Source organism: Eubalaena glacialis, chromosome 17 (genome assembly GCF_028564815.1).
Source record: "Eubalaena glacialis isolate mEubGla1 chromosome 17, mEubGla1.1.hap2.+ XY, whole genome shotgun sequence".
NCBI classification, from domain to species: domain Eukaryota; kingdom Metazoa; phylum Chordata; class Mammalia; order Artiodactyla; family Balaenidae; genus Eubalaena; species Eubalaena glacialis.
Window position 1 is genome coordinate 29,130,280 of NC_083732.1, and position 128,264 is coordinate 29,258,543.

At 37.0% G+C, this 128,264-nt stretch overlaps 4 protein-coding genes across 11 annotated transcripts in view; 3 read left to right on the plus strand and 1 right to left on the minus strand.

Annotated features, from left to right (window-relative positions):
• Nucleotides 1-620, plus strand: part of LOC133076969 (solute carrier family 7 member 13-like) — a 14,908-nt gene extending 14,288 nt beyond the window's left edge. For both annotated transcript variants that reach the window (XM_061171682.1, XM_061171683.1), the window contains one exon: nt 1-620. This exon is cut by the window's left edge and continues 626 nt beyond it. The gene's annotated coding sequence lies outside the window, so the exon portion shown is untranslated.
• Nucleotides 621-15,196: 14,576 nt separating this feature from the next.
• LRRCC1 (leucine rich repeat and coiled-coil centrosomal protein 1) lies at nt 15,197-50,393 on the plus strand. Of its 4 annotated transcripts, none has more exons than XM_061171321.1 (19): nt 15,197-15,420; nt 17,748-17,953; nt 18,267-18,332; nt 22,691-22,858; nt 24,849-25,024; nt 25,125-25,334; nt 29,522-29,718; nt 29,997-30,144; nt 31,095-31,243; nt 36,948-37,152; nt 37,672-37,811; nt 39,202-39,403; nt 39,948-40,133; nt 40,882-41,056; nt 41,958-42,121; nt 44,768-44,976; nt 45,069-45,206; nt 47,721-47,856; nt 49,720-50,393. In XM_061171321.1, exons 1-19 carry the CDS (start codon nt 15,332-15,334, stop codon nt 49,840-49,842), a joined length of 3,087 nt encoding a protein of 1,028 aa, XP_061027304.1. In that variant the 5' UTR covers nt 15,197-15,331; the 3' UTR covers nt 49,843-50,393. The 4 variants fall into 4 exon arrangements, with proteins under 4 accessions (XP_061027304.1, XP_061027305.1, XP_061027306.1 ...); XM_061171322.1 differs by having other exon boundaries at nt 25,125-25,209; nt 29,541-29,718; XM_061171323.1 differs by lacking the exon at nt 17,748-17,953.
• A 20,749-nt stretch (nt 50,394-71,142) lies between these two features.
• E2F5 (E2F transcription factor 5) lies at nt 71,143-99,599 on the plus strand. Its single transcript, XM_061171946.1, has 8 exons — nt 71,143-71,641; nt 90,738-90,847; nt 91,740-91,901; nt 93,209-93,252; nt 94,508-94,572; nt 95,665-95,932; nt 97,798-97,845; nt 98,863-99,599. The coding sequence occupies exons 1-8, from the start codon at nt 71,411-71,413 to the stop codon at nt 98,970-98,972; spliced, it is 1,038 nt and encodes a 345-aa protein (XP_061027929.1). The 5' UTR covers nt 71,143-71,410; the 3' UTR covers nt 98,973-99,599.
• On the minus strand, nt 98,597-104,776 carry RBIS (ribosomal biogenesis factor). Of its 4 annotated transcripts, none has more exons than XM_061171947.1 (5): nt 104,644-104,776; nt 103,916-104,027; nt 102,345-102,461; nt 100,038-100,154; nt 98,597-99,749 (listed from the first exon to the last, which is right to left on the minus strand). In XM_061171947.1, the coding sequence occupies exons 2-5, from the start codon at nt 103,922-103,924 to the stop codon at nt 99,678-99,680; spliced, it is 315 nt and encodes a 104-aa protein (XP_061027930.1). In that variant the 5' UTR covers nt 103,925-104,027; nt 104,644-104,776; the 3' UTR covers nt 98,597-99,677. The 4 variants fall into 4 exon arrangements, with proteins under 4 accessions (XP_061027930.1, XP_061027931.1, XP_061027932.1 ...); XM_061171948.1 differs by having other exon boundaries at nt 104,637-104,776; XM_061171949.1 differs by having other exon boundaries at nt 98,722-99,749; nt 103,949-104,027.
• Nucleotides 104,777-128,264: the final 23,488 nt, after the last annotated feature.

Consider the following 128,264-nt stretch of genomic DNA (forward strand, 5'->3'; position numbering starts at 1 on the left):
CATGTGTAAAAAATATTATAATGTTGTAAACCAGAAACGAATATAATGTATGTCAATTATATATCAATAAAATAAATAAACAAGTAAACAAAAAAACAAAAAGTCATTGCCAGGGGGCTTCCCTGGTGGCGCAGTGGTTGAGAATCAGCCTGCTAATGCAGGGGACACGGGTTCGAGCCCTGGTCTGGGAAGATCCCACATGCCGTGGAGCAACTAGGCCCGTGAGCCACAACTACTGAGCCTGCGCGTCTGGAGCCTGTGCTCCGCAACAAGAGAGGCCACGATAGTGAAAGGCCCATGCACTGCGATGAAGAGTGGCCCCCGTTTGCCGCAACTAGAGAAAGCCCTCGCACAGAAACGAAGACCCAACACAGCCAAAAATAAATAAATTAATTAATTAAAAAAAAAAAAAGTCATTGCCAGGAAGATAAATTCATAGATGCCTAGTGTATAGCAGATACTTAATATTTGTTGAATGAATGAATACAGATGCATCAGCAAAAATAAAGAAAATATTGTAAATCTGAAATTGATATTAATAAATACTATGCATTACTTTCTACTTACTGGTCTAAACTCTTCACAGTGATACCAATTAAAAGAACATATTTTACTTTCAAGTTTCTGTGTTTAGCCTTTATAAAGTGTGATACACTAAATCATGGCCCTCAAAAATACGTCCAGGTCAATTAAGTTCATATCTAGTAAGAGAAGTTTATCAAAATGTTTCCCAAATTTTGTGGAACCCTAAAATCAATACATTAACTGGCATTAAAAAGGGAATAAAAGAACATAAAGACACTAAAGTTTCTAAAATCCAGTAGTAATAATAATAATGACTTATTTTGTTCCTGTAAAAATAAAAATAAACAAGGCATTATTTTTAAAAAAAAAAAGGGAGAGAATGTCATGAAAACTTGTTTAAAGACTTTGAAATCGGGGTGGGGAACTTATTGGATGTCATGTCTAGTATACCTTTCTTAGTTACTTGTGCTTTTTAATGTCTTTAAGCTATGTTACAACTCTAAGTTGTAGAATACTCATAATAATGCAAATGAGTTTTGATAATAGAAATATAAGTGAATTTTGTCTAGTGGATGCAGTGATTACCGTGGATACTGACCACTTTTACTTCTACTTGTAAATTTATTTCAACATTCTTGACTGCCTATGTGTGCACATTGTTTGAATTCTCTTTTAAACTGGTTATAACATCTCACTGGTTCCCTCATTAAATAGTGAGTTAAATATTTTTTAAAATATATATATATATAAGGTTATATATTTTTTTAAATACTTAACTCATTTTATAGATATAGATGATAGATATAGATATAGATATTGATATTGATATTGATATAGATAGATATAGACATAGATCTCCAGGTCCTAATCCCTGGAACCTCTGAATCTTACTTTATATGGAAAAAGAGTTTTTACAGATGTGATTAAGGATCTTTGAGATGAGGAGCATTTTACTGGATTATCTATGTAGGCCCTAAATGTAATCACAGATGTATTTATAAAAGAGAGATAGAGGGAGATTAGATACAGACAAAAGAGAAGGCAGGGGGAGACCTTCAAGATGGTGGGGGAGTAAGATGTGGAGAGCACCTTCCTCCCCACAAATACATCAAAAATACATCTACGTGTGGAAAAACTCCTACAGAACACCTACTGAACGCTGGCAGAATGCCTCAGACTTCCCAAAAGGCAAGAAACTCCCCACTTACCTGGGTACGGCAAAAGAAAAAAAGAAAAAACAGAGACAAAAGAATAGGGACAGGACCTGCACCTCTGGTAGGGAGCTGTGAAGGAGGAAACGTTTCCACACACTAAGAAGTCCCTTCACTGGCGTAGACGGGGGTGGGAGTGGGTGGGCGGGGGAGGGAAGCTTCAGAGCCACGGAGGAGAGCATAGCAACAGGGATGCAGAGGGCAAAGCGGAGAGATTCCCGCACAGAGGATCGGTGCCGACCAGCACTCACCAGCCCGAGAGGCTTGTCTGCTCACCCGCCAGGGCGGGCGGGGGCTGGGAGCCGAGGCTCGGCTTCAGAGGTCAGATCCCAGGGAGAGGACTGGGGTTGGCGGTGTGAACACAGCCTGAAGAGGGCTAGTGTGCCCCAGATAGCCAGGAGGTAGTCCGGGAAAACATCTGGAGCTGCTGAAGAGGCAAGAGACCATTGTTTCGGGGGTCTGAGGAGAGGGGATTCCTTCCCCATGTGCCCACAGAAGGCAGAGCGCCACCTAAACGAGCTCTAGAGATGGGCGTGAGCTGCGGCTATCAGCTTGGAACCAGAGACAGGCGTGAAACGTTAATGATGCTACTGTAGCTACCAAGAATCCTGTGTTCAAGCACAGGTCACTGTCTACACCCCCCCCCCCACCCACCCGGAGCCTGTGCAGCCCGCCACTGCCAGGGTCATGTGATCCAGGGACAACTTCCCTGGGAGAATGCACTGCTCCCTGCAGGCCATTGCAACGTCATGTCGGCCTCTGCCACCGCAGGGTCTCCCCGCATTCCAATTTTAACTATGTACCCCTCCCTCCCCCCAAGCCTGAGTTAGCCAGAGCCCCTAATCAGCCGCTGCTTTAACCCCATCCTGTCTGGGCAGGGAACAGATGTCTGAGGGCGACCTACAGGCAGAGGCAGGGCCAAAACCAAAGCTGAACCCCAAGAGCTGTGTGAACAAAGAAGAGAAAGGGAAATCTCTCCCAGCAGCCTCAGGAGCAGCAGATTAAATCCCCACAATCAACTTGATGTACCCTGCATCTGTGGAATACCTAAATAAACAATGAATCATCCCAAAATTGAGGCAGTAGACTTTGGGAGCAACTGTAGACTTGGGGTTTGCTGTCTGCCAATGACTTGTTTCTGATTTTTATGTTTATCTTAGTATAGTTTTTAGCACTTATTATCATTGGTGGATTTGTTTACTGGTTTTGTTTCTCTCTTCTTTTTTTAATTATTATTACTTTTTTATTTTTTATTTTAATAAATTATTTTTTATTTTAATAATTTTTTAAAATTTCTTTTTCCTTCTTTTTTTCTCTGTTTTCTTCTGAGCCGTGTGGCTGACAGGGTCTTGGTGCTCCAGCTGGGTGTCAGGCCTGAGTCTCTGAGGTGGGAGAGCCAAGATCAGGACATTGGACCACCAGGGACCTCCCAGCCCCATGTAATATCAATTGGCGAGAGCTCTCCCAGAGATCTCTATCTCAACGCTAAGACCCAGCTCCACCCAACCACCAGCAAGCTCCAGTGTGGGATGCCCCATGACAAACAACTAGCAAGATAGGAACATAACACCACCCATTAGCAGAGAGGCTTCCTAAAATCATACTAAGTTCACAGACACCCCAAAACAGACCACCAGACGTGGTCCTGCCCACCAAAAAGACAAGGTCCAGACCCACCCACCAGAACACAGGCACCAGTCTTGTGTTCCAACAGCCACTGAACAAACCTTACCCACGGGGGGCAGACACACAAAAAATAAGAACTACAAATCTGCAGCAAACACAGTAGGTTAAACAAAATGAGAAGACAGAGAAATATGCAGCAGATGAAGGAGCAAGGTAAAAACCCACCAGACCAAACAAATGAAGAGGAAATAGGAAGTCTACCTGCAAAAAAATTCAGAGTAATGAGAGTACAGATGATCCAAAATCTTGGAAATAGAATGGAGAAAATACAAGAAATATTTAACAAGGACCTAGAAGAACTAAAGAGCAAACAATGATGAACAACACAATAAATGAAATTAAGAGTTCTCTAGATAGAATCAATAGCAGAATAACTGAGGCAGAAGAGTGCATAAGTGACCTGGAAGATAAAATAGTGGAAATAACTACCACAGAGCAGAATAAAGAAAAAAGAATGAAAAGAATTGAGGACATTCTCAGAGACCTCTGGGACAACATTAAATGCACCAACATTCAAATTATAGGGGTCCCAGAAGAAGAAGAGAAAAAGAAAGGGACTGAGAAAATATTTGAAGAGATTATAGTTGAAAACTTCCCTAATATGGGAAAGGAAATAGTTAATCAAGTCTAGGAAGCACAGAGAGTCCCACAGAGGATAAATCCAAGGAGAAACAGGCCAAGACACATATTAATCAAACTATCAAAAATTAAATACAAAGAAAAAATGTTAAAGCAACAAGGGAAAAACAACAAATAACACACAAGGGAATCCCCATAAGGTAAACAGCTGATTTTTCAGCAGAAACACTGCAAGATGGAATGTTCTATATATGTCTAGATATGTTAGGTCCATTTGGTCAAAAGTGTAGTTCAAGTCCAACATTTCCCTATTGATTTTCTGCCTGGATGATCTATCCGTTGTTGAAAGTGGGATATTGAAGTGCCCCACTATTATTATCTTGTTACCTATTTCTCCCTTCAAATCTGTTAGTATTTGCTTAATACAGTCAGATGCTCTGATGTTGAGTGCACATATTTATAATTGTTATAACCTCTTGATAAACTGACACCTTCACCGTTATATACTGACCTTCTTTGTCTCTTGTTACAGTTTTAAGTTAAAGTCTATTTTGTATGATATAAGTATAGCTACTCCTACTTTCTTTCGGTTTCCATTTGCATGGAATATCTTATTCTATCTCTTTACTTTCAGTCTATGTGTGTTCTTAAAGCCATGGTGAGTCTCTTTTAGGCAGAAAACAGTTGGGTCTTGATTTTTTTTATCCATTCAGCCCCTCTATGCCTTTTGATCAGAGGATTTAATCCATCTACATGTAAAGTAATTATGACAGGTAAGGATTATCTGGCTGTTTTGTAGTTCCCTTGCTCCTTTCTTTCTCTTATGCCGTCTTTGTTATGATTTTCCATAATGGTATACTTTGATTCCCTTCTCTTTATCTTTTGTGTATCAACTGTAGGTTTTTGCTTTGTGGCTAGCATGCAGCTTACATAAAACATATTATAGATATAAAAATCTAATTTAATCTGATAACTTTTTTTCTGAGTAATAATATTATGCCTTAACTTTGTTTTCTGTTATCTACATTTACACACACACAAAGTACTTTCTTTTTCCCTTTTTTTTTTATTGAGATATAGTTGACTTACAATATATATGTCACAGGTGTACAACATAGTGATTCACAATTTTTAAAGGTTATACTCCATTTGTAGTCATTATAATATATTGGCTATATCCCTGTGCTGTACAATATATCCTTGTAGCTTATTTATTTTGTAGATAGTAGTTTGTGTCTCTTAATCCCCTACCCCATCTTGTCCCTTCCACTTTCCCTGTCCCCACTGGTGACCACTAGTTTGTTTTCTATAATTTTGAGTCATTTCTATTATATTTTATTCACTTTTATTTTTTAGATTCCACATGTAAGCAATATCATACAGTATTTGTCTTTGTCTGACTTACTTCCCTAAGCATAATACCCTCCAAGTCCATCCATGTTGTTGCAAATGGCAAATTTTCATTCTTTTCTATGGCTGAGTAGTATTCCATTGTATATGTATACCACTTGTTCTTTATCCATTCATCTGGTGATGGATACATAAGTTGCTTCCATATCTTGGCTATTGTAAATAATGTTGCTATGGACACTGGGATACATGTATCTTTGTTAATTAGTGTTTTCATTTTCTTCAGATATATACCCAAGAGTGGAATAGCTGTATCATATAGTAGTTCTAGTTTTAGTTTTTTGAGGAGCCTCCATACTGTTTTCCATAGTAGCTGCATAAATTTACATTCCCACCAAGAGTGTACTAGGGTTCCCTTTTCTCTACATCCTCTCCAACATTTGTTATTTGTGCTCTTTTTTGATGATAGCCAGTCTGGCAGGTGAAATGTGACATGTATTTTGGTTTTGATTTGCATTTCTCTGATGATTAGTGATGTTGATCATCTTTTCAGGTGCCTGTTGGCCCTCTATGTGTCTTCTTTAGAGAAATGTCTATACAAGTTTTCTTCACACTTTCTAATGTTGTACCAGATGTCTCTTAAACTGTCCTCATTTCTTTTTTCTTTTTTCTGTTCATCTTCAGTGATTTCCACTATCCTGTCTTCCAGCTCACTGATCCATTCCTCTGTATCATTTAGTCTATGGTTGATTCCTTCTAGTGTATCTTTCATTTCAGTTATTGTATTATTAATCTCTGTTTGGTTGTTCTTTATATTTTCCAACTCTTTGTTAAAAACTTCTAACTTCACACTCTGTGCATTAATTTTTCTCCCAAGTTCTTTGATCCTCTTTACAATCATTTCCCCAAACTGTTTCTCAGATAGGTTGCCTATCTCTACTTCACTTAGTTCTTCTTCTGGGATTTTATCTTGTTCCTTCATTTGGGACATGTTCCTCTGTTGCCTCATTTTGCCTAACTTGCTGTCTTTATTACTGTGTACCTGGTAGGTTGTTTACATTTCATGACATTTGCCAGCACCAGTGTCCATGTGGTAGAATGAACTTCCAAAAATGGCTGCCACTTTTGGGTGAGCTGCCATTGCCTACTGCTTCTCCAGTAGATTCCCCCAGTAGGTCTGACCCAGATGCCATTCAAATTACTGCTTCTGCCCTGGGTCCCTGGGCATGTGCAATTTTGTGTGCACCCTTTAAGACTGGAGTCTCTCCCCCAGCCCCCTGGAACTCTGGGACTCCCCCAAAGTAAGCCCACTGGTCTTTAAAGCCAAACGTTTTTGGGGCTTGTCTTCCCAGGTCAGGACCCCTGGGCTGAGAAGCCCAATGTGGGGCTCAGACCCTCACTCTTTTAGGAGAACCTCTGCAATTATAATTATTCTCCTGTGTATGGGTCGCCCAGCTGGGGGTATGGGTCTTCACCATACCATGACTCCATCCTTCTTACCTGTCTCATTGTGGTTCTTTATATCTTTAGTTGCAGAACATCTTTTCTGGTAGATTCTGGTCCTTTTCATCAATAGTTGTCCTGTAATAGTTGTAATTTTGGTGTGCCCTAGAGAGGATGTAAGCTCAGGCTCTTTCTACTCTACCATCTTGGCTGATATCTCAATAACAACTTAACTTTGATTGCATATAAAAACCCTAACCTTTTACTCCCCCCCCAACCTTTCGTTTTGATGTCACAATTTACTTCTTTTTATATTGTGTAGCCATTAACAAATTATTGTAGCTATAGAAATTTTTAATATTTTTGTCCTTTAACCTTTACACTAGAGTTAAGTAGTTAGCACGCCACATTAAAGTATCAGACTATTCTGAATTTGACTATATACTTACCTTTACCAGGGTGTTGTATGTTTTCATATTACTAATTAGTGTCCTTTCTTTTCAGCTTGAAGAATTCCTTTCAGCATTTCTTGTAAGGCAGTTCTAGTGGTGATAAACTCCCTCAGCTTTTGTTTGGGAAAGTCTTTATCTCGCCTTCATTTCTGAAAGACAACTTTGCCAGGTAAAGTATTTTTGGTTTGCACTTTTTTACTTTCAACACTTTCAATATGTTATCCCATTCTTTCCTGGCCCAGAAGGTTTCTGCTGAGAAATCTACTGATAGATTGATGGGAGTTTCCTTGTATGAGAGATTTTTCTTTTCTCTTGTTGCTTTTAAAATTCTCTCTTTGTCTTTAATTTTAGACAGTTTTATTATAGTGTGTCTTGGAGAAGATTATTTTGCATTGAAATGTTCGAGTACCTATTAGCATTGTGAACTTGGATGTTTAAATATCTCTCCAGATTTAAGAAGTTCTTAGCCATTATTTCTATAAATAAGATTTCTCTTCCCCTTCTCCATCGCTTGTCCTTCTTGGACTCTAATAAATCATAGATTATTTCTCTAATGGTATCCTATAGTTCACATAGGTTTTCTTCACTCTTTTGCATCCTCCCTTCTATGTTCTCCTCTAAGTGGATAATTTCAAAGGACCTGCCTTCTACTTCACAGATTCTTTCTTCTGATTGATTGTTTTTGTTGTTGATATTCTCTACTCCATGTTTCTATTCGTTCACTGTATTCTTCAGCTCCAGAATTCTGTTTGGTTCTTATTATTATTTCTATCACCGTGTTAAACTTTTTATTTTATTCATTTATTATTTTACTGTTTTATTGCTTTCCTGATTTCACTGACTTGTCTTTCTGTGTTTTCTTGTAGCTCACTGAGCTTCCTTAGAACAGCTATTTTGAATTCTATATCTGGTAAGTCACAGATCTCCATATCTTTGGGTTACTGGGAGAGTATTGTATTCCTTTGGTGCTGTCATGTTTCCTTGATTTTTGATGTTCCCTTAAGTCTTGTATTGCTATCTTTGCAGTTGAAGAAGCAGTCACTGTCTCCAGTCTTTAATGACTTGCTTTGAGATAAAAATCCCTTCTGTCAGACCTTGTAGAGATTCTGAATGCACGGTAAGCATTCAACAAAAATGATCAAGTAAGCTCATACTCTTTGCAAAGTCACTTTCTTTTATGCTATATATTACAATGAAACCACTTTCAAAGATTATATAAGCAGTTATTTTTTATAAGTGGCCTCATTTTTTTTTACAGAAGAGCTGAAATACCTGGTAAAAATATCTTGTAGTTGAGGAAATATTTATCTGCCAACTATTAACCCTTTCCTTCCACACAGACACCAACACCACTACCTCTTCTGCCTCCACACAGTCACCATCCATCACTCATCACCACCTGACATATTACACATGTGTGTTTATTTGTTTGCTTACCTCTCCTCTGACTAGAATAAGAAAGTACTTTGTCCTGACTAGCATATAGAAGGTTTGACTGTTTTGATCCTTCATATAGTGGGTACTAGATAAATATTTGTTGCATTTTAGGGGGTCTAGAGATTTTGAGGCTGATAAAGGGAAAAGATAAGATCAGCTTGTGATAGCACATACAAGACTTACTTGGGCAGCACTCTTACTGGTTTGCAAGTGAGAGAAGTCACTCACAGCATGAGACTTCCCAGAGGCCATGGCAGGCCACTGGAGGGGAGGAAGGCAAGAAAATTCCTGGGGAAAGGAGAATCAGACAGAGGCTTGTGCGTCTAGAAGATGTCACTCAGCAGCACAGCATGCAGTCTCTGGATCAGAGAGTTCCCAAGGGCAGCAGTGATGTAGAGTCTTTATTGCCCTGAGCTTACCTTACTCGTGCTAACAGATGTTGTGTGCAGTTTCGCAGGGCATGCAAAGCAGGCAAGTTCTAAATGGCTAAAATATGATTATTTGGACTATATTTAAAACAATGGAATGTTTAAAAACTTGCTTGCTGGCTTTAGAGCTAATGGGTTTCAGCCTGCTCTGAGGAAGCAGACAACCTGGAGTCCAGTATGCAGAGGTCATCTTTGGCTCCTTCACATACCATTTGTGAAATGAACAAAACATCATCACAAGTTAATTTCTCTATAGCTGATCCTGCTACCAAATTAGTGGAGGAATAAATGTTTGAATTAATGAATAAATATACATTGGGTAAATTAATACCTATAAACTGGAAGAAGAGCAGTAGCCTTACATAAATTTAATACTAGACTGGTTTGCATATATACTCAGGCCCAATATAGATATACTAGTTAATCCTAATTGTGGTGTAATTAATCCTAATATGTGAGGTGATCCAACAGGTGTTTCACATATATTATCTCATTCAATACTATGGAGCTTATACTACAATATTAAATTGTTATCCTCATTTCATAGATAAGGAAATGTGGATTCTAAAAAAATAACACAACTTGCTAAAAACCATGCTGCAAGTAAGTGGCAGAGTGGGATCCAAACCTTTGCTCACTTGAATGCAAAGTTTACATTCTTTCCATTAAACTACAACTTCTTCCCTAGATACTCATCTACAAAGTATTATTTGAGTTAAATAATATCATTGTTATACCTCCAGTGGAGACTTCTCCACCCAGAACCTTTGAAATCATCCTTTCTTAATTAGCTGTGACTAACTTGTTCAGTGGCATAGACAATTTTTTAAAAATAATTAACGTGTGAAACATTTTAACTCTGGCCTTCAAAGAGGTCACAACATTGCATAACAATTCACAAGTAAATCATTTTTAAAACCAAATTAGGTTTAATAATAAAACGCTTGTGGAAAGATGAGATGGCTAAATTAAGGCCATGTCACTGTTTGGGGAGCCTTTCAGGAATATGGAAGGAAAGTATAAAGACACAGCAATCCACATGAAATTTTAAAATTATTTTTCAGGATTAAAAAAAAAAAAAAAAAAAAGGCGAAAGCATGCAACTCCTGAGGGCAATAGGATTCTTCTGTGGAAACATTTTAATGTTTAGTGCCACAATAGGGGCAGGAATCTTTGTCTCCTAAAGGGGTATTGAAATATTCCTCACTGAATGTAGCTGTCTCCCTGAGAATTTGGGCTGCTTGTGCTGACTTTGATCTCCACTCTCAGTCACACGGAGCTGGGGATGACCTTCCCTAGAAGTGGAGCACAGTTTTATTTCCTCAAAAGATCTCTTGGATCCTCTGTTACTTTCCTCAGTCCTTGGATCAAACTTCTTGTTAATCCCTTAAGAATGGATGCTCAAATCTTATTACTATCTGGCTATATGTTTCAGCCTTCCTATGCCAGGTTCTAGGTGTCCATGGAGTACAGGTGGGGAAGCAGTGAGGTTAGACAGTAAAAGACTGTGAAAAAATAATTTTGTAAATTTGTTTTATTTTTTACTTGAGTGAGCAAAATTTCTCATCGATGGTGACCATCAAGAACTTGAAGAGATCATCATTAAAACTTTTTGAATTAAAATTTTATAGTCATTTCAAATATAAAATCTCTTTTTCATCTTCAAAATTAATTTTTGAAACCATATACATTTTAGAATAATTTTGTCAAGTTCTATAAAAGATTCAGTGGGGATTCTCATGATGGAATTTTATTTGAAGTGTATTGGGGGAAAATTGACATCTTTATAATAATGATTAAAGGTTTCTCTTGATTAAACTTTTTGATAAACTTCAGTTTCTTACACAAAATTTTGCATACTTCCTGCTAGGCTTATTCCACAGCTTACAATTTTTGTTGCTATGTTGATTTAGAAAATCCAAGAGAATCTATGAAGAAAATTATATCTTATGCAAATAAAAGCAGTTTAATCTCTTCTTTTTAAATTCTTAAAACATATTTTTCTTTCTTACAGCATTGGTTCTAGTTCATTTTTAAAATAGAGCAGGAATCCTTGATTTGCTCATGACTTTAACGAGAATACTTCTAATGTTTCATATTAAGTATGATGTTTGCTGTAGGTGTTTAGAAAATGCTGTTTAGTTACAGCACCATCGTCTACCCTTCACTTGCTAAGATTTAAATTATGAAAGAATATTGAATCTACTAAATGACCCTTGCTTCATTAAGATAATTATGCTTTCTTAATCAACTAATGTAGGGCATCTTTTTTAGCTTAATGAGTCTTCCCTCTTTTTTTCTGTTAGTCTAACAGTTTCTTCATTTTATCTTTTTGAAAAACCAACTCTGTTTTGTAGATTTTTCCTAGTGTTTTTCTAGTCTCTAGTTCTCTTTCTGCAGGAGCCCATAGTCTTTTACTCCCTCTGGTGTCCGACTGATGTACTAACTAGGGGCCAGGATGGAAGGCAGTTCCACTGCTCTCCCTGCTTTCCTGTGGAGAAGCCTCAAGCCCTGGCCTTCTCCCAACCTAGCAGAGCTGTGCCTGGGTGCACAGCAAGGCTCTCATCCCTTTTCCTTTGTTCTTAGCTGCCCCAGCAAACTATGCCAAAACCAGCCCCACTGGCAGTGCCATGAAAGGCCAGGACGTTCTGGCATGCTCTACCCAGTGTTTGGAGGGGGTGGTGCATACAACTAAGTAACTAGAATTCATGAGTGATGCAAGTTTTTTCAAGGCCACAAATCACAAAGGGGACTGATCTTATGCTCCCATGCCATTGACCTGATGTTCTGCACTGGGATCTGAATGTATAAAGTCATCATAAAATTTTTAAAGCTTTGGGTTTTATTTTGAAAAAAGCTTATATATTTTTTAGATGGTTAAAAAGCCAAATGATGCCTTTGTGTATCTTGTCTGAGAAATTAGCATAAAAGTGCTAGTTGATTCTAACAGAAAAAGACAAACGTAAATAACAGGATGTAATATCACCATTACATTTTGGTCTCACAGGAATGCGGTAAAACACAAAAGGATATTCAAAAAGTATCAATGAAGAAAAAGTTAACAACTATAGTTGCCTTCTACCCTGCATCCAAATCAGTCAACAAAGTTTATAAAATCTATGTTATTAACTTCTCCTCAGGTATTTTTCTCTCCCATCAGTCCTACCCCTAGGGCCTTTGTCCAGGCCTTCATTTTTCTCAGCTGGTTTACTGCAACTGTCTCTTAACGCCTGCTGCAAATCTTTTCCCTCCAATCCAGCCTCCACTCAGTTTCTAGACATGTTATAAAACACAAATCTAATCCTGTCATTTTCCTGCCTAAATACTCATCTTGTTTTCTTGCATCTCCTCTCAATCTCACTCTCACAGCTGCTGCAACCACCACACCATCACTCCATCATCACCTTCCTTCAGACCAACTATCAACTCCTAACCTGACCATGGCAGGTTCTCCAAGATCTGACTCAAGCCTAACTTTCTATCCTCATCTCCTGCCTTCTCTTGCACACATACACCCTCACCACACGTCAGCCTTTCTAAACAACTTATCATTTACAGAATAGATACTATTCTCTCTACCTCCCCAGCAATGCCATCTCACCAGCCCCAGCCTGACTGCCTATCTCATACATGATGTCACACTGGTAAGATTGATTCCAGATATATTGCCCATTTTGCACCCATGAATACGTCATAGATATCATGTAAAGCAAGTCCAAGGCAGATTGAAGTACAATTTAAAAATATAAAATAAAACTGCAGAATGTAGTTATTGAAAAGAGTTGATTACAGATTATTTACAATTACAATTATTTACAATTACAACCTAATAATGATAGGTTTTTTTTAATTTTAGAACTGAGATCTCCTATAGAAACTACTTTAATAATTTTTGTTTTGCAGATAAAGAATTAGAAGCAAAACTGCAGGTTTCTAAGCACTTGTGATTCTAACAGGCAAATAACAGAAATACAAATTCATTAAATTATCATTCTGAAAAAACAATCAACCTTTAAGTGCTGAGGTAACCCAGATACAATCTACAATTTTTAAACTCTACTATAATAAATATCTTGATTAATTAATTTAATTAATTATAATTAATTACATAATTTTGGAGGAAATATCCAGTACATTTAATATCACTGCAGAATGACTTATTTCTTATATCAGTTGTTTGTTTTAGGTTAGACTATAATACTTAACCTCATTGAAAAAAATCTCTATTTTAATTGATATTCAGTTATCGTATTAGTGAATTATCTGTCATCTAATCCTATCTCTTCCAGAACAAAACAAAACCCTTTATTTAGCTCCTATTTCTGTTATTTGGCAATTTGCACTGGTTCAGCTAGCTGCTTCCGGGCTCATGCATGCATCTGTGTGTCCTTAGCTGGGGTGACCTGTTTCTGCTACCTGTAACTTGCTCAAATGGCAGCTCAGGCAGTCTTCCAAGAAAGGGAGCCAAAGCGGGCAAGACGTCCTGAGGCCTAGCACTAGATGTCTTGGGACTAGCACTAGAATTCCAATGAATTCTATTGACCAAAACAAAAAGTAACATGTAAGCCCAGAATCAAGGATCCAGTAAAGAGTTTATACCTCCACCTCTTGTTAAAAGGAGCTGCAGACACATGGTAAAGCATGTAGCTATAGGAAATAGTGAATTGTGGCTACAAGTTTTAGAATATATTAGGTACAGCTAAACAATAGGAGACTAATGACAGTTAAGTCTGGATATATCTTCAAAATTAGAAAGTTAGGCCTTTATTTGATGGCCAATGTTGACACAAATAATCAATAAATGATCTATAATAAAAATAGGAAAGAGTTTTATTCTAGCCAAACTAAGAACTATAGCCCAGGGGACACAGATTCAAGAAGTACTTGAATTATGTTCTGCTGGGCAACAAAATGGGGAAAGCAAAAAACAGCAAAATTATATAAATTGTCAATAATTGGGCTTGGAGCTGGTAAGAAGTTAGGGTGTTTGTTAAGCAAGGTTAGGTTGGGGTCTGAAACGGTTGCATAGTTACAAGGGGAGACTTTGAGACCATAATGTGGCAGCTGGCAGCTGCTAGCAGATATTGTTTTGAAAACAGCTGGTGGTGTCCTTGAGTTTGATACAGTTCAGAAAATTCAAGTTCTGGAAGATGCAGGAATGTGTTTGAAACCACATCTACAACTGCTGCTCAGCTCCATTTTGAATGCCTGAATCAGTTAATCCATTTTGATTTTTAAATGCATTCTTTCCTTTAATGGTTAAAGCAGATGTACAATGCATGTTTGATGTAAGGTAGGCTGTTCCAGTTAGCATAAAGCCAAATCATCTATAAGCCAGAATGACTTCCCCATGCCTCAGTATGTGAAAATTTCTTCCGTCACCAAGGAGGAACCACGGAAGATTTTAGTTTAGGATAGTGACTGGTCCAGGGTTGAGATAAACATTTTGTCTCCGTTTAAAAATATTCCCTTGACTCAGAAAGCAATGTAACCAGGAGGGTTCTTGGACCTTATTTGGGTATTGTTTTCCTACCTGGAATGCCATTCTGTCCAGAACACACTGTGAGCTCTCAAGACTCTGATCAGTCATCTACTAATGACTTCCTTTTATAAAACATTCCCACTACCCACAGGAATATACAGTTGGCTTAAATGCTTCTGTGCTATTCCTAGCACTAGCCCTGCTGCACAGCAAGTCTCTTTCCTCCACTGAACTATGAATGCTTCCAGGAACGAGAATGAGCTTCATCTTATTCCTCACAGCATAGGGAGGTGCCTGGCACAAGTAAGGCATCCAGTAGACGCCATAACCTGGGGGAACAACTTATAGGTGTGTAAGACTATAGGTCTGTAAAAACAAACTGCTGTGAAATCGCCTTCAGAAGTCAGTCGCTTACAATGCAAAAATCATACAGAAGAGCCACAAAGGGAAGACCCATTCCTTCCCCAACCACCAAAGGCCAGGCAAAATGTTTCGCTTTACGGCAAGTCTCGGGAGTCGCGCCGTAGATACCGTAAAAGGGAGGGAAGCCCTCGTTGGGGAAGCTCAGGCTTCTGGCTTTGCGACACCGTCGGGGCGGGAAAGTGCCGGCTGTCGGTTGGAGGGAGGGTCCTTGGCTACCCCCTAGGGCCGGACTTCCGCGCACCCGGGAGGCGTATTCCGGCCTTTCCGACCCAGCGCTGGGAGCGGGTTAAGACCCAGCTCCGCGTCGCCGGTGCCATGGAGGCGCCGGTGGAGGCGGAAGTCGAGAATGAAGACGGCGAGGGCAGCTGCGGGGATCTGTGCTTCATGGACAAAGGCCTGCGGAGGTAAAGAGCGGCTTTACCGGAGACCGCACGGCAGGGGCCGTGGGCAGGGGCCGTGGGCAGCGGGCGGTGTCGGTGGAACGGAGGCGCGGGTCAGCTTTACCGAGACCGCACACAAAGGCGTCTGGCTGTCGCCCGCCGTTCTCCGCCACAACTGCGCTGCTGAAGTGCCAGATCCAAATCCAGCGAGCCCCCTTTCCTTTCCTCCAGGGACTAATGAGCACCCTGGAAACTGCCCCAAGTCCTGGTTCCCTGCCGGCGTTTGACCATCCTCCCTTCTTCGCTGGTTCTCCTTTCTTTACTGGCAATTATTTCTTTGCTTGCCCTGTAATTGTTGGTCTTCGCGGGTTCTGTCCTCTCTCCTTTGCTCTTTCTGTATGACAGAAAGTGGCAAAGTAGTATCTCTGGCAACCGTAAAGCAAGAGTTTGGTGCTCTTCATTGGTTTTGCCTTGATTCTCTTAGCTCCTGGTCTAATTTCTACTTTGCAGAGCCCCGTGATACATATACGGTTATACTTCTTGAAAATACTAAACATAACATATTTAGTTCACCGCTTTCCTCTTTCATGCAGTCCAAATTTGTTCACGATACTAGGCTCTTGGTTCTGCGTTGCTGATTGGTCCCTCTCTGCCTTTTCAGTCTTACCTCTTAACCTTTCTCCGGTTACACCCTGTGATTAGCTACACTAAGCTACATGCGGGCAGTTCCATAGTAGGCTTCTCTGTGCCTTTCCACATGCTGTTCCTTTGTTGCCTGCCCTCTCTGTGCACCTTGCTGATAATTAAAGCAACTTGTTCTGGATCCTGATCTAAAATTTGCCAGAAAGCCCCAGGAAGGTGTTTTTCAAAAGAATATTTATATTTATATTTAATAATAGCTGCCATTTACTGAATGCCATTTGTGTATGTGTGTTACATATATTATCACAAATCCTCACAACAATTCTGCAAGGTAGTAATTTTACGAGGGACAGATCTGAGATTCAGAGGATCTTTATAATTTTCCCAACATCATGCAGCTGGATTACGTTTGAATTCAAAACCATTTCTATCTAATTTCACTGTCTGCTTTTTCGACTATACTGTATTATATGCACAATACTAATTTCCAGAAACCGAAATGCTTCAGAAAATAGATGGCTGTCATTAAGAGCATGTGTTAATAGCATAAGGTCTGGCACTAAATAATAGCTCAGTAAATGACAGAAACAAGATAATTGGAAAATATTTGAAACAGTCACATTTAGAGATTGCTAGTTTGAAATTTAGAAATGCTTTATCATTTTCTGCCAGGGGTTCTTATGTGCTTCAGTCTGAAGACTAAAGGATAAGTTGAATGACCTTATGACATATTCATACTTTTCGTGTTTTAATTTTAAATTTGAGATTCTTAATGCAAATTTGGAAGCAAACTTGAATTCCTTGTTTTCCCTTTACTCCCTGACTGCTAAACTTCTCATTTTCCTGCTACTAGATTTCCTACAGCTTTACTATAGCTGCTATAGAACATAGAACAGATGCCAATGACATTGTGTGTCCCAGTTCAAGCATCTCTGAATTATGTGCACTGTAGTTTATATCTCTGGAACTCCTATCTTCAGAAGAGGTTCCAGTTAAAAATAGCAGTAATTGACAGCATGAAGAGATGAGTTCCATTTAGAGGAGATGCTTTCCAAATTTCAGCAAGGGAGGACAGGGACTGTTTCACTACGAATAGCAATAACTAGTGGTTTATTTTGAAATCAACTACATTCTGGGTTAAACAGACATAGCAGACAGTGAAGAGAATAAGATTGTAAACTCTAGTGCCAGATCTGTATTTATACTGGCTCAATTTGGTAATAGCTACAAGAATTTGGACAAGTTATTTAATTTCTGTAAACCGTGGCATCCTTTGATACCTACTGCTTGGAGATGTTCTGAGGATTAAATGGGCAGAGGAAACAGGTTTAGAGAGGTAATTCATTTACTCAAGTAACACAGCAAAAGTGGTAGAGTGCAGATTTGATCTTGGGGTGTTATGATTCCAGGAACTGACTTTACAAATAACTGCTTTCACTCAGTGCTGATGACTTTGTTTGCATATAAAAGCTAGAAATGCCCGGTATCCCTTGCCTCTCTTGATAATGGTCCAAAATACTGGTTAGTTGTAAGAAGCACTGTACCTTATGAGACATTTCAGGGCTACCACAAGTAGGAAGGATTTTATTATAGAATTAATAGAGCACATACTTACTATCTACATGCTGTTTGGTTAATTTTAGTTATTTGGTCATGATTTTTCAATCCATTTTTTACTTGGTTTTGATAATATATATTTTCCTTTGTAGCATATCAGAGTTATCCTTAGATTCAGCCCTTCATGCCATCAATCTTCATTGCAATAACATCATGAAGATCAAAGCCATTGATCACATTTGGAATTTACAACATTTAGATCTGTCATCTAATCAAATAAGTCAAATTGAAGGGCTAAACACACTGACAAAACTACGTACTTTAAACTTGTCCTGCAATTTGATCACAAGAATAGAAGGTTTGTAAGTGATTTTCATCTAATACTTTGCATAGGGGAGCTGATTTAAGTCCATTTTTCATCTTCTTCCCAAAAGAATGGGATAAGTATTATCATAAACTTTTCAAAACTGACCCTGAAACTCTATATAAAAAGTTTTTTTCTGGAAAAGTTATCAATTTTTAAAAAATTATTTTGTAAAATACCAACAGAATTGATTTCACTGTTATCAGACTGTAGATTTGCTTCAGAGCAGTCTGAAATAGTATTGTAATACTATATAACTCTAATTAATTGATTATTTGAATCTTATAATGGCTTTATTTTATTTTAGGACTTGAAGCACTAACTAATCTGACTAGACTGAATTTATCTTATAACCACATAAATGATCTTGGTGGTAAGTAGATATGCTTATGTTTTCTATAATGCTGAGTATTTGCCACGTATAATGAGTTAGACTGAGCTATGCATGTTGAAGAACTGAATAATCCAATTTTTGACCAAAAATCTTATCTAGAAGGTGTTTCTCAGTCATATTTGTTTTTTGTTGGTGCTAAAGCTACAGCTGAATAAAAGACTAGGAATAAAAAACAGAGTAATCAGTAACAGAAAAAACTTGGTTAGGAAGAACCTACTTTGGGAGAATAATGTTTTAATCTTAGATAATTAATATACTATTATGTAGAGAGGAATAGTTCCAGCAGAACTTTTTACAATGATGAAAATATTCTGTATCTGTGCTATCTGGTATGGCAGTCAGTAGACAGATATGGCCTTTGAGCACTTGAAATGTGGCTAGTACACTGAGGAACTGAATTTGTAATTTTATTTTATTTTAATTAAATTTTTATTTAAATTTAAAAAGCCACATGTGGCTAGTGCTACCATATTGGACAGTGTAGGTGTATCGGACAGTGTAGGTATATAGCATTCCAAAGACTATAGCAAATTAACAATCAAGGTTTTTTTTCTTTTAAAGATTTATTATTATTTATTTATTTAATTTATTTTTTTGGCTGTGTCAGGTCTCAGTTGAGGCATGGGGGATCTTTTGTTGTGGTGTGTGGGCTTCTCTCTAGCTGTGGCGTGCAGGTTTTTCTTCTCTAGCTGTGGCACGTGGGCTCCATAGTTGTGGCACGCAGGTTCCAGAGCGCATGGGCTTTGCAGTTTGTGACATGCGGGCTCTAGTTGAGGCGCGCGAGCTCAGTAGTTGTGGCACACGAGCTTAGTTGCCCCGCAGCATGTGAGATCTTAGTTCCCTGACCAGGGATCGAACCCGCATCCCCTGCATTGGAAGGTGGACTCTTTACCACTGGACCACCAGGGAAGTCCCAGGATTTTTTTTTAATTTTCTTTTTGACTTTACCATATGTAAGAAGGTTAAAAATTGTTAATCTTTTAATTGATTAAAGTGGTACACTGATAAAATGAATGGAGTTTTATGATAATTTTTAAAATTATCTGTCAGAACTAGCAGAATTTCTCTAATTATCTTCATAATCCTTATCAATATTTGAAACAGTCTTATTCATGTGTTTGTTTTTCTCCCCTGCTAGAAAAATATGACCCTATACCAGGTATTTAGTACACAAAAAAATAAAATACAATGACCTAGTCCCTACCCTTAACCAAAGTAGCAACAGTATTTTAATTTTCAAAAACCTTTTTCCCCCAAAATGTGAAAGTATTAGAATTGAGTATTAACTGTAGCTCTGTCTCTGCTGTGTGATGCTGAGCAAAGTATATTGTTCTTTGGATGCAATTTCCTTAACTGAAAGATGTGAATTTTGGATAATATAGTTCATTCATTTACTTCTTTAGTGATGAAAAAATAACAACAACAAATAGATAAAGTTCTTATCAGAGGGCTTACATTGTAGTGGGGAAGTAAAACAAATAAATGAGATCATGTCAAACCCCCCCCAAAAAATAAGCAAAAGATTTGAGCAGACCCTTCCCCAAGAGGATATCCAAGTTGCAAACAAGCCCATGATAAAAAAAATGTTTAGCATCCTTAGTAATTAAGGAAATGCAAATTAAAATCATAATGAGATCCACTTCATACCTGCTAGAATAGATATACTTTTAAAAACTTAAAATACAAACCGCTGGTGAGATTGTGGAGCAACTAGAACTTGCATACATCGCTGGTAGAATTCAAAATGGTAAAGCTACTTTGGAAAACAGTTTGAAGGTTTCTTATAATGTTAAACAAAGACTTAGCATATAATCATGCATTTCTACTTCTAGTTGTTTACCTAAGAAAAATGAAAACATGTCTAATCAAAGACCTGTACATGAATATTAATATGATTATATCACTTTTTAATATAATAATGTTTATATGATTATTCATAATCTCCAAAAACTAGAAACCACCCATTTTCTATTACCTGGTAAATGGATAAACAAATTGTGATACATCCACAGGATGGAATACTACTTGGCAATAAAAAGGAATGAACTATTGATATATGCAGCAACATAGATAAATCTGAAAAGAATTATGCTAAGTGAAAGGAGCCAGACACAAAAGATTACACTGTATGATTCCATGTATATGATATTCTGACAAAGCCAAAGATACAGGGGCAGAAATGACATCATTAGTTACCAGGGGTTGAAGATGAGGAGAGAAGATTGATTTACATAGGGACACAGTGATTTGGGTGATGAAAATGTTCTGTATCTCCATTGATCTCCATTGTAGGGGTTACGTAACCGTATATGTTTGTTAAAGCACATCAAACTCTACTGTATATATTTTCTGCAAACCTATAAGTTCTAATAGATAATTCTTAGAATGATAATATTTTATATGTTCAGAAACACTTCAGTAAGTAAATAATGACAGTTCATACGATTAAGAACATGCAAAAACACTAGGGCGTGATCAAGCTTGCCATGATAAAGGCAGAAAGAAGGCTGCTGTGGCTAGAGCATAGCAAGTGAGGGATTAATGTGCTAAGAAAAGAGATAACAAAACAGGCAAAAGTCAGATCACGTACAGCTTCATAAGCAGGGTAAAAAGTTTGCATATTATTCTAAGTACAATAGGAAACCATTGGAAGGCTTTAAACAAGTAAGTGACTCAATACATCTGTTTAAAGGATCACTTTGGCTGCTGAGTAGGTGAAGAATGGACTTCAGTAGGACAAGGGTGAAAGTCAGGTGACAAGAAGCTATTCCAGTGGTCTGGATGAGAGATGATGGAGACTTGGACTAGGATGGAAACAATGTAGAGGAGTAAATACATTATGTTTTGCATGTGGAGTTCATAGAACTTGCTGATGGATTGAGATGAGGAGATGAAGGGAAAAGGAATCAAAGATAATTAAGAGTTTTCTTTGTAGTAACGGGTGGATGATGGTACTATTTCCTGACATGGGGAAGACTGGAGGAGGAACAGGTTTAGAGATGAAGGGGTAAGAATGAAGGATCCTATCTTAAATTCGAGAGCCCTATTAGATATATGTGTGTGTATGTGTGTGACCTGCGGGTTTGGGGTAGGGCATCAGGGGTGGTGTTGTAGGTTTGGCACATCAGTGCTGTTTGTTGCTGTGACACTATAGGAGATTCTGGAGAGTGTATGAATAGAGAAGGGGACGACCAGGAATGCGCCCTGGGGCACTTTAAAATCAAAACATAAAAGAGACATGAAGTTGCAACATAAGAGAAAGAAGCAGTAACATGGAACAGGAACTTAGAAATGTGATGGTAAATTAAGAAGAAATGCTGAGTACTCATAAGAATGCTTGACAGGAAATCTGATCCTGTAGTGAGTGGTCAAAGACTTTTCTGAGGGTGTGACAGATGAACAGAAGTTAGTGATGAGGACTATGAAGAAAATAAAAGAGGCAACCCTGTAAAAAAGATGAGTAGAAGTTAGCCAGATATGATAAAGATCATTGAGGAGAGAAGAGTATTCCAGTCAGGTTGAAGAAATTGAAGGGGGGAAAAAAAAAAAAGGTGAGTAAAGTTGAAATTATACATGGAGAGTACTAAACTAGGCAAAATTGAAAAATAATACCTTCATCGGAACAGTGTAGAGCGTATCTCAGAATGGTCCTTCCAAAAGAAGGAAGGCTAGGGCATTCAGCCATGGATGATTCTCCTTTTGTTGAGGGGTTCCTGGAGGTGTTAACTCCTTCACACTTCTGAGCTAATCTCTTGCTCAACAAGCTCCATTTTGAAGAAAATTCTGAGGCATGGCCCCTGTCTACCACAGCTGCAGCTGAAGTCAGGCTGGCCAGGGGGATGCGCCAGGAACCAGTAGCCTATGCTACAAACCTAGTTTCTAACATTACCATGCTCTAGATAATCTCATGCAAGAAATGTTACCAGGGAGCTAAATCAAATGGATGCTGTTTATATTTATTTTATGCTCAAACCAATGAAATTGGAGTGGTAGCTTATGTCTCCTAATTTAAAATAATGTGTTGATTGAGAGCCTGAAGCCATTGCTTTATTCTTATTCTCATAAAAGTACATGGGCCTGGGGAGGCCCATTTGTTTTGTTTAAACAGAGCGCAGGCACCCCTGGGCTAAGGCCTCAAAGAGATGCCAAACCTTTGTTTCTTCAAAACAACAGTTGACTTTGCTGATATCCTGTTCGTTAGATATAGCTGTTTACAGAAGGGTCTTATTAATGCTACTCCTTTGCCTCTTGAAATACAACCTATATAAAAATTATTTTTACTTAGCTGTTAGAAAAATTACTGTTGTGACATCAAAAAAATTTTTTTCCTGTTGCAGGTTTGATGCCCCTTCATGGAATTAAACATAAACTTAGATATATTGACCTACATAGTAATTGTATAGATAGTATCCATCACCTACTTCAGTGTACGGTAGGATTGCACTTCCTGACTAATCTTATTTTGGAGAAAAATGGAGAAGATAATCCTGTCTGTCATTTACCAGGTATGATCGATTAATTTAATACTTTTTGTAACAGTTGATTTTCAGAGCTCTTTTATTTCCTGCAACTTGTATTTATGACCTCCTTGAATTTGTCTTAAGCTTTGCAACTTTTTATTATGTATTTGGAAAAGTATAATTGCAAATAAATTATTTTATTAAGACAAACTAAATTGCTGTTAAAAGAGGAATACAAGCTGAAGAGATAAGTAATTCTCTTTAGACAGTTTTATATTTGATAAGTGAATGCCTCAAAATTAAATTGTGCTTATGATATATTCTTATAGTATAATACTAAGCAGCCATAAAAAAGAATATAGAATCTCTTTAGCTACTGATAAGCAGTTTTCTCCAAGATATACTACTGTTAAGAGAAAGAAAAGCAAGTTGCGAAACATTGTGTATAATACGCTCCCATTTGTGTGCAAAGGATAACACGTGTGTGTGTGTGTGTGTGTTTGCTGAGTATATATATATAAAATATCTAGAAGGATACACAAAAAACTGATAATAGTGGCTAACTTCAGTATTAGGTAGGTAGGGATCAGGAAATGAGAAAAGGGCATCTGGGAATCAGGAAATGTTAGGAAAACTTTTTACTTAGTACCTTTTGAATTTTACACCATGTGAATGTGTTAAATTATTAACAAGTAAATGACTTTTTTAAGAAGAAAGCTTAAACTTAATATGAGCTTAAACTTATTAAGATAAAAGATATATAGAAGATGCTGCTGAAATGCCGTTTGATCTAATTCAAAATCACTGAGGTTGGCAAAGATAAAGCAGACCAGACTGCCATTTCTAGAACTCACTTATCTCAAATTGCTTAACCCAACAATAAGATACAAACGTAGAATATGAATATACATTCTAAAGATGTGTTTGGGTAGAAGTTGGCTACAGAGGCTGTGTTCTCATTAATATGCAGCTATGAGAAGGCTTTTCCCAGAATGGAAACCTATTTTGATAATTTTACTTTGCAGAAGAGTATATTAGATTTGAGATCAACTATTTTCCTAAGCCCATATAATGATAGAGTCTCCCTAAAAATCAGAGCAGATTTCCATTTTGGGGGGAAAACCCTTTTCTTGGGAAAAAAACCTTATTCCTAAGACAACTTTAATTTACTGACCCACAAGTTGGATTTTTTTTCCTAATAATCTCGTCTCAAGAACCTCTAGTTCCTATAGTCTGAACCTTTGTTTTTCATTTTCTTTCCTAGATGAGGTATTTCTCTGAACACAGTTGCCCTCCCCCCAGAATTATTACTGAAATTACTTTTCTTTCCTCAAAATTTCTAACATGAATTTGCCAGACTTCTTTCTTTTGTAGTTCTTTCAACCACTTTATTTTACTTGGTTTTAAAATTTATCAAAATTGAAGTGTTTCTATTAGCCTAAACACCAAATTAATGTTAATTTGCCAGACTTCTCATATGTAACTAGGGAAAATAAACATATTCTTAAATACTTGATAGATTGTCTGTTTTAATCCTAGTTATATAGAATTTAAGAGGAGAAAGCAGGAATGTTTAAGTTTGTTAATGCTTATGGCCTCACTAGCAAAATTCTTGCTTCTCTGATTGTTATTCTCATCATCCTGATTTACATCTATACTAATCATATTACAAATAAACAAGAGATATGTTTGGCTTTCTGTCTGGAATAAATTGCTACTGGTTTCATGCATTTATAGCTTTACAGCAATTTTATGAAAGATAGATCCAGAAATGATGATTTTTTAACTTTCTGACTTTCATCAGGAGGGTTGTTTGGGAGGGATTGGGGGGTAGTGTTTTGTTTGTTTTGTATTTAATGATTATGTACTGGAGAAGAACTAAGTAGTTTTTTATTACACGTTTATTAGTTGCATTCCAGGACTAATTTTATCATTCAGGTGATATATCTGGTAGCTGATAAATTTACTTCGTTCTAGAAATAATTAACCTTTCTTTTTATGCTTGAGTTTTCATTTTGAATGATTTGTTTCCAAGGGTACAGAGCAGTTATGCTCCAGACTTTACCACAGCTTAGAATCCTAGATTGTAAGAACATATTTGGTGAACCAGTAAATATGGCAGAAATAAACTCATCACGCCTACAGTGCTTTGAAGGTCTTTTGGATAATTTAGTTTCTTCTGACTCTCCCCTAAATATAAGTGAAGATGAGGTATAGTACGTTTTTTTTTTCTAATATAAAAGATATCTTCAAATTTTAATTAATAAATAAATGTAAATTTAAAGGATTTTGGTTTGTTTCTGTGTCATAGATCATTGACGGCATGCCAGTGGTAACACCACCTATCGATGAGGTAGCTCCCTTGGATCACTTTGCAAGTACACCAGCAGATACTGGTTTGACATCCTTTATATCTGTGTGTCCTTCTTCTGAGCCAGAGAAAGTTAAGAATGAAAGTGATTTTCAGAATGAGATGAAACTTCAGAAATTAGATGACCAAATTTTACAGCTTCTTAATGAAGTAAATATTTTTCCTACTTTTCTAAGCAATGTGTTTGTTGAAGAAAAAAATAGTAAGAAAATGTGCAGTAAAATTGCATACAAGCTGACCCACCAGAAACAATCTATATTTATTGCATTGGTGTGTATGTTTATTTTTTTTTCTTTAAAATAGGATTCTATTGTAGTAGTAGTGGTAGAAAAAACATACTTTTTTCACTCATTTTCCTTAATGTCCTCCTTCAAATCTTCATTATGTAATTCCTTTGTTGTTCTGCTGTACTTCACATTATTTCCACCCACCCACCTTTTATTTCAAGTAAATAGAACTCTTTGGATTCAGTGCTTATTAACATAGAGGATATGTGAGCTACTTTTGGCCTCTACTTTCTCTTCAGTTGTTTCATGATCAAAACCACTTTTATAACCTATAGCTAAATGGCAAGTTATTTTATATAATTCCTGCTTCAATTCCTGTTTACAGCAGACCCTTACCAAATAACCTCTGCTTTCTTGAAATACTAATCCTTCTTTACGCCTGCTACTGGTTCTCTGGTTTTTAGAAATCTTTGAACTATGTGGATGATCCGTAATTCCTAGAATTTACTACTATTTGAGTCTCCAACCTTCTCTCTAGCATTCTTGCTCTGATCTATACTGACAGTTGTTTCCTTGAACACTACACCTCCCAGAATGCAATGGATTTTTCCTTTATCCCCTACCTGGACATGGGGGAGAAAGACTGTGGGATAGGCCAGAAAGGCTATTAGTCAAAAGTCAGTTTGACCTAGAAATTTGTAGTTGAATTTTAATATTTAAATATTTTCTCAAAATGGGGGTGGGTAGTGGAAAATGCTTATGGAATGATTATGGTTCAGTGGGTTTTTAATAATCCTGAACTATTGTCTTAGCTATAACATTAGCAATGCTTGATAAACATGAGGTCTACCTTAGGTGGGTACGTGAATAAGACTATAAGGATTCTGTGTGCCAAAAATCCCTAGAGATTTCAATTTGGGCCACAGAGGTAGATTGTAGTAGAACTGGGACAAGAATGCTGGCAGATGCATTCTTTGACATCATTGATAACATGTTACTGAGATACTAGGCTCTTCATCTCTTCAGGTTTCATCTTCCATCTTAGAATGGCTGACTCTTCTTTCTCAATGTCAGAACTTAGATTTAAGCTTAATAACCTAAATTTGAAGTGAACTTTTCAGCTTCTCTTATGCCATCCTCATTTCATTCTCACAATAACTCAATCAAGTAGATAGGGATTAATATATCGTTGTTCTTGTTATATAGAAAAGAAACTCAGTTTATTTAAGAGTCCTTTATTTTAGTGAGGCAGAGTTGAACTTCAAACCCAAATGTCCTGATATCCAATCTGGTATTCTTTCCACTGTCATGCTTCTTATTCAGTTAGTGATAATTCTTCCTACTTTATAAATAAGAATAGGAGTCTAGCTCTCTGGGGGAAAAAGGATGATTTGTTGCTATGCATACAAAAAATGTTTAGGAGAAGGACTTCTTGTTTGCTAACTTCCTTGGTATAAAGGGTAAACATACAATTTGAATTTCAGTTGATATATACACTTAAATTATAAGTGAAGTCATAAAGCTACTGAAAATGTGCTATAATATAATGATGGTTATTCTTCTTAATTACTGGACTTATAATGTTACACTGATTTTGAGAATTCTCTCTGTGAAAGGCTGTTTTGTCTTTAAGTGTTCATTTTTCCCCCACCATTTTATTATGAACATTTTAAAACTTTGAGCAAATTTAAGAGAATTTCTAAGTGAATTAGCAGTATACCCACCAACTAGATTCCACCGTCAACATTTTACTATACTTATTTCATCACATGTCTATCCATCTACACATTTATCAAACTGTCTTATTTTATGACACATTTTAAAGTGAATCGCACGTATCAGTATACTTCCCCCTAAATACTTAAGCCTGCGTATCATATCATTATAGTTCAGTATTTTTTTACAGTTTTTTTACTTTTACTTTTTCTTTTTTTTTTTTTTTACTTTTGATGTAAAATAGAGATGTGTGTATTCCCTGAATTGACAGTACATAGGCCTGTTACCCAAACTTTTATGAAGGTAAGCATCACTGTCCTAAAATGTTCCCTCATGCTGCTGCTAACAGGCATTCCTCTCCTGCACTCCCCACCCTCACCATCACTTTTCTCATTTTTTTTGACCATAGATTATTTAATACTCCTTCCAGAACCTAATATAAGTGGAATCATACAGTATATATACTCTTTTGTGTAAGGCCTCTTTCACTCAGAATAACCTTGAAATCAGTCCATTATTATGTGTATCAGTAGTTTGTTTCTATTGCTGTGTGGTACTCCGTTGTATGAGTATACCACAGTTTATTTTTCCATTATCCCTCTTGATATACCACTGGGTTCTTTCCAGGTTTGTGGATAAAACTGCTATGAACATTACAGTACAGTCTTTTTGTGAACTTAGGTCTTCATTTCTCTTCAGTAAATAACTAGAACTAGAATTTCTAGATTATAGGGTAGGTGTTTGTTTAGTTATATAAGAAACTGCCAGAGCTTTCCCAAGGTGATTGTTCCATTTTATTCCCACCAACAATGTATAACTGACTGTTCCAGTCGTTCCATATCCTCACCAGTGTTTGGTGTTAGCATTGATTTTATTTTAGTCATTCTAGTGGGTGTATACTGGTATTCATTGTGACTTTAATTTGCATTTCACTAATGATCAGTGATGTTAAGCACTTTTTCATGTACTTATTGAATCTTTTGTGCAGTGTTCAAAAATTTTGCCCATATTTTTATTGAGTGATTAGTCTATTACTGGGTTATAGGAATTCATTTTATATCTTGAATACTAATGTTTTGTCAAATATATTTTCTCCCAATCTGTGGGTTGCATATTCATTTCCTTAAGGGTCTTTTGATAAGCAACAGTTTTAATTTTACTGATTTTTATTGTCTAGTTCTATCAGTTGCATGTGAGATGTTAGATTCTTCAACTATGATTGTGGATTTGTCTACTTCTTCCTTTAATTCTCTCAACATATGCTTGTCATATTTTAAAGCTCTCTTACTAAGCACATACACATTTATGACTACTTTTTCTTCCTATTAAAGTGACTCTTTTATCATTATGCAATGTAAATTTATGTTTTTATTCAATTTTGGAATTTTTGGACATCATTGCTTCAAATATTTCTCTGTCCCATTCTCTCTTTTCTCTTTTTTGAAATTCCATTTAGACCTTTTGATGTGTCCCACAATCCCCTGATGCTCTGTCCATTTTATCAACTTTTTTTCTCTGTATTCTTCATATTGAATAAGTCCACTGAACTATCTTCAAGTTTACATATTCTTTCTTTTATCACCTCATTCTGTATTAGTCCAGCCAGTCAATTTTTACTTTAGACATTGTATTTTTCAGTTGTAAAATTTCCATTTTTTTAAATAATTTTTACTTCTCTGCTGAATTTCCTTTTCATTCATGATAAGCATTTTTTATATCATTGAGCATACTTATGATCACTGTTGTAAAGTTCTTCTCTGCTTATTTGAACATTTAGGTCCTCTCAGGTCTCCATTGATTGTCATTTCTCTTGAGAATAGGTCATATTTTCCTGGTTCTCCCTTTTGTGAGTAGTTTTGGATTTTGTCCTGGACAATGTGAATGTTACTTTGTGGAGAATCTAGATGCTGCTATAGGCCTCCAAATCCTTTGCTGGGCTTCTTGCAGTCTATTCCATACTATCCTCAGATTCTTCAGACCCAAAAGTTTGTGGGTTTCCCACCTGAGTTTTAAGACTCCCTACGTAGTGCCGATTGTGCTGTTTTCTTAGGATAAAAGCCATAAAGCAGAAACAATCCATTCTGGTCATATTTCCAGGTGTCAGCGCTCCTCTAGAATAAGACTACTTTTGTTCACTTTCCAGGATTCCAAGTAGTGTTTGTTTGTTGTTGTTTTGTTTGTATTTTTCCCCGGTTTGTAATTGTTATCTTGAGAGCGTCAACCTCATAGGAGCTTACTTGTCCATACCAGAAGTTGAATCTTGTCTTTAATTCCAAACATACCTAGTTTATAAATCTTTAATCTTGTAAAAAGTTATAACATTTTAGAAAATGTCAAATTATGTTCTTTTATACCGAATTGAACTTTTAAAAAACTTTGGTTTTTTTATTCTAGACTTCTAATTCTTTAATAGATAATGTTCCTGAGAAAGATCTCAGACCAAAAAGAGACACAGATGTGACTTCTGAAAGTGACTGTGGAAACAGAAAAGAATGCAATAGAAAAATTCCTCGAAGATCAAAAATCCCATATTATTCCAAAACTATTCAAACTATTAAGCACCACAGTAAAAACAACAATGCTTTTATAAGGTACTTCTTTTAGTTCTATAAATTCAGATAAGGCACACAGAAGTTAATATTGCTGGCTTCTTTCTTAAAGCTATCTCATGGTCATATTTTTTTACTATTCTAATGTCAAAAGATTTGACTTTTCAGCCTTGCAGCCTCAGATTTAGTCAGCACTTTCATATAAATTTATATAAAAGGCTCTCTTTCCTTATGCTGGATTGTCATTACCTAAGTTGTGAAAAATAGTTATAAGTATTATACATTTCTTTGAGTTATTTTTTGTGATTTTTTCTTTGCAGTTGTAATCGTAAAATGAAACAACCTTTCTTTAAAGAATTACACGTAAGATCATCTTTAGTGAACAATAATGTATTAGAAGAATCAGAAAAGCAGAAGACTGAAATAATTAAAGTAAACAGCGGTAGCTCAGAAAATGCCACTTACCGGGTATGATTTAAGAGATTAAGAAAAATTGGATATGAATAATCTTAGTTTTAAATTCAAAGTTAGTCCCAGAAAAATTATGCATGTTTTTATGAGCAAAAAAATATTTTGTGTAATTTTATTGGGGTTTGCGGTTGGGTTATTTTCCCCTTCCTGATTTCCAGATTTTGTGTAATGTTACTATTTTTGTAATTTTTAAAGGAATGGAAATTACACATTTATTTAAGATCAGATTTCAGTGAAATCATTTTGTTGTATGCTTTGGAGGAGAAAACATGTCTGAATTTTTGAATTCTTCCTAAAGCAATGGTTCCTAACTTATGAGTCTCAGACTCCTTTAAATATCTAAGGAAATCTATGGGTTTTTGCAGAGAAACTTCCTTAGAGAAACTCATAAAACATTGTATATAATTTCAGGGTATTCATGGGCTCTCCTGAAACCCAGTTTTGGACCCATGGATTCCAGATTAAGAGACATTCAAGAATTTTTAAATTCTTCAATATTTTCGTTAATCATTCACATGTTGTTAAGAATCTTTAGCACACATTGATTTATTTTATATTTTTTATTAACTTGCCCTTATTTTACTGTGAACAACTGGTTATACTTATGATTGTAATGTGCACTATTCTTCCAATAGTATGATTACTTTTTGAAACATTTCACACCTTTCATGCTATTGGTTTTGTCCCCTTATTCTCAGGTATAAAGGCCTTAATATTTAGAAAATAATAAAAATCATTATGACAATAAGAATAGCAGCTAACATTTATTGAGTGGCTATTTTGTGCCAGACACTGTTCTGCATGCTTTACTTCCATTCTTTTGGTTAATTCTCACCACAGCCCTTTGAATTAGATGCTCTTATTCCCACATTATAAATGAGAAAATTGAGGCAGTGAGAGGTTAGGTAACTTTTCCAAGTTCGCATAACAATATTGTTTTCTTTCAGGCACTTGTTGAGGAACTAGACCAAGAGAGAGAGAAGAGATGGAAAGCTGAACAAACTGAAAAGAAACTTATGGATTATATTGATGAACTGCATAAACATGCAAATGAAAAAAAAGGTATTCATAGCCTGGCTCTTCTTACTACAGATAGGTAAGGGGAAAGTCTGTAAACCTTAAGTTATCTCATAGCACAAAGAATGCTGAACTTGGAACTGGAATGCCTTAGTTTAAACTAGCTGTAGTATGATAAAAAAACTATGTATGTGGTTTTAGTTTGAACTAATTTTATTTAAAGATTTACGGCTTTGTCAGTTTTTTACATTAACAAAGGATTCAGGATATTAATTTGAGCCCTCAAGCTGGGAGATGTCAGATCAATAAAAAAAGTATTATAAGTAAAAAACAGGAAGAGTGTAGAGCTGGGATTGGCAGACTTTTTCTGTAAAGGACGGGGCTTGGCACACTTTTTCTTTAGGCTTTCTGGGTCATAATCAGTCTCTGTGTTGCATATTCTTCTCAACAATGGGCTTCAGTACCAGATAACCCAAGTTTCTTAATTCTAATGTTTTTATTCCATCTTATTCCATTTCCCGTTTTATCTCTTTTTTTCTGTAGTAAATTATGTAATACAGGATTGTCTTATTCCAATATGTGAGAATACCAAATGGTTTTCTGAAATAACAATAACTTTTTTCTTCTGTTTCCTATAGGCAATTACTTCGAAAGTTATGCTTTTCCTTAAAAGGTTATAAGATTTTTTCCATGGGGTTCCTTTCAATTTTTATCTCTTCTTCTCCTTGAATGAGCACCGGGTTTCTAGACTTGGTATTTGCCAACAAATAGGGCTTAGGAAGTTGCTCTTGGTTCCATTTCTTAGCTGCTTATACAGTAGATAATTCCCTTTCTACAATCTTCATTCACTAGTAAGTTGACGTACACGGCTCCCAGCCCAATTCCCAGGTTCTTTTAAGCATTTAACTAGTAAAGTTGTGTGGTACTGATGTGGTATTTTCTACCCCTCACTACCTGATTCTCTGATTCTTTGTACTTATGGAATATAAGGAAAATTACGATACCGAACGTGTTCCATGAAAACCTCTGTAATTATGCAAGCTATGATGCTTTGTGCTATTACTAGCCAAACCACCACTACCCACCAATTTCTTGCCTTATACAAGACAGTGCTGGACAGGGGTAAAGGAACAGAATGGATAAAATAACTGTCCTCTGACCACCTCAGAAGAAACAGCACTTTTGTTTGCAGTAGGTGCTTAGGTAGCCAACATAGTTTAATGATAGATTTATAGAGACTGTGTGACTCAATGAATCACAGTCAGACAATGAAAGAGAGGATATATCTTCCCTTTTTTTTTTTTTTTATCCAGAAAGATACAAGGCAAAGCCTGAGTGTTCTAAGAGCTATTATTATTTTAATTTAGTTCCATTTGCCTTATGGTTGAAATTCCTCCCTGATTTTGGCACTATGTTTTCTCTTGTTTAGCGTCATATGTGTATGAATTTTTGTTTTATTCTGTTTTGTAGGTATTATCTAGTGGAATATTAGAGGAAGTTATGTCTGGGGTTGCTAGCCAAATTCTATTTTAATTGGAAAGCTTTGGACACACCTCATCTTTATACTTCTTTAACCTCTCTGCTGTTGTGTCATGTTTCCCGTGTTACATATTTGTTGTTCTCTTGAAAATTCATCTTCAATCTTTTCTGATTCTTTTTTCGTCTATACCCCAAATGTTTTTTGGGGATTAGATCCTCACCAATCTTCATATTCCCTTATGTGACTTGGTAGGGACTCCGTTTTCCTCATACCTAAGACAGGGTCTAGCATCTAGGTTCCATGCTGTGAGTATATATTATCTCAAAAAGTGAATCTTCTCTACTATGCTTTCAATACCTAACCAGTAAGCTCCCAAATCTTTATCTGTTTTATAGGCCTCCTTGATTAACAAATTGTTCATCTAATCATCTACTAAAAGTTTCTTGTCTACATTGCTTATAAGTGTCTTAAGATCAACATGTCCTTAGGTTGACTTTTTCCTGCTCCCTTATTCTGTATTCTTTGTTCTAATAAATGGTGTTCCATACAGTCAGCCACCAAAGCTAGAAATTTCAGAATGATTTTTTTTGCTTCCTTTCTCTTTCTCAAACTTCATAACAAGTTGGTATTGATACCGTCTTCATTCTGCTTAAAAGGTGTTGAACTATCTCCTCTCTATCCCCAAACGGTTGCATCAGTTTAGGCCCTTATCTCTTGCTTTAGAGGATTTCTCTAATTTTACTGATCAGTAGCTTCTCTGCCCCTTCCACCATATGGTCCACAGAATAAAGTCCAATATTCTTTCATATAACATACCAAACTAGAGTTGAGAGAGTGAACAAAGGAAGACCAGTTTGGAGACGACTCTCAAAGGCAAGAGGACAAGAATTGGAGAAATGACTATAGTATAGAAGCTGATGAGTATAGGGATTTTTCTCAATTATGGCTTGGCAGTTATAGTAGGTACACATTGGAGTGGCTGCCTAGCTCAGAAATTCCTTCATGAGGCTATGCCTTTGCTATTCGTTGTCCCCTTTTCAAACACTCGACTTCTGTTCTGTCATGAACTGCCTCTCTACCTATAATATTGGTTAAGAGGTGAGCCCCTGACCCAAGCTGGGTAAATATATGCCTTAGCCCACATGGCCATAGTGACCGCTGCATGGAGTGGGCATATGAACCAAATTGGACTAACCAGAGCCTTTCCCAGAGCTCAGTTCTAAGTTGAGCTAGAGAAAGGTAACCTTTTCTGTTTGGTTCTCACTGCTGTCAGAGATGTTTATAGCCTTCCCCATCTCCCTGGCATATGTTACAAAGAAGCCTGCCATAGGAAAAACTGAAACCAGCCTGTAGGGAATCAGAGAGAGAGACCTGATGGTATTCATATCCTTGGTTTCAGCTGTCCCTCGGAATAGTGCCACCCCAGCCTCTGAATTGGTTATGTGGGTCAATAAATTCTCCTTTCTTACTGAAACTAGTTAAGAGTTTTTAGTCAAAAGGCTGTAAGTAACACAGAGGTAGTATAGTACTAGGATATAGTACTTAGTGTCTGGGGAAGATACAGGGAAGTCAGAGTTGACTTCCAGGTATCTGTTCAGATATTGCTTCTCTCCTGTAGCTTTATAAATGCATCTGTGTCCCCTCTGCTAGATATTAAGCTCCTTGAAGACCAGGCTGTATCTTATTCATCTTGCTTGCTTTTAAGCCTACATCTAGCACAATGCCTGAAAAAATAAGGTGTTTTGTAGTTTTGCTGTTGAATAGTAAAGTTCACATAAGATAAAGTTTCATTAATTTATATTTTTTCTCAATCTCAATATTTTATTTTTCAGCTTTGTTGAGGTATAATTGACAAATAGAAATTGTATATATTTAAGATGTACAATGTGATGTTTTGTTATACATTGTGAAATCATTACCACAGTCAAGCCAATTAATATATCCTTCACCTCATATAGTTGTTTTTTTGTGTGTTGAGAATACTTAATATCTACTTGCTTAGAAAACTTCAAGTATACAATGCATTACTTTTAACTTTAGTCACCATGTTGTACATTAGGTCTCTGGAACTTACTCATCTTATAACTGAAAGCTTGTACCCTTTGGCCAACATTCCCCCCACTCCTGACCCTTGGTAGCCACCATTCTACTCTCTGTTTCTATGAGTTCAACTTTTTTTTTTTAATATTTATTTATTTATTTTGGCTGCGCCAGGTCTTAGTTGCAGCACGCAGGATCTTTAGTTGCGGCATGCGGACTCTTAGTTGCGGCATGCATGCAGGATCTAGTTCCCCAACCAGGGATCGAACCTGGGCCCTCTGCGTTGGGAGTATGGAGTTTTACCCACTAGATCACCAGGCAAGTCCCATGAGTTCAACTTTTTTTAGATTCCACATATAAGTTATATCACCATTTATTTCACTTAGCATAATCTCCTCCACGTTCATCCATTTTGTCACAAATGGCCAGATTTCATTCTTTATTAGGCTGACTAATATGGCATTTATTTATTTATTTATTTATTTATTTATTTATTTATTTATTTATTTATAAACTTTTAATCCATTCATCCATTAATAGACATTTAGGTTGATTCCATATCTCGATACTGCAAATAATGCTGCAATGTAGATGGGAATGCAGGTATCTCTTTGAGATACTGGTTTCATTTCCTTTGGATATATACCCAGAATTGGGATTGCTGGATCCCACTTTTATGGTAGTTCTATTTTTAATTTTTTGAAGAACCTCCGTGCTATTTTCCATAATGGCTGCACCAGTTTAAATTCTCACCAACAGTGTATAAGACCTCCCTTTTCTCCATATCCTCACTAAGACTTGTTATCTTCTGACTTTTGGATAATAGCCATCCTAACAGGTGTGAGGTGATACCTCACTGTGGTTTTGATTTGCATTTTCTTGATGAATAGTGGCATTGAACATGTTTTTATATACTTTTTGGCCATTTGCGTATTTTTGGAGAAATGTCTATTTGGGGGTTTTGCCCATTTTAAAATTGGTTTATTTGTGGTTTCTCTGCTTTTGAGTTGTATGAATTCTTTACATATTTTGGATATTATCCCATTATCATATATATGGTTTGCAAATATTTTTTCCCATTTGTCAGGTTGCCTTTTTAGTTTCTTGATTGTTTCCTTTGCTGTGCAGAAACTTTTTATTTTGATGTAGTCCTACTTGTTTATTTTTGCTTTTCTTGTTCATGCTTTTGGTGTCCCCATGGAAAAATCATTGCCAAGATCAATATCATGGAGTTTCCTTCTATGTTTTCTTCCAGGAGTTTTATGGTTTCAGGTCTTAATGTCTATCTTCTTAACCCAGTTTGTGTTGATTTTTGTGTGTGGTGTAAGATAAGACCCAATTTCATTTTTTTTCATGTAGATATCCAGTTTTCCCTATACCATTTTTTGAAGAGACTGTCCTTTCTCCACTATGTATTCTTAGGGACTTTGTTGAAAAATAGTTGACCATATATGTGTGGGTTTATTTCTAGGTTTTCTATTCTGTTCCATTGGTCAATGTGTCTGTTTTTGTGCCAGTGCCATACTGTTTTAGTTACTACAGCTTTGTATTTTTTTTAAATTTTTATTGGAGTATAGTTGCTTTACAATGTTGTGTTAGTTTCTGCTGTGCAGCAAAGTCAATCAGTTATACATATACATATATCCACTCTTTTTTAGGTTTCCTTCCCATTTAAGTCACCACAGATCATTGAGTAGAGTTCCCTGTGCTAAACAGTAGGTTCTCATTAGTTATCTATTTTATACATAGTAGTATATATATGTAAATCCAAGTCTCCCAATTTGTCCCACCCCACCCCCCTTGGTAACCGTAAGTTTGTTCTCTACATCTGTGACTATTTCTGCTTTGCCAGTAAGTTCATCTGTACCATTTTTCTAGATTCCACATATAAGCGATAATATACAATATTTGTTTTTCTCTTTCTGACTTAAGTTCACTCTGTATGACAATCTCTGGATCTGTCCATGTTTCTGTAAATGGCACTATTTCATTCCTTTTTATGGCTGAGTAATATTCCACTGTATATATGTACCACAACTTCTTAGATAAAGTTTCATTAATTTATGTAAAATGTTTTCCCTCTTGGCCCAATGCTAGTTTCAGGGATGGGTGAAAGGCATACTGTTTTTCAACGATTTTTTATCTAAGGAGAATTTGGAACATACTTCATATCTCCTCTCTACTGTAACTTTTAATGTTTAGTACAGTTTTTATCCTTCTATATGTATAATATACTTAAAGCAACATTTGATTTATGCTTTAGGCTAAAGGAAATTATTTTTAAAGAGAGAAATTCCAAACTACAACTCGAAATTATGGTTCACAGACTTCAAAATGAAATTAAAAAACTAACTATTGAATTAATTAAAGCAAGAGATCAACAAGAGGATCACATTAGACACTTAAGAACCCTGGAAAAAGCATTAGAAAAAAAGGAGAGGCAAAAAGGGCAACAGCAAGCAGCACAGGTATTTCTCTATTTTACTCTATCAGTCCCATGAATTAACACATTCATAGCTTCTGTCCTGAAACAAATTATGTCGTTATATAGTAAACATAAAAGATGTTAGGCTGAATGCAAAAATTAGTTTAAATGTACCAGTAATTTAACCTATGGAATCATTTCTTCAATTAGGGCTGCCAGCATTCACAAAGCAGAGTTGGTGGAAATGCTGCAGGTTGTTAGGCTTGTGTTTAAGAGCCAGTTTTTAAATGTCTCCTTGGGGTGCTTGGAGGCTTTTAATTTTCATGCCTTCTGAATGGAAATGTTCAATAAAGTCTGTGGTGAAATAAGAGTTAATGCTAATGTGTTTGATGCTTCTAAGACTACACTTCACTTGACCATAGCATTATTTAATAAATTTTGAAAATCAACTTAGTCACTAGGTCCTATTATTTAGAAGGCACTTGTCTTTGGGGAACTGACATTAAAATAGAAGCAGAGGAGATTATTATCTAAATACGGTAATGGTGTGTATTTTACTCAGATGCAACTTATCCAAGAGGTGGAACTCAAAGCCGCAGCTGCTGATAGAGAAATAAACTTACTTAAAACTTCTCTTCATCAAGAAAAGGAACAGGTGCAACAACTTCATGAACTTCTTGCATTGAAAGAACAAGAACACAGGTAAATAAAATATGTATATTTTAGGAAAATATGGACATTTAAAAATAGGAAAAAGTTATTTGGTTTTCCCGCCTGCCCCTGCCAAGACTAGACAGTGATTGAGCAGTGGTGAAGTCTGGCACAGTTAGCTCATGGAGAATGACATGTTTATGTATGCTTTAGAATCAGTCTTAGAGTTAGAACTAGTAGCTTAAAAACAAATCAGTAACTTTATTGAGGTTGAGGTATGGCCTTATAGCAATGAAGCTCATTTTCCATTTCTCTAAGCCCAACTAAAAGTTGATCATTTTAATACAGAGAAAGCTGTTTTAATTGACTTCCAAGTAACTACTTGTTAAATTATCAGTATTCTTTATCCCTTTGAAGCAGGGTTCAACAAACTTTCTCTGTGAAGGTCCAGATAGAAAATATCAATATTTTAGGCTTTTCAGGTCATGCCTAGCTCTCTCTTTGTACCACAAAAGTAACCATAGACAGCACATAAATGAATGGGCGTGGCTGTGTTTCAGTAAAAGTTTACTTCCCCACAAGAAGGGCAGCAGGCCAGATTTGGTCCATGGGCTGTAGTTTGCCAACACCTGCTTTTTAGAGTCCACAGTAATTTAAGCACATTCAGCTAGTTATCTGCTTACTACCAGCTGAATGATTGCCATGAGTTAATTGTGTTTGTTCTCAGGCCTGTTTTGGTTTTGTCCTTGTGTAAATTAAATTTTAATATATAAATTAAATTTTGATGCTCTGGGGAAAATTGTCATCATATGTGTGGTCAAGACAACTATAAAAGATTGGGGGGCAAATAATCACAAAAATCTAAAAATTGGCACTTAATTTTCTTTTCAGATATCTTTTAACTTGTTTTAGTTTAAAGAAACCAAAACCAGAAATAATGGGTTTTGTTTTATGAGTTTGATTTATTCAAGAAAAATAATGGAGAACTCTGAAGAATGAGTTCACATTTAAATTAAAAAACTGGCCCTATATTAAAAGATTGGTGAAGTTTCACACATAACTTGTTTTCAATTAACCAACCACCAGGACCAGTCAGACTGTATTTATTGTATGTCAAAGACTCAACCAAAGTAGAAGATGCAGTGAGACAGAACCTGACTTCTGTGAATGCACCCAAAGAATTTTAGAAACCATAAAATGATTCTGAACTATCTCAGTGAAGTTAAGATTTGGCATACTCCTCTTATCCCTGTCACCACTGAATGCGCAATCAAAACTCATATTCTTTCTGTATCTACCATCCAGTTTTCTGTGTTTGAAAGTGAGGAGCTGATCTTTAATAATAGGGAATATAGAACATTTAATAACTATTTAAAGACCTTTAAAGTTTTTCTTTCCAGATAAACAGCATCCTGTGATTTTCATTTGTTTTTCATTCCAGGAAAGACCTTGAAACAAGGGAGTTTTTTAGTGAAGCTGAGTTCCAGGAAGCCTTAGCTAAAGAAATTGCTAAAGAAGAGAGAAAACATGAACAAGTTATAAAAGAATACCAAGACAAAATTGATGCATTAAACCAACAGTATATGGATTTAGAAAATGAATTCCGTATTGCTTTAACTGTTGAAGCCAGAAGATTTAAAGATGTAAGAATTGGCGTCTAGCTTTTTATTGAAAACAGAATCAACAAGATATGGTTTGATAAGAGGACTACGTTTTAGAATTCTAGCTCTATTTGCATGTTGGCTATATGATCTTAACCAAATTACTTAAATTCTTAGAGCCTTATTTCTTCACATAAATAATAGCTAATCTTCAGTGCTGTTGCCAAAGCTAAGTGAGGTTATAAATGGTCAAGTAAAGAGAGCACGAATAGGAATTAGGAAACCTGAATCCTCTATTACTGTAGAGCAGGGATTGGCAAACTAAAGTCTCCGGGCTCGATAAATGAAGTTTTATTAGAACAGAGTCATGCTCACGTGTTTACATAGTATCTGTGGCTGCTTTTATGTTATAATAGCAGGGTTGAGGACTTAAAACACAAACACATACGGCCTGGCTAGCCTGCAAAGCCAATTATCTGTGAATTTTATTCTGATTCTAAAAATGAAAGAAGTAAGCTGTTTCCAGAAACAGATATTTTCTAAATATTTGCAGAACTGCTATTTATAATGCAATTTTGAAATATAGGTTAAAGATGGTTTTGAAAATGTTGCAACTGAATTAGCAAAGAGCAAGCATGCTCTTGTTTGGGCTCAACGAAAAGAAAATGAATCTTCCTCTTTAATTAAAGATCTAACCAGTATGGTGAAGGAACAAAAAACAAAACTTGCAGAAGTTTCTAAATTGAAACAGGAAACAGCGACAAATTTACAGGTAAGACGTAACATTATATTTCCTTTTTAATTTTTTGTGTAATTTTCTCAAGAATATTGTGATGATTTTAGGAAGTACACAATTATGAACTAGATAACACTACTTATATATTCTTACGTGTGTGAAAAGTAATATAATTAGGAGATAAACCATGATTGCACAGATTGTATTGCTTATACTAAAATAGTATTTAAGTAAAATAAGTGAATTAATTTTAAGAAGCATACTAAGTTAATGTACCAGTTTTACAGTGATACAGGTTGTTGAAGTTTGGGAAATACATGAATTGTTGATATATTAATTTTGTGGTAGTGGTTGTTTTTACATATACCTAACTATAATAATTTTTTAATTACTTTATTTCTGTTGTCTCAATTTTAAATATTAGTGGTATTTTGCCCAAAAGGATTCACTTTCTATAAGTAACCTTTAGACTATTGATATAAATATTCAATATTTGGTGAGAAATTTTGAGTATTACATGTGTAGTTGCTCTTTTAAGATATTAAATAAAATTCAGAGCGTTTAAAGGAGTAGGCTCTTAAAATTTGACTTTTTATTTCATGACCTACATTTATCTTTAGTTAATAAAATTTAAACATTTTCTGATGTAAAATTTAGGAACATTTACTTTGTATTTGCTTAAATAACATTTTTTCTCATTATAAAATGCAAAAAGAAAATAAAGAAGCACTTAAATATAATAATTACTTTGCATTTTTTTTCAATGTGTTTTGGTGGTATACAGAATCAAATCAACACACTTGAAATTTTAATTGAAGATGACAAGCAGAAGAGTATTCAAATAGAACTTCTCAAGCATGAAAAAATGCAGCTTATTTCCGAACTAGCAGCCAAGGAATCGCTAATTTATGGTTTAAGGACAGAAAGAAAAGTATGGGGACATGAGTTGGCACAACAGGGTAAAATTCTCTATTTTCAAAGGGAAAAAATAGCCCATTCTGCTAATCCAACAAATCTGGGTATTAGGAAAGGAAGGGCTTAACTCTGCCTAGACATACCAAGAAAGAAGGTGACACTGTATATGAAAAGAGAAGTAGTCATTTGCCAGTCAAACAGGAATGAAATTATACCTAGGAATTGGGAAGTAGTTTATTACACCTGTTATGAAGTTATAGCTCTGATTTTTTTGCTGTTGGTTTTCTTCCCCACTATAATTTGGTTACGTTTCTGAACAGGTATACGTTTACAATGCTACAACTGAATAAGTCATTGAAAACAATTCTTTCTTATCTAGTGATTTTAAATTATTTGTACATATGCAGCATTCATTTTTTTTTAGCTAAAAATGTTGGTAACATTTATGTTGTTATATGTGGAGAAATGTGAAATCGTTTATGAATGAAAACCACTTTAGGTTCAGGTAAACTTACCCTCAGTCTGATTCCCTTTCCAGTCACCATAAGGCAAGAGATATATACCATTTTAAGGCATTCTTAGAGACTTTACAAATTATGAATAGTAGGTGTTGGCCTAAATGGAACATTGTTCATTTGTCCATTCCATATAGAAATCTGTAATATGATTTTGTTGGGACAGCATAACATGACCCATTAAATATTTCATGTCTGAGTTAGTTGTTCATGATTTGTGGTTTTAGGTTCTCAAATAGCCACTGTTGTTTAGAAGGCCTTTTTGTTCTTTTCCCCTTTCCTCTTCATATTGTGTGCTATTATATATTTTGTTTCTTTATTCAGCTTTTCTTTTTATTTGCTATATTATACATTGTAAAATTAGATGTTCATAAAATATAAATTCTCCAAGGTCTTTTTAAGTTTTTTACTGATGATGTTTGTTTCTTAGGATCTTCTCTAGCCCAAAATCATGGGAGACTAGAGGCTCAAATTGAAAGTTTGTGTAGGGAGAATGAATCTCTGCGAAAGGCAAGTGAACGTGATAATGACACATTAAGAATTAAGTGCAAAATCGTAGAAGACCAAACTGAAACCATTGGAAAATTAAAAGAAGTAAGTTTGACATTTTATTATAGGAAAAGAGCATGTGGAAAGTTTGAAAAATCTGTGGATCAAAGTATAATAATAAATATTTGTCTCAATGCATCCCAACTGTTATGGAATTTAAGACATATTATCATGTTTTTTCTTTTATGTTTGCCTCTTTGCTTTTAAAAGTTATATATGACATTTATTTATTAACTTATTAACTTGAAATTACTTTTACCTCAAAATTTTATGGAAAATGTTATTATGGCCCTTTGAAATAATTGGAAGTAGTGTCCATAAAGGGTTAGGAACCACAAAAACAAATATTTTATTTAAACTTTTCATTGTTTAGTATCTTCCAGTATTGCTAATTCACGTCTCGAAATTATGACAGAACCTACTATCCTATATTTTAAAGTATTTGAATAGAAAGAACGTAAAAGATTCATGCTTGTTCCCAAGGGAAACCATTTTTACCCTCTTCTTCAATATGGCCTATCTTAAGAGAGAATACTAACAGGATCACTTGTTTCAAAGTATCTTACATGAAAATTTCCAGAGAAATATTCTGAAAGTTAGCTTGAACAGTGAACCAAATTTGAACTCCAAAATTTTCTTCTAGAGATTATCTTTAAGGTATAAAAATAGCTGAGAAAAGGGTTTTTAAGAAACTTGTAAGTGAGATTATCACCCATAAAGTTAGGAACTCATTCTTTAGAGTAATTATAACTACCTAAGATTTGATTTTTTTTTCCCCTTAGTCATTTTTAAGAAACTCCTTGAGAACTTAACTTCGTCAAGTACAGAAAATAAAGAAACATATTTATCACCATGTTGCTATATCCATAGCTAGATTTAGGCTGTGAATGCTAGAACTGTATTACCCTAAACAATTATATTGGTTTTTTGGTTTTGCATGAAACCAGAATTTCAATTATATCTGTCATACATGCCAAGCTACACTGAAAATTATTTAAAATTTTTAGCAGTGAGCATCTTTTCTTGTTTAAAAATCTATACCTGGTATAATACTTGTGGTTGACATAACTACTTCCACAGTAAGACTACTGCTTATTAATCTCTGAGCAGAGTTTTGGGAGGAAATGACTAGTAATGAATAACATAGCGGAGCCAAAAAACAGATGACTTTTAGTTTTAGATTTTTGGTTAAAAAAAAAAGTTTTCAAATTTTCAACTCATCATTTTTCTTTTCACAACTTAGTACACTTACTTTAAAGAACACTGTATCAGCCTCAAAGATATGAGCATTAATGGTGCATTCCATCTAATCACAGAACATACAGAGATAGCTAGGCATAATTTCTTTTAGCAGTAAATTCATCATAGCTAATAACTTAAAGGGATAGTGACCTAATCTGCAAAATTTGGAGTTCGATGTTTTCAATTAAGTAGATCCTGTAGTTAGCTTCTGACTATGGAAATCAGAAACAAATCTTTTGAGATTTGGTTTCCTCCTATGTCTTATTTTGGTACTTTTAAGTATGGATCACAAAATTCTCTGATGCTACAATGTTATTCTTTTTATTAATGGAGTTTTTCATAAGAATCTTCTATAGCTTTTGTGGATTCCTAATATAATATGTGTCAAGACTGCTCTCCTCTAAGTACTTACTTAAGTATTACTCTTAAGTACGAGAGTTGTGTGGAGAAAATAAACAATTCGTGCCTTTTATGCAAATGTTGGTCAAGACTAGAAGACTACCTGATACCTTTGCTTAGAATTTTTAGATATATAGCACACTGAGGAATTGAACCACATTTTTTAAAATACTGATGAATTCATGCCTAAATTAGCCTTGTTCAGTATTTGTTTGTTTGCCTGCATCTTCTTCCCAAAAGGGAAAAAAAGGCAAGGTGGGGCAGGGGAAACAGGGTAAAAACAAAAACTACCAATTTCATCTTTTCACACGTTTGGAGACTGATATCAGTAGTTGGTGTTATAGCAGGGCTGTTCCAGCCATTCAGGCATACCCCCTTAAAGCAAACATGTTCACTGAAGTAAGTAACCCATATAAGGCCTAATACCTGCAAACACTTAACAGTGCCTAAGGTCGTCTTGAGCTTTCATTATCCTCTGATTTGTAATATGCAAATAGAGGATAAAGTATGACTCACAGTATAGAAGATATAATAAAAGGAAGTTTTGGAGGATGTAGAGCCTATTTTCATGTGACATTGTAATAGTGATGAAATCATACTTTATTTTAAAGTATTTGCTCACCCTAATGCAAAAGACGCTTGTTAGCATAGTAGAAATAGCATTTTAATTTGTGTCATACATGTACAGTGAACATGTCTCTGCTGTATTCCATGTTAATTGAAATTTTCATTGCACAGTTTTCTTTTCCTTCTCTTCTGCTCCCTGTGTGTGGTTGGTAGTTACTAACTTAATGAAATAAAAAGTGTAAATAGTTCATCTTTCTTAGTGGCAGTTAAAACAAAGTAGTAGTGCTATTCCTTACTGATTGTGATTTTTAAAATGTTCTGTAAATCTTTTCTAAAACATTCTTTGAATGTTCAATTTATTTTTTAGTCTGTAGTTTTTATAATAATTTTAAACCATATTGAATTAATTAGGAAATGAGATATTCAAGATTAATAAAAATAATTATTTTTTAAAATAATGATTTTTTTTCTGTAAAAATGAAGTGTTTACAGGAAAGAGAGGAACAAATCAAAATATTGCACGAAAAGATCACTGAAATACAAAAATGTACCCAAGAACAACTTGATGAAAAATCTTCACAACTGGATGAAATAATTGAGAAATTAGAAAGACACAATGAAAGAAAAGAAAAACTAAAACAGCAGTTGAAAGTAAAGGAATTAGAACTCGAAGAAATTAGAAAAGCTTACAGGTATTATACGAATTTCCTGTTGAGAAATAACATGTGGCTTAATAATTTCATATAACCAATTTTATTTTTTTAATTATTTCTTCTCATATTAGTACACTTAATCAGAAGTGGCATGATAAAGGAGAGCTTCTGTGTCATCTTGAAATGCAAGTAAAAGAAGTGAAAGAAAACTTTGAAAACAAAGAAAGGAAACTTAAAGCAGAAAGAGACAAAAGTATTGAACTGCAAAAGTAAGGATTAAGTCCTAAAGTATGTGGGATATCTTTAAACATAAAACTGAATTGGGATGGGTGGGTTGTGTAGAACGGCGGGGGGATGGGGGTGAGGAGGGTAAAAACATGTTGGACATAGGTATTTGCCAAGTACTTTATTTCCATTCCATCTATAAAATGAAGATTATAATAGTTCCTACCTTAATGTTTGATGTGAGGTTTAAACTTTATGTATATGTGTATTTATATCTATATGGTTTGTATGGATTATTTAGCATTTAAATAGTACCTGACACATAGTAATTGCTGTATAAATATTTCATTTTTATTACTGTGATTATTGTTTTCAAACTCTGTTTGAATGAAAGCAGCAAGTGATATTTTTGGCTGTTGTATGTGGAGTTTAGAGGAGGAAATCACTGACTACCAGGGACAGTGAGCTCCTGAAGAAGCTAAAACAGATTTAGGTAGCAGTTGGCCTGCACCAGCTGAGGATAAAAGTTGATTTTAAAGAAGGGGAAGAAAATGTATACATATATGCCATTGTTTTATGGATTTTATAAAATACTCTAGAGGAAATGAGGGTTTTACCTTGTAAGCTGTATAACTAGACTTGTTAAAATAATTTACAAAGTTGACTGCCTTAAAAATTAGGTAGCATGGTTTAGTGACCAGTGCTCATGTCAAGATACAGAATGGCATAGATAACATGGCATATAGGTAGCCCAAAAATCTCATATAGAGGTAGGTTCCCATTATATCAAGTCTAATAGAACCTGGAAATTTGATTTCTCATACTTTAATTCTTTATAAATGAAAAGGTGTTATTATACTCCCCAGAAAGTTTTGATTGATAATACAGTCATTTGTTTATTTGCTAATGGACCCTGTTCCACTTCGCTTTACAACCAAGCACTAATACAGAGACCTTGACTTGGAACCCATTACAGTTTTCTCTCCTGCTGGTCACAGCTTTGCAATTTGGAGTCCTTTTGATCCTAAAAGAAACAATCATTTCATATAACTAGCAGTTCCTAAACTTAATAAAAATCATAAATAAAGCCTGACAATTTTTAGAATCTCTTATATTGCATTGTTTATCATGTCTTTAAGAGCAAAACAATAAAGGCCTGATTTTATACATTAATGCTTTTACGACTAAGATTGATATATGATTTTTAATTTAATGGAATTTTAATAAAATAAGTAAATTATTATTCATAAGAATAGATTTTATTTGCATAGTTTCTTATAATGTATAAATTGATTTTTTTCTTATATCTTATTTTGAACCCAGCAATAATTCTGTGAGGTTGGCTGAACAGGCAGGATTATTGTGTTTTATAGTTGACAAACTTTAAACACAGAGTTTGTGACTCACCCTTAGTCTCATAGCTACCAACTGTTGCAACTGGGAATAAAAAAAAATGCTTTTGATTCATGGTCCTGATGCTGTAAACTCAGCCTCTGTACACTGGTGGAGAATCAAGTCTCAGAGACAGAGTTTCAGGTGAAATAGAGAAGAATAGCTTTATTGCTTTGCTGGGCAAAGGGGGACACAACAGGCTCGTGCCTCAAAAAACTGTGTCCCAACCTGGGAAGTGAGGAGTTTTATAGCAATGGTTCAAGGGCAGAGTGACTAATAAGGATCCGGGTGTGTGCAGTGCCTGCACTCCTTTAATCTGGCCTCAGGTGGTCTCCTGATGAGCTTCTCTGGTTCCTTTAATCTGGCATCAGGTGGTCTTCTCCCTAGTCTCTGTGTCCCCTCCCTTCCCTCATTAGCAGCTGTTTGAATCTGCCCTTTGGAACTCAGGGAAGGTCATGGATGCTGGAGTCTATTCCCTACAAACAAGAAATGGGGACACAGAAAGGCTTCCATGCCCAGGAGCCCCACAGGGTCCTGCTCGGTTTCAGTCCCAATGTTCAATCCGGTATTACAATGGGCTATGCCAAAATCAGGAAGTTTGTTCATTATGGACTTAACATTTTTAACAAAATTATTCATACTTAATACAAAGGAATGGGTATTTGGCCTATAAGAAACTTTTAGGACTAAAATTTTGTGAATACTGTTTATAATTTGTTTATTAACATAGGGTTTTATCCATTAAGCATTAACATAGGGAAGTCAGACATATATGCTTACAAACTTGAACCTTCCTATAGTATATATACCTCAAATTATTATCACACTGCTAATACGTGGAGGAAAAAAAGATTGATAGTAGCATCTATGAAGGTGCTTATAAACCATGTTCTTAGACTCAAAATAAATGAGAACCAATGTACTCTAACTTTCAGAGGGTAATAGTGTAACAAACTTCCATTGATATTACCCTACTCTATTCTGTTACTAAGATTCTGTTGGATGGTGAACTACTTATATCTTTAGTTACTGAAGATAGCCCTTTGCTATTTAATGGAGTTATGCTTCCATTAAAATATGAATGTAAGAGCTTCCATCTAAAAAGACAAAAAACAGCCTAATTTTTATATGTACAGGTAGATATGTGGGTTTGTTTTGTTTTTAAGGGATGCAATAGAAAAGCTTCATAGTATGGATGATGCCTTTAAAAAACAAGTTGATGCAATTGTTGAAGCTCATCAAGCTGAAATAATACAGCTGGCAAGTGAAAAGCAGAAATGTATTGATTCTGCAAATTTAAAGGTACTGTAAGTAAAATTCACTTTGATAATCAGTATTAAATTGTTATAGCTAAGTAAATTGGATCTTTGACAATGATAAAAGAGAAAAGGAAGCATGATTTAATAACCAAATAGATATGAAGAAAATTGCCAGTACAATCATGAAGCCATACCAAAATGTCAGTAATACTTAGATTAGTTGTAGAATATAATTTTAATGAAACCAAGATTATAAGTTTGATTCTGATGTGCACCTGCTCCATGAACTCTGGATAAAAATTTCCGTATCCCTAGCCAATTTCAGCTGGAAGCCCCTTTGGTTACACATAGGCAAGATGAGAATGTGAATGTATTAAATACAGTCCATCACTACCTAGGACAAGTTCTCAAGGAGTGTTTTATTATCAATTAGGGTTCAAAATTATCAAGTTTCTCATTTTAATACCATTGACAAAGGAATGGGTTAGGATGATAATAAATCAGAGGCAAACATCAGAATTACCTGCAGAGCTTTTTAATAATACATATGCATGTGCTTCCCCCTCAGACTTTCATTCACTAAGACTGGGATCAGACCCAGGTATTTTCCTCAACAGGTGATTCCGATATGACCCCTCTGTTAAGATCCACTAGATGAGCAGACAGTTATGAATTTCCATTTTTCCCTGATTTTGAAGTAATAATAAGAAACAGATATCTTTAAGACTGGAGATTTAGAAATCAGCAACTGGAAAAGGAAAAGAGTTAATAGAAAAGGAAAGTAATACTTCATATATTATAATCAAGGTTGTATAATTAAATGACATTACCATCATGAGTCTATGTAACCAGAAAGAGGGATTTAGGTCTTTGGAAATAATCACAATGAATAAGGAAATATAACTTGTTCAAAATTTAGTTCTTTATTTCATTTCAAGCCAACAGATGTTTCAGATATCTTATTTAAAATCTACTGATTGTTGAACAAGAGTACATTAGGTATTACTAAATAAAGTATAAAAGTAGGCCTTTAGCTAAAAGGAAAATACTGTGTTTGATTATGGACATCTTGCCAATATGATGTAATATCAAAGGGAGGTGTTTGTTACAGAATAGAAAAATTTCACCAAAGCTTAAATGTGGTAATCATGAAAAAAAATTTTAAGGCATCACATAGAGCTCATCATTTAAATCAGGAAAAATGTTAGTTTTCAAAGGGAAAAAAATTAGGAAGTCTGTATTAGAGATTAGGAAGAGGGAAGTAAACAGAAAGCGATGGTTATATTGGTAGTACTCTCAGGAATGTTGTATGTTAGGAGAGAGAGTTTCAAGCAGAAATTAATAGTATCAAATACATTGAATCCTAGGAGAATGTAGGTGAACAATAAATCATAAGATGATCTCTCAAAAAGATGGTAATTTATAACCACCACCAGCAATTTTAGAAATGCAGTGTTTAAATTAAAGAGTTTCTTTGGGAACGGAGGTTGTTTCAGTTTTTAAAGTCTGTAAGGGTAAGTCAAATTCATGATTCGGCATTCATAATCAGCACAGGACAGTGGAAAGATTAAGTCAGAAGACTGGGTATCATCCAAATATGCTACTGAGAAGCTACACGACTTGAACAAGTTTTCTAAATTATAAAATAGAGTTAAAATAAATTACCATGTGTTCATCACAAGAACCTATGAGAAATAAATGGATAATACACATGTAAGTACTTTGTATACAGTATAACATTTTCCCTATTAGTATTTGAACAAGTTAACATTTTATTAACCTCTGTGCTTTAAATGAACATCACAAAATACAAAATGTATAAGAATAAATTTTTTACTTTTTGCATTTTTTAAAATACATTTTCATTAAGAAATGTAAATGTTATAAAATTTATATGTTGATTTAGGTTCATCGAGTTGAAGAAGAAATGCGTGGACTTCTGGAAGAAACATGCAAGAACAAAAAAGCAATGGAAATAAAAATTAAGCAACTTGCTTTTGCTCTAAATCAAATTCAGCAAGAAATGTGATGGTTCTGAGAATGGATTGAATTGAAATGAACCAGCAGACCTATTGTAAAAATGATTAAATATTGTGATAGTAGTAACTGCTATGACTTTGAAATGTCTCTTTCTACACATTTCATTCTGATTATATTTTAAAAGGCTTGATCAAGTATTTATTAATTGTATATGTAGGTTTTTTATAATAAATTGTTGACAATTATGTGTATTAGAAAGACCTATCAAAATAACTAGACTTAAAACACTTTTTCTTGTTTCTGTGCTATACATTGTTTGGTAATTACACATTTGCCTACAAATATGTTAATGAAAATTAAGATTATTATTTTGACTATATGAGGGAAAGTATTTTAATATTGTTGTTAACCTTACTGTATTGATGAAGAACTAATTATATTTATTGGTTGTCCTTTAGTTGACATAGTGCCATTCTTTTAAAATGCTCATAAATGTAGCTAAAAAATATTTTAAATCTGTGTAAGGGATGTGGTATATTTAAGAATGCATATGTATGCATCTCCACATCACTCATAATGATCCCTTTTTATATAATGCACATGACTTTTTCATTAAAGATTACATTTAAGGTTTTATAAACATTGTCTCAAGAGGAACACTACTGTTCCACTGTCATTCTTTCATTTTCCCTTTTTAGTTACTATTTATGAAGAGAATTCTTATTTTGTAACTGGAAACAGTTTTCTTCCATTTCATATCAGTTCACTTATTACTATTTCACTTTTGTCATCTCTTATGTTCCTCTGTATGCAGAACAAAGATCTAAATACTATTCTCCTTACTATTTCTGAAAGAATATAATACCAAATTCTTAACTAATAGCCAGTGAACTAAGTTTTTAAAATTAAATGGAATCAGAAAAAATGTAAATGTAAAGAGAGGGCCCCATTTTGTTATAGGCAAGATTTATACTGAAATCCGTGGGACATCAAGCATGTCAGTATATGTAATGGGAGTCTGTGGGGGAGGGGAGGACATAAGACATATTGGGGAAAATAATGGCTGAAAACTTCCTAAATTTGATGAAAAAGATTAACCTACAGATTCAAGAACTTCAGTAAAACCCAGGATAAGCACAAAGAGAACCACACCTAGACACTTTACAGTCAAACTGTTGGGAAAATCTTGAAAGCAGTAAGAAAATATGATTTATTTCATATAAAGGAACAATATAACTAACAGTTGACTCCTCATCAGAAATAATGGAGACCAGAAGGCAGTGAAAGACATATTTTAGGTACAGGAAGAAAAGGAACAGTAAATCAAGAATTCTACATCCAACAAAACTATCCCTCAGAATAAATGCAAAACAAAGGAGACTAGAAGCAGTGGGCTGACAGAGTACTCAAAGAAAAAAAAAATTAGCTGAGAATCTTATATCCTGCAAAACTATCTTTTAAACATGAAACCAAAATCAAGTCATTCCCAGGTAACTGAGAAAATGTGTTCCTACCAGACCCACCTTACAACAAAGGCTGAAGGAACTTCTTAAGGCTTCAGATCCTTTCAGAAGGTGACCCTAGAGAGTAATTTGAATACACATGAGAAGAAAAACAAAAACACTGGTAAAGGTAATTATGTAATTATAAAAGAATATAAATACATATTTCTTTTCCTTCCATCCCTTAGCTGATTAAAAAAGCAAATATATAAAACAATGTGTATAATTGTATTATTGGGAGTAAAACATAAAATGTAATATTTCTCAATATCAGCACAAAGGTGGGTGAAAGCAAAGCTGTACGGAAGCAAGGAAGTAACAGACAGTAACTTGAAATCACAGGAACAAGTGACAATAATAAATGAAAATAAATATGAAAATTTATAAATATATAAACTATAAATATATATTTGCTCTCCTTAGACTTTAAGTTATATAAAACAACTATAAAAACATAGTTGTAATTATAAAATAGATGTAACATATATAACAAAAAGCACAAAAAGAGGAAGAGAACAGAGCTATATAGGAGAAAGATTCTATATTTCACTGAAACTGGGTTAGTATAAATCTGTTTTATATTCTGATAAGGTATATATAAGCCCTTGTGAAGCCATTAAGGAAGTAACTCAAAATAGGTAACTAAAAAATAGTTAAAGGGAATTAAAATGTTATACTAGAAAATATTTGTGTAATACAAAAGAAGCAGTAGAGCAATAAAAAAGTATAAAGCAATTATTAAATGCAATAAAAAAGACAAGATATTTAGAAAACAAAAAGTAAAATGGCAGAAATAAGTTCAACTCATGTATAATTCAACTACATCAATAATTATGTTAAGTGTGACTGGATTAAATAATCCAATCAAAAGACAAAAATAGACAAGAAAACAAGATCCAACTATATGTTGCCTACAAGACACTTTCAATTCAAATATGCAAATAGGTTGAAAGTAAAAGGACAGAAAAAGATATGTAAATAGCAACCATAAGAAAGGTGGAGTGGCTATACTAATATCAGACAAAATAGACTTTAAAACAAAAAATGTACTAGTAGGAAAGATGATAAAATGTCAATTTATCAGGAATATATAATAATTATTAACATGGATGTACCTACCGACATATTCCCAAAATTCATGAAGCAAAATTGACAGGCTTGAAGGGAAAAAAAGGTAATTCAACAGTAACAGAAAATTCATTACTTCACTTTCAATAATGGATAGAACAATGAGGCATAAGATCAACAAGAGAACAGAAGACTTCAACAACACTAAACCAACTAGGCCTAACAGACATCTGCAGGACACTTTCAACAACAGCAGAATCTTTACATTCTTCTGAAGTGCACATGGAACATTCTGCAGTATAGATTAGATGGAAGGTCAAAAAGCAAGCCTCAATGGGTTTAGAAGTATTGAAATCACACAAAGTATGCTCTGTGACCACAGTGAACTGAAATTAGGAAGGAATAACAAATTTTGGTAATTTACAATTATGTGGAATTAAACAACACACTCCTAAATAAGTACTGGATCGAAGAATAAATCACAAGGGAAATTAGAAAAATTCTTTGAGGTGAATGGAAATGAAAAGAATGTAACAAAATTTATGAGATGTAACTAAAGTAGTTGTCAGAAGGAAATTTTTATCTGCAAGCAACTACATTAAAAAAGAAGAAAAACCTGAAATTAATATTCTAACCTTCCACCTATAAATACTGGGAAAAGTGGAGCAAACTAAAGCCAAAGCAGACAGATTGAAGGAAATAAAAATTAGAGCAGAAATTAATGAAAATAGAAAAACAATACAATCAATGCACCTAAAATTTTGACTTTGAAAAATCAACAAAATTGACAAACCTTGAGCTAAATTAATTAAGGAAAAAAGGGCTCAAATTACTAAAATCAGGAATGAGCACAAGAAAATAATAATAATAAGGGTGGGAGGAAACTTTGGAAGTTGTTGAATATGTTTATGGCCTTAATGATGGTGATAGTTTCATGAGTTTATACTTATCCCCACTCATCAAATTGTACAGATTATGTACAGCTTTTACATGTCAATCATACCTTAATACAGTGGTTTAAAATAAAAAGAACAACTCCACAGGCAATAGAATCAAAAAGAATAAAATTCTTAGGTATAAATTTAACAAAAGTGCAAATCTCGTACGCTGAAAACTACAAAACATGGTTGAAAGGAAACAAAGAAGACAATATTCATGGATTGGAAGACTTAAGGTGGTAATTCTCCCCAAATTCATCTACAGATTAAATGCAATCCCTACCAAAATCTCAGCTAGCTTATTTGCATAAATTGACAACATGGTCTCTAAAATCCATACAGAAATTCAAGGGACCTAGACTATCAAAACAATCTTGAAAAAGTTGGAAAACTCACACTTCCTCATTTAAAAGCTTACTAGAAAGGTACAGAGGGACAGCAGCCAAGGTAGCAGAGTAAAAGGACCCTAAGCTCACCTCCTCTCAGGAGCACACAAAAATAACAAAAATCTGCAGAATAACCATCATTTAAAAAGACTGAAACCTACCAGAAAATATCCTCTACAGCTAAAGACATAAAGAAGGAACCACAATGAGATTGGTAGGAGGGGCAGACTCATGATATAATCAAATCTCATCCCCCCAGGGTGGGTGATCCACAAACTGGAGAATAATTATATTACAGAGGTTCTCCCACAGGAGTGAGAGTTCTGAGCCCCAGCCTGGGGTTCCAACATTGTGAAGAGGAGTTCCCAGAGCATTCAGTTTTGAAGGCCAGTGGGGCTTAATTGCAGGAGCTCCACTGGATTGGGGGAAATAGAAACCTCACTCCTAAAGGGCACACACAAAATCTCATGCATACCAGGACCAAGGGCAAAAGGAGTAATTTGATAGGTGCTTGGGCCAGACCTACCTGCTGGTCTTGAAGCATCTCCTGGAAAGGTGGGTGGCAGCTGTGGCCCACCATGGGGACATAGACACTGATGGCAGAGATATGGGGGTGTGTTCATCTATATGAACTCTCACTGGAGGGAGACATCTTGCTTGGGTCCTTAGCACCAAGACCTGGCCCCACCCAACAACCTGTAGGCTCTAGTGCTGGAATGCCTCAGGCCAAACAACAAACTGAGTGGGGACACAGCCCCACCCATCAGCAGACAGGCTCCTAAAGACTTCCTGAGCCCACAGACACCTCTAGACACGCCCCTAGACATGGCGCTGCCCACCAGAGGACCAAGACCAATTCCAGCACAAGTCTCTAGACCAGCCTCAACCACCAGGGGGCAGGCACCAGAAGCAAGAAAACTAAAGTCCTGCAGGCTGCAGACAGAGTCCACAAATGCAGGCCAGACATTATCCTGGGACCAGCTGGTCCCTAGCCATTGGGTGACGAGAGGGGAGTACACTGCTGGGATGCATAGGACATCTCCTACAGAGGGCCACTTCTCCAAGGTTGAGAAACATAAAAAGACTGCACTCTTAAAGGGCATGCACAAAATCTCACACACTCTGGGACCCAGTGCAGAAGCAGTGGTTTGAAAGGAGCCTGGGTGAGACCTAACCTGCTGATCTTGGAGAGTTTACTGGAAAGGCAGGAGGCAACTGAGCTCACCCTAGAGACATAGACACTGGGACAGCCATTTGAGGGAGCTCATTCTACCATGTGGACACTGGTGCTGGCAAGCGCCAACTTAGAATCTTCCCTCTAGCTCATAAGCCTCAGGACCCAGGCCTGCCCCCACGCACCAGCCTATAGTCACCAACACTGGGACAACACAGTAGGCAGGGACAAAGCCCCCTGCACACACACACACCAGCATAGAAGCTGCCTTAAGACTCAATGAGCCCACAGCCTCCCCTGGACATGACCCTGCCACCAGAGGGCCGAGGAACTTGTCCCCACACACCAGTGTGCAGGCCTAGACCTGGGACCCCAGGGCCCTGCAACCAGAGACTCTAGTACCCAGATCCATGTACCAGTGGGCAGGCAACAACCTCAGAATCCCTGGCCTCGCTCACCAATGAGCCTGCTCTAGCCTTGGGATCAGTCTCACAGACCAGAGGGCAGACACCAGCCCCAGGACAACTGCAGCCCCACAGCCTGTGGACCCAGCCCACCCACCAACAGTCCAGCCCCAGCCCTGGGACTGGCTGGGCCCTGGCCCTGTCCACCAGCAGGCCAACACAAGCTTCAGAACATCCCAGACCCCGCAGCCAGGGGTGTCAGGAACCAGTCCCATCCAATAACAGCTCTGGGACACCCTGGGCCCTGAAGGCAGAACTCAGGACATCGCTCTGCCTATGGGTAGGTCATCACTAGCTCCAGGACATGGCTTCACCCACCATTGGGCAGGAACCAACCCTGGGATCTCCTGGAACCTGACAGCCCACCAGTGAGTGAGTACTAACTGTCTGGGGTTCCACCACCAGCTACCTCATGACATAGCCTCAACAACGAATGGTCAGCAGCCTCCAAACAAGGCAGAGCCTGGCAACCAACTGGACCAGGGACCAACCAAGCCTACCAGACTTCCCACAGTAGTCAGCGCACCACAACAGAAGGACCCAAGCAGCCCCCATAGGGGGAACCCCTAGAGCATATAGCTCTTGTGACAAGAGGGGAGTGCACTGCTGGGACGCATAGCTACATCTCCTACAAAAGGCTACTGCTGCAAGGCTGGAAAATGTAACCAACCTACCAAATACATAGAAATGAAAATAGCAAGTTAGGCAAAATAAAGTGACAGAGGAACATGTTCCAAAAGAAGGAACAAGATAAAACCCCAGAAAAAGAAATAAGTGAAATAAAGATAGGCAATCTACTTGGGAAAGAGTTCAGGGTAACAATTGTAAAGATGATCAAAGAACTCAGTAGAAGAGTGGATGCACAGATTGAGAAGTTAGAAGTATTTAACAACAAAGTGTTAGAAAATACAAATAACAACCAAACAAAGACGAAGACTACAATAACTGAAATGAAAAATACACTAGAAGAAATCAACAGTAGACTAAATTATACAGAGGAAAGGATCAGCAAGCTGGAAGACAAGGTAATGGAAATCACTGACACCAAACAGAGAAAATGAGAAGAAATGAAGACAGTTCAAGAGACATTTGGGACAACATCAAGTCTACTAACATTTGCATTATTGGGGTCCCAGAAGGAGAAGAGAGAGAGAAAGGGACTGAGAACATATTGAAGACATAATAGCTAAAAAATGTCCTAACCTAGGAAAGGAAATAGACATCAAAGTCCAGGAAGCATGGAGAGTACCAAACAATATTAACCCAAAGAGGAAAAACACCACAACACATTGTAATTAAAATGGAAAAATTAAAGATAAAGAGAGAATATTAAAAGCAGCAAGGGAAAAGCAGCAAGTTACATACAAGGGAACTCCCATAAGGCAATCAGCTGACTTTTCAGCAGAAACTCTGCAGGCCACATAGGAGTAGCACGATATATTTAAAGTAATGAAAGGGAAAAATCAACAACCAAGAATACCCTGCTTAGCAAGGCTCTGGTACAGATTTGATGGAGAGATCAAATGTTTTAAAGACAAGCAAAAACTCAAAGAGTTCAGCACCACAAAACCAGCTTTACAAGAAATGATAAAGGACGTCTCTAAGTGAAAAAGAAAAGGCCACAACTAGAAACATAAAAATTATACAAGGAAAAAGCTCATCAGAAGACAAATATACAGTAAAGGTAGGAAATCATCCACATACAAAGCTAGTAGGAAGGTTGAAAGACATAACTAGTAAAATCATCCATATTCACAATAAGCAGTTAAGGGATACACAAAACAGTTAGATGCAATATATGATATCAAAAATAGTAATCATGAGGGGAGGAACGTACAATTGCAGGGTTGTCAAAATACATTTGAAATTAAGAGATCAGCAACTTAAATTAATCATGTATATATAGATTGCTATATGTAAACCTCATGGTAACCACAAACAAAAAAATCTATAATAGATACACAGACACACAAAAAAGAAAGAAATCCAAGTATAACACTCAAGATAGACACCAAATCACAAGAGAATAGAACAAAAGAAGACGAAAGGAACAACAACAAAAACCCCACAAAAATAATCCCACAACAATTCACAAAATGGCAATAAGAACATACACATCAATAATTACTTTAAAAGTAAATGGACTAAATGCTCCAATCAAAAGACATAGAGTGGTTGAATGAATACAAAAACGAGACCCATATATATGTTGCTTACCAGAGACTCACTTCAGATCTAAAGACACACAGACTGAAAGTGAGGGCATGGAAGAAATTATTCCATGCAAATGGGAATCAAAAGAAAGCTGGAGTAGCAATACAAATATCAGAGAAAATGGACTTTAAAACAGACTGTTATAAGAAACAAAGAAGAACATTACTTAATGATGAAGGGATCAATCCAAGAAGAAGATATAACAACTGTAAATACATATGCACCCAACATAGGAGAACCTAAATACATAAGGCAAATATTAACTAACATAAAGGGAGAAATTGACAGTAACACAATAATAGTAGGGGACTTAAAACTCTGCTTACATCAATGGACAGATCACCCAGAGAGAAAATCAATAAGGAAACACTGGGATAGAGGACACATTAGATCAGATGAACTTAATAGATATACATGGAACATTCCATCTAAAAGCAGCAGAATACACATTCTTTTCAAAGGCACATAGAACATTCTCTAGGATGGACCACGTGCTAGACCACAAAACAAGCCTTGGTAAATTTAAGAAAATTGAAACCATATCAAGCACATTTTCCAACCAAAATGCTATGAGACTAGGAATTAACTACAAGAAAAAAAAAACTGCAAAAAACACAAACATGTGGAGGCTAAACAATATGCTATCAAACAACCAATAGATCACTGAAGGCATCAAAGAGGAAATCAAAAAAATGTCTGAAGACAGATGAAAATGAAAACACAATGATCCAAAATCTATGGGTTGCTGTAAGAGGAGATCTAAGAGAGAAGTTTATAGTTATACAAGCTTACCCAAGGAAACAAGAAAAATCTCAAATAAACAACCTAAACTTACACTTAAAGGATCTAGAAATAGAAGAACAAACAAAATCCAAAGTTAGTAGAAGGAAAGAATGCATAAAGATTAGAACAGAACTAAATGAAACAGAGACTAAAAAAAAAAATAGAGAAGATTAATGAAACTAAAAGCTGGTTCTTTGAAAAGATAAACAAAATTGATAAACTTTTAGCCATCAAGAAAAAAAGAGAGAGGGCCCAAATCAATAAAATCAGAAATGAAAAAAGAGAAGTTATAACCAACACCACAGAAATACAAAGGATCATAAGAGACTATTATTAACAACAATATGCCAACAAAATGGACAACTAGAGGAAATGGACAAATTCTTAGAAGTGTACAATCTCCCAAGACTGAACCAAGAAGAATTAGAAAATAGGAACAGACCAATTACCAATAATGAAATTGAATCAGGAATTTTAAAACTCCCAACAAACAGAAGTCCAAGACCAGATGGCTTCACAGGTGACTTCTACCAAACATTTAGAGAAGAGCTAACACCTATCCTTCTCAAACTATTCAAAAAAATTACAGAGGGACAAATGCTTCCAAACTCATTCTATGAGACCAGTGCCACCCTGATACCAAAACCAGACAAAGATATCACAAAGAAGAAAATTACAGCCCGATATCCCTGATGAACATAGATGCAAAAATACTCAAGGAAATATTAGCAAAGTAAATCCAACAATATTTTGAAAGGATCATACACCATGATCAAGTGGGATTTATCCCAGGGACGCAAGGATGATCAATATCCACAAATCAATCAATGGGATAAACCACAATAACAAACTGCAGAATAAAAACCATATGATGATTTAAAAGATGCAGAAAAAGCTTTTGATAAAATTCAACATTGTTTATAATAAAAACTCTCCAGAAATTGGGCATAGAAGGAACATAATATAATTAATCAAGGCTATATATGATAAGCTCACAGCTAACATCATACTCAACAGTGAAAAACTGAAAGCATTTCCTCTAAGGTCAGGAACAAGACAAGGATGCCCACTTTCACCACTTTTATTCAACATAGTTTTGAAGTCCAAGCCACAGAAGTCAGACAAGAAAAAGAAATAAAGGGAATCCAAATTGGAAAGGAAGAAATAAAACTGTCACTTTTTGCAGACATGATGCTATAGAATTCCTTAAGATGCCTCCAAAAAACTACTAGAGCTCAGCAATGAATTTGTTAAAGTTGCAGGACACAAAATTAATACACAGAAATTGGTTCCATTTCTCTTTTTTTAACTATATTTTTCTTCCCTCTCTTTGTTTACCAAGTGCTATTTAAATTTATTTATTTATTTTTATTTATGGCTGTGTTGGGTCTTCGCCTCTGTGCGAGGGCTTTCTCTAGTTGTGGCAAGCGGGGGCCACTCTTCATTGCGGTGTGCGGGCTTCTCACTATCATGGCCTCTCTTGTTGTGGAGCACAGGCTCCAGACGTGCAGGCTCAGTAATTGTGGCTCATGGGCCCAGTTGCTCCGCGGCATGTGGGATCCTCCCAGACCAGGGCTTGAACCTGTGTCCCCTGCATTGGCAGGCAGACTCCCAACCACTGTGCTACCAGGGAAGCCCCTGGTTCCATTTCTATACACTAACCGCAAGCTATCAGTAAGATAAATTAAGGAAGCAATATTTACCATTGCTTCAAAAAGAATAAAATACCTACAAATAAACTTACCTAAAAAGGTAAAAAGAACTGTACTCAGAAAATTATAAGGCACTAATGAAAGAAACTGAAAACAACAAAAACAGATGGAAAGATAAACCATGTTCAAGGATTGGAAGAATTAATATTGTTAAAATGACCATACTTCCCAAGGCAATCTACAGATTCAATGCAATGCCTATCAAAACACCAAGGGCATTTTTCACCGAACTAGAACAAATAATCTAAAATTTTGTATGAAAACACGAAAGACCCTGAATAGACAAAACAATCTTAAGAAATAAGAACAGAGCTGGAGGAATCACGCTCCCTGACTTCAGACTATACTACAAAGCTACAATAATCAAAACAGTATAGTACTGGCCCAAAAAATAGACACATAGATCAATGGAACAGATTAGAGAACCCAGAAATAAACTCACACGCTTATGGTCGATTAATCTACAACAAAGGAGTCAAGAACATACAATGGAGAAAAGACAATATCTTCAGTCAGTGGTGCTGGGAAAAGTTGACAGCTACATGTAAAAGAATGAAATTAGAACATTTTCTCATAAAAAAATGAACTCAAAATGGATTAAAGACCTAAATGTAAGACCAGATACCATAAAACTCCTAGAGGAAAACATAGGCAGAACACTCTTTGACATATATCATAGCAATATTTTTGTTTTGATCTGTTTCCTAAGGTAAAGTAAACAAAAGCAAAATTTAATGAATAGAGCCTAGCTAAATGTAAAAGGTTTTGCACAGCAAAGGAAACCATCGACAAAATGAAAAGACAACCTACTGAATGGGAGAAAATATTTGTAGGTGATATGACCAATAAGGGGTTAATATCCAAAATATATAAACAGCTCATACAACTGGATATCAAACAAACAAACAACCAAACCATTGATTATTAGAAAATGGGCAGAGGATTTGAATAGACATTTTTCCAAAGAAGACATACAGATGGCCAACAGGTACATGAAAAGATGCTCAACATCAATAATAATCAGAGAAATGCAAATCAAAACTACAATGAGATATCACCTCACACTTGTCAGAATAGCTATCATCAAAAAGATCACAAATAATAAATGTTGGCAAGGATGCAGAGAAAAGGGAACCCATGTACACTGTTGATGGGAACGTAAATTGGTGCAGCCACTGTGGAAATCAGTATGGAGGTTTCTCAAAAAACTAAAGATAGGGACTTCCCTGGTGGGTCAGTGAGTAAGACTCTGCGCTCTCGACGCAGGGGGCCCGAGTTCAGTCCCTGGTTGGGGAACTAGATCCCACATGCATCCTGCAACTAAGAGTCCACATGCTGCAACTAAGAAGTCCACATGCCACAACTAAGAGCTCATGTGCCACAACTAAGACCTAGCGCGGCCAAAATAAATAAAAAATAAATACATATTTAAAAAAAAAACTAAAACTAAAACTACCATATGATCCAGCAATTCCATTCCTGGGTAAATATCCAAAGAAAATGAAAACACTAATTTAAAAGATACATGCACTCCAATGTTGATAGCAGCATTATTTACAATAGCCAAAATAGGGGAGCAACTTAAGCGTCCATCACTAGATGAATGGATAAAGACAATGTGGAATATATTTACTATGGAATACTACTCAGCCATAAAAGAGAATGAAATTTTGCCATTTTTAATAACATGAATGGACCTGGTGGGTATTAGGCTTAGTGAAATAAGTTAGACAGAGGAAGCCAAATATTGCTATGGTATCACTTATATGTGGGATCTAAAAATAAAACAAACTAGGGAATATAACATAATAGAAACAGACTCACAGTTATAGAAAATAAACTAGTGGTAACCAGTGGGGAGAGGAAAGAGGGGTAGGTAAGATAGAGTAGAGGATTAGAGATACAAACTACTGTATATAAAATAAACTATAAGAATATATTATACAACATAGGGAATATAGCCAATATTTTGTAATAACTATAAATGGAATATAATACCTTTTAAAAAATTGTTAATTACTATGTTGTACACCTGAAACTTATATAATATTGTAAATCAAGTATATCTCAATAAAAATATCACAAAGTGTAGAAAATATTTTGAATTGAATGAAAATGAAAAGAGAACATGGAAAAAATTATGGGATGCAGCAAAACAATGTTTAGAGAGAAATTTATAGATTGAAATGCTTATGTTAGAAAGAAGGAAAGGTTTCAAATCAGTAATTTAAGTTTCCTTTTTAAGAAATCAGAAAGGGACTTCCCTCGTGGCACAGTGGTTAAGAATCCACCTGCCAATGCAGGGGACATGGGTTTGATCCCCGGGACGATTCCCACATGCTGCGGAGCAACTAAGCCCGTGCGCCACGACTACTGAGCCCGCGCGCCACAGCTACTGAAGCCTGCATGCCCTAGAGCCCGCACACCACAACTACTGAAGCCCCTGTGCGTAGACCACGTGCTCTGCAACAAGCCATCACAATGAGAAGCCCACGCACTGCAACGAAGAGTAGCCCCCGCTCGCCACAGCTAGAGAAAGCCTGCATACAGCAACGAAGACCCAACGCAGCCAAAAAGAAAAAAGAAAGAAAAGAAACCAGAAAAAGAAGATCCACTTAACCCCAAGGATAAAAATATTAAATCTCAGAGCAGAAATCAATGAAATAGAAAAGAAACAAAAAAAGTAATAGAGAAACTAGCAATCAAAACAAAAGCTGGTTCTTTGAAAATATTTTCAAAAAATGATGCACTTTTAACAACTCTGGGCAATAAAGAAGAGAGAATAAAAATTTCTAAAATCAAGAATGAAGAAGGGGCAGCATTACTGACTCATTAGATGCTACAAAGGATTATAAGAAATATGATTAACAACTTTATGCTGACAAATTAGATGACTTAGTTGAACAAATTTTTGAAAAGATACAAATTACCAAAACTGGCTCAAGAAAAAATAGACTATCTGAATAAACCTATAATAAGTAAACTGAATTCCTACAAAGAAAAGCTCAGGTTCAGACAGCTTTGCCAGTGAATTCTATAAAATATTTTAAAAAGAAATAAAATCAGTCCATAGCCATACTCTTTCAGAAAAGAGAGAAGGAAGGAATAGTTCTCAACTCATTCAATATGGCGAGTAATAAGTTGATAATTTCTGGTGGCCATTAATTATAAATAATATTTATAAACTCACTTATAGTAAGTCTCTACTAATCTGTACCCCCTATGATGTGTGTGTCAATGTTAAAGAATGGCTTTGATGGCCACACCAGCCTGGATTTCTTCTCTGAACCATTAGATACTTGATATTTCACCTCTGACCATACTGTTGGTGGTAGATGGCCATGTGCACTTCTTTCCCTTTAAAAGTCCCCTGCCCACAGTAGTCACTGTCAAGCTAATTATCAAGGAGACTTCTGTCTACTTCAACCTCCTGGAGGAAAGAGTAGTTCCTTAATATTGTGTGGATAGGTAAAAGTGAGGATACAAGTCAACTGTGATCCATAGATATTGTTCAGCTAAATACCAGTCAGCTCCATTCATAAATCATCAAGTTTTTTGCCTGATGATGAGCTCAGCATGTGGTTGATCCCAGTTTGTTAAAATAGATGATAAAATATAAAGGGACACTTCAGGAAGATTCTGGAATCCTTAGTGTGCACTAAGGTAGCACATGCTCCATCAAGCTTGTCTAGTTATTACCATTTATCTAATCTTGATTTTACCATTTCTACTAGCTGCTAGAGTACTAGGCTTACTTATCTGTGAGAAGGGAGAGCTGAGAGCCCTCAATTCATAACAGGTAGTTCAGGCCGTTGTGTGATACAGAAATGGGCTCTGTATTGACCCATGCTGTGTGTGTGTGTGTGTGTGTGTGTGTGTGTGTGTGTGTGTGTGTGTGTGTGTGTGTGTGCCTTTTGCATAAAGATGATTGAAAAGATGTTAGAGGTTTAAAAAATTATTTGACTTTCTGGGTCATGGGACCTAAGAAGGGTTGATTACAGCTGAAGCTTATCCCTGGATCCAAAATCTTGATTTAAAAGTACCTCAACTGAAATTTACTAGACTTCCAGCTTAACTAGTACATACAGCACATCAAATTTCCAAAGCCAAGATATGCTATCTCAAGACTGCTGACTCCGTCAAGGTTGGGATGTTAGGTATAGAGGTTTCAGTTTAATATTCTGGAGGATAATTAGAAAAGATATTCTACCTTCTCTCATCCATTGGAATCCCAGTATGTTCACTTACATGGCAAGACCCTAAGTTTTTTGGAGGGATAACAATTTATCCCTTCTCCTTTTTTGTTGAGATATTAGTGAATAAGAAGTTGATATCTTGCTTCATTAAATCCTACTAACATTTAAATATCATCAATGCAGTTGATGATAGTAATGTCCTTAGGTTGATCTCATCATTGCAAGTCCCAGTAAATAAATCTGTGACAAATAACAGGTGAATCCAGATTTTATAGGGGTGGGAGAGCAACGTTGCCAAAGTTGTGATTGCTTAATTCAATTGGTAGACTTTTATCAAGAAATCTTGATATTCCATCTGATTTATGATTTATCAGCTGGCCATACTGGAGGATTGAAAGGAGATAGAGTGGAAATACCAAAGGTGGTCCCCAGTTAACTCATCTATTTTTTTACTTCCTCTGGAGAGATGGTATTGCTGCTCACACTTAATACACATGGCTTGAATCACAGTGATCAAGGGAGATATGACCAGCTAAACACATTTTATTAATATAATTGACTCAATTATATTAAGTGAATGTAACCACTGCTTTTGTCCAAATGTCTCCTCTGGAGTACATAAATTTAAGACAGCTGTTTTAGGGTGCCTAGATTCTGATTGAGTTCTTTCATTACAGCTCAGTCATGCTCTTATTCCCAACATTAGTGGCACAGCTTGGGTCTAAGTCAACAGTCTGTCCCAATTGCTTCCCATCAGATAGCTCAAACCTTGTCCTTTCTAGAGCTCCCTACCAAATCTCTTACCCCATTATCACTCTTTGAAAGGTCTATTGAATCAGGCATACAGATAGCCACCTACAAAGCAAAAGAAACAAACATCTATTTATTAGAACTTATGAAACAAAAGCTAGAACCAATCCCCACCCTCAATGCTACCTCAGGATCTAGTTGAGGATATGTTCAGGCTTTAAAGAAAGGGTAAGCATCCTTCTCATGTGGCCACTCTCTTTGGTTTGATATACATACGTAGAGGGAATTATATAGGGTGATCAGTCTGTGGGTCTTAACCTGAGTCTCACCAAATCAAAACACTAACTTCCAGGGGCTGCTGTACAGTTTTCCACCATGACTCCTACCAGGTTTTGGAAGGGAATTTAGAAGTATAGTTGTTACATCTGTAAGTAAACTGAATTTTTCCTTATACTTCCTTCAAGAAGTATATAAGCTGTAGTCTGCTTATATACACATGGATCTAAGTAAGCATGTGATTTATAATTGAGGTTGGATTTTTATTTTCCATTTTATCAAATTCTTGGAACACCTTTTACTTAAACCTAAGGAAATGGTTGTTCTTATAATCTTGAGAATTTGGAGTCTAGTTCAATATCATAAGAATTTTCAATATCTTTCTAGGATTTTGACTACTGTCTGGCAGTACTGCCCACAGTAGATAATTACTCTTGACCCACTTCATGGTTATATGCTTCCCAACCACCTCCCACCTTGCCGTAGGCTGTTCTCATAGCTGCCACAACTTTCAATGGATTATCTTATTTTTGTTAGCCAGTTTTTCACTTCCATATACATACTGCTATATTTGTTGGTAATGTACCTGTCTTGATTTTAGAGTCTGTTTTCTTAGGATGTGGTCCACTGAGAGTAAGGACACAGTGGGAGACTTTGAAGATTGGTCTATACCACTTCTTTCCATTATCCTTAAACCTTTGTGGAGAGGGGCTTCTTGACTGGCAGATATTTTCTTCTGGACAGTGGTGAAGAGAACACTAGTTTATACTTTCAAATCCTGGAATGCCCTTCCTACTCTTAGTGTTAACAATGCTGGCAGGTATCACCTACTATTTTGTAAACATTATTGATCTTATGAAATCTGTGTACTTGCTCTCTTTACTGATAAAATCCGCATAACAATTCTGAACTTTGAGAGGAAATTCTTTGCGATGCATAATTGGCTAAAAACTACAAGAGTAGTTTTAGTTTTCTAAATGGTTTTCTTCCTGTCAGTTAAAAGATAAGTAAGTGTTTACCAAAGTTCAACTGATTATGATCATTGAATAAACTGACCATATAAAAATTGGCATAACATCGTTAACTTCACCTTCATGATTTTTGGGTTCACACTACCCAAACTGTTAGTTTCTTATCAGTTTTCCAAAAATGGACTTACTTTTAAAAATTAAATATCTCTTTTAGCCACAACTTAACTAACATAAATGAAATCACTAGTTTAATGTTCTGGTCATGTTTATTTTTAATTTTTGCCTAGTCCACATTAAATTAATCGTGAAAGTATTAAAATAACAAACGATTTACCATGTATCAGCTACAGTCATTCTGTTAACACTAGTAATATGTATATCACACAATTACAAAAGACAGATAAATTGTTGGATGATCTACTGACTGAGGAAAGATCCCAAAGGTAATTTTTTTTTCCAGTTTACAAAGCATTTTTTTTCAGAGATTCTAAAAGCATGTATTATTTCATTTTGTAATGTGTATGGCTGACATGACTTAGTTGGGAGATATCCACTGACAGTCTGAATTTAATTTTTGCTGAATAAATTCCTTAATTTTTATAAATGGCACACATATAATTAAATAAATAGGTATTTTTATAAATAAAATAGTCAGTTACAGTAGAGCAAGATAGGATGGTACATTTGTTAACATTAGATAATTCTAGGGTACCTATAATCATTATCTTGAGGGATTTATTTATTTAGAGTGCTTTATTTTTTCATTCTGGGGAATAGATGTGACACTGCACAAGGAATTGAATGATGTGGGGACCATTCACTGGTGAGAAATTCTTTTGATAAAACCACTTTTGACTTAGAATTACTCTCTCGGTGATAAATTCAAACATTTTCAACACTAGGTTGACACAGGGTCTTAGTTACCAAAGGGTTTGTATCAGGGCATATGATTTTAAAGTTTGTGTCTTAATTGGGGCAATGTATTGTGAACAGGAGGTCTTTATGTGATGGCTTCTTATTTGCACGGGCAGTCATCTTATGCTTTGGTAGTTTAGTGATAAACACTTTTACCTTACTGAAATTTCAAAAAATAGTGTTATCAACAGTGTTGCCAGTGGGAGAGTTGCTGAGCAACTTATTTTTCAGGAAAGTCTAAGTGACATACAGTTTCTGTAAATGTTTGACCATATTTACCTTCCTTTTTTATCTACAAGAGCAGTCAGAGGACTGTTCAGGTGTTAGTAAATAGAAGCTTCTGGTGTATATTAGTTGAGTTTATTTTTGTTAAAACAAACTTGGATCTCTTGTTCTTACATTTGAATATGTGTGGTTGAAGTTCAAACCCCAATATCACATCGTAAGTTTTAACTTAATGAAGATGAGAATTCGAATTTTCAATATGACTCTTCAAGAAGATTTAGAAGCAACTATTTCTTTGCTTCTTTTAATATCATGCCATATTTTTGAATGTAAGCTGCCTTTTGAATGTAAGCTTCCCTCTTTCCGTAAACTGCCTTGATAGGGCAATAAGGTAGAGTATAAGTTACTAAATAAAATTTAAAATCTCTTTAATGTGTGTGAATTACATTTCTATAGGTGTTTGAATGTAATCTGCATTTCCCGTTTCTACTTACAGGGTACATACTTCTGAAGTCAAGGTCTTTGGGTTATCTATCATATTACTATACCATGCAGGTTATAGGTAGGTAAAGAATAATGCTGTTTGTCATAATGTGAGGATTAATAATCCTTGAAACATATATGTTTACCTAATTTTTTTTTAATCTTGAAAATGCATAATAAGATAGATGTCTGTGTGTTATAAGATTTGGAAGGAAAAACAGAAAGCCAAATTTTATCTTCATTAACTTAGAACAGATTAAACAAGGGAGTAATAAAGCTGATGTAAGCAGCCTTTTGATGGAAGTTTCTTAGCTCAAAGGAGACCTGAGAGTTGGAAGTTCCAACCAATCACTTCCAACTGATAGGCTCAGGCATTTGAAAATCAGTACGCCACCATCAGTGAACAAAATAAAATTTGGTTGAATTTTCTTGAATATTTAACTACTATATTATGACACAACTGCACATATTCTAAACTGATCCTGGACTTCTATGAAAATAACATATGTGAAATTCCACAAATGTGACACTCTTAGTCCAGTGAGCTATGGGCTAATAAGTCATTCTGTCGAATTCAAAACACTGAAGTCCTCCCTCCTACTCCTGAATTGGTTAAGCAGCTGCCCTTCCAAAATGCATAAAAATAATGAAAATATAATCAGGAGCATATAAACAATATTATAATAGATCATAATATCTGCCCAGTTAATCTGGTGTAATTAGTCTGAATTTAACAAAGGATTACTGTCATGCATTTAGTACTACATAGGTCAATGCAATACAGTTTAGTTTAACTGGATTATTCTAGTGCACAAAAATCTTACCTACTTCTTGATAATATGCTATGGCTCCTAACTTTTGATGGAAAGAATTATTAGGCTTTTGTCAGAATTGGTGCAAAGAACTAGTGTAGCACTTGATAGCCATTTAGAGTTGTCTCCTTTATAGCCAAAAGGATACAGAAATCAAATTCAGAGTAATATACTTCAAACAGTGACCAATATCAGTTTCTTAAAGATTATTGATATTCTGATTTTTAAAAATCACGTCTTTTAAATAATTCATTAGCAGAAATTCCAAAAAGTTTCAAAATATTAAAAAGACTTTTGCATTATCAGGCTCTGATCTTTAGCAGTTTTAGGAAAAATGATATATTTTATTATTTTTCATTGTGTTATTCAGGATTTCTGAAAGGGGTGACTGTGTGCATGAGAATTACCTGAAACTATCTGTGAAGAAATGCAGATTCCCAGGTCAAATTCTCATATCAAATGCTGATTTAATCTCTGTAATTTGGAAAAAAGAATCACATTTTTAACAAACACCATAGATGATTTTTCTCCTTAAAGTTTGGAAGCCACTGGTGTAAGTAATTTGTAGTTTCTCTGACAGACATAGGATTTGAAGGCTAATTGAAATAGCTGCTAACTTGCGAATGTGTTTTAGTTGAATCCTAGTGAGTTTAAACAAATGAAAAATTCATTGTGAAAAACACAAAAATATTGCAAAATAAATTTCAAATGACCTATTAGCATCATTAATAATATAACTGCTTTGTAGAAAAACTTTAAAAACTGAAATTAAAAAGAACAATTAAAAAATTACCAAAATAGTTATTATGATTTAATACTACATGCTATGGAATGAATTGTGTCTCCCCAAATTCATATGTTAAAGCCTAACCACATTTGGAGAGGGAGACTTCGAGAGGTATAGGTTTAGACGAGGTCACAGAGTGGGGCCCTCATGATGGGATTAGTGCCCTTATAAGAAAAGACATCAGAGAACTTGTTTGCTCTCTCTCTCTCTCTGCTATGTTAGAACACAGAGAGAAGGTAGCTGTCTGCAAGCCAGGAAGACAGTCCTCACCAGAACCTGACCATGAGGGCACCCGAACTTCCAGACTCCAGAACTGTGAGAAAATAAATTTCTGTTGTTTAAGTCATCTTGTCTATGGTATTTTTGTTATGGCAGACCAAGCTAAGACACATATAAAAAGTTTTTAAAAATAACAACTTTATTTTTATCAATTCCTGTCCCTGCATCTATAGCAGAATGTTACCACTACAAATTAAAACTAAAACCTCAAGAAACACTATTGTATTTATTAATTCTATTAATTTATTAATAATAAGTTAAAACTAATTTGCAAATTAATTTAATTTGTAAAATAATGATTTTGTTAATGCCAATCACATAGCAGAACCCATTTTGAGATAACTTAAATTGAGTGGTTTTATTAATTGAATTTTTCATGTTTTACTAAAGATTTTAAATTCCAAGTTTTGCTTATAGAGTTCTTTGATTAAAATAAAGGTTATCTGGTTATTAATGAAGTTCTGTACCTATGAATTGGAAGCATAAATATTTTGTTATAAATGGTGTGTCCAGTTTTACTAGCTAATGCTGCTGAGTATTCCACTTCATTCCAGTGACCCTTTTTTCTAGTTTGTTATTTTAAATTTAAAATATTTCTTGCATGAAACTTTCTTGATTAATTACCATCATATGAAATTTTCATTCACCTAATATTTATTGAGCATCTACTATATTCAAAGTGTTGTGTGTGACACCAACTCATTTAAAATTTAGTTCTGACTCTCGAGAGTTTGTAATCAAATGAGGAAAAACTTTTACTCAGATCTGTGTGTTATCTCATTTCCCATCAATAGTTTGGGGTATCACGAAACACAATATTAGGCACGTGTGGGTGCCTAATATTCTAAATAACACAATATAATTTGGTTCCAGTAAGGTATTAAGAACACTGTTCTAAATGCAGGAGATCTGGAGTCCAGCGGCGAGTCTGAGCAATTAAGGACCTCTCCCTCCACACCCCAGTATCTCTAGCTATGACTCCATGATTCTGTTTTTCCTGTATTTCGAATCCAAAAAGATAATCTATGGAATATAACCCTGCACTTGGTCCGAGTCACTGAAATATTTGCAAATGTTTTTCGAGCTTTCCTAAAGCTCGAAAAGAGCAGACAGCAGAAACCGCCCAATGAAGGTAAGTGACGGAAGGCTAATCTCGTGTGGCTCCACGGAACCAGCGGCTCAGAAATTGATGGCCACCCGGCAGGGTTTTTTCCTGCCCTGAAGCCCTTTTTTCCTCCCGGCGTTGCTGCGGTAGGTCGCCGCTCCCGGCGGCGGCTCGCCAACAGCAGGGAGGCAAGTGTGAAACCCAGTCACCGACGCTGCCCTCCTCCCCGCTCGCCCCTCCTTCCTACAGAAAAATGCGTTTCCAAGCAACGGCGGGCCGCGGCGTCACTTCCTGCCATTTAAACTCGGGTCCCCACCCCTAGCCGCCCCTTCTTCTCGCTTCCACTCCCCCTCCCCTCGATCGTGGGCTTCCTTCTCGCGTCGCCAGGCTCGGGGAGGGGGCGGAGGCCCGGCGCGCCGAGCGGCCCCCAGGCGGGTGGGCGCCGCGCACCTGTTGTTTGCAGGAGCCCGCGACCCTTCGTCCCGCCCTCGGCGGGCGGAGACGGCAGCGGCCGCCGCGGAGCCGACCCGGCAGGTGGCCGAGCGCGGGGGCCGCACCACCGCGGCGCGGGGACGCGATGGCGGCGGCCGAGCCCGCGGGCTCCGGGCAGCCGCCGCCGCAGGGCCAGGGGCAGGGCCAGCGGCCGCAGCCGCCGCAGTCCCAGGCGCAGCCCCCGCCGCCGCCGCCGCCGCCTCTCGGGGGCGGCGGGGGCGGCAGCAGCAGGCACGAGAAGAGCCTGGGACTGCTCACCACCAAGTTCGTGTCGCTACTTCAGGAGGCCAAGGACGGCGTCCTGGATCTCAAAGCGGTGAGTGCGGGAGGCGGGGAGGGGGCGGACTTCCAAGCCCGCGGTCCAGGGAGAAGACCACCCCCTTGTCGCGTGGGTTGGGCGGCGCGGCGTGGACGCGCCTCCCGGGGACCGGGAAACCCGCGAGCAGGGGCCACGTGGCCGGCGCCCAGGCCTTGGACGCTGGGATGGGGGAGGGACGCGCGACCAGGATGGCCCGGACCGACCGCGGTAACCAATGGGGCCCGGCGCTGCGCCGGGCTCTCGACAAAGAGCCCAGGAGCTCGGGCGCGCCCGCGTGGCTTCAGGCTCTGGGCGTAGGGACCCGAGGGCGACCGAGTGTCCTTGTTGCTCCGCGTCCACCTGTGGCAGAGGCGCAGGGGGTACCCGGGCGCTTTGCCCCGAAGCACCCTTGGGATTGATTTTGCTGTTGGGAATTGATGGTTTTAATAGGCAATTCTTGCTGAGACCGTGTTTCGGTTGTTTAAAACGAGCAAGCAAACAAAACCCGATTTTGCCACCTCTTCTGGATGACACACACACAAAAAGGTGAACTCTTCAGCCCTCCCCGTTAAAACAATAATAGTAATTTAAGAAACCTCTTCCTTGTGCACTTCTTTTCATCATCCTGATGATTAAGAGGGATATGTGACTTGTGACTTAATTTGGTATCTGATATAAATTTCTAAAAGCGAGATTTGCCATCACAAGAAAAAGGGGTGTTTTATAATTTTCACCCCAAAAGATGGAAGCGCTCAGTAAACTCTTTCCTATTTCACGAGACCGTGTGCTTGTCTTTTACTACAGTTTGAAATTTTCAAACAGCAACATGCATCAAAAGCTGTTCCGTTAAACAAAATGACTTAACCGTTCCAGGCAGGACTTGGAAGGATTCCACAGCGCTGAGGAACAGCGCTGTGATCACACTTGAATTAAAATTCAGCCAGCACAGGCAGTTTAAGTAAGAAGTAAAGCATTAAAAACAAACAAAAATTACTAACGAGTCAGTAATCACTGCAGAAGATTGGTCCCAGCACCTAGGGGAGGGCCACCTTTCCTAGCTTGAGAGTGTGACTGCAATCATCAGGGCTGTGCCTAGAGTAACAGAAGCAGCATATCTGAGCAGGAGAGCATCTTCTGGTTCTTCCTGCCCTGAACTCACAAAGGCCAACTTGATGGCCTCTGCTAGGGGCCCTCCTCTCAGTGTAGTGCAGGAGGTGAGGTATGTCTTTGAATGCCGTCTCCTTTCCCTGGGTGTAGTACGTGTTCAGTATGTGATTGTTGAATTATCTGAATTGTTCTAGTTTATACAAATGAGGCACGATGCACATATTTTGCATTTTCGGAAGTAGTTTCTACTCTCTTCTTTTTGAAGTGTTACTCCTAGAATTTTCCCACACCCTTGGAAATTCTTGTTCTCTTTTTTTCCCCACCAGCTCTTTCCTCCATACCTCCCTCCCTGAAAGTGCTTTATGGCATATATAGTATTTAAATTGTTGTGAACTAAATTGGATTCTGTTTAAAGAATTTCACAGGAAGTCATGAGGTCATCAGTGAAAGCCAGGGATGTTACAAAGCATAGCTTGCAAACTACTATTCAAAATCTAGAAGTTCAGTTGTAGCCTGTGACTTCAGTAAGGAATCAGGAAAGTTTGGGATTTTCCGGATGAAACTGAACTCTGAGGGCTGACTGTGAGGGCTTCTGCAACTTGCCTTGGAATATGGTGGAACTTTGCCCTTGCTTTCCCCTGAATTCTTTGGCTTCTTCCTGCTTCATCTGTGGCCACGTTTTGCTGTCCAGAAGTCACAGAGGCAATGAGTAGGAAATGGAGTTTAATATGTCATAACAACATTGTTTCATCCATCCTGGAACTTTCTTAAAAGTTCAAGGGTTTCTGCAGTGACATTAGGTCTCATTATATTAACGACTTTTTAGTTGTAGAGAACAGTTTGAGTATCATTCTTTTTCACATATATATGGATATATATATTTCATTTATTTACATATGTTTACTTGTATATATGTGTAAAATCTTATATTATAAAAATCTTACACTGAAATCTTTCCAATGATATTTCTTATTGTACACCATAGTAAAAGATCATAAAGACTTTTTCTGACATGTTGAAGATGAATTAACACTGACAATTATAAAGTTTCTCTAATTTGAAATGATAAAATCACATATTTTTCTTATATTCTTACTTGGGGGTGGTGTATTTCAACATAAGTTATTGGCACTTTTGCATTATACACTTGATATTTTTTAAGAAGCAATTAATGAAACATCATTTTTGTGAATATCATGAATATAAAAAATATCAACCATCACATCCAAATATCTTAGATATCCATAAAATATCCAAACCACTTCGATGCTATTTCTTTTCTAACTTGTAACATATACTACTGAAGAATAAGAACATAATGCTGTATCTTAGTGATGCACTTCTTCTTAGTAATTTAACTAATTGAGGACATAGCTTAACAAAACAAACAAATTCTAATAAAGCTGTTCTAGTATAATTTAACAGTTAGGAGAGAATGGAAACACCTTGGAGCTGGTTTGAGAAATTTTTATTCAATATCTTTCTCTTACACCACCACGATATAACCTCATTTACAATAGTGGGAGTGGGGTAGTTACTCTCTCTTTATTTTAGTGAGATGACAAGTTATGTCATGGTCCTTTCCAGTTATGTGGTTTGCCAATTTATGCTGTTAGTAGCTGACATTTATTGAGAGCTTAGTATGTGCCAGGCATTTAACATATATTAACTAATTTTATCATCCTAACAGTTGAAATTTGGACTTATCATCCCCATTTCACAGATGAGAAAACTGATAGGTTAAGTAACTTGCCCAATGTCACACAGTAGAAAGTCACAGCTATGACTTGAAACTAGACAATATTTTCTTATTCTCTGTGCTATCCTGACTTTCAGTATTCCTAAAAAAAAATTAATTTCTTAAATTTTTCATCTGTGTAAGGGCATGGAATCTTTCTTGTAAAGAAAAATGCATGATTATTTTTATGCCTCTACTCATGATAGAAGAGAAGGTATTGAGCTTCTGCATTGAAAATGAGGCTATTGATGACAAATTCATATTACTTCACAAATTAAACTAGGGTTCTATTTTTATAGAACTAAAAATTTAAGTAAGTTAGGATAGTCATGACTGTCTATATATGTTGTTTTGAAAAGTCCTATTAATTTATAACTGAGTTTCTGTATTTGCCATTTTGATGCCATCTTCAACTTTTTAAAGTATGCTCAAGATTGCTTATCTCATTTATTATAATTGTTCAAGTTATCAATTGCCTGAACGATACCTGGATTAATATGATAAAATACTTATGGTGTTTCTTATCTCACAGGTCCCTGACTCATACCCATTTATGATTAGCTGATTAATACACACTGTGGAAGAAATAAATAATCTAAGGTCTTAGTTTGTGATGTCACAGAATAAAGCAAGGATTATCCTAAGGAGAGAGATATGGGTAGGAGAGCCAGAACTTTAGTGCATGCTTAAAAATTCTCAGCACAATTTCACTTCTGAGTATATACTCCAAAGAATTGAAAACAGGGTCTTGAACAGATATTTGTATACCTATGTTCATAGCAGCATTATTCACAATAGCTAAAATGTGGACACAACCCAAGGGTCCATCAACAAATGGTAGATAAGCAAAATGTGGTATATACATATAATGGAAGATTATGCAACCTTAAAATAGAAGGAATTTCTGATACATAGATGAACCTTGAATACATTAAGCTAGTCACAAAAAGACAGTGCTGTATGATTCCACTTTATGAAGTAACTGGAGTAGTCAAGTTCATAGAGACAGAAGGTAGAGGAGTGGTTGCTGGGGGAGGAGGGAATGGGAAGTTGTTGCTTCTTGGGCGTTTGGGGCTGAATTGCGTTCCCTCAAAATCCATATGTTGAAGTCGTAACCCCCAGTAGTCGGAGTGTGATTGTATTTGGAGATAGGGCCTTCAAAGAGATGATTAAGTTAAAATGAGGCCACTAGGGTAAGCACTAAGCCAATCTGACTGGTGTCCTTGTAAGAAGAGGAAATTTGGACCCACAGACACCAGGGATGCCTGTGCACAGAGGGGAGCCCATGTGAGGACACAGCGAGGGAGACCATCTGCAAGCCAAGGAGAGAGGCTTCAGAAGAAATCAAACTCGCCAACACCTTGATCTTGGACTTCAGGCCTCCAAAACTGTGACAGAATAAATTTCTGTTGTTTGAAGCACCCAGTCTGTGGTATTTTTATTATGCAGCCCTAGCAAACTAATACTAAGTGTATAGAGTTTCAGTTTTGCAAGATTAGAAGAGTTCTGGAGATTGGTTGCACAACAATGTGAAGGTACTTAAAACTACTGAATTATACACTTAAAAAATGGTTACGATGCCAATTTTATATTATATGTATTTTACTGCAATTTAAAAAAATAGGTAAAACAATACTGCAGTACCACTACATACCTAATAGAATGGCAAAAATCCAAAACACTAACAACACCAAATGTTGGCAAGAATGTGGAGCAACAGGAACTGTCGTTCACTATTGGTGGGAATGCAAAATGTTACAGAAGTTTCTTAAAAAACTGAACATACTTTTACCGTATGATCCAGCTGTCACACTACTTGGTATTTACCCAAAGGAGTTGAAAACTTATGTTCAGACAAAAACCTGCACATGGATATTTATAGCAGCTTGATTCATAATTGCCAAAACTTGGAAGCAACCAAGATGTCCCTCCGTAGGTGAACGAATGAATAAACTATGGTACATCCAGACAATGGAATAGTATTCAGTGCTGAAAAAAATGAGTCATTACCATGAAAAGACATGGAGGAACCTTAAATGCATATTACTAAGTGAGAGAAGCCAGTCTGAAAAGGCTACATCCTATATAACTCCTACTATATAACATTCTGGAAATCACAAAACAATGGAGACAGGAAAAGATCAGGGGTTAGGGGAGTAAGATGAACAAGTGGAACACAGGATTTTTAGGGCGGTGAAACTACTCTGTACAATACTACAATGGTGGATACATGTCATTATACATTTATTAAAACCCACAGAATGTACAACACTAACAGTGAACCCTAATGTAAGCTATGGACTTTGGGTGATTATGATGTGTCAGTGTAGGTTCATCAGTTGTAATGAATGTATCACTCTGGTGAGGGATGTTGATAGTGGGGGAGGCTGTGCATGTGTGGGGGCAGGAGATTTATGGAAAATCTCTATTTTTTACTCAGTTTTGCTGTGAACCTCAAGCTACTCTAAAAAATAAAATATATTAAAGATGCATATATAAAGCTTCTCTGGATACATCTATTCCAGGGTCTAATTATTAAACATCTGTCAAATACAAGATGCATGACCAAATGGCAAAAGAAAATTCTTAGGAGACTAAAGCCCTACAACACTAATAAAAATGATTACTAGTAGCTAATACTAAGTGACTGGCACTATGCCAGATGCTTTACTTGTATCAGCGCATTTAATCCTTGTAACAAAACTATAAGGGAGATATTATATTTCCATTTTGCTGATTAGGAAATTGGGGCTTAATGAGGTTATCTGGTTACAGCCAATATCCACAGTAAAGGAGATAAGAGCCCAGATAGTCTGATGTCAGAATTGATGCCATGCTAAGCAAAGTGTTCCTACCTCTGAAGTTTTGGTATAATGTGAAGAACAACTTTTCTAGAGAACAAGAAAGTAAAAAAAAAAAAAGAAAAAAAGCCAGCCATCTCGTTTTCCAGTTCTGGACGGGATAAATGGGATAAATGGACAGTACTAGTGAGTTCTTGGTCTTGATTCTGCCACTTATCAGCAGTGTGTCTTGGGCATGTTCCACATCCTGTATATCTTATCATTAAAGTGGAAGGAAGAAGAAGGGATGAGCCACCATAAGTGGTGGCAGTAGTTGTGAACCGAGAAGCCCCAGGCAGATTTTATTTTTGTGCTAAGCTGTACAGTCTCTCCACCCTCACACTTAAAGAAAGGTGGTGGCCTGAAAGGGATTCCACCAGCTTTCTCAATGTGTAGACCAATGGTCAAATATGTCAGCATCTTCTGGATCTTTAAAAAAAAAAAAAAAGATTCTAATGTCAGACCTGGGAAATCAGGCTCTGTAGGGCCAGGGGAGGAGCCTAGGAATCTGCATTTTAAATACATACCCCAGGTGGTTTTGATACCTACTGACATCTGAGAACCATGGAATGAGCTCTACTGCCTCTTCTTTTTCAATCATATTATTCACAAATCAAAAAGAACTGTTCTGGTAGTAGAAGGAATTAATGTCAACAGTTGACCCTTTAGGAGTTCACTAAGATTGATGAGAGCTACTCTTGGGAAAATGTTGGAGGCTAGGGATGGAAGAAATGCCCCATTTAATTGCTCTGGAATAGTCTCTGCTCCTGTCTGAATGGCAGCATATTACGGCATTCAAATCTCACATTACTAATTAAGGGACCTAATTTCTAGTGGAAATGAGTAAGCTTTGAGAGTCATTTCTATAATGGAATAAATTAAAATCCACTTTTACAGTAAAATTCTGTTTTACTTACAGGGGAATAGGAAAATTATAAAATTTTTAAATTTTGGATTTAATTTTTAAAAAGAGCAAGATCAGTGCAGCTGTAGCTAATCTTCATCATTTGTGTTCCAGGGGACTGAGCAGTGAATGAGATGATGCTCAAATGATGCGAGGGCCTCCATCACTGGGAAAGACTCTTTCCTTGAATGGAGAGTATGTGTAGGCAGGACTGTAGACATTTTAGGAAGATTGTCACAAGGATAAGAGTAAGGAGTGTCTAGTTGAGACCCTCAGGTAACTGAGAGATTTCATTAGCAGAGTGCCCAAGTATTTTAGTTGAGCTTTGGCTGATTTTATGCATCATTTTCTTTTTATAAATATGTTATTAAAATTTTAAAGGTAACTTAATAGACTAGAAATACACTTTGAATTGGTATCTTACAAAGGGAAAACATAACACAGAAAGCTTAACAAATCCGTAAAAAAGGATGAAAAGGTAAAAGCATTAAAGCGTAATATACAGGAAACATCAAATGAGTAATAATTGAAACCTGCTAGTTTCTCCAGTATGTGAATGCATCCGATTCCTTTTTCTTTTTAATAAAGTTGTTTAGATGAAAAAAATTCAGGCATCCATTCTGTACAAGAAAAGCACCAAGAAAGAAAAGGACTCAAAAATTTTAAATTGAGGTATACCAGGCAAAGGGGAAGAGAAAGAAATCAGGAGTGAAAGTACTAATTTCCAGAGAATGTCTACCTTAATATCAAGTGCACTCAATGGTATAAACTGATATTTTTATATCAGTGATATAAATCACTGATATATAAATATCAGTGATATTTTTAAGAATGAGATCATAATCTAAGGATGAATCATAAAAGTCAGTGTTTAAATAGTGCCTCTCAGTGTGGATCACACATACATTTGTCTGGACGTGTGTATTATGTTATGCCATTTCTTTAGTATGGTAAGTATTGGCATGGTAAATATTTCTTATAAATACATTTCTTTTAGATTTTGCCATTTAAGGCTAACTTTCCCCAATTATTAGTCCATGGGTCTCCCTTTATGTCTTAAACTTAATATGTTTGTACAAGGGAGGGTATTTTTTCTGATTTACCTTTTTAAACTTAAAATGTATCTGTTGAAATAGCATACAAATAGTAGAAAACTTGGAAAAAATTAATATAGTCCAGAATAAAAATTACCCAGTATGCCACCACCCCAAGAGAGCCACTATTTTCAATTTTCAGTATTTCTCCAATTTGTTACACCTTTTCATAGCTGAGGTCAAACTTTTATTTTCCCAAATTATAAACATAAATTGTGAGGGCCTCAACTTATATCTATCATATTATCCAGAATTCACCATTCTTTTAGGTTGGTAATATATTAGTTGTTTCTAGGTTTTGTTCTATCTCATTCAATAAATATAAGTTAACCAATGTGTGCCCTAGCCCCTTCCTTTAGTAGCTTACAGCTTATGGTTGTGGGGAAAAGTGAGGGAAATGGGAGTTGGGCACTTTCACACCGTAAGGGGGTATGGAAGACCCTGCTGAGCCCTGGGGACCCGTGATGTGGGAGCCATTGACGGCTCCAGGGAGCAGTGAGAGTGGAGCTGGGACTAAGGGACTCAAAAAGTCAGGTGACATTGATATATGTAGAATTTAAGTTCGTGTTGCTCCTCTACTTAGAACAACATCCAGTGCCTACAGGACCCTGTCTCTTCTGGGGGTCCTTCCCTTCTTTTAGCACACTTGCCCCTTCCATGGCTCCAGTTCTTCTAATGCTTCACACACCCTCTGCTCTCCACCTTATGGCTGCTGCACAGGCCTTTCCTTCTGCCTGGAGCACATTCACACACACACACACACTCCCTTATTTGACTGGCCATTTCTCTAAACCCTCTGGTCTCAGTTTAAATGTTTCCTTGTCTTAGATGCTTGGTAGGTAGAATATGACTCCTGAAAGATACCCATGGCCTAATTCCGGGGACCTGTGAATCTGTTCAGTTAAGGGGAATTAAGGTTAAAGTTGCTAATCAGCTCACGTTAAGATGGGGAGATTTTTCTGAATTATGAATCTGAGCCCATTGGTAATTATAAGGGTCTTTAAAAGTGGAAGAGGGAAGCAGAAGAGAGAGAGCCAGAGAGATGGCAGTGTGGAAGGACTTGGCCCAACCATTGCTGGAGGAAAGGAGCCACTAGCCAAGGAATGCTGCAGACTCTAGAAGCTGGAGCATCCAGAAGGAACACAGCCTTACCTTGATCCAAACTCAGTGAGACTCGTTTTGGACTTCTGATTTACCGAACTATAAGATAATAAATTTGTGTTGTTTTAAGTCACTAAATTTGTGGTAATTTTGACAGCAGCCATAGGAAACTGATGCAGATGCATCTCCTGACTCTTCCCCTTAATCTAAAGTGGCTGAAGTTGATTCCCATTTATTCTGTTTCTCCGTTACCTGTTCTTTTACTTAATACCCCTCATCACAAGATGGGATTGTTTCTTCATTTATTTATTTGCCTGTGTTCCCTGCTAGACCAAGTGCTCTGTGAGGCGAGGGGCTGTGTCTTGTGTGTTACCAGTACTGATCCAGCCAGCCTGTTGTAAGCTTTCAACAAATAGAATGGATGTGATCAGATTTGAATTAGGTGAAAAGGCATTCCCAGCAAGACAGCAAGTGCCAGAGCCACGAGGCCAGAGAAAGAAATGGTACATTTGCAAAGCTATAAATCAGATGACTGTTGAATTTAGAGAGTATGGTTGTAATTTAGGCAAGATTACAGGCTTGAACTAAGGTCGAGCAGTGGAAATATAAAGAAGTGGGGAGATGAGATGCTTCATTGTAGAAGTGACAGAACTTGGATGCTGAGTCTATAGGAAAAGGAATCATGGATGACTGCCAGGTCATGGCGTGGTCAGCTGAGTGGATGGTGGTGGTTTTCACTTAGAAATTACGAAAAGAGGAAAGGAATTTGGAGGAAAGGGAAGTTCAGTTCTGGGCATGTATGAGATGCCTATAGGCCATCCTTGAGTAGATATTTGGCAACCTGTGGGAATTATGAATCTGGAGCTCAAGAAGAAGACCAGGGCTACCAGTTTGATCTGGAAATGATTGGTTTATGAGGTATGTAAGGGAGAAGGTTTAGAGTGGAAAGAGGACTAAGAATGGAACTTGGGCAAACACTCGTAGTTCAGGAGCAGCAGAGAAAAACGAGACTTGAGAAGAAACAGCCCGAGACTGAGGAGGAAAAACCTATGGGTTGTGGTGACAGCAAGGCCAGGGAACAGTGCTTTAGGAAGGAGAGAACCAGAGTCAAGTGCTGCAGAGGATACAAGACTTTGTAGTGTCCACTGGATTTAGCACCAGAGGTCCAGGAAACATTTTTGGCATTTAGACATTTTTGAATTATTTCTGCTTCTGATAATCTATACTAAAGAATTACTAGATCAAAGGATAATAAAAATGTAAAACCTTTGATGGATGTTGCCAAATTGCTTTACAAAAAGATAGTACTTATACTCCACTAGCAGCATATAATCATGACCAGCCACCTCACCACATCAGAAATAGTATTTGCAATGGCTAAAAGTATACACCCTGGGTTCACATCCTGACTTTACCATACCATTTCAGTGGCCTTGGGCAAGTTACTGAGCTTCACTTTCCTCTTTTGCAAAAATGGTGACAATAATAGTATCTATCTCATGTGATTATCATTATAGGAATGGCTAAAGTGAGTTTTTACTTTTAAAACACTTAAACAGTGCCCGGCACATTGTAAGTGCTGTTTCCAGGTGTTTGTTAGACAAGTGATGGATAGATAGAATGAATCAATATTGGGTATTCTGATGTTTTCATATTCCACAAATTTGAAAGGTGATGAATAATAGTATCTCTGTTTTTTAAGTCAACATTGTAAAGGTATAATTTCCACCCATTAAATGCTCCCATTTTAAGTGTACAGTTCAGTGAGTTTTGACAAATGCTTGTACCTGTAACCACCACCACAACCAGATGTGTAACATTTCCATCACCCAAAACAGCTAGCTCCCTTTTGCCTTCTCCCAGCCAAACTCCAACCTCCCCACACTGCCAAGCAACCATTGTTCTGTTTTCTTTTCCATGGATTAAAACGACCTTTGCTAGAGCTTCATGGTAATGCACTCATACAGTATGTGCTCTGGGTTTAGCTTCTTTCACTCAGCATGATGTTCTGGAGATTCACGCCCATTGTTACCTGTACCAATAGTTCATTCCTTTCTGTCCCTGATTGGCATTTCGTTTTGTGGATATAGTACACTTTGCTTATGCATTCACCTGCTGCTCCCAATTTTGGGCTTTTATGAATATTCAGGTACAATTCTCTGTGTAGACGTATATTTTCATTGTTTCAATTTGCATTTCTTTATTATTCTTTTGCTAACTCATTAAAAGTTTGAAAACTTTTTCAAGAATGTTAACAAATTTTTGGTGTGAAATTTATCTTTTGTCCATGTTTTAATTCGTGGTCTTCATACTTTCTTTTATGTGAGTTTTAATTATTGAGATAGTCAAATCTTTATCTTTTCATTTTTATTTCTTCTATAGATTTGACATTTAGAAGTTCTTGGTGAAGGAAATTTTTGACATTTTGATGTATATACATATGCGTGTCTGTGTGGGTGTGTGTATGTGTGTTTGAGACAGAGATGCCCCAGTTATTTGGGGGGCGGTTAATCAGTTTTCAGAATAGGCCGCTGGTCACAGTTACGAAGGAAGCTGACATGAAAATTGAGTTTAACTCAGTCATTGGTCACATTCACTGTAATCCCTTTGAGATTTTTGGATTTATTTTAAAATCCACATCTGACTAGTATATTCTTCTTGATAATGACAAGTCCAGGTATTCTGAAACCATTGTTTATCCTTTAGATAATGAGATTTTGTCCATAGCTGAGTTTTCTGATTACCTAAGGGTTTATGTCTATTAATAACATTATTTCTTATAAAAGAACATTTAACCATTTTGGTTTGAAAAATTTCCAAAATGCATCACACATGTCTTTGTGCTTGATTTTACTCTTTTGGTAACTTGGGATAGTCATGATGAATATTATTTTTTGTATCCTTTGGAGGTGATAACCTCAAAGCTTTTCTAAGTATGTTGGATTATTGCCATGTCCAGTGACCTCAGCTTTGTCTGCTTAGTGAGTTTTTTATCCTTTCTGTAATTTCTGCCACATCCCTTGATTGCTGCTTAGGTACCTCGCCAGTGTCCCAGATGGTACTTCCAGTTCTCTTGTGGACGTTGAAATTAAATAGCTCCACTGTTAGGAATCATAGAAAAGAAGGAGTAAATAGGATCCAAATGGGGTGAACTATTTGAGTAATAAAACATACCTTTTTATATCTAATTTTGCTTCTGCAGAAGCCCTTTTTCCTACTTCATTGTGCTTGACTGTGTTCTGAAGTGTTACAGTTAGAGAGTTACACCAGATAAGTAAGTAAATGTGGTCTGTTACGTTCCATGATACACTTTTCAAAAGACAATGTTTTCTTACTATAGGTGAGAAATTGGATCTATAATAGTGATAATGGCTAACACGAATGTAATACTCGTGATGTACGAGACACTCTCCTAAGTGTTTCAAATATACTCATTTAATCTTCACAACAACAATATCTTAACTGTTATCTTACAGGTAGCCCGTGTTCCTAACTTCTATGCCACTTCTTTGGTTCCTAACTTCTAACCATCAGGGTGATAGAAAATGTGCAGATACAAATCCCAGTGGTAGAATAGCAAATGCATGCTTAATTTTGCTCCTGTTTTAGAAACTTAACACATATGAGAATTACAAAGCATGCAGTTGGGGACTTAGGCAAGCAATCTCTAGAGCTGAGTTTCAGCAGGCTTTTCCTACTTAAATAGATATTTTATCAAGTATCTTCTTTTTTCTTTTGAGAGATCTTTGGTGACTTGAGTAAGGCAGTACAAATGAAGTTTCTTTTCAAAAGCTTATGTAGAGTTTATTAAAAAAAATTAAGAATTAGAACAAATTTAAAGCTTATGCACTTAAAAGTATCATATAGAGTAGTAGTTAGAGGTAGTGAAAGCACTGCAGATTTTTTTAGGAGAGATTTCTTCGGGGGAGGTTTACTCATTAAAACACTTGTGTGCTTAGCGCTGCTTCTGGAGGAAGCCCTTTGTAGCCTTAAAGTAAGTTATTTATTTTTTGGGTATTTAATTTCCTTACTGATGTAACATCCTCTACAGATGCATTGAAAGCACACAGCAACCTCCTCCAGGAACTCTTTCCTTTTTTGCCCCCACCTGCAGTAATCTCTCTTTTTTCAGTCTCTTATAACACTTTGTCTCTACTTTACAGGACTGTTTCATTTTTTCATCCTCATTCTGCCAGGTGTTAGCCATGGTCCCGAAGACTTAGATATGTTTACAGTTTTTTTGTTACTGGTTATTATTTTTGAATAAATAAATAAGTGGAAATGAAGATCTTTCTGCCTTTTCAGACCATTTTATACACTCTAGATGGAACCACCTGCAGACTAGTGGTACTCGAATTGCTACTCAGTGCATTTGTATAGCTTGGGAACTTATGACTGTCCACCAGTCTTTTAAAATAATAGAAGCCCATTTGAAAATGTTTTGCCACAAATTTATTTCATGAATATATAATTAATGCCAGATTCCACCTGATTATTCATTAGCCTTCTGAGTCTGTTTCCTATAAAACAGGGAGAATGATACCTACTTTACAAAGCAGTTGTGAGCATTAAGTTAGATAACATCTGTGAAAGATCCTATTACACAATTATCCAATTACTGGCTTATAAATGGTTCTTCTTAACTGTGGGTTGAAATCAAACATTCTACATCTCAGTTATCTTTAACAGTGTTTGAAATTAGCTAGTAATCTTACCATGAGATAAAGCAACATACCATCGAGCACAGTTTTTTAAAACTTCTCATTAAAATATTTCATAGGCAATCTTGGTGTATTACCTGGGGTCCTTCCACCTTATATTCAGGATCCCATCACTTGGGCACGTCTGTATGCACGTGTATATAACTAATTGATGTTTTGTAGTGGTTTTTTTTTTTTTTTTGGCCGTGCCGTGCAGCATGCGGGATCTTAGTTCCCCGACCAGGGATCAAACCTGTGCCCCCTGCAGTGGAAGCGCAGAGTGTTAACCACTGGACCACCAGGAAAGTCCCTTGTAGTGTTTGTATTGCACAGTTTTGATTTTTGGATGTGGCCCTCCTCGCTGTAATGTTAGTCTCTGTAGCACAGTAGCTAAGACATTGAGTGCATGTGTGTCAACAGTTGTTGTCCTGGAAGAGAGTAAAGTACCTGCTTTACAGATGGAGAACCTGAAAGACAGGATGTTTCCAGAGTTACTGTGTTTATGTCAGCCCTTTTAAATGAAGCATCGGGCTGCATCGGAAGAACATCCTTGAGCAAATGAGCCGCAACTAATCCTAACCCAAATAAAGCTACCACATAATCTCTCTCCCTCCCAGAATTAACAGTGGTCTTAGTGGACTCATTTGTTCAAGTGAAGGGGTGGGGCCAGAAAACTCTTAAAGCCCTTTTTAGCACTTATATGTGATCTCTCTGAGCTCTTAGGTTTTATTTGACTTGTCCACCTCTTAAAAACATCACAAGCTTTAATTTTGTTCCACCTGTGGATATCAGTTTGTTCACCATTGGTGACATATTTTTAGAAAAGAATTTAATATTTGGAGGGGAGATCTATGTCTTTCAGAGGGTTATGTTTGTTTTTCCTGAAAAAATGAGCATCTAATAGATGCTTCCCTATGGCTATATAGGTCAGGTCCTAGAATAGTAAATGTAAACTTTTAAAGTAAATTTGATGCATACTCATGTGCATTCAACAGACACAGTGCCAGCATGGGATGAGGATGCACCCATTTTGTTCTCTGCCTGTCCCTTGACAACACTCCAGCCTTTCTGCAGGGCCGCAGGAAAATGCACAGTGATTCTGATGGCTCTCACTTTAAATTCAGGACCACTAACTTGAACAGGACCATAGTGGGGTCCAGCATTCCTTCTACACGACTTATTCTCTGGCTTTCCTAGATGAGGATTTCACACTTCTCCTCTCTCAACCACTAACCACCCCCTCCCCCTTCACTCCTCCACTCCCACCTCCACTGATGAGAAAAAAAAAGCAACCAGAAGGAAGTGTCTAACCTCTCCCCTTATCTACTATCGTACCCACAGCTGCACTTGGGCACTCTGATGAGCTTCAATTATTAATATGCCCTCTTATTATGTAAGGCTGATCCTCAGCTAGTCTGATTCACATCCCCCCCTTGCCTACTTACTGCTGTTTCTTTAGTGGTTGCCCCTTCTCTCTCCTGCATCATGAATTATCCCTCTTCCCCCTTTACTGGCTCATTCCTATCAGCATACTCGCATGTTGAAATTGCTCCATCTTTAAAAGAAAAGAGAAATGAAGGGAAAAAAAAACTTCCTGGGGAAACCCCACGATTCCCTATAGCTGCTGCCCCATTTCTGTTCCTCTTTGCAGCAGAAATCTTCAAAAGAGCTGTCCACTCCAGCTTTCCTTGCACTCTGTCCTGGAATCTCTCCATGAAGGCTTTCTACTCCACCACTCTGTCAAAACGGCGCCGACCAAGGTCACTCGTGATCTTTCCAAAGTCTAATCCATGAATCAGGTCTCAGTGAATCAGGTCTCCCTGCCAGCGATACTTAACATGGTCACTCTTTCTTACACTCTTCCCTTGGCTTCCAAGACCCCACTCTTCCTACTTCTCTTACTTCAGTGGCAGGTTGCCCCTCATTTCTCGGATCTTAAACACTGGCGAACCCCAGGGTTGGCCCTTAGACATCTTCCCCTTCTATGCTCACCTCCTAGGTGAATCCAGTAGGTTCCATCCGGTGTCCTAAAATGTCTTCTTTACTAATGGCTTCTGAATTTGTATTTCTAGCTTGGACTTCTCCCCTAACCCACACACTCCCCATGTCCAGTGGCCTTCTTGATTTCTCCCACCTGGAAGTCAACATGTCCAAAGCCGAGCTCCTGATTTTCAGTGCCCCAAACCTATTCCTCCTGCAACCTTCCTCATCTCCAGTTGCTCATGTCAAAAACTGAAGAGTTACTCTTGATTCCTTTCTCAGGATCGCCTGCTTGCTGTACCTTCAAAATAGATCCTAAATACCGTATATTAACGCATATATATGGAATCTAGAAAAATGGTACTCATGAACCTAGTGGCAGGGCAGGAACAGAGACACTGACGTAGAGAACCGACTTGTGGACACAGTGGGGGAAGGGGAGGATGGGACGAATTCAGAGAGTAGCACTGACATATGTACACTATCATGTGTAAAACAGATAGCTAGTGGGAAGCTGCTGTATAGCACAGGGAGATTAGCTCGGTGCTTTGAGATGACCTAGAGGGGTGGGATGGGGAGGGTGGGAGCGAGGCTCAAGAGTGGGGGGATATGTGTCTACATATAGCTGATTCACTTTGTTGTACAGCAGAAACTAACACAACGTTGTAAAGCAATTATAATCCAATAAAGCTGTAAAAAAATAAAAAAAATTTTAAAAAGCTATCAAAAAAAAAGATCCTGAATCTCGCCATTTCTCACAACCTCCACAGCTACCCCCTCACCCAAGCCACGGCCATCTCTTGAATGGATTATTGCCATTGCTTTCTCACTGGCTTCTTTTCTTTCACCCAGAGCAGCCCGAGAGAACCATTTAAAATGTGGAGCCAAATCATTGTGTGCTCAGAGCCTTCCAGTGACTTTCTGTTTCACTGGGGGTAAAAGCTGAAGTCTTTACAGTGGCCTGCAAGACCCCAGTGATCTGGCCCCTTGCTACCTCTTCCACGTTATCATCTTTGTCTCCCTGTCTCTGTGTCTCTCTCTTCCCCCTCCCCTTTCTTCCTCCTCTTGTTACACACCCCCTTCCCATTCTCCCTCTCAATCACTATTCTGGCCACACTGGCCTGCCCGCCTTTCCTTGAAGGACCTAAGCATCTCCCACTTCAGAGCCTTTGCACTTACTGCCAGATATTCCCAGGGGTCACTTCATTCAGTTCAAATGTTGCCTTATCAGGGAGCTCTTCTCTGAAAATCCTGTTAAATATAGCACCTTCCTACATGCATTCCTCCTAACATAATTATTTGTACATTATTAACTCCCCTCCCTCTTTTGAGGTCAGGGAATTCGTTCTGTCACCACTGTATCCTTAAGACCCAGACGGGCCTGGCACCCCGTGGGTGCTGAATGAATGAATGAAGGTGGTGGTGATTCATTGTATGATTTTATTAAGTACAAAGGTCTTGGATTACTTAATAAAACTTTAAGAATTCACACGCAACTTTTAAAAACACTACATAAAATATGATAGGTTCGTATACATGCAAACTCTAACTTACCCACGATCTCGTTTCAACCTGTATTTGATGATGAGGCGGTTACTTACCGATATTTAAATTATGCAGCAGACACTGTGCTAAGATGATCCAGTTTAATCCCCACAATTCAGCATGTGTTGTCATCCCATTTTCCAAAAAGGAAGTGAGGTTTAATGAGTTTGAAGCCAACTGAAGACAGGAAGTGGCAGGGCTGAGGTTGGATCGTGGTGTGCCTAGCTCCAGAACCTGACTTCAGAAGGATGATGCAGCTGCTAAAATAAAAGCTTCCTGGAGATCCTTTCTAATGTTGGTCATGTATATGTTTATATATTTAAATAGGAAATATTTAAGAAATAATGCTTAGTTTTGGAAATCAAGTGTTTAATTTTATAATTGTTAAGCAGTAATAAATTATAAATGAGATACTTTTTTACAAGTTTTGAGCTAAAAGTGAGATCTCATGGCTCTTTGCCCAGTGACCTAGAATAGCTCTGCGATCTGGTTCGTACAGACATATTTTAATACCCTACCTGGTGAGCTATTGCTGTGGTTGTGACGGCTTTTCTGTATGAGTCCGTAGCTACGGATAGCACAGAGCTGGCTTGGAGTGCTGCGGGCTACTTCTCAAGAGGGAAGTGAAACGTGCATTCACAACTTAAGATTTTACAGTTAGCTTTGCAGTAGATGACTGCTCTTCAGAAAGACAGCCTCACGCTCAAGGACAAAAACTCTACGATGGTAGGTGAAACAGAGAGGAAATTGCTAAGTACAAGGAAGAGGATATCGATGAAACAATGCCTAGTCCTCTTTTTCATTTTCTCGTTTTCTAGAAGAGATGGAGCCAAACTCTAGTCAGAGTTGGGGATTCAAACAGCCTCACGCTCTGGTTCTTCCTTCTCTCTGCCACTTCCTACTTACCCTCCAGGTCCACTGTTTGAGGCATGAATCCCCTTCCCGAAGACCTGCGTGATTGGACAACAGTAACCTGGTATTTTGGGTAACACAACGACGAGATTGATAGAACCGACATTTCACTTACAGGTTCCACATGCCTGTGAAGTGAACAGTTGCTGTTTGTTGCACATGCTCCCTGTGGAAGGAAACAAAATGCTGTCCTGGGTTTTTGTAGGAGGTACTTTTTTACAGAATCAAGAAGGTAGTGATGCCCTGGGGTAGTTGGTAACTAACTATATGAAACGAAATCTTGTACATATGTACTGAATATTGTCAGTAAGGACATAAATGTGTTTACCATTACTACCATGAATCTTACAATGTGACTCCACATTCAAGACAGTCTGTTGTCTAATCCACTCTGAAAAAAGAAGCTGTAAGGTAACCTCGTCTTAGAGGTTCTGTTTGTACTATTGGGGAACAAATGTCAGACATGTGAGTGAGAACTAGTTAGAGGAACTGTCCAGCATTCCTCAATTCATTCATGACATGATAGCATTAATTATTTTCGTTGGTCTTACCTAATGTGAGTGAAACTACCAAGCTTTTGTGTTTGCTAGTACCACAACCTTGTGCTATAGATTTTGATTTCTTGTAGATTTTATGCTTTGTATTGGGATGGCATGATTCATTCCTCTCTTTTCACTGTGAGTTTAAAAAATGCAGATTGTGTATTTCAAGGTATTACAATGTGTGTATAATTCAGAATTTTCCCCCAAGTATCTTGACTTCATTATTTAAAAGCCGCTGACATATAATTTTTCAAAGTTTTAAAAAGTAATTAAGGCTGTCTTTAGACAAGACTGTTTATGAACGGAGAAATAAGATAGGAAGTGACAATTAGCAGTGCCTTTTCAGGATTAGCCCATAAGGTGATATGAAGTATTCTTATTGTGTTCTTTAATTTTTGTGGGCTTCGTGTCACGACCTCTTCATTTTTTTTTCCATTCCAACATCTGCTGGCTTTTAAATGGAATAATTTATTTGGTATTTTCAGTGTTTGAGGGTTGATTTGCACATACCCAAGCAGCTGACTGGGTCAGATTTAGGATTGGGCTGTTATGCTGTGACCTTAATAACCAAAGCCTTTTTGGCCTTAAAATACGAAATGTAATTTATTTCATTGTTCTTTCCTTTTTTTTTTTTTTTTTTCTTTTAAACAGGCTGCAGATACTTTGGCAGTGAGGCAAAAGAGAAGAATTTATGATATCACCAATGTCTTGGAAGGAATTGACCTAATTGAAAAAAAGTCAAAAAATAGTATACAATGGAAGTAAGTTACAAACCAGTACTCTGTTCTAAAACCTTTGATTTTCTTATCAGTGCTCTGTAAGATCTGACCTTTCTACCATTTGCCTCTCTGAAGGCCTCTATTTCAGCCATCTACTCTAGTCACACCAGGCCCACCTGTGTCCCTGGACACACCTCTTTGGGCTTCTGTATGTGTCACTTCTATGTTGGGATGTCCCCTTGCTCACTCCACTGTTTAATTTACACTCTTAAAATTAAAATCTTACTGTCTCCCTCAAGCTACTCATTTGGTACACACTGCATACTGCTTTGTATTATTAATTCCTCTCTGCCTAAGTATTTATCTGCCCACCTAGTATAAACTCCTTGAAAACAGGAACTGTGTCTTATACACAGGAGTATGTACTTTGTAAATAATGGTTAGTTGAAATGCATGTTGTCATTTGTTAACTGTTGTATGTTTGAGTGTGATAAACGCTTTCTGTTCCACAAATTTGTCCCCTTTAGCCTTAATTTTTTGGTTTATCTTAGCCAAAAATCCCACCAAAATATATCAAGAGGTTGTAATGTGTTTTACCAGCATCTCAGTCTATATAATGAGACTTCCAGTGTGACAATTTGACTTTGACATCCTCTGGTGCCTCAGTCACCAGCCTGACCTTCTAAAAGACAAAAAGCACACTAGAACATGTTGAGAATTTTTGTACTTTGGTTGTTCTTGGCAATAAATTGTCTAAGCAAACATGTTCAGAGGTATATGGTGCTTAAATTTTCTAAGGATTTTAATGCTTGATTTTTAGAAGAGTGTAAAGATTTTTGTCTTGAATATATTCAGTGAGTTTTACTACTACAAAAATTAAGTGATGTTTACCTGGGTCTGATACTGGGGATATTAATTCTCATATGTTTTTAAGAGGTGTAGGTGCTGGTTGTAATACTAAAGAAGTCATAGATAGATTAAGATATCTTAAAGCCAAAATTGAAGATCTAGAACTGAAGGAAAGAGAACTTGATCAGCAGAAGTTGTGGCTACAGCAAAGCATCAAAAATGTGATGGACGACTCCATTAATAATAGATATCCTTTTAAATAAGCTATACGTATACATAATATCTATATATTCTTTCAGTCTGAAGATCAATTACTTTATTCTAGTGTTTTTAGAGAGTTCAGTTTTGCAAGTGAATATAACATTTTAATTTTATAATTCTTCTAATGATTTATACTAATATTTTAAAATTTTTACCTTTTTAAGTTATACAGTGCATCAGTTAGCACCATTACTGTGTTGCATTGAGAAAAAGAAATTCACCTACATTCAGTCTACCCACTGATAGGATGTAACATGCTAGCTAAAGTGTGCTTAGGGGGTCTGCGAATTTGGAAGTCATTAAGTGCATAGACATACTTAAATCATTGTTCTGTACTTAAATCATTCAGTGTTCTGAAGTAGTAAAAATTCAGCAACTCTCAAAGTTTTGAAAAATTAATTTTGGTTTGAAAATGAAATATTACAGGCCTGCAATCAGTCCAGGATACATTCCGCCTAATATTAACCCAAAGACAGTATTTACTGGAGGGTGGGGTTCCAAGGCTGGTTTATCTATTATATTGGGGGGAAAAAATCATTAGTGATATACTCCATGTGTTTCTTACAATCACTGTGTTCTCTTAGATATCTGTGACTCTCTTGATTTGTGAACTTACCTGTAGTCATATGGAACATTTTAACTACATTTATCTTGTACCACCTCTTATGAACTTTTGACTAATGTATACAATTTATTTTTCGTGTTGTCTTGTCTTTGGTGAACAAGTCCATGGTCTCATTTGTTATTTCCTTTCTATGATCAGAACTCCTTAACAGTTTGATAATAATGGGGGTCTTCAACTGTGCCTTGTGGAACCCCAAGATTCAAAAAGCATTGAACTAGTTGATCATGCACTTTGCTGCACTGCTTTACAAGATTGTGGCCACTCCCAATTCCCCAAACCATGACCCAAGAAGATTCTCGATGCAGAGGCTTGTATAGTTGCTCTTCACTCCCACTGAGAGCATCCTTTTTCCCATCAATATCCTTCCCCCTGAAGCTCCTGTCTCCATGAGGAATGTGTTTTCCATCTCTCTCCCAAGAGTTCTCAATGACAGAGAAATCAAAAGTGGCTTCTTCTTAGAGCAAAGGATGGACACTTCTCTTATGGACCTTTATGTGATTGTCTTTGCCTTTTCAGACTAAAGACTTGTGTTCTTTTTCATCTGACCATATGTGACAGTCCCTTCATGCATTTGGTCATTTTGTTTATTTTGGCCTTCAGATTTATTATCTTAATTTAAACGTCTAGACCTTGATATAAATGTTGTTTCCTTAACTCTATGACAGTACATTTTCCTATGTAACTCATGAAGACATCTGTAATTGCTTTAATGGTAAGTACTGTTAGTAAATTTTTTCTTACATTCTTCCTTTGATCAACCTATTTAGTGTAACGTGATTCAAAATTTTCCATGCACTCACCCTAAGTCATTATTTTCAGGACTTGTGGACATTTTTGGGTCTCACTCTACAGTGCCATGTATTGATAGGCTGCTTTCATTTCTGTTCCCATGACAATAACTGCTTTTCCCAGCTTTCACTTCATTTCCCACATCGGTAGGTATAAACTATGTGTGGGAGAGGCACCTAACTCAGAGAGGGATTAAGCAACAGTCTCAAAGTCACAGAATCACAGAGTCAATGACTAAACTTGAACTAGAACACGGTTCTCATTGGCACTGTTTATGAAAATATATGTAGCAAGTGTGCTGGTCACAAATGGAACCCAAAGAAAGCATGAAGGCAGGGTAAGGTTTATCCATTTTATAATCGGGAAAATTATTCCTCACCCTATTCCACCCCCAGCCTCCATGTTTTCCCCTTAAGATGACAATGTATTAGTAACTAAAATGGGGGGTGGGGGCTGTATTTCCATAATATATATAATACAAGTAAAATGAAATTTTGCATACAGATTTAATTGTGCATGACCTATTAAAAAAGGACAGTCTTGTATCATGCACATACAAAAAATAATCTGCCGAACACCTTGCCAAGTGGAATCTGACTTTCATCTAAGACTACGCTGGTAATATATGTGGGCTTATTGCTCTACTTTGCCACCATATTTCCCAAGTTTTCAAAGAAAGTTTGGGGAAGTATTTTTAATCTTCAACTCAGCAGAGACTGCTGTAGAATTTGGCTTCAAAAGTAAGTTCACTTAAGCTTAAGATTTCACTATATCATACCTAATCTCTAGTATCTCCAGTCATTTAAGTAGTATAAATACTTCAACTAAACAGTGTTACTTAACTAAGGCTAAAAGGTTTCGAGAATCTCAGACTTGACGTGAGATTGGGTGAAAGCAATTTGTTTATGAGAATAGAGCTAACACATTTAACCTGTTCTAAGGTCTAACACATATACTGCCTCATTTAATCCTCAAAAAAAACCCTATGCAGTAAGTTATATTGCCTCCATTTTACAGAATTAAGAACTAAAGCCCAAGGTTACCTAGCTTGGGATTCAAATCCAAGCATTCTGACTCCACAGCCCACACTCTTGGCCACCCCACACTCTTGGCCACTGTATTACAGGATCAGTACTATTTTCTAAAATGTAAAAATCTTTCTTAATTTTTTTGACCAGGTGATACACTTTTGGCCATTCAAGCACCTTCTGGTACACAGCTGGAGGTACCTATTCCAGAAATGGTATGTATGTAGGATAACTTTTGTTAAAATGGATCTACAAGACGGACAAATATATTTTCTTTAGCTGAACATGAGCTAATTGCAAACACTTTTCAAGTTACTGCTTTTAAGTTGTCTGTTTGAAAGTACTGATATCTGAATTTAGATGTCTTCAGTACTTTGGTAAGATTATGGAAGTGACTGAATGAATCATTTAACATTTTACTTTTTTTAAAATTTGATTTTATTTGAGCTAGAAGACATCAAGGAATGAGTAATGATATAGCCAATAATCTTAAAACATCAGTTTGACTATATCTATAACCAATATAACAATCCTGAGGAAAAAGTTCACTTTAAATATCAACAATAATATATTGCTTTAAATTAGGTCTTTAAAAAAACATTTTCTGGCTTATTGAGTCAGAGATATTTATTGACTCTATGCTAATATAAATTTCATGATTTTAGTTTTCAGATTCAAATTTCCTGAAACAAACTGATTTGAAAACTATAACAATCAAAAAAGAGGTAGAAAAAATTACTGTTATCACCTCCCTCTCTTCTCCCAGCTATTCTAGAACTTTGTATTTAGGCGTTTACATTACTGGTTTCTGAAGCCTCGGGATACAAATTACCTTTTTGAAATGGGGGGACTTTACATTTATATCTCTATAGGAAAACTCAGTTGTCTTTGTGCTTTGCTGAATGAAAAAAAGTTTTGACCTGTGAAATAGCTGCCATTTAAGACCGCACATTGAGATGACCACATCAATGGCGGCCGATGCCAGGGGATGGAGTTCCATACATGTGGAGAATGCTTGGAGCGCTGCTGCACACTGACATGTATAATTACACACAAATAGATGGTTTCCAGAATTCTACAACTGGGAGTTTTTGATGCCCAGTATTTAAGAAAAGCTTACTTTTAGGGGCAAGTGGTTTATAGCACTCAATATCCCATTCTACTCTTGGTCTCTCTGTTTTGACTTAACGACTTAATTTTGTCATATTTAGTTAGTCCCTATAGCTTTGCCTGTCTTATTTTTAATGTTTCAGCTTACCTAGAAATGTTGACCTTTATTCATTTGTTTATGCCCAATAACTTCAAAGGGTCAGAATGGACAAAAGAAATACCAGATCAATCTGAAGAGTCATTCAGGACCTATCCACGTGCTGCTTATAAATAAAGAGTCCAGCTCCTCTAAGCCCGTGGTTTTTCCTGTTCCCCCACCTGATGACCTCACACAGCCTTCCTCTCAGCCCTCAACTCCAGTGCCTCCACAGAAATCCAACATGGCAACTCAGAACCTGCCTGAGCAACATGTCTCCGAAAGAAGCCAGAATCTTCAGCAGACTCCAGCCACAGAGTTATCTTCAGGTGGGTTCAGAGCCTTTGTTTTAAAAAGTAGAGAGGGGAAAATATGAATACTGTGTTGACCAAGTTGGAGAGCTTTTCTGAATTTCTCAATTGTGATGTTATTCTATTATCTAGTATAGGAGGCAAAATAGTAAACCTGATCAACAAGTATTAATTTTGTGTCTTCTGTGTGCCCAGCACTGGAATATGTATTATGAGGAAAATTTAAAAAACAGATCCTGTCTATAATTATACTACTACTACTTGTTTCATAGACTGTGTAAATATATGTATTTGCAGTTTTCCTTAGGATTCCATTTTTGGAATTAAACCAAATTTGTTCCCCCACCCCCCTTTTACTATTTACATGTCAGCTTTTTATCTGAGATTTACTTTGTAAGGTTCTTTTATCTCTTAGTAACTCTAGTATATATAATTGAAATTTGTTCTACGTTTAATAAAAATCATACTAGGGATGACTATAGTGACTTATGTCTCCTGTTTCTCTGTATTCTCTATTGTTACACTTTATTTGGAAAGCTTAGTTTTATAGAGTCGATAAGTGGTCTCAACTCCAATTATTTAGGAAATTTTGCCTTCCTAAGTTGTTTGATCTGTGAATGATAAATAGCTAAAAACTGGGCATCAGGAATAGGGGCCACATTTCTTAAATTTATAAAATTTCCTCAGCATCCAGTCCTTTTCCCTTGATTATTACATGGCTAGGTATTTACCAACTCCTTAGTGGTTCCAAATAAAGGACCCATGGTTGCTGAATGAATGACTGCCATGCAATCTAGACGTAGTATTGCAGATAATTTAAAAACTATATTGTATATATTCCAATTTGTTTATTTTTACCTTTATCCTTTTGGGATGTGGTCTACTCTTTGAGTTCACAATAGGTAAGAGTGACACTAAAAAGATCTAACTAGACACAGAATATTTTTCAGCTTCTTGTTGCCCATATCCTTCCCCTATAAGTATTTCCACACCATAGGCCATAGGGATGCACAACAGAAAGTGTCATCTTTCAAAAGCTTATAATCTAATTGGGAAGAATAAAGTAGGCAGGCTTATGGTTTAGCTCAGACACAATTAGTACATTGGCTTTCACAAAGCATTAAAGAAACTTTTGAGCATTTCATTTCTGTACATGATTTTGTATTTGGAAATAGTAAAGAAAACAATTTGGGGCCAGATTAGAGAGGGCCTTGAATATCAGACTGAGTTAGGACTTGGACCTATAAACCAATGAAGATTTGTGACCAGGGAAGTGGCACGTTTAGAACTGTATACTGGTGAGCACAGAAGTAACGTGATGAGGAAAGAAGAGGCTTTTGGCCCTGGGAAGAAGATATTAGAGGCAATGAAGACAGAAGATAAGATGTTTGCAGTTATGCAACTGTGAGAGAACACTGAGGCTAAAATGGGGTGATGACAATGGGATTGGAAAGAGAAATAAGGAAGATTTGAGAAATACTCTTTAGGCAAAATAAGTAACCTTTGATGTGTGAGATCTGAAGATAAAGTTAACAGGACTGTAAAGTGATGTTGCACTTTTAAGGTTGGGTCATTGGGAGAATTATGGCAACACTGACTTTAAAAACTGAGGAGTCAGTTTTGGGAAAACAATGATGAGTTTTTGGGGCTAAATCTTGAGTTCAGAAGTTTAAAAGTAATGCCAAGTACAGATTAGGTGTCATGAAAATTCTGTTTCCATAAAGTTCTAGTACTTTAATTTCGTACTTTTAATCAAGATGCTGATGTTAAATATAACTGCTTAATATATACTGTTTAAATATATGCTGTTTAAATATAACTGCCTTTTTGCTGTTAAAATATATAAAGAGAAGTGTAAAAAAACTTTATCTTTCTCTTTCCAGCGGGATCTATTAGTGGAGATATCATTGATGAGTTAATGTCTTCTGATGGTAAGTAGTTAAAAGATTTAATAAATATAACCTTATACATCAATAATGCTTTTCTAGAATTTATGAGTGGCACATGATATAAAAGAAATGAAGAACCTATATTTTTTAACTGCTTAATGTACTATGATGATTCATGAAATTTACAGTAAGTTATAGGCATCCTTCAGAATTTTTTGCCTGCATTTTGAGGAAAAAGAATTCATAAGGGGATACTTATCACCTTTACTGAATAAACTTCTAAATTGTTGGCATACTAGCCCTTTTTACACCTGAAGAATTTGGCCAAGAAGAGTAAAACAGTGTATCTGAGTCAACAGGAAATCTGAAAACATAGTTTTGTAAACACTCCTACCATGGCCAATTTCAAGCTGCCAATGTAAAGTCAGTATTACTAAGATTAGCCACATCATCGTCTAATCTGAAATAATTTTTAAAAATCAACTAGCTATAATATGGTAGTTACTTTAACAATTACTCTCTGGGCCTCACCTTTCTAAAAGTTCTTGGATTCAGAGTCCTGGTTCCTAACAAATATGTATAGCCGAGACCTAGGAAGTGGCAGCTGTTAAATCAGCCAATGGCACAGTAACCACTTAGACATTTATCAAACACTTCTGTAAAAGCAGAGAATTTCAGCATATTTATTAATTTATGTCTAGTTCCTTTCTCTGTTTTCAAAGTGGTAGCTTATTTAGCAGATCAGAGAAAATACTTTGACCAGTGTTTCTGAATCATAAATTTTAGTGACAAGTTCAACCAATAAAAATTAACTTCTATTTCTCAAGCTAACACTTATAATCAATGCATAAAGTGTCTTTAAAGAAGAATCTTTCAAAATATACACAAAATACAAGTCATTAATTTGATCATTACATTTCCTATTATATATTTCTTAAAAATTGCTGTATAACATGGGAAACATAATTTGGCTTGATGTTTTTGATAGTATTTTATGTTAGACATCATTACCTGTATGTAGAAACCATCTTTAACACTGAATTTATTTTTTGCTTGCAGTGTTTCCGCTTTTACGGCTTTCTCCGACCCCGGCAGATGACTACAACTTTAATTTAGACGATAATGAAGGAGTTTGTGATCTGTTTGATGTCCAGATACTAAATTATTAGATTCCATGGAAACTTGGGACTGTTATCTACCTCTAACTGTGTAACATTTTAGACGTCTTAATAACCTAAGTATTTAAAATTATGAATGTAACACCTTTTTAGTTCACTGATTCTGAAATGTTCTTCCCTAGTACTTTCTTTTTTACTTCACAAAACTTCAACCATAAGAACAAAGGATTCTGATTGCTTCAGGGGAAAAAGTGATTTCATATCCACCAACTCCCTACCCTCAAGTAATTACATTCTGGAATTTCAACTTTTCCTCCCATTCTGAATCCTTCTGTTTTTTTCCTTATATGAGAGGAAAGTTAAAGTAGACTTAAGGTCATCAAAAACAAAAAAGTTGGCCAAGGGCTCATCATTTGTTTGTCTTACATTTTTACTGCCACGAGACTGTCCATATTTCTGTGTATCCTCTGATCCAGACATTCACTGCCACTTATAAAGTGAAGAGTGTAAACTAGGATATATTAACTGTTTCAGTGAACAGATTTTGTGAAGTGCCTTCTGTTTTAGCACTTTAAGTTTATCACATTTTGTTGACTTCTGACATTCCACTTTCCTAGGTTATAGGAAAGATCTGTTTATGTAGTTTGTTTTTAAAATGTGCCAATGCCTGTACATTAACAAGATTTTTAAAAATAAAATTGTATAAAGCATTTAATTTATTGGTCTTTTTGGGGAATTTGATGCATCACCAGTGTATTACAACTGAGCCATTAATCTTGTAGCTTCATCAACATTAACTGGTTCGTTTTCATGAGACTGCTGAGGAATCTGGAGAGAAAATTACATTTAAAAATTTAGATAACAATAGCAAACAAAAATGACATAATCTACTGACATATAATCTATTATTCAATATAATTTCTTCTAGTTGTACTTTTGGAAATAGAACAATAAATTCCCATATTTTAGACTCAATGTTTTAAAGTCTGAATAAGCTATACATACTACAGAGCCAAATACTAAAAATTACAATCAATACAGGCTTTGAAAATTTGGAGTTTAATTTATTAGCCTTCAGTTTATTAGCCAGAACAAAAGGAAGTGATTTCCACTCACCAGCTGTTTCTGCAGAGGTTCAAGGGAAAGGCCTTTTAAGAAGTGTGCAAGTTCCTTTTGTATATCTACAAAAGCTTTATTCACTCTGTTAACTTTTTCATCGTTCATGATGTTTATCTTTAAAAAAAAAGAGAGCCTTAATCCGTGATCTCACAACCATTAAGCATAAAAATATAGGCAACCTTAATTTAATCTTGTTACCCCCCAAATCTATAAACTCTTATCAATCCTACCAATTTGTGGAGACAATTTACACTAAAATTCTTACAGTCTTATTGGGACATTTTAGACAAAAGGTTCTGTTTTTTAAAAAATAAGAATTGTGTGGATATACCTCATACCTTGAGTTTCCTGGTATAAGCAGGCCAAAATATGTGACCACGATCTTTCTAAGCTACGGTGCTATCGTCTCTCATCTGTAAAATGAGGAACCTGGATGGCATGCTTCCAGGGTCCTTCTAACAGTACGTCTCTGAATCCTTCCTTGATGGAAGTGCCTGGCAGTCTCTTGAGGACAGTGGCCCCTGTAGCCTTCCTCGCTTGAATCTGAAAGGTGGGGGTGGTATTCTTTTTCTTCACAGCTGCTCACCCAACTCTTTCTCCTTCAAAACTTTTGGCTCTTTTGCATTTTATGCATCAGGACATTCTGACACCCCTCTCCTCATTACTGTCACCTACCAACACCATGATTACTTGCTCCTTTGTGAAAGATCTCAAACCATGGCTCACTGACCCCTCTCACGCCTGGCGTCGCTGCTTAGTGGCTACAACAAAAACCTATCCTATAGCTTCTTAATCTCTTCAGGTCCTCATCTCCAGGGGTCTTTTCCACGACCTACCTTGCCATCACTCCCATGCATTACCTTAGGCTGCATCATTACCTGTTACCGCACCACCTCCTATCCTTCTATTCACTTATTTTATTAATAATTCTTAAATCTCACTGAAATCTTTTCCTACCAAGTTCACTATTGTTCACATTTTCATATCCCCACTTTTTCCTTTAGCCTGCACAGATTCCATGACCACTAATCAGTCACTCCTTCACACCCTCTTAACTCTCCTTCTCTTCTCTCCCTCAATCAGACTTGCCTGGCAACCTAGCTAAACTCAAGTATCAGCCTTTTCTGAGCCCCAAACTGAAGCTGTAGAAAATCATAACTGGCTGACTGGCTTCACTTTAAGTTCATGGCCACCAACTTCAATTTACCATTTATACAGTGCCTGGCAATCGTACAACCTCCCCCTAAGTTAGGCTGCTTTGTCAGAAAAGTGTTCGATACTTTCTCCAACCAGGCTGCCTACCCACAGATCTTTTCCATTAGCATCCATAAAGCTTCTAGGACTTCCTATCCAAACAAAATAATTTGCCTCACATACACCAAGCCTTCACCCAGCTGGGGGTCTTTGCACTCACTATTCTTTCTGCCTAGAACATGCTGCTCCCAACACTTCCCAGCAGTTTGCATCACTGGCTCCTATCAGTCAGGTCTTGGCTTCAATGTCAACCCTGAAGACAATTCTATCTAAAACTGTCACCCCCAAACCCCAGTCATATCACCCAGCTTTATTTCCTTTTTAGCATTTCCAAAGTCATGAAATTGCTCCATCAAAAAGTTTAACTCAGCTAGTTCATGAAGACTGAAAGACAAAATGTTACTTTTCTATGGACCATTATGATAACTACTAAGTCCTCTAGAGGTGACTCCACCTACTACTTAAGCTTGAAAACATTTTCTTGAATAATCTTCTTAAGGAGTCTACTTAATCTTGAAGAAATTTCCCATTCCCCAAATATTTTGAAATAAAGATAGAGCAACTGCTTTCTTTTCAAATTTTGTATTTTAAGAAACAAAATATTTTATCTTCTATTTTTAGGCTTTTATCTGAGTTCTAGATATCTTCAGAAAAATAAGAATTACCGAGGAGAAAAAGAATGGGTGTTGACTGACATTCCATGTCTTGGCTCTGTTGAAAGCTTCTTGAATATATATGAGTTTAGAGATAACTTTTCCATACCATGGTTTTTTATGATTTCTATGCTCTGAGAAAGCTATTAAAACTGTTACTTGGAGCCTCATACATTTGCAGTTAAAATGCTTTCTTCTTTTTGCACATTTGGATTCAAGAAAGGGAGGTTATTTTTCTTCATCTTTTTTTCTTTTTTAAAACAAATGTTTAAAATCATCTTGCTTTTGTAGGAAAGGCTAAGAACCTGTTTTAAATATTAGCATTCAGTTTTTCAGTAGCTTTACAATTATGCTTTGCTTGTAAACAATAAAGTCAGAGTGCTTAAGTGATACTAACCTTCTTCAGATTAGTGGTAACTGGTTTTGCTTTATTTTTAACCTTAAAGCTTTTTTGGCTGGCTATGTGGAATACATTCCTGGACTTCCGTCCTCTTAGTTTGTTCTTGGCCATTGTCTAGGAAAGAAAGAAAAGGAGCTCAATTAAGTTGCCCACATTTATAAACTAAATCAATTTAAGTTTTGGAAGTAAAGGTACCAATTAAATCTAAGAAATTCCACCTTACTCCTGATTATTTTTAAAGTTGCTGCTTGTATTAAAATTATCTCCATGTCCTTTTGGTCCCACTAGATTTTTCTGTTTCAGTGCAGAGTGTGAAGCTAATTCTTTTCTGCATCTCCAGCACCTGGCCCATAAGAGGCTCTGCATTAATTTCTGCCAGTTAGAGTCATTAATTAATATTCTCAACACAACAATTGTTTTTATTCAGCTCTCTGCAGCATCTGACAACGCTAACCATCACCATCCATCCTTCTGCTAGTTTACATACTGCTATTCCATTCTGGTTCCTTTCATACTCTAGGACTGACTCCCTTCTCCTTCCTTCTTTCATTCCTTTTTACTTGCCCCATTTTCACTCCTGTGTGCACCTCCTCAAAACCAGTACTTAATATTACACTTCCTAACCCCCGCGTTAAATTACTTTCATGACTTCCACATCACCTCTATGTGAATGGCTCTCGTCTAAAAACTGTAGGTATTATCTTTGTTTTACAGCTAAACACACTAAGCCTATAAATTCTACTTGAGAAACATCTCTCAAACCTGTCTTTAACAATGCACGTGAGGAACAATTTAAAAAATATTAATAGTTAAGATTTATTAAGCTTCTATTACATGTACAGCACTATGCTAACATTTTATGTGTTTTAACTAATTTACTCCTTACAACAACACTTTGTAGGAGGTACTATTTTATCCTCATTTTATAGATTAAAAAAAAAAAAAACTGATGCAAAGAGAAGTTAATCTGCCCATTGTCGCACTATTAGTAGTCAGAGAATGCCAAGATTCAAAGCCAAGCAGACTAGATCCTGAGCTCTCATTATGTGATGTGGCCTCTCGTATATAAATAAAAATGCAGTACAAAAACATGATTTAGTACTGCCTAGTTCAGGACTGGGTTACTGCTTTAGTCCCTAGGACTATTTGGTTAGACTCTGGGTTGGGACAAACTATACCCATGGACCCAATCAGGTCAGGCACCTGTCTTTGTAAATGACGTTTTATTAGAACGCAGCTATGTCCATTCGATTATGTATGTTTTGTCTGTGGCTGCTTTCCTGCGACAACTGTGGCTCGCAAAGCCTAAAATATTTACTATTTGGCCCTTTACAGAAAGACTGTCAACCCCTGGCTTAAGCCACATGCATTCAAGTCTATTCTGCATAGTGGTATAAAATGAACCGTCCCAATGTTAAAATCCTTCAGTGGCTCCTCCAACCCACAAGGAGCAATATTCTTTGTCCTGACATATTGCTGGAAACCTGACTCTAGCATAAATCTATCAAAGGTATCTCCTGCTATTTCTCTATACCCACTCTAGTCTACTAATTACTCTCTGAAGACACCTTGCACATTCTTCCTTTCTTCCCTTTGCTCACATTGTATCTCTCCTCCTTCAATGTCTAGCCTCAGGAACAACAGAGACAGCAATGCTTCCGAACCCCAACAGAACTCCTTCTAAAAAAAAAAAAAAAAAAAAAAATGAACACAGTAGAAAATACATGACTATTATAGAAGCAGAAAATACACATAAACCACCCCCAAATTAAATAATCTAAAATTCTTCCAATAAGTAACCAAAATCCAACCATTCATCTAGTATTCATTAATCAATTACTATGTACCAAGTGTGGTACAGAACCTATATACATACATATGAAACATATACAAACACAAGAAACATAAAGATAGGTGCTGTAATTGACAGCATACGAGTGGAGTCACAAAAGGGAAAGATCCAATAGAGGTGGGGACTTGAGGAAGGTTCGTGGAGAAGCTGATAGCCTAGTTGGGGGGGGGGGTAGGGGGATAGGGATTTTCTCTAACAACCACGTGGAAACTGGTGACAACAGAACAACCCAAAACTGGTACCCTGCCGTGGGCTGAAGGCCCAGCAGGCATGGGGGTTTCAGGCCGGAGCCAGCAGGCCTGCGGCCGAGTAGGACTGCCTAAGGCAGCGAGCGACGACGGAACGGAGCCGCCAGACGGCAGCAGCCCGCGGACGGCCAATCCTGTCTCAACCCGCGGAAACTTCACGCCAGCGCGCCGGAAAATTTTTCTATTAACCTCTCACCAGTCCTCCGATACCCTCTTGCAGGGGTTTAAGCTCCAGGTAACGCCATCTGCACGCGCAGGATCCAGGAAGTTCCGGGATGAAGGAGCCAGTCAAGGGTCCTCTCTCAGGTCGTAGTTCCGCCCACCGAGCGAAACTCCGCCCACAGGGCGGAGTGCTGCCCCGTGAGCTTGGTCCTGACGGAGATAAGCCCCGCCCACCGTGCGTCGTTCCGCCCACCGAGCGTCGTTCCGCCCATTGGCTGGTTCCCACCCACCTAACGTAGTCCTGTCCATAGAACCATGTCAGCCGCGGAGCACCCTTCCCTAAACACAGGACCCTCCCTGTTAACATCCCTTGCCGTTCGCTGGGTTAAGAACCTCTACTTAGCTGAGGCGTCGAAGACGCGGCAAAGTCTCGAGTTCCTCGCGGGGGTATGTGTACAGAAACCACCCGAAGTGTCTGAGTCACCAGAGCCACACAGACCGTAACACAGGTAGTCGGCCCTCAGCCGCTTACTGCTGGCTGGCTCTGTCCGCGCTCCCAGGAGGTGGCGCTGCGCACCTCTGAGTGGCGTCCCGGGTTTGGTTGGAGGAACAAAGAACCTAATGTCTGGAACAGATCTAGAACTATAATCTCCCAAGGGAAAATTTGTAGTGAGCCAAAAGTTGAAATGCTTTTCTCATTGAAGTTTCCTTGCTTCAAAATGAGAATTTCTGACAGCACAGCAGAGGCACAAGAAAATATCAGTAAGTTGTAAAACAAGAATCAGGGAACTTAGAAAATCTTAGAAGAAACATTTTTGCCTTCCAGTTTTATGTCTGTGTGTGTATATTTCCCAGTTAAGGTGTTCTGAGTTGAGTTTTCTAGAAAATCGAATCACTTCTTCCAAGAGGATCTTTCCACTAAGGTAACAGTTTTCACTTGTTCCCTCCTTATTTTGTTACGGTCTTAGGGAAAGCCAGCTTTTAAACAAATGTAGAAGTACTGACATTTTTATATCATTTTTGTAACGGTACATGAGTTCTGCTCTAAGTATCAAAATAAGGCCAAAGTACCATTCCCCTTTTGCAAGTGAGAATGCTGAGGCTCAGAGTCTAAGCCATTTTCGGTATCCACACAACTAGTAATTGACAAAGCCAAACTGGAATCCACGTGGGCTGGCTCTCGGTCAAGTCCTCTTCCCGCCAAATCAGCCACTTGCCTGATTATAGAAAGGTGAACCACTTTTACAGTAAATCATTTTATTGTTTATGTCCATCACAAAAAATTAGGGAATACGTTAAGGAATGAGGAATAATTACTTGTCAATGTAATTTTATTAAAACTCTGTATTTTTTCTAAAGAGTGACTTTTAAAAACACCTTAAAATGCATTATAAAATGCCCATAATGTGTGGTGGCAAGACCAAAGTAACATCAAAGCGACAGAAAACCATTAGATTCTTTCACAAGGCCAGAGTTATCCAGGAATACTGAAGCTAATAAGGTGAGTATAATTATGGTTCCTTGAATGTGAAGTTATTGATGTAGATGCAGAAGACAAAGAAATAGATGCAATGGAATGACATTATAGTCTTTATGAAAACTTAACGGGCCTAGCTTTCATTTCGAAATGGTGAGATAGAGATACTTACACCACGGAAATAACATGATTATACAGGCAAGAGCAGAGGCACTGTATGAGGTATGAGTGAGAAGGCATGATTTCTGTTTACTTCTGTTACCTACCAACAGTGTGACTGTGGAAAAGTTACTTCATTTCTCTGTGCCTCCCTTTCCCATATGTAGATGGCCGCTCAGTAAATACCCGCTTCAGAGAACATTCATTATCTGCTCAGCATCCCTTTCTGGGGAACCACTCTTCTCCCATTAAGTGATCCTGGTTGAATGAATAATTACAGTCCTCTTCTAAAGATTTTCCAGCGAGAGCTAGTGGAGACACTTCTTGCTTTTAGTATCCTTTTGCTGGGATGATGTGAAATTGAGGCTGCTAGTTGCCATCTCCTCCAGCAACTTGAGGGAAGCCTGTCTGCAGTGGGAAAGAATAAGAGCAATGCAAAAGAACACAGAGCTGAACAACAGAACACAGGACCTTGGTGATATCATTGGAGTCCTTGGATTCAGCCATAGATGGAAGAAAGATCCATCCCTTGTCTACTCAGTTATCTGAACGAAAGCATTGCTTTTTTTTTTTATTGGGTTATTTACTGTTTTTAAGTTTTTTTTTTTTTTTTTTGGTGTGGACCATTTTTAAAGTCTTTATTGAATTTATTACAATATTGCTTCTGTTTTATGTTTTGGTTTTTTGGCTGCGAGGCCTGTAGGATCTTAACTCCCTGACCAGGGATCAAACCTACACCCCCTGCATTGGAAGGCGAAGTCCTAACCACTGGACTGCCAGGGAAGTCCGTGTTGGGTTATTTTTTTAAACCACTTGTACCTTGAAGAGTCTTAAGTCTTAAGTTCAGCCTACTTCACAGGATTATTGTGCAGAGTTAGTGAAATACAAAACATGAAAGCATAAGGTATTACTAAGACAAAAGAAAGAAACACGTAATTTTCTAAAAGACAGTTTTCTAATTTTCTATGAACCAAATAGCTTCAAGATTTCTAATCTTTAAAAATTCATGCCAATCTCATACTTCCAGTTTTTCTAAAAACCTTAAAGATGAATAAAATCATAAATAAAGAAACGTTTTTTTGGAAACCTTAGCTTTCCTGTTGAGACTCAGCAATGCAGAGTCCTTTATACAGGTTAAGTCCTCAAAGAACGGTCTTGGAAGCAATTCAACAAGTTAACAAATATAATTAGGGAGAAGAAAATGAGAGCCCACAAAAATAATTACAAATCATCTGCAACAAAACTCAACCCTCTCTCAGAACAAAGCCAGCATTGTGTAGATGATGCTCCATGACAGACTTGTTTCATTCATCAACCTTATTTGCGCCACTACTCAGTTTCATTCAACTGAAATAGTTTGAACACCTAGGCTCTGTGAGGCCTCAAAGGAAGTACTTTCTTGTAAAGAGGACAGTCATTTGAGATAGACGTATGCATATGAAATGATCATTTTTGACAGAAAGTGGTGAGAACTATGATAAATGCACAAAAATGAGCTATTTATGGAAGGAAATAATTCGGAATTCTGGAAACATTCATGTTAAAAGTTCTCATCTGATTGTCTTAGAGAAGAAATCGGCAAACTACAGCCTACAGGCCAGATTCAGCCCACTGCTTATTTTTGTACAGCCCGTGAGCTACGAATGGTTTTACATTTTAAAATGGAGGAAAAAAATCAAAATAGGGACAATGTGTTGCGACACATGAACATTTTATTAAATTCACATTTCAGTGTCAGTAAGCACAGTTTCATTGGAACACAGCCACACTCATTTACTTACTATTTATGGCTGCTTTCATGCTACAACAGCAGAGTTGAGTAGTTGAGGCAGAGACCACACAGCCTACAAAGCCTAAAATATTTACTATCTGGCCCTTTACCAACTTAATACTTTAAAAAACTTTACCAACTCATCTTAGAGGATGAGCAGCATGGTGGTATAATTGGTCAAAGTATTCGTGTTTTATACTCAAAGCAATAGGAGGCTTAAAAGGATGAAACCACTTTTCCTCCCAGTATTCTAAGGTAGCTAAATCGTTACAAAATGAGTTTGAGTTTCCTTGCCTCTAATGGTTATCAATGATTTTTATGTTTCTAGGCTGAAAATGGAAGTTTCCAGGTATAAAGACATTCCCACCTGAGGCTTCCTTAGGGAATGGAAAGAGGAAATAACCTAATGCTTGGGGAAAAGATGAGCTTCTGGAGACCAAGGAAATGGTTGGGGAGAAGGTGGTGAGGGTTCTTCTGCAAGTGATTGAGACTTAAGACCCTGTGGCACATGCCACCACAGCCTGGGGAGTAGTAGCATAAGATCCCTACACCAGCAAATGTCACAGAATGGATGGAGCTTTCCGCCTTCAAGTGAAATGTGGATTTTGATATTAAGCATTACAGCAGCCATTGTGATGAACTGAAAACTAGAGAAAGTTTTTCTTTTCTGTGTCGGGGTAAGCCACCCACTTCCCATATACTTGAGACTGAGATGAAATTTTTATGCCAAATTAAAGAGTGAAAATTTGGAGCCAGATTTAATTTGATATAAAAATTTAAGTTTTATGATATTTCTGTTATGCATACATTCAAGAATATGTGTTATGACATTTCTTACATTCAAGAATTTTAACAGGCAAAAGTGGAGCTATAAAGCCTTGTAGGAATAGAGCATGACACGAGCAAGCCAGAGACCCAGAAATGGACATGCTATGCTTGTAGGAGTGGGAGAGGTCCAATATGGATGGAAGAGTGGGGGTGTGGAGATGCTGTTGAAGATGAGGCTGGTAAGATGAGCTAATGAAGGGCCTTGACAACCAGGAAAGGTTTATTTTTTTTTATTTTAGAAGAGTTTCAAACTTACAGAAAAATCACAAATTTTTTTTCTGAACTATTTGAGAGTAAGTAACTGACAAGAGGACCCTTTACCCCACATACGTTAGTGTGTATTTCCTACAAATAAGGATATTCTCCCACATAACAATACAGACATCAAAAATCAGGACATGAACACTGATTCTTTCTACTTCACAGTCACCATTCAAACTGTCAATTATCCCTATAATGTCTTTTATAGTAAAAGAATCCTATTCAGGATAAAGTGTTACATTTAGTTATCATACCTTTTTTTTCTTCCAGTTTATCGATATATGACATTATATATATGACAGTATAAGTTTGAGGTACAGTAAAATGATTTTACTTACATTATGAAATGATTACCACAATAAGTTTAATGAACATCCATCATCTCATGTATTCGATGTATACAAAATAAAAGAAAATGAAAAAAAAAAGTTTTTTTCCGTGATGAGAACTCAGGATTTACTCCCTTAACAATGCTCATATATAATGTACAGCAGTGTTAATTATATTAATCGAGTTGTACATGACCTCCCTAGTACTTGTTTATTTTATAACCGGAAGTGCATACCTTTTCATCACATTCATCCAATTCCCCCTTCCCCCACCTTGCCTCTGGTAACCACACATCTGGTCTCTTTTTCTATAAGTTTGTTTGTTTACTGAAGTATAGTTGACCTACAACAATATTTATTTCTTGGTGCACAACTTAGTGATTTGATATTTCTATACATTACAGAAATGATCACCACAATAAGTCTAATTACCATCTGTCACCATACAAAGATACTACATTATTATTGACTATATTCTTCATGCCGTACATATCATCTCATGGCTCATTTATTTGTATGTCTTAATTCTCCCTCACCTATTTTATTCATTCCCCCCCCCCCCAGTCCCCTCTGGCAACCACTTGTTTTTTCTCTACAACTCTGTTTCTGTTTTGTTATGTTTGTTCATTTGTTTTATTTTTTAGATTCTACATATAAGTGAAATCTTATGGTGTTTGTCTTTCTCTGTCTGACTTATTTCACGTACCATAATACCCTCTAGGTCCATCCATGTTGTCACAAATGGCAAAATTTCATTCTTTTTTTATGGCTGGGTGATATTCCAGTGTGTGTGTGTGTGTGTGTGTGTGTGTGTGTGTGTGTGTGTATGTGCCACATCTTCTTTATCCATTCATCTATTGATGGATACTTAGGTTACTTCTATATCTTGGCTATTGTAAATAGTGCTGCTATGAACATTGGGGTACATATGTCTTTTTGAATTACTGTTTTTGTTTTCTTTGGAAAAATACCCAGAATTGGAATGGCTGGATTATATGGTAGTTCTATTTTAAATTTTTTGAGGAAGCTCCATATTATTTTTTATTGTAGCTGTGCCAATTTACATACCCAGAAACTGTCCACAAAGTTTTCCCTTTCTCCACATTCTCTCCAAAAGGGAGAAACTAACAGTAACAAAATAGCAGTAGGGGATTTTAACATGCCACTTATATCAATAAGAAAATCAATAAGGAAACACTGACCCTAAATGATACATTAGACCAGATGGACTTAATAGACTATAGAATATTCCATCCCAAAGCAGCAGAATACACATTTTTTTCAGGTGCACATGGAATATTCTCCAGAATAGACCACATGCTAGGCCACAAAACAAGTCTTAATAAATTTAAGAATGATATCAAGCATCTTTTCTGGCTACAACACTATGAGACTAGAAATCAACTACAAGAAAAAAAATACGAAAAACAAAAACACATGGAGGCTGAACAATATGCTACTAAACAACCAATGGGTCACTGAAGAAATCAAGAGGAAATCAAAAAATACCTGGAGACAAATGAAAACAAAAACACATATGATCCAATATCTATGGGATGCAGCAAAAGCAGTTTTAAGAGGGAAGTGTATAGCAATACAAGCCTACCTCAGGAAACAAACAAAAAAAGTTAGTAGAAGAAAACAAGTAATAAGAATCAGAGTAAAAATAATGAAATAGAGACTGAAAAAGCAACAACAACAAAAATCCATAAAACGAAGAGTTTGTTCTTTAAAAAGATAATCAGAATTGATAAACTAGCCTGATAAAGAAAAAAAGAGAGGTCCCAAATAAATCAAATCAGAAATGAAAAAGGAGAAGTTACAATCAACACCACAGAAATTAAAAGGATCATAAAGAATTACTATGAACAATTAAATGCCAATAAAATGAACAACCTAGAAGAAATAAATTCCTAGAAGAGTACAATATCCTAAGACTGAATCAGGAAGAAATAGAAATTATTAACAGATTAATTACCAATAATGAAATTGAATCAGTAATTTAAAAAAAAGAAACCTCCCATACAAACAAAAGTTCAGGAACAGATGGCTTCACAGGTGAATACTACCAAACATTTAAACAAGAGTTAATGCCTATCCTTAAACTATTTCCAAAAATTGCAGAGGAAAGAGTGTTTCTGAACTCATTCTATGAGGCCAGCGTCACCCTGATACCAAAACCAGACAAAGACACTACAAAAAAAAATTATAGGTCACTATCACTGATGAACAAAGATGCAGAAGTCCTCAACAAAATATTAGCAAACTGAATTCAACAATATATTAAAAGGATCATATACCATGATCAAGTGGGACTTATCCCAAGGATGCAGGATGGGTCAGTATTCACAAATCAATGTGATACACCACATTAACAAATTGAAAAATAAAAATCATATGATCATTTTAGTAGATAAAAAGCTTTTGACAAAATTCGACATCCATTTATGATAAAAACTCTCAACAAAGTGGGTATAGAGAGACCTTACCTCAACATAATAAAGGCCATATGTGACAAGCCTAAAGCTAACATCATACTCAATGGTGAAAAGCTGAAAGCATTTCCTCTGATATCAGGAGAAAGACAAGGATGCCCACTCTCTCCACATTTATTCAATATAGTATTGGAAGTCTTAGCCACAACAATCAGATAAGAAAAAGAAATAAAATGCATCCAAATTGGAAAAAGAGGAAGTAAAACTGTCACTGTTCTCAGATGACATGATATTATATATAGAAAATCCTAAAAATGCCACCGCACTATTAGAACTCATCAATGAATTCAGTAAAGTTGCAGAATTCAAAATTAATATGCGGAAATCTGTTGCATTTCTATACACTAACAATGAACTATAGGTATTCTTTTTGATACAATGGTAAATGGAATTTTTTCTTAATTTCTGTTTCTTATAGTTAGTTTCTCCCTTTATGTTTGTTGATATTTGCTTTATGTGTTTAGGTGCTCCTATGTTGGGTGCTTATGTATTTACAATTGTTAAATCTTCTTGTTGGGATTGATCCCTTTATCATTATATGATGTCCTTCTTTGTCTCTTGCTACAGTCTTTGTTTTAAGGTTTGTTTTATCTGTTACAAGTATTGCTACCCTGGCTTTCTTTTTGTTTCCATTTGCATGGAATATATTTTTTCTGTCTCCTCACTTCCAGTCTGTGTGTGTCCTTAGATCTGAAGTGAGTCTCTTGTAGACAGCATATATATGGGTCTTATTTTTGTATCCGTTCAGCCACTCTGTGTCCTTTGATTGGAGAATTTAGTCCATTTCCGTTTAAAGTAATTATTGATAGGCATGTACTTGTTGCCATTTTGTTAATTGTTTACTGGTTGTTTTTATAGTTTTTTGTTGTTCCTTTTTTTTTCTCTTTCCTTGTGATTTGTTGACTGTCTTTAGTGTTGTTTGGATTCCTTTCTCTTTTGTGTGTGTGTGTATCTATCATAGAGTTTTGGTTGCTGGTTATCATGAGGTTTATATGTGGCAATATATATATATATATATATAACATTTATACATATGTATATCATATGTATATACATGATTATTTTTAAGTTGATGATCTGTTAAGTTCCAACTTATTTTAACAACCCTGCATTTTTACTCCCCTCACCACCACATTTAACATTTTTGATATAATATTTTACATCTTTTGTTTTGTGTATCCTTTAAGTACTTATTGTGGGTATAACACAATTTTCTAGTTTTGTCTTTTAATCTACCTACTATCTTTATAAGTGGTTGATCTACTACCTTTACTGTATATTTGCCTTTATCAGTTAGATTTTTCCTCTCATAATTTTCAAATTTCTAGTTGTGGCTTTTTCTTTTCTGCTCAGAGAAGTCCCTTTAACACTTCTTGTAAAGCTGTTTCAGTGGTGCTGAACTCTTTTAGCTTTTGCTTGTCAGTAAAACTCTTTCTCTCCCCATCAAATCTGAATGATAGCCTTGCCAGGTAGTTACCATGTTTCTTTAGTCAACTCTTATCTGGAACAGCACCTCAATCTTGCCTTGGTTCTCCTGGCTTGACACTTTTGACAATAATAGTCCAGTTATTAGAATGTTTTTGTTTTTGGCTGCACCGTGTGGCTCGTGGGATCCCAGTTCCCCAACCAGGGATCAAAGCCAGACCCTCTGCAGTGAGAGTGTGGAGTCCTAACCACTGGACTGCCAGGGAATTCCCCCAGGTAGAATGTTCTTAATTGTTTTTTGTTGTTGTTGTTTCTTTATCATAAGATTCAGAATGCATACTTTTTTTTTTTGGTGGGGGAGAAGTAGCACAGAAGTGATACTGTGATCTTCTCATTGCATCCTATAAGGTGGTACATGATTTTGACTTGTCCCATTATAGGGGATGTAACTTCTGATCACTTAATTAAGATGATATCCACCAGGTTCTTCACTATAAAGTTACTCTTTTCCTCATTTTAATCAATAAGTGTTTTGTGAGGAGGTATTTGGAATTATGTTAAGTATCCCATTCCTCATCAAAATTTTATATGCTGGTTTTGGTACACATTGATGTTTCTTGGATGAATTAATTATTACTATGATGACTGTGAAATTATAATTTTTTTATTTCCATCATTCCTTCTACAGTCATCAGTTGACATTCCATTGTAAGTAAAAACTTTCTCCTTTATTTATTTATTTATTTAAGTATGGGCTCATGAGATGCTATTTTATTCAGTGGATATTATTCAATGGATATTATTTTCATAATTTATTTTTATGTTCACATTGCCCCATATTTGACCAGTGAGTGCTCCTTCATGTATATCCTTTTTACTTGTCCCCACCATTCCTTGACTACCTCCCTACTTTCTTGCACAACAAAGCATTCCAGGTTCATCTAGGACCTATACTTTTCTAGTCCTAGAATCAGTCAAATCTCCATGGAGCCCTGGTTCCTTTTAGAGGAGATTAATATTTAGAAACCAAAATCTGGGATGTTGATGCTTCCACGTCTTCTCAGTGGGCAGAGCTAGGCAATATATGCATGTATGTTTATACCATTTGTCTGTCTAGCTACCTACCTATATACATTCACACACCTCACCAACTGTATGTATTTCTGTATGTGCAAACCATGAGTTCATGCCAATATTTCCAATTCCAATTATTCCAGTTCCAGTTGAATACCATAGGATTTATTTTAGTTTTCTACCTTTCCATATTTGTAATTTCTTTCTCCATCAATGAGAAAACGGACTCCTATTATTCTAAATATATGTACTCATTTGATTCATCTTACTGGTTGTAACAAATCTTCCTTCACTGTTGCCAGTCCCCCCACCTCCACCCTATGCAGGTTCCCTCCTAACTCCTAATGGGCTTGCAAAATTTGCTCTGGCTGCTGCCATCTGAAGATATGGCTTCCTCACCCTGCTCAGGCTGTGACATTCCCTAGCCTGCTGCCACCTTCCCTCCTTTATTAAGACCTAATGTCTTTTAGACTGAATTATGAAGGAAGGAAGGAGGAAGGAAGAGAAAAAAGGAAGACAAGCAAATAACAGAGTTTGGGATTTTATTCTATGGGGAATGAAGGAGTCCCTTTCCCTCTGTGTCACCCAACACACACACACACACATACACACACACACACACACATACACGAGTTTTATGGCTTTGTGTATGGAACTAATTCAGTTGGCAGCATAAAAATAGTTTGGAAGAAGGGATGGTTTTAGGCAGGGAGGCAGGAAATAAATGATGAGGGGTAATGAAGAGATGGAGAACCTGGGATGTTGGTGTCCCTGCTATGGCTCCTTTGAGTATCCAATTCATGAAGAACAGTCAGTAAAAATGATATACATTCTGCCTTTCTGTATAGTTTCTTTGTGGGCCAAATAAATAGTAAAGCTACCCTTCAGTGAAATCTGCATTTCTTGTGAGGAGCCAATTATCATGAAAATTTTCATGATTGATTATAGAAATGGAGATTCTTTTCTTCCTTTAACCCTTCAGTGACAGAAGCATTTATTTTCAGACTAAGGATAAACATTTATAACATATTCTATATAATAAAGTAGAGCAGAGGAGAGCAGACAGGACCTTCAACCTTTCTGTCTAGGTCAAATTCCTGGAAATATCTGGAAAATAAGAACCAGTAAATGAAAAGAGATGATTAACTTTTTGCAGTGTAGGAAAAATGACTCACTTCCTCAGGTTATTATAAAGCTGTAGGAGGTAGATCACAGGCTTTATATTTTTATTATTTATTTTCTATAATTTAAATTCAAATATCATATTACTAGTCTCTCAACTAGTCCATTCACTTTTCAGGGGCCGGGTCCATTACTCACCTTTGTATTTCCATCCAGGATTCCATATTTCCAGTGCATGAGAGATGTGGCATAAACATTTGCTGAATGAAATAAAATTCCTTGAAGTATAAAAAGCAGCAAGAGATTGTAGCCAATACACTAAAAATGACTTTAAAGCTCTATCATCTTTAGCATGACTAAAAAATACCTACAAGGACACTTCTTTTTATCTTCTTGAAGTACTGTTCCTTGGAAGTGATAAATGCTTGGCAAATATGTTTTTAATTAAGCAGATTTTATCCAGAGTAATCTCCTGGCCAAATGCCTAGAAATCCTGAACCTGAACTAATTACAGTCATAAAGGACAGCTTACACATGAAATATCTGAAGGTGAAGAACGGTCGAATCCATATCACAAAGGCAATAAAAATATTCAAAGAGTACATGAAGTCCTTTCACATTTTTTTGTGATGCTAGGTTAAAATGCAAGTAGTGGTTAAAAATTATAAGAATTGGGAAATATTTAGCAGGTGCATGTTTAAAACTCAGAAAATTGGTAACTGCAAATGAGGCAGTGAGCTATTAAATTACCATTTGACACTCCAAATTTCAGCAGTGTTTAAAGCAAAATGAAAGTCTGCTGTGCTTTGTAATTATCAAGTTTAGCTGATAATGTAAACACTCAAGGTGTCTAAAGCTCAGAAATGACTTTGAGTTGTTTTTCAGTTGATACTATGTTCAGAGTCTATACAGACTAAAGTTGACAGTTTTTGACTCTCTTTTTTTGTGATGTTTTACAGCAACTCCATTGTATTGAAATCCTACTAAGAATTAGATGGGTGTCTATATTATGATAAATACAACAGAAAATACTGAGGACTGTAAGGTATTTCATAAACATTGTTTTCCTTTTGGATTAGAAAAGTCATGAAGAGTCATTGTAGAAATTTGGAAAATTCAGAAAAGTATAAAGAAGGATGTGAACAACCAGCAATTATTGCATTTTGATTTAACTCATCACCGTCTTTCTTTCATTTGTATTTACTGTAATAGCTTCCTAACTTGTTCCCCTGCTTTAATCTCTACTCAACCCAGCAGCCGGAGGAATCCTGCTAAGATGTTAATCAGATCATGTCATTCCTCAGCTCAAAACCTCCAGTGTTTCCCACATCACTCAGAATAAAGCCAAAGTACTTACAACGGCCTGCAAAGCCCTATTTGACAACCCTCGCCACCGCCCCCACTGCTTTCTTACTTTTCTGTAATCATGTCAGGCGTGCTCTTGCTTCTCGACCCTTCTTCTGGAGCACTCTCCCCCTAAATAGCTGCAAGTCTCCTCCCTTACCTCTTTCAGGTCTTCTCTCAAATGCCATTTTTTTTCAGTGGGGGGCTTCCACGACTACCTCTGTAAAATTCCAAGTCCTCCTACGTCCCTGCCCTCCTTCTCCGCTATCCCATTATCACCATGTAGCATCCCATATATGTATTTACTTTGCTTATTATCTGTCTCCTCCTGCTAGAATGTAGGCTCCATAAAAGCAGAGCATTTTTATCTGGTTTTGTTTGCTGCTATATTGGTTCTCTAATGCATAACAAATCACCCCCAAATTTATTTGCTCCAAATAACACTCATCATTTATTTTCTCATGATTTCAGTGGGTATGGAATTTGTGAGTGGCTTGGCTTGATGGTTCTGGCTCAGGGTCTTTCATGAGATTCAGTTAAATGTTGAGCGAAGCTGCAGTCATCTGAAGGCTTGCCTGGGGCTGGAGGGTTTTCTTGCAAAGCAACTCACGTGGCTGCAGGTTGATGCCGGCTATGGCCAGGATACCCCAAATCCTCTCCAGGAGAATCTCTTCACAGGGCTATTTGAGTATCCTCAGCTGTGGAAGCTGGCTACCCCCAGACTGAATGATCCAAGAAATCAAGGGAGAAACTGCAGTGTCTTTTATGCTGTAGACTCAGAAGTTACACACTATTGCTTCCACTGTATTTTTATTTTTTAATTTATTTTTCTAAAAATTTATTTATTTTTGGCTGTGTTGGGTCTTTGTTGCTGCGTGCGGGCTTTCTCTAGTTGTGGCGAGCAGGGGCTACTCTTCATTGTGGTGCGTGAGCTTCTCATTGTTGTGGCTTCTCTTGTTGCGGAGCACGGGCTCAAGGCATGTGGGCTTCAGTAGTTGTGGCACACGGGCTCATTAGTTGTGGCTCACGGGCCCCTTAGTTGTGGCTCGCAGGCTTTAGAGCGCAGGCTCAGTAGTTGTGGCACATGGGCTTAGTTGCTCCGCAGCATGTAGGATCTTCCTGAACCAGGGCTCAAACCTGTGTCCCCTGCATTGGCAGGTGGATTCTTAACCACTGCGCCACCAGGGAAGTCCCCTACTGTATTTTTAAAATCACATGTGCTGGTCCTATTCAGTGAAGACGGAGACTACAAAAGGAGCTGAATACCAGGTGAGGATCATTGAAGACTATCTTGGAAGCTGGCTAGTGCAGCTGCTATATCCCCTGTACCTAAAACAGTGTCTGGCACATAGAGGGAACCTGACAAATAGTTTTGAACAATGAATAAATTCCACCACTTAGATTTTTTAAAATATATTTCTTGGCAACCTTTTTTTCTAAGCAAATATACTCTGTTGTTTATTAAAAATTGGAATTTTTCTTTAGATAAAAGTGTATAATCTATAAATGTAAACATATATACTAAGTATATTTAAAAATATATTTAATATCTTCCTAAAGTTACATCTTTTTGATGTTCGATGTTATTTCAACTCTCTTCTTATCATTAGCATTTCCGTTGTTTCTTGATTTCTTCTGTTATAAATACACTGTGATGAACATCCCTCTACATAAACCTTTGAGCAATCTCCTAATATTTTCTTGGAAAGCATGACTAGGAATAAGATCTAAGATTACAAATACTTAAAATACTTGATTTAAGTTACCAACTTGTTTCCAGAAATATCATATATTTTACGTTTCTACCAACAGAGTATGAACATGCCTATTTCACTGCATCCTAATTAATATGGAATGTTGATACTTTTTAAGAAACTGAAATTTTGATTAGGAAGGAATGGCATAAGAACTTTTATAAAATTATACATCTTTTGGATTTGGATTTAATGCTTAAAGTATAGTTTTCTTTCTTTTCTGGTTTTGTCATATTAACTGATTGTTTAGGAGTCAAAATCAACAAAATTTAGAGGTGAGGGGAGAAAGAGACAAGCAGGAAGTATGAGTATTAAGCTTCTGACTTGTGCAACCAAGTGTGTGGGGGTGCCATTTAATGAGATAGGAAAATTTTTGAGAAGGAGATTGGGATGGGGAGAGGAATAAATAATTCCATTCTGGACACCTGAAGTTGCAGAAGTTGAATCAGTTCGGGAGATCTAGAACTGTGCTGCCCAGTGTAGTAGCCATTGACCACATACAGCCATCAGTCACTTGTAAGGGGCTGGCCAGAATTGAGATATTCTGTAACAGTAAAATACAAACCAGATTTAGAAAACTTAGTAAGAAAAAAAGAATGTAAAAGATATACTGTGTCAGTTAAGGTCCAACCAAGAGACAGAAATCACACGATAACTTGTACAAGAAAAGTTTACTGTAAAGAATTATTAACTCTAACAGGGAATAAGATGTAAAGGAGAATGCTAAGGAATTCCCTTAGGCTAAGGGAGAGTTCTGAAGGAAGGACAAACTTGGTAGTTGGCCTCCTTTCCAAGGTTAGGATTTCATATCTCTGGAGAAGTGTGGTTGCAGCCCACTAGATGGCAGAGGAGTTTAAAGGGTGGCCCAGATAGGAGCTGGTCCAGGGTTGCCAGGCAAGCAGAAAACGCCCCTCCAGGGTACAGTGCGATAAGTCTGGCATGCAGGTTGCAAAGGGACTCCGAGCATGGGGCACCAACTCTCTGGCAGGGTGATGCACAGCCTAGAATGCACAGGTCTGGGTCAAGAGCACCACGGCAGACACCGTCATGGTGCAGGCTGCCTGAGGCTGGTGGGCTGGTGTGCACAGGGAGCTGGGGCATCTGCTTGCCCGCAGGGTCGCATGAGGGCTGGGGTATGTGGTGCCTGCTTCAGGAAGTGCAGTGAGACGGTCACTGGGCTGGGGCTGAGGCTGTGAGCTTGCCAAGGGACTGCACGCTGTGGGTGTGAGGCTGGACCAGGGTGCCCCTGCAAGTCCACCCACATGTGTTCCTGCCAGCAGCCCAAGAGAAGCAAGAAGAAAACAAAAAATGTAGCACGCCAGAACCAAGAAACCAGTCTCCCCTCCTGCAATGTCCCTCTACTGAAAAAACATTAACATTGTGCTTGCTGCAAAGAAATTCTTTTTTTTTTTTTTTTAATTTATTTTTGTATTTATTTTTGGCTGTGTTGGGTCTTCGTTTCTGTGCGAGGGCTTTCTCTAGTTGCGGCAAGAGGGGGCCACTCTTCATCGCCGTGCGCAGGCCTCTCACTGTCGCGGCCTCTCTTGTTGCGGAGCACAGGCTCCAGACGCGCAGGCTCAGTAGTTGTGGCTCACGGGCCTAGTTGCTCCGCGGCATGTGGGATCTTCCCAGACCAGGGCTCGAACCCGTGTCCCCTGCATTGGCAGGCAGATTCTCAACCACTGCGCCACCAGAGAAGCCCAAGAAATTCTTAAAGCTCCTTTATCACAGAGCAGTAATTAATGCTGAATTTCATAATGATATTTAATTCAATATTAATCAATTTAATTATAAATTGATAATTGGCACACTCATTAATTTTTTTCTATTAATTCATGTTGAAACAATATTTTGGATATATCAGGTTAAATAAGATACATCATTTAAACAAATTTCACTTTTCTTTTTACTTTAAAAAAAAAATTAATTAATTAATTTTTGGCCGCATTGGGTCTTCGTTGCTGCGCGTGGGCTTCTCATCGCGGTGGCCTCTCTTCTTTGTGGCGCATGGGCTCTAGGCACGCGGGCTTAAGTAGTTGTGGCACATGGACTTAGTTGCTCTGTGGCATGTGGGATCTTCCCGGACCAGGGCTCGAACCCGTGTCCCCTGCATTGGCAGGCGGATTCTTAACCACTGCACCACCAGGGAATTCCTACTTTTTTTTTTTTTAATGTAAATAGTTGAATATGTAAAACTTGGATAATGCTGGAAGAGATAGCTGAAGTATGTAGATTACATCCTAGAAAGTGATAGAAGTACCTAGGAAGAGAGTGTAGAGAGAGGAGAGATCCTAGTGGAAAGCCCCAACCCCCACAAATTTAAAGGTTTGTGTGATGGTTAATTTCATGTCTCAACTCGACTGGGCCACAGGGTGCCAGGATATTTGGTCAAACATTATCCTGGTTTCTGCAAGGGTGTTTTTGAATAAAATTGGCATTGAAATCAGTAGACTGAGTGAAGCAGATTGTCCTTCTTAATGTGTGGGTCTCATCCTTCAACTGAAGACCCGAATAAAACAAAAAGGCTGACCCTTTCCCAAGTAAGACAGAATTCCTCCTATCCGACTTCCTATGAACTGTGCCATTAGCTTTTTATGGCCCTCGGACTGGAACTGAAACACTGGCTCTTCCTGGGTCTCAAGCCTGTTGGCCTTCAGGCTGGATCTGCACCATCGACACTCCAGGGTCCCCAGCTTGCTGGCTCATCCTGCAGATTTTGGGACTTGTCAGCTTCCATAATTGTGTGAGCCAGTTCCTTATAATAAATATCTTTATAACATACACACACACACACAAGTGCGTGCGCAGTGTGTGGTCCTGTGTCTCTGGAGAAACCTTACTAATATAGTTGAGTATAGAGAGAAAAACTTAAGGAACACCAGAGAGGACAGGTGAGTAGCAAATGGGAGCTGTATGTATGTTCTGCGAGAAACTTTCTTCCTAAAGAGAGAAAATTCTAGAACACATTAGTATGCTGATGGCAGTGACAAAGAAGGAGTGGAGTTGGTAACGTAAGTTAATAAAGGGTATAATGGTATGTGTTTGGTGGGAGTGGGAGGTTTTGCTAGGTGTCCAAGGCTAGTGCATCAAGCTTTCAGTGGCGACATGGTGGGATCCAGGTAGGGAACTTATTGGAGTAAGGATGTATCAAGCCTTCCTTGGTGCTGAGATGGGAATATGGGAATCGTTCTTGATAGACTAGACTGTCCTTTCCTAGAGGACAGAAAAGGATAAATAAACTTTAGAAGAGCTGATGACAGAATGTCAGCACCCTAATTTCTCTCTGTCATTATATTTCAGAGAGTTGGCAGGAATAGAGTGACATTGACTTGTTCATTCCAAACCAAGGAACAATTAACTAAATTCTTTTAGTTAATTATTTTGAATTATTATTTTGGCATGAATTATCTGGACTTTTCAACACTGTTCTGATGTTTATACAGCTTCATTTTCTTTTAAGTAATCTTAGCTCTCTCCTTTTTCACACTTTATCTACTCTTATAATATGTTCAAATAAGACACAAAGTACTATAAAATAGGGTATGGATACATTTCTGTTACTGTAGAAAACAGTGTGAGATTAAACGAAAGAACAAAAATATAGCAGGCATGGTTTTAGCAATGTGCTCTTGTCTGACAATATGGGACAAAATGTTTTGCTCTAGTTTCTGAAAGTTATAATCTGAGAAGTGACTTAAGAGGTGATTCCTTGTAGTCACCTTTCCAATTCTGGTACGAGAATTCTCATCCTAGCGTGAAACCTCTGTCCCTTGAGCAAGACCTTTAAGCCCCTTTGGGCCTCACTGTAATCTGGAGAGCTTGCCTTGTTCAATTCTAACCCAGCATAACCTTAGCAATGGGAAATTAAAGAAATTGAAACCACATATAGTATCAGCTCCATAAAATTAACACTCTCCACAAGACATCAAATGAATCAAATGACAAGTCTTGTGGTTAATCAGTCCCAGCTGTGCAAATCACAGGACTTGATGAATGAAGGAAATGGGTACAAAGTGAGAGCACCTCGGACTTGGGACTCTGCAGACTGGGGCCGTGTTCCTGACAGTGAGGCTTGCTTCTCTAGGTAACTGAGGAATGAGGAACCTTGCTCATGTCAGTTTCCTGCTGGGTAAAAGTCAGATGAAAACAGCCACTTCAGTTCACATGTAGAATTTGTAAAAAGAGTCCCTGGGGGAAAAAAAGTGTATTTCTGAGGAAGAATCTGCGTATGTCCCCTAACAAAAGAACTTTAATTCATACCTTGATATTTCTTTAATATGTTACTATACTTAATTGAATATTTGTATGGCTAGAGTCGTAATTTACAAGTGCCTCTCATACATACAGTATCTGATTCATTGAGGAGAGGTGACCTAAGCATGTTTTTCTGCGAAGGTAACTTGTACTGGATCTAACTGGTTCAAGAGTGAAATGGAGTTGATGACCATATCCTGGGTTCTCTGGCCAGTGTTAATCTCACTTTACTTGTTTACACTTGATGGCTATGATCCCAGAGTCAGAGGCTCCTTGTTAAGGAGAAAGTCCACACAAAGTTATAAAAGGTTACTTAGCAAGTTAATAGGTTCATTGATTTGAGGGTTCATTGATTTGGCCCCCCAAATTCTTTTGAAAAAATGAAAACCCACAGAAAAATTCTAAGAATGGCATCATGAGCCCCCAAACATGCCTCAACTAGCGTCACCAGTTATTGACTGAGACATTTGAGAATCAGTTGCAGACATCAAGGTACTTCGGCCTTATAGCTTTAACATTCATCTCCTAAAGTATTCTCAGTACCATCATCGCACCTATGAAAATTAACATCATTTCAATAATACCACATGCTGTCCATGCTTATATTTCTCCAATTGTCCCCAAAGCATCTATTACAGCTTTTCCCCCAATCTAGGATCTAATTGAGGGTCACACATTATGTTTTGTTGTTATGTATCTTTTGTCTCTTAATCCTAGACTGTGTGAATATTTTATTCACCAATAGCCAAACCTTTCACCCAGAAGTTTTAGCGCCCATTACTGATCCTTGCCTGAAATACTGTCCTTGCAAAAATGGTTGTTTAAAATTCTGTCATTTCATCTGTATTCTCTCATAAAGAAGTTCACTCTCTCTCACTCTCTCTCTCATTCTGTACCACTATGGACTCATAGATATTTGAGGGAGAGGATTAATGTATTATTATCATTATTCTTTCTGGTGGCCAAATTGTCCCAAATCTGGCAGTGGGACTTCCTGTAAGCTAGCTCCTGTGGGAGGTGTGTGTGTGTATGTGTTTTACATGACCCCATTAGTTTTTTTATGGGTCTATTTTATGGGTCTGTTTTTTTTTATATAATTTATTTTTGGGTGGCAGTTTTAGGTTCACAGCAAAATTGAGAGGAAGGTACAGAGAGTTTCCAAATACCCGCTACCAGTGCACATGCATAGCCTCAACCGTTATCAACATTCTCCCACCAGAGGGTACCTTTGCTACCAATGATGAACCTACATTGACACATCATAATCACCCAACATCCATAGTTTACATTAGGGTCCATTCTTGGTGTTTTACATTCTATGGATTTGAACAAATTTATAATAACATGTATTCATCATAATAGTATCATACAGAATAGTTTCACTGCCCTGAAAATCCTCTGTGCTCTGCCTGTTCGTCTCAGCACCCCCTCAGCAACCACTGATCTTTTTACTGTCTCCATAGTTTTGTCATTTTCAGAATGTCATATAGTTGGAATCATACGGTATGTAGCCATTTCAGATAGGCTCCTTTCACTTAGAAATATGCAGTTAAGTTACCTCCATGTCTTTTCATGATGATAGCTCATTTCTTTTTAATAATAATAATATTCTGTTGTCTGGATGTACCACAATTTAATTATCTATTCACCTACTGAAGGAGACATCTTGGTTGCTTCCAAGTTTTGGCAATTATAAATCAAGCTGCAATAAACATCCATGTGCAGGTTTTTGTGTGGACACAAGTTTTCCACTCATTTGGGTAAATCCCAAGTAGTGTAATAGCTGGATCGTACGGTAAGAGTATGCTTAGTTTTGTAAGAAATTGCCAAACTGTCTTCTTACCATTTTGCATCCCCACCACAGTAAATGAGAGTTCTTATTGCTCTAGATTGTTGCCAGCATTTGGTGTTGTCAGTGTTCTGGATTTTCACCAATTCTGAATAGGTGGTATCTCATTTTAATCTGCATTTGCCTGATGACATATGATGTGGAACATCTTTTATATGCTTATTTGCCATTTGTATATCTTCTTTGGTGAGGTGCCTGTTAAGTTCTTTGGCACATTTAAAAAAATCAAGTTATTTTCTTATTGTTAAGGTTAAGAGTATTTTGTACAAAGGCTGTATAACAGCCCTTTATTATATGTGTCTTTTGAAAGCGTTTTCTCCCATTCTGTGGCTTGTGTCTCATTCTCTTGATTCATTAGTTTTTGATCACTTTCTAGCTTTCTGGCATAAAAAATATGTTCTAGGCTCTCACCTTGATCTTTCCTTGTTCCATTTCTGAAACCAGCCACTTCTCCAAGGGGCTCTGATTCCTTGTAAAGGGTAAAGGAGTTCAGAAATCAAAATCTGGGGGCCAGGTGTCCCATAGCAAGAGGTAGATGCAGATTTGTGGAGCCTGAAGCTAATATAATTTTGGAATTGTCTTTTTTTTTTAAAAAGAGGAATACAAAATTACAAATATAAAATTAGGTATAGGGCCTTATAAGAAGTCCATAAGTGAGGAGCCATAAAGTTTGTTTTTTAAGCTTCACTGGCATTGGGGTGTTACTGCTTTTAGCATCTTTCAGTGAACAGAATATTCAAATCTAGTACGACAGTGTTCATCTTAGCTTTTGCCATTTCATATTTGTATAAACCAGAGTGAAAATCATTGGTTCCAGAGGTTATCAATATATTTACTCATTGTTCTTTCTTAATATAAGAAGTATACACAAAAATGGTTTCACAATAACAACACTGATATTACTACCAAAATTAAATCTAGCAGTAAAGTTCAAGATTGTTTTGCAGTTCTTCTTAATATGTAATATACTCTATTAAGGATTATAGCCAGAGTATTCTATTCAAAACATATTTTTTTTTCTGTGTGGTTATATTATCACATTAATATACAGTTAAGTTCATTTGTTTCTGCCTAAATTAAATTTTAGTGTTTTTTTAATCCTCTTTAATTTTTTTGAAAATATAAAACATTTATGATTAGAAAATTAAAAAGATATACTGAGAAATCTCACTTTCATCCCTATAGACCCCATCCACAACCATCCTCTATAAGGAACCATTTTTGTTAACTTGTGGTTTATCCTCCATAATTTTTTTGGAGAAAATCTGCAAGTATGTATACAAATTCTTATTTCTCTTTTTTAAAATTATAAAAAATGTAGCATATTATATACACTCTTTTGCACCTTTGCTTTTTTTCCCCCTTTTTTTCCACCAAATCTGTCCCAGGACTCACCCCATCTCTGTTCATGGAGATTTTCTTCATTCTTTTCAAATCTTGTTAGTAGCCCATTGTGTGGATGCTCTACAGATTATCTAACCAGTTTCTATAAATGGTTATTTGATTGTTTCCAATAGTTAGGTTGCTCTTTTGGAAAATTGGATAAACTATACAATACATTCAAGCCAGAGGAAATTGTGTACCCAAGCAGTAAAAGTAACAATTTGGGAAGGATTTGAAACCCACTAATTGGAACTTCTTTAACAGTTTTGGTCCATTCATTCATTTATTCATTCATTCAAGAACTATTCTTGAGCATTAGGAACTGACATTTACTTAGAGCATTATTCACTTTGATGTGCTAATCATCTGAGTTACTGAAAATGGGTATACTAAGCTCCTTACAGAGAGGTTCCTTGGGTTTATAAAATATGAGACAGTTGATCTGAGACAAGGGCACCGTGAGAAAATGGCTCATGGAATTCTGAGCTTTCGCGATCTCTTTCACTGCATTCATACAGTGCATACATGTATCCCCAACTATATCTATAGACTTAGTGGAGAATAAGGGTGCTTAGCTAAGTAACCCAGACTTAACTTTTCAAGATAACATTCTTAAATAAATTTAAGATACTTATATATGTCTTATGTATCTTACATGTATTGTATTTATATATTTTATATACACCCATATATGTGTGTGTATATAAATATATATATGCATATTGTCTTCTGTGGTGAAAATGAATATAGATCAGACCTTACTCTTAAAAGTTTGGTTCCTATTATATTCTTGGCATAAATGAACCCAGTTGTGCCACAGAATGTGGAATATGGAAGCCTAGGCCTTCTCCTAGGTGCAAGAGAAGCATAAAGTTTATTGTATTTAATGCTATATGAAGTGCAGCATTTCTTCTGTTTCATTCTAACCTCATTAAGATCTATATAAGCAGAAGGAGCTACAGGCTCACTGTGGGGTATTTAGGTCAGGTCTAAAGAAGAATAGTCAAATTGATCCTTATTTAGTGGTCCCTGAACAATGCAGTGGTTACCCAAAGAGGGACTTCCTGGGACTTGCAACTACCACATTATGCAGCTGTGATGTGGATGGCAAGAGAAAATGAAAGATATTTAAACAGCCACTCTTAAGTCTTTTATGGAAGGCTCATGCCAATTAAGAAGCTCTTTGCATTAGTTTGTCTATAAGTAACACTGCACAATTCAATTTGAAAGTTCACATAGATCTAACTCAAACCTGTACACGGCTGGAACAGTAATTATAATCCTGGCAGGTCACACAGTTTATTTTTCATTGGGAGCCCAGAACACCCACACGAGGACAGAAATTCAAGGCTCTGCAGTCAGTTCCGTCGTCCGTCTAGGGCAGGAAGCCTACCAAGCATCCCTGCAGGGTCAAAAGGGCAACAGAATTTCAGGGCCGAGTATCAATAACCAGGCTTGGGTCCCTCACTCCCCAAGCCACAGGCCCGCAGAGGGTGAGCGTTACGGGAAGGGGGCAGCAAGAATGGGCGGGTGGAGATCGGTTCCTCTTTAAGAGGGACCTCTAGGCTCCAAGTAGCTGCGTTGATCTGGGGCCGGTTACTTAGTTTTTAAGCCTCATTCCCTTGTTTCCTAACTATCCGGAACTTATAGTGTCTTCCACAAAAGACTGTTGTGAGGATCTAATGGGAATATGCGGATAAACGTCTTGGCTAAGACCCTGGCCTGTGGTAAGTCCTTAATAAATAGCAGCAGAATTCTTTTTGTGGCTCTTATCATTGTCATTATTGCGCTGTATTGTCTTTGCAGTCACCGCCACCACGACCATGCCCGCCCTCCTCACTTCTCCAGCAGGATCCTCACCTCCCAGCCTGGCGGCTCCCGGCCTGGGTGGCTCATTCATTCCCTGGAGGGCTCGCTAGGCAACACTTGCCTCTCTAGGATGACCGCTTCTCAGAAGGCAGGAAAGCCCCTCTGGAAGCCCTTCTCGCTTTCTTTCCCTCCTCCCTCTCTCCCTCCCTCTCCATCTCCCCGCCTACCTATCAAGCACTATCTCTTTCCCGAGTTCAAACAGTGAGAGGACTCGCACCGCAGGACTCAGCCCGGCTCCGAGCGCCCCCCACCCCCAGCCCC

What these genes read in the sequence shown, in the direction of transcription:
- RBIS (XM_061171947.1), bottom strand. An exon ending in TTACCACTAATCTGAAGAAG is followed by an intron (nt 100,155 to 102,344) that starts GTTAGTATCACT and finishes TTTTTTTTAAAG; the next exon opens with ATAAACATCATGAACGATGA. An exon ending in AACCTCTGCAGAAACAGCTG is followed by an intron (nt 99,750 to 100,037) that starts GTGAGTGGAAAT and finishes TTTTCTCTCCAG; the next exon opens with ATTCCTCAGCAGTCTCATGA.
- LRRCC1 (XM_061171321.1), top strand. Translation starts at nt 15,332, where the DNA reads ATGGAGGCGCCGGTGGAGGCGGAAGTCGAGAATGAAGACGGCGAGGGC. An exon ending in TTTTACAGCTTCTTAATGAA is followed by an intron (nt 25,335 to 29,521) that starts GTAAATATTTTT and finishes TTTTTATTCTAG; the next exon opens with ACTTCTAATTCTTTAATAGA. An exon ending in AAACAGCGACAAATTTACAG is followed by an intron (nt 40,134 to 40,881) that starts GTAAGACGTAAC and finishes GGTGGTATACAG; the next exon opens with AATCAAATCAACACACTTGA.
- E2F5 (XM_061171946.1), top strand. Translation starts at nt 71,411, where the DNA reads ATGGCGGCGGCCGAGCCCGCGGGCTCCGGGCAGCCGCCGCCGCAGGGC. An exon ending in AGGTACCTATTCCAGAAATG is followed by an intron (nt 94,573 to 95,664) that starts GTATGTATGTAG and finishes ATAACTTCAAAG; the next exon opens with GGTCAGAATGGACAAAAGAA. An exon ending in AGCCACAGAGTTATCTTCAG is followed by an intron (nt 95,933 to 97,797) that starts GTGGGTTCAGAG and finishes TTCTCTTTCCAG; the next exon opens with CGGGATCTATTAGTGGAGAT.